We start from the raw sequence: 103,082 nt of genomic DNA, 5'->3' as shown, positions 1-103,082 counted from the left end.
AGGAGAGAACACTGTGCTTCCTAACACATGCTAATATTTAGTTGCTAATGATACCTGAGGGCTTATTATGTGCCAGGTACCTGAGATTGGCTTGCTTTATTTCACTTAACATTCAGAATAGCTTAATGAGATAAGCACTGTTCTGTACTCCAGTTTACTGAAGTGGCCACACGGAAAGTGCAAGCTTTTGGGCCATGTGATTTTATTTTGATACTCCGTATAAACAGATGTCAGCATAAAAAATTTTTAAGAGGAAAACCAGTCCCTTCATTGTTAAAAGTTTATCCTAAAATAAACTAAGTGATGGCAGTTTCTCAGGCAGCACCCAACATTAGTGAAGCTCTAACTTTGTGCCATATTAAAGATGTGTAAGCTTGACCGGGGTTATGAATTTGATTATTTTTTAAATGGTCGGCAGTTTAGCAGGTGTCTTTGCCAGACCCCTCAAAGCTTTTCTCAATTATAGAAAAAAAATGCCTTGCACTTTGGCAAGTGAATATTTTTCATTTGTATGCTCATCCAAAACAGGGGATACAGCATTTCTATTTCTGTATATGAGAGTCAGGCTTCCCAGGTGGCACTACTGGTAAAGAACCCACCTGCCAATGCAGAAGACATAACAAAGCTGGGTTTGATCCCTGGGTTGGGAAGATCCCCTGGAGGAGGGCATGGCAATCCACTCCAGTATTCTTGCCTAGAGAATCCCATGGACAGAGGAGCCTGGTGGGCTATAGACCATGGGGTCATAAAGAGTCAGACACAAATGACTTAGCATGCATGCAGGCAGAGTCAGCAAGGATAGTCATTATTCTGAGCATGCATGGTAAAATTTTTAATTATAAGTTTATAACCAAGTTAATGAATTTATGATATTTTTGTAATTTATATATTATAACAAACAAAATGTGTAGTTAATGTAATTAATTATTAGTTGCAAATTTAATGATAACAAGGATAGTTAATATTTTGTAGAACTATGAATTTTCATATCACATGTATTTTTTTTTCCTTTGGGCATTTTTTTGTCTCCTAACTTGTATTCTGATTATTTGAATATCTCCCCCTCTATATTTTAGGCACAACTAGCCAGGGACTATATTATAATCTCAGCATTTTCTCCAGTTATATCAAGAATTAGGATTCTTTAACTTTTGTACCGCAAGCACACCACTTTTACAGTAGTTTGGGGAGAATTATTTTCCATGTCTGAGTTTCCTTATCATGGCAATACCTTCCATTGCTTATTTCTATTCCAGGACCTATAAATTGCTTCAGAGTAAGGTTTTCGAAACTAGACACTGTATACCACCTCCACAGTTTTTGCCAAATATATCATCTGTGTTATTACTTAATATTTTCTTTAAATAAATTCAAGACTTTTATGTAGAATTTACTTGTGAAGGAACTATCTAGCTATTGCAAATGGGAAAACAGAATAAGGCAAGTGATTTGCAATAGTTGTATAGATCCTTTATAAATATACTTTATTTATATAATTTATGGGTTTCCCAATGACTCAGTGGTAAAGAATCTGCCTACAGTGCAGGAGATGCAGGTTCCATCTCTGGTTCAGGAAGACCCCCCGGAGGAGGAAATGATAACCCTCTCCAATATTCTTGCCTGGGAAATCCCATGGACTAAGGAGCCTAGCGGGCTACAGTCCATGGGCTCACAAAAGAATCAGGTACGACTGAGCGACTAAGCATGCACAAGCATATAATTTATAGGTATAATCACCTATATAATAATTATATACATTAAAATAATACACTGGAAACAAAGCTTTGGCTTTATTTTCTTACCGGTTCTCAACTGGAAGAGGGAGAGAGAGAGTAGCAGTTACTAGAGAAGCATTAAATACACACTGGCTCTAATCTCAGTCTTTACCGTTGATGCAATCAAGTTAACCAAAGGAAGTTTATAAAGGAGTGGGTTTCTTACGATCTAATGCTATATTACTTCATGCCACTTTTAAAATTTTTTATTTCTGTTTCATTGGAGGATAGTTGCTTTACAATATTGTGTTGCTTTCTGCCACATATCAACATGAATCAGCCATAGGTATACATATGTCTCCTCCCTCTTGAACTTCCTTCCCATCTCCCATCCCAGCCCACCCTTCAGGTTGTCACAGAACACTGGATTTGAGCTCCCTGCATCATGCAGTAAATTTCCACTGGCTATCTAATTTTACATATGGTAATGTATATGTTTCGATGCTACTCTCTCAATTCACCCTCACCCACCACCATGTCCAAAAATGCCCATGAACATCTTATTTCCAGCTATGGTTTTATTTTGGGAAACATGCCTTATGACATGGGCCACAAACAATGTGCATCATACCTTAGCTCAAATCCCTTCTCCTTAATTGCCTGATTTTTAACAAGTTACTTAATTCCTTTAAACCTTGATTTCTTACTGAGGAGAGGAATGATAGTATTTGCATTTCAAGATGACTTTGAGAGTATATGATGTAATATTCACGATGTGTCTAGTCTTGTGCCTAGAGTTTATTGAAAAAAGTGACCTCCTACTATGTGTCAACTATGGTCTTCTGGTGCTTCAGCATCTGGAAGACATGACAGAGAAGAACTCTGCTTTCAGGGAACTTGATTCTAGTAAGGGCAGATCAACCACAAACAACTCAGGTCATTTCAGGCAGTAAGTAAAGCTCTGAGGTAAATAAAACAAGGCAACATGAAAGAAACTGACTGGTATTCAGTGAATACTAATTTCCTTCTGGACTGTCACCTCTATATCAGTTCAATTCAGTCGCTCAGTCGTGTCCGACTCTTTGCGACCCTGTGAATCGCAGCATGCCAGGCCTCCCTGTCCATCACCAACTCCCAGAGTTTACTCAAATTCATATCCATTGAGTCAGTGATGCCATCCAACCATGTCATCCTCTGTCATCCCCTTCTCCTCTTGCCTTCAATCTTTCCCAGTGTCACGGTCTTTTCAAATGAGTCAGCTCTTCGCATCAGGTGGCCAAAGTATTGGAGTTTCAGCTTCATCACCTCTATATGGTTAGTATTTAATATATGTGAAAAGGATGAACTATTGAGAATATGCTTGTCAACTGACGTAAATAAAGGGCAAACACCAGAATAAATAATATATTAATTTCAGTTTACAACATAATTAATTAAATGTGAAAAGTGAAAGTGTTAGTCAGTCATGTCCGACTCTTTGTGACCCTATAGACTGTGGAAATACATGGGCCACATCTTAGGTTTCTGTACTGCTCTAAGATCTGCTCTAAGTCTTTGTAAAGCACATGCTCTTGTTTTTGAAACAGAGGACATTTAAATGATCATGTTTTGCAAATTAAATGCGGTTGAGGCTTTATCACCTACTTTTGTCATGAAAAAAAAGTGAAAGTGTTAGTTACTTCTCTTCAGACTCATCGTTTGCAGTTTTTATAAACTACAGTGTGTCGCTCAGTCACATCCAACTCTTTGTGACCCTGTGGACTGTAGCCCTCAAGGCTCTTCTGTCCATGAAATTCTCCAGGCAAGAATACTGGAGTGGGTAGCCTTTTCCTTCTTCAGAAGTCTTCCTGACCAAGGAATCGAATCTGGGTTCCTGGATTGCAGACAGAATCTTAAGCATCTGAGCTACTTTTGTCACAGTTGCGTTTAAAAAAAAAAAAAATCTCCGGAACTCCTTTTTTATGCTTAATGGGTTTGGTTTCAAAAAAGTTAACATTTTCCCACATAATTCAAACCCACTAATATACTTTGGGGAAAATTTTAGGAATTTTTGTTCAAATATATGTATTATATTTCTACATAGACAAATTTCACTGGGTAATTTCTCAAGATAAATTTTTTTTAAAAAACTTTCTCACTTTTTTCTTTTTTTGCAAAACGTGTAAATCTATGGCTGATTCATATCACTGTATGACAAAACCCACTGAAAAAATAAATAAATAAATAAAGGAAAAAAAAAATACTGAACCACGATTTTAAACTGAACTAAACGAACCTTTTGCAGACTCTCTATAAATGGGAACTTACTGTTGAATTCAGTCATCAGCAGAGTCCCTGAGTGGGACAGTACTCCAGGTCAGGGTGCTAATGGCAATGGAATGGGAAACCAAGTTGAAACAATTAAATTTTGTGTGAAAAACACAGGATGGATTTACACAGACAAATAAATTTCAAAGACCTATTATTTGTCCTGTGAAAGATAAATTTGAGGCATTGCAGATTAACTTTGGATTGCTAGGAAAAAAGGTTTCTTTTCCAATTCTTTTATCCCTTTTTCAGTTTTGTCATTTTTAATGGCTTTGAGTTCTATTTCTCTTACTGGACTCTGTTAACCAATCTTTCCAGTGTCTAACTGGTTTAATTATTGGACTATAATATTTTGAAGGATCAATTAAAAGAGTATCAAGTTAGAGACGGGATGCCCAATTAGAAAATACTGAAAAGGCAGCAAATCTGCTCCCTGTGTCTTTCATCTCAGGCATTGTTGAATCTTGCTTTTCCTTCTCAAGTTACAATAACCTTTTTGATTTCTGTGATGGAAGGAAAGATCAGGCTGATTCTCAGAACCCACAAATGAGTCTCTTACCCTGCTCTACTTCTTCAAAGATTCAGCTAAATTTGACTTGCAGTTATGTTTTCAATGTAATTACCAGGCACAAAAGAAAATTGCTTCCTTTATTATCATAACTGAAAAGCACCATTTCTTTATTCTTCCATTTTTTAATGTTACATTTTATATCAGTGGGATTCATGTAAATTTTATTTTTTCAGTGGCAATTCACAATAAGAGATTTTCAAAGTAATGCCACAGTTTGTTTTTGTTTGTTTTCTGTCTGAATCCCTACCTCTAAAACAAGTAAGTTCAGTGCTGCTCATCCATAATTTACTTTAGAAGCCTAATGATTCTATTTCCTAGAATAGTAATTATGAATGTTTAACAGACTAGATGACATAGTGGAAAAAGCTGTGATCTAGTTCTGACCGCAGTGTTTACTGTTTGTCCTTTAGCAAGTGAAATCTGAATTCTGAATCACCAGTTACCTATCGGTAGAACATCAAATGTAGAAATGCATATATCTGCTTTTTACACAGACTAAAGCAGCATACAAGAGCTCATGAAGCATGGCTACAGTTAACCTCATTTTTTAGTGCTCATTTTATGCAGCCACTTGTGTTCATTTGGACAGTTGTCATTTTGGGAGCTTGAATTATGGTGTTGAATGCCTCAGTTCTTCTCTAAACAAATCCATGGAGATTACCACTGAGATTCCAAACATATGAAAGATATTTGGAGGATGAAAAAGCAGTTCAGAGCCACCCTTAGCCACAATGTTGAAGTCTGTACCTCGTAGGTGGACTGCCCCAGACTTCTTGAAAATTTACTTTTAGAAATAACGATACAAATGATATACTGTCTGTAATAGTACTGATTCGCTGATAAGTCTGTATTGAAATTTTGGGGTCAGCCTACCTCACATAATCCATTTCTCTCTCCGTCCTCTCTCCTACCAAACCTGCCAGCCAGGAATGCCTCTGACACGCAAGGCTGCCTGGGGATTTGGTCTGTGTGGCTGCGTCATCCAGAAGCCCTCTGAAATCCAGACTAGTGCAGGGATTTCCGGTCTGTAGCAAATGGAAGACCCTTAAAAGACTAAAATTAAGTTTTATTTTACTTTGTGAAGTGAGGTGGAACTGAGTCGAGCTGACTGAGGAAAAGATTTCAGAAAACAGGCTGACCAGTAACAAGACACTGTGATGGTCGATTTCATATGTCAACTTGACGAGTCTGTGGCATGCAGTAGTTTGGGCAGCACCAGTCTAGATTCGATCAAAGAAGGAATTCAGCCTCAAGACTCCAGTGTAGAAACCCTGCCTGAGTTTCTCACTTGCCTGACCAGCCTTGAGAATTTCGACTCAAGACTGTGACATTAAATCTTACATGAATTTCTAGCCTGTCAGCTTGCCCTCCAGATTTCGAGCTTGTCAGCCCTCATGAACATGTAAGCTAGTTTCTTACGATTAAATGCTTGTGCATTCTCTCTCTCTGCCTGAAACAACAAAACAAACACATTTCAGTACAACAGAGTAAATAGGGGGAAGAAGACAACAGTTTAAGACGTACATTCACTCACTACTTAGTCTTATCAAATGTAATCTACTTCTTGTTTTCCAACCTTTACTTCTTGCATCCCAACCAAATGTCTACCTTGAAATTCTGCTGCAGTAAGCTTCTATGTTCAAGTTGCCAAGTTTCTAAATAAAAGTTGTGGTTTTTTTTTCCCCTGCCAAATTCTAATCTTATCTCAAGGATAATACCCTCTGATCTTAAATTATAACTATTTACAGATCTCCTTAAAATCCATTTGTGTGCTTTGGAAAGAAAGCTGAAACTTGCTATCTATAAAGACATAATGGGGCTATAATTCATGTTCATTCTGGGAGGCCCAAGACACCATTTTTTAAGAAAATGAGAGAACACAGAAAGGAACTAGCATTTAGGAGACTGGAATAGAGTTGTTTGAAAAGATTAAGAGACATGATCACTGTGGTTGTCATCTGTACATGTGCAGAGGAACCAGTCAGGAACAAGCTGACCCAGTTATCTAGCAATTACTGTGCCAGGCCCCTGGGGTGTAGAAGCCTGGGATCTAATGAGAGAGGCAAAGTTAAAACATGCTAAGCATTTACATAAATATTTTCAGGTTCACAAAACCTTTTGTTCATATGCATGAATAAAATAATAAAGCAAAAATTATTACCAAAAAAAAAGAATAAGTTAAGCTGCTTGTTCAAGTTATAGGAGTGACCAGGGCAGGGCTTCACTGGTGTGTCTTGGCTTCTCACTGCTCAGCCCTGTTCCTTGTGGCTCCTGGAGGTGCTGTGGAACACCACCTGAGAGCCATTGAGAGGTCAAGATTTCCCATTTTCTCAGTTTCTAGAACCCATGGATTATATGTGTACACATTCACTTGAACACATTTGGTTGGGGGCAGAGAATCATTGGGGGAAAGAAAACAACTCATGTATACATAAAGAAATACTTCATTTTCAGAAATTAAAAAAAAATTTAAAAAAAGCACATGCCTTAAGACTACATTTCACACAAATTATGTGAAAATGATTACAGGGCTGTAGAAATTCAGAAGAGGAAATGCCAGTCTGACTGAACAAATGAAGACAGACTTCACTGGGAAGCTGACTCTCGATACGCTGAGTCTGGACAAGAGAAGAGGACAAGAAGGGGACCCTACAGGAGTGGTGGCAGTGAGAACACAAGGCTGGGGCAGGAGCGACTGAACGTGATGCTGGGAGACTGACTGCGCGGAGCAAAGAGCCTGCACAGTGAGTCCTAGTGCAAACACATCTGGGGAGATTGAGACGCGTTACCAAGGGCAGGCCCTGAGGTTCCGGGTCGCCTCTAAGCATCCAGCATTTATGACTTTCCCCAATACATATTGGATGTTTAAAATTGCATGTAAAATGAGGAAATTTTATTTGATTCAGGAGGTAATGGGAGAGCAACATCTTTCTAAATTAGACAAGTACATTGTGCTCTTTCCTTCTACAGGTCTTATAGTAAAACTATGTGTTATTAATGTTCTTCTGTGTATTCTTGCCACCTCTTCTTAATATCTTCTGCTTCTTTTAGGTCCATACCATTTCTGTCCTTTATTGTGCCCATCTTTGCAGGAAATGTTCCCTTGGTATCTCTAACTTTCTTGACGAGAACGCTAGTCTTTCCCATTCTATGGTTTTCCTCTATTTCTTTGCATTGATACACAAAATACACAGAAGAATGATAGAAAAAGACCTTTATGACCCAGATAAACACGATGGTGTGATTACCCACATAGAGCCAGACATCCTGGTATGCAAAGTCAAGTGGGCCCTAGGAAGCATCACTTTGAACAAAGTTTCTGGAGGTGATGAAATCCCAGTTGAGCTATTTCAAATCCTAAACGATGATGCTGTGAAAGTGCTGCACTCAATATGCCAGCAAATTTGGAAAACTCAGCAGTGGCCACAGGACTGGAAAAGGTCAGTTTTCATTCCAATCCCAAAGAAAGGCAACACCAAAGAATGTTCAAAGTACTGCACAATTGTACTCATGTCACATGCCAGTAAAGTAATGCTCAAAATTCTCCAAGCCAAGTTTCAACAATACGTGAACCATAAATTTCCGGACGTTCAAGCTGGATTTCGAAAAGGCAGAAGAACCAGAGATCAAATTGCCAACATCCACTGGATCATCAAAAAAAAAAAAAAGAGAGTTACAGAAAAACATCTACTTCTGTTTTATTGACTACACCAAAGCCTTTGACTGTGTGGATCACAAAAAACTGTGGAAAATCCTGAAAGAGATGGGAATACCAGACCACCTGACTTGCCTCTTGAGAAATCTATACACAGGTCAAGAATCAGGAGTTAGAACTGGACATGGAACAACAGACTGGTTCCAAATCGAAAAAGGAGTATGTCAAGGCTGTATATTGTCACCCTGCTTATTTAACTTATATGCAGAATACATCATGAGAAATGCTGGGCTGGATGAACCACAAGCTGGAATCAAGATTGCAGGGAAAAACATCAATAACCTCAGATATGCTGATGACACCACCCTTATGGCAGAAAGTGAAGAAGAACTAAAGAGCCTCTTGATGAAAGTGAAAGAGGAGAGTGAAAAAGCTGGCTTAAAACTCAATATTCAGAAAACTAAGATCTTGGCATCTGGTCCCATCACTTCATGGCAAATGGATGGGGAAACAATGGAAACAGTGACAGACTTAAATTTTTGGGCTCCAGAATCACTGCAGGTGGTGACTGCAGTCATGAAATTAAAAGACACTTGCTCCTTGGAAGAAAATCTATGACCAACCTGGATGGCATATTAAAAATCAGAGATGTTACTTTGCCAACAAAATCCGTCTAGTCAAAGGTATGGTTTTTCTAATAGTCATGTATGGATGTGAGAGTTGGACTATAAAGAAAGCTAAGTGCTGAAGAAGTGATGCTTTTGAACTGTGGTGTTAGAGAAGACTCTTGAGAGTCCCTTGGACTGCCAGGAGATCCAACAAGTCCATCCTAAAGGAAATCAGTCCTGAATAGTCACTGGAAGGACCGATGTTGAAGCTGAAACTGCAATACTTTGGTCACCTGATGTGAAGAGCTGACTCCTTGGGAAAGATACTGATGCTGGGAAAGTTTGATGGCAGAGGAGAAGGGGACGAAGAGGATGAGATGGTTGGACATGGACCGATTCAGTGGACATGAGTTTGGGTGAACTCCAGGAGTTGGTGATGGACAGGGAGGCCTGGCGTGCTGTGTTTCATAGGGTCCCAAAGAGTTGGACATGACTGAGCGACTGAACTGACTGACTGATTTTTAATGTGTTATTAATGTAGAACTTCCCTAGTGGCTTGATGGTAAAGAATTCGCCTATAATGAGAGAGACCTGTTTTCCATCCCTGGCTTGGGAAGATCCCCTTGAGGAGAGGATGGCAACCCACTTCAGTATTCTTGCCTAGAGAATCCTAATGGACAGAAGAGCCTGGCAGGCTGCAGTCCATGGTTCGCAGAGTTGGACACTACTCACCAACTAAGCAACTATTACCACAATTATATTTCAATGTAATAACCCAATATTGATTTGAACTCTTGATAATATTCAAAATATGATAAAAGCAACACATTGCCAATTCCCCAAAACTTTACAATTGTTTTGTTAAATGTACTAAAGTTAACCAAGTTCTGAGATGCATGTTTTCTACTACCACAAGTTACTTTTTCTGTCTTTTAAGTAGTACATCATCATTTTGATAGTCGGTTTCCCTGGTGGCTCACATGTAAAGACTCTGTAATGCAGGAGACTGGGGTGGGGAAGATCCCCTGGAGAAGGGAACGGCAACCCACTCCAGTGTTCTTGCCTGGAGAATTCCATGGACCACGGAGCCTGGTGGGTTATAGTCCATGAGGTCGCAAAGAGTTGGACACAACTGAGTGACTAAGCCTTGCACTTTCATAGTTTTGACAGTACTTGGAATTTATTTGAATCATGTACCGTAAGACTCACAGACTTGGAAATGAGTGTTTATGAGGATCCTTAGAAACAGGAGGCATAGCACACCCTGCAGGGTTGGGCGGGGGCCCATGGAGAAGCTCCAAAGCTGGTCAGGAGGTAGAAGGTATGGGAGAAATTGTGGGCAGGAGCCTTCACTGTGGTTTCCATGGACAGGTGCAACTGAGGCAGTGTAAGCAGGCTTAGGATTGGCTAGTGTGAGTAATTTCAGCAGTCTCTGGGGGCATAGGCCTTTATTGTCTGGTACTTAGCCTCTGGAGTGATTGAGACAAGAGGATATTGCCCTGGAGTGTAAGAGCCCAAGAAAGGAGGTGGTTGGGGATATGGACTCTGGATTGTTTGGTTTACATTTGAAAAGCACATGCAAGGGATAGTTGTTTATTGTCCCTAAAAAACTGGCTGACATTGGGAGGGGCAGTTCTTTCAGGCTAGCAAGTATGTAATCCAGGAACTACCTAGTATCTAGCTCTGATCTACTAACGAGATACCAGAAAATCCTAAACAGTTAAAAATAAACTAGGCCCATAAAAACCGAAAAACTGCCTAGGGAACCGTGTATAAGGCAGGAACTGAATTAGCCTTAAAGTACTGGGGCTGACTCTGACATTCCCAATATCCATGCTGATGAAGCTCTGTACTACTGATATAAAAATCTTTCTTTAGTAGCTTCAGGGAGTTAGATCGGGGCAGCTGAAGAAGATTAAATGAGAATGGCAAGGGTGGAGGAGGAGCTTTAAAAATTTGTATTCGAGGTGAGCCATCAAACTGAAATAAAATATGAGATATGAAGACAGTAAAAAAAAATAACCAGTCAGGAGATGAATTCATTCCAGATAAAAATGAAAAATGTTGAGCACTCTTAAAATGACTTTTAAGTCTGTTTAAAATCCTATCTTAGTCTACTTAGGTTGCCATAATGTAATGCCATAGACTGGATGATTTAAAAAACAAATTTATTTTCCTACAGTTTTGGAGGCTGTTAAGTCTAAGATAAAGGTGCTGGCCGGGTCTGCTAATGGCAAGCGCTCTCTTCCTGGCTTGTGGGGGGCTGCCTTCTCACTCTGTTGTCACAGGTCAGAGAGAGCTGATGACTCTTCCACTTTTATAGGGACATCAGTTCCAATATATCAGATTAGTACCCTTTTGACTTCTTTTAACCCTAATATCTTGGAAACCCTATCTCCAATACAGTCACACGGGCGATGAGGGTTTCAGTATACGAATTTGGGGAGGTGACACAGTTCGGTTCAAAGCAGTGTGCCTCTAGCTGCCCAAAATTCATGTCTTTATCATGTGCAAAATACATCGTTCTGTCCACACAGCCCCCAAAGCCTCAGTTCATTCTAGCATCAACGCTGAAGTCCAGAGTCTGATCTACAGACCATATAAACCAGATATGGATGAGATTCAAGGTACATTTCATTCTGAGACAAAAACTCTTCTCTGGCTGTGAACCTGCGACATCAGACAATGATGTGCTTCTGAGATGCAGTGGTGGTTCAGGCACAGACAGTCCCACTCCAGAAGGAACAGGAAAGAAGGCCAGGGTGACGGGTCCCAGGCAAACCCAAACCTAGCGAGGCAGCTTCCTTCAGTGTAGCTGCTGAAGAGTGTTGCGTTAGTTTCTGCCGTACAGCAAAGTGAATCAGTTATATGTGTACATGTACCCACTCTCTGATTTCCCTCCCAGTTAGGTGACCGCAGAGCACTGAGCAGAGTTCCCTAGCTATGCAGTAGGTTCTCATCAGTCTTCTGTTTTACACATAGTAATGTATTTCAGTCCCAATCTCCCAATTCACCCAGCCCTCCTCTTCACCCCTTCACATTCATATGTATGTTCTGTATACTTGTGTTTGTTTCTTTCTTCGCAAATAGGTGAAAGTGAAAGTCACTCAGTCATGTCTGAATCTTTGTGACCCCATGGACTATACAGTCCGTGGAATTCTCCAGGTCAGAATACTGGAGTGGGTAGCCGTTCCCTTTTCCAGGGGATCTTCCCAACCCAGGGATTGACCCCAGGTCTCGCATTGCAGGAGGATTCTTTACCAGCTCAGCCACCAGAGAAACCCTGGTGCAAATAGGTTAAGCTGTACCATTTTTTCTAGATTCCACATAGGTGTGTTAATATACAGTATTTGTTTTTCTGACTCACTTCACTCTGTATGACAGTCTCTAGATTTATCCACATCTCTACAGATGACTTGATTTTGTTCCTTGTTATGTTTCATATTCCTTTGTCTATATATATATATATATATATATATAGATAGATAGATAGATAGATAGATACACACATACACACACACACATACACACACTTATATACATTATACATTATACAGTGGAAGTGAGAAATAGATGAAAGGGATTAGATCTCATAGACAGAGTGCTTGAAAAACTATAGATGGAGGTTCATGACATTGTCCAGGAGGCAGGGATCAAAACCAACCCCAAGAAAAAGAAATGCAAAAAGGCAAAATGGTTGTCTGAGAAGGCCTAACAAATAGCTGTGAAAAGAAGAGAAGCGAAAGGCAAAGGAGAGAAGGAAAGATATACTCATGTGAATACAGAGTTCCAAAGAATGGCAAGGAGAGATAAGAAAGCCTTCCTCAGAGATCAGTGCAAAGAAATAGAGGAAAACAATAGAATGGGAAAGACTAGAGATCTCTTCAAGAAAATTAGAGGTACCAAAGAAACATTTCATGCAAAGATGGGCTCAATAAAGGACAGAAACAGTATGGACCTAACAGAAGCAGAAGATATTAAGAAGAGGTGGCAAGAATACACAGAAGAACTGTACTAAAAAGATCTTCATCCCCCAGATAATCCTGATGATGTGATCACTCACCTAGAGCCAGACATCTGGAATGCAAAGTCAGGTGGGCCTTAGGAAGCATCACTACGAACAAAGCTAGTGGAGGTGATGGAATTCCAGTTGAGCTATTTCAAATCCTAGAAGATGATGCTATGAAAGTGCTGCACTCATTATGCCAGCAAATTTGGAAAACTCAGCGGTGGCCACAGGACTGGAAAAGGTCACTTTTCATTCCAATCCCAAAGAAAGGCAATGCCAAAGACTGCTCAAACTACCACACAATTGCACTCATCTCACACGCTAGCAAAGTAATGCTCAAAATTCTCCAAGCCAGGCTTCAACAGTATGTAAACTGAACTTCCTGATGTTCAAACTGCCCTTAGAAAAGGCAGAGGAACCAGAGATCAAATTGCCCACATTTGTTGGATCATCAAAAAAGCAAGAGAGTTCCAGAAAAACATCTACTTCTGCTTTATTGACTATGCCAAAGCCTTTGACTGTGTGGACCACAACAAACTGTGGAATATTCTTAAAGAGATGGGAATACCAGACCACCTGACCTGCCTCTTGAGAAATCTGTATGCAAGTCAGGAAGCAACAGTCAGAACTGGACATGGAACAACAGACTGGTTCCAAATAGGAAAAGGAGTACGTCAAGGCTGTATATTGTCACCCTGCTTATTTAACTTATATGCAGAGAACATCATGTGAAATACCAGGCTGGATGAAGCACAAGCTAGAATCAAGATTACCAGGAGAAATATCAACAACCTCAGATACACAGATGACATCACCCTTATGGCAGAAAGTTTAGTTCTTCTGAACTAAAGAGCCTCTTGATGAAAGTGAAAGAGGAGCATGAAAAAGCTGGCTTAAAACTCACTATTCAGCAAACTAAGATCATGGCATCTGGTCCCATCACCTCATGGGAAATAGATGGGGAGACAGTGGAAACAGTGTCAGACTTTATTTTTTGGGGCTCCAAAATCACTGCGGATGGTGACTAAAGCCATGAAATTAAAAGATGCTTGCTCCTTGGAAGAAAAGTTATGACAGCATATTAAAAAGCAGAGACATTAGTTTGCCAGCAAAGGTCTGTTTGGTCAAAGCTATTGTTTTTCCAGTAGTCATGTATGGATGTGAAAGTTGGACTATAAAGAAAGCTGAGTGCCGAAGAATTGATACTTTTGAACTGTGGTGTTGGAGAATACTCTTGAAAGTCCCTTGGACTGCAAGGAGATCTGACAAATCAATCCTAAAGGAAATCAGTCCTGAATATTCTTTGGAAGGACTGATGTTGAAGCTAAAACTCCAATACTCTGGCCACCTGATGCGAAGAAGTGACTTACTTGAAAAGACCCCGATGCTGGGAAAGATTGAGGGCAGGAGGAGAAGGGGACGACAGAGGATGAGATGGTTGAATGGCATCACCGACTTGATGGACATGAGTTTGAGCAAGGTCTGGGAATTGGTGATGGACAGGGAAGCCTGCTGTGCTGCAGTCCCTGGGGTCGCAAAGAGTTGGACACGACTGAGCAACTCTACTGAACTGAACTGATACACACACACACACACACACACACAATTAGGTTTCCCAGGTGGCACTAGTGGTGAGGAACCTGCCTGCCAGGAGGTGTTAGAAATGTGGGTTCATCCCTGGGTCTGGAAGTGACACTGGAGGACGGCATGGCAACCCCCTCCAGTATTCTTGCCTGGAGAATTGCATGGACGGAGGAGCCTGGTGGGCTACAGTCCATAGGGTTGCAGAGAGTCAAAGACAACTAAGGCAGCCTAACGCGCATGCTTGCATACATACATACATACATACACGTCCATGCTTTGTCCATTGCTCTGCTGGTGCATGTTTAGGTTGCTTCCGTGGCCTGGCTACTGTAAAGAGTGCTGCCTTGAGCATTGAGGGCCATGTGTTTTTGCAGTTATGGTTTTCTCCAGGTGTATGCCCAGGAGTGGGATTGCTGGGTCATGATAGTTCTATTTTTACTTTTTTAAGGAACCTCTCTACTGTTCTCCATAGTGGCTGTATCAATTACATTCCCCCCAGCAATGTAAGAGTTCCCTTTTCTGCATACCCTTTCCAGCATTTATTGTTTATAAATTTTCTTGGGAATAATCCTCTTTGGCTCCATTCTCCACCTTCTGGACCCACTGGGGTGGCAGTCCTGTGGCTTTGCCAGATGGAGGTCTCATCCCCAAGGCTTCAGTTGGAGGCCATATGGCCTGTTGAAACAAAGGTGATGGCCCATGCTTCGAAGCTTAAGAAGCAATCTGATGATCTGTGAATGGCCTTTGGAGTCTTTCTGTTTCTTAAAGAATAGTGTACATTTGCAGCCAAATAGCTCTATGTGTCCCTCTTATAAAATCTAAGCAGTTTAACAGCCTTCTTTCATTTCATCCTGTCTCAGTACCCCTGATTGGCAATGTTTCTGCTAATAAAATCCTATATCTATTCCTGGTTTTTGCTGAGGTGGTGGATAATTTTTTGATTCCAACCCCTATTAGTCTTATTTTCAATGGTTGAAATACCCTGTGTTTTCTTTAGAAAAAGCTTACTCTTTTTTTTTTTTTTTTTTGTAAAATGTGTAGACTGAAAAATTTCTAAGTATTCAAGTGCTGCTTCCTTTTTGCTCAACAACTCCTTCTTCAGTTCAGCTCCCTCTTCTTGCATTTTATTATAAGCAGTCAGGAGGAACCACACTGCTCCTTTAAAACTTTAATGAGCAACCTCTACAGCTAAAAACCCATTTTTTATATTCCATTTTATTTTATTATAAAAACCAATTTTTAAAATATAGTTGCTATATGTTGTGTCTGATATAGTAATCCACAATTTGTAAAGGTTATATTCCATTTATAGTTATTATAAAATATCTACTGTTATTTCCATGTGGTACAATATATCCTTGTAGCTTATTTTACACTTAAAGCTTGTACCTCTTAATCCCCTATTCTATCATGCCCTTCCCCTTTCCCAGTTTGTAACCACTGGCTTGTTCTCTATATCTCTAAGTCTGCTTCTTTTGTCTTTTATTCACTAGATTCCTCATATAAGTGATATCACAGTGTTTTTGTCTTACTTATTTCACTTAGCATAGAGCTCTGCCCAGGTCCATCCATACTGCTGGAAATGGCAACAATTTATTCTTTTTTATGGCTGAGTGGTATTCCATTGTATATATGTGCATTCCATTCATCTGTCAATGGACCCTTAGGTGGCTTCTGTGTCTTCAAAGTTGAATAATACTGCCATGAACATTGGGGTGCATGTATATTTTCGAGTAGAATTTTGTATTTTCCAGATATGTACCCAGGAGTGAGATTGCTGAGTCATATGGTAATTCTATTTTTAGTTTTTTTTTTTAGAAACCTCCATACTGTTTTCCACAGTATGAATGGATGCACTAAGTGAGAAGTTAAAAGTTTTTAACAAAGAGCCAAACAACCAAATAGAGGTGAAGAGCACAATAACTGAAATAAAAAATACATTCAAAGGAATCAACAGTAGATTGAATGATACAGGGCAACAGATAAGTGAGCCAGAAGACAAGAGTAGTGCAAATCCCTGCTGCTGAACTAAATACTCATTTCTATTGCTTGCAAGTTCTGTTTTTCACAGAACTAGAACACCGGTTCAACCAAGTTCTTTGCCCTTTATCACGTGGTTATCTTTTCTTAGTTTCCAGCAAAATGTTCTTCATTTCCATCTGAGACTTCACCAGAATGACCTTGAATGTCCATATTTCTACCAACATTCTGTTCATAATTATTTGTTTGTTCTCTAAGAAGATAGACTGCCTCTCAAGCTCTCCTCTTTTCTTTCTGAATCCGTATTAGAATCACCTCTAACATCTATAGTTCCACCAATATTGTCCTCACAGTAACTCAGGCTTTTATTAGCATGTCTCTCAAAAGCTCCTAAAGCCTCTACTCACTACCCAGTTTGCAAAGCCCCTTCCACATTTTTAGGTATTGTTACAGCAGCAGCCTACTTCTTGGTACCAGAATCAAAAAGGAAAAGGAATGATCTCTATTAAAATATATATATAAAATCAGGAAGGCAAGAAGGAAGTGCTTGGGCGTCGCAGAGCTGGAGAAGCGGAGGAAGAGGGAGGAGTATGTCTGCAGAAGTCCCCGAGGCAACCTCCGCGGAGGAGCAGAAGGAAATGGAAGATAAAGTGACTAGCCCAGAGAAAGCTGAAGAAGCAAAATTAAAAGCAAGGTATCCTCATCTGGGACAAAAGCCTGGAGGTTCCGATTTTTTAAGGAAACGATTGCAGAAAGGGCAAAAATATTTTGATTCTGGGGATTACAACATGGCTAAAGCAAAAATGAAGAACAAGCAACTTCCTACTGCAACCCCGGATAAGACAGAGGTCACTGGTGACCACATTCCCACTCCACAGGACCTTCCTCAACGGAAACCATCTCTTGTTGCTAGCAAACTGGCTGGCTGATTAAAAAGAGCTGAACTGCATGGATCTTCTAATTCCCATGATTTCTCCTTAATATGTTACTCCTCTGCTTTTTATTTCCTTTTACTCCCTATGTCATTTGAGAGTGATGGCTTTGCAGATAGCGGTAGTGTGTGCTGCTATTGTAAGGGAATATACATGTGTAGAGTTTTGATTAGTTTAACAGTGCACTGATGAAAAGAACACGTTAGAGCAACATAAAGTAATCTACTTGAAAATAATTGTATATATTACCTAACTCCTAGTGTAGGGCTGGATCCAACAAGTAACAAACAAGTTTTGCAGTTTTAATGTTGGCTTTCTTTAATTCATCTTAATTATAGCTTTGTATGTTACTCTTATTTAATATAACCTCTACTGTTGATTTCTTCTGGATTTTCCTTTTGGGTTTTGTAAAACAGAAGTTTAAGACCACAAGTTAGAAGAAAGGTCACATATTTCAAACACAAATAAATGGGGCTCCAAAAGATTTGTATCCTGTGCTTGAACTTGAATGGCCTTAAATCTGTTTCAGCTTTAACAATAGAATTTTACTCGGGCAATATTTGCCCATTCCGGTGTAACTTACGTGACTCTATTGCTTAACAGCTGCTGTTGAAGCTAGTATTCTTATTCAGTTCTATAGTGTTCAGAATACCTTCTGTCATTGAAGATGTGAATGAAGTGTGCATGTGCATCGACTGTTGAATTCACTTTTGTGCCATTTTTGTAAATACAATAGTTTTGCACAACCTCTCACAACTGTCTGTATTACTTTCACATATTGAAGAGTAGATAATGTGCCAACCAGAAGCACAAGAGTTCCTACAAAAAACTCTGTATGTCATTAGAGCTTTTGTATAGTAAGAATAGTTTATAGTCTTGGGGTTATAGAATACCAAACTGAAATCTTTGCTCAGACTGCCATAGACTTAAGCTTTTTCATTTGTTAGTAGTACCCATGACATTCAGTGGCCTTGTGCAAATATGATATGTTGCTTAGGCATATCTTTTGTCCTATGCAGAACGTTTCATTTTGACTTTTATGAAAATTACTATTCATATAATTTATATAAACTTTTTTAATGTAGAAACTTTTTACTTCCACAGTCAATTTGGGGGACACTAGAATAAAATACTTTGCCTCTTGTGGCCAAAAAAAAAAATATATATATATATATATAAAATCATAAGGATAGGAAAAAGATCCAGTTAGTAACCCTAGAAAATATATCAGCACTTAAAAACTCATAAAATTTAAAACATGAACTCTGGAATGGGACAAAGTTAAAGACATAACAAACTGGAAGAGAGAACTAAGAATTGTACCCAGGATGCAGCATAAACAAAAAAATAGAAAAATAGTTGAGACATGATGTTCAAGAATCCTTGTTTAATAGAATTTTAATGGGATGCTAGCAAAAGATAACAAATGATAATAGAATATTACAGCAGCATATTCAGAGAGATAATGTCTGAGAAGTTTTAATATGCATAAATAAAAATCAATAGGAAAAACACTCATCTACAGTGTACCAATCCAAGAAAAGTTAGGAGGAGGAGGACGAATGAAGCCATTGGAAACTGCTGATGAAACTAAACTATGGAATAAAATGATGTAACTCAAAACACATTGTAGTGACAACAAATGTAAATAGATTACATGACTCTGGTTAAATGAAAAATAAAATTACTAGCTTAGATATAAAAGAAGTCAGTTATATGCTGTTTATAGGAGACACTGACACAAACACACACACACCAAATCCATGCACACCCACCCTAAAACAGAAAATTTAAAAAGAGAAAAAACAAAAGAGATATTCCAGGCATATATGGACCGAAAGAAGAGCTGGAATAAAAATATTATTCAAAATAGAATATAAAGCAGATGCATTAATATTAATAAAGAATATTTATGGAAAGAGTATAAAAATTATAACTTACTATGCTTAATATGGACGTAGACTGTAATCCTCCTCCAAAAAAAAACAGCTATAAAAACTCAGAATTACAAAATAAAATTGACAAACTTACTATCATAATGGGAGAATTTAACACCTCTCTTAGAAACTAATTTAGAGAATATACAGAGAGGATTTGAGTAACACATACAGCATGATTTTAAATATATGTATATCTTTGTACCCAAAAGAGAACCCAACAGAGAATACACACACTTCTAAAGCATGCATGCAACATTTGAAAATTTAAAATTTACTATATACTTGCAGTCATAAAGAATCACAATCATTCACGTATTATCTAGTCACTACTCTATTAAAATTAGAAATTAACTATTACAAATGGTAATGAAAATCCTTCAGGGTTGGGAACCTGAAAAAATAAAAAGCCTAAACAATGTATGGATTAAAGAGTAATTCACAAAGAAAATTATAACATGTATTAACTGAATAATTAAAAAACTAAAATATTAAAAAATAAAAATAATTTATGAGATATAGCTAATGCAGTGAAATAAAAAATTGAACATACTAGTCAATATATTGTAATTATTAATCACCGTAAAGATAATTCATTTCCTCTTAAAGCCTTTGAATAGCTTTCTTTCTGGAATAAATCAAGATTTTCATCCTTAGTATCTTTGCTTTCCTTTGAAAATATTTAACCTTAATTACATCACTAAGTGAAGGTTGTCTGATGATTACACAGATCTTACTAACTATGGTAAAAACTAATATCAGAAAATCTAATTGCCTTTTATTCATTCTAAATTAGACAAATGGGTCCTTTTATAGTTTTGTCAGTTCCTAGGATCTTTTCTAAAATTAATAACTTGACTTTCTCAGTGAGTATCCTAGGGGAAAGCTAACATTTATTGGCCATTTCCACATGGCAAGAATCTCCTCTGTGAGTTACAGTTGACAGACTATTTTCAGCTTTTCTTTACCTCCTATTATTTCTCTTTTTCAGATTTGAGGGACTTTTGTATATCTTTCTTGGCTCAAAAACTCACAGATAAACTGCCCAGCCATGTTTTTACCCCTTTTTGCTATGGAATTGTTTCTATTTAAAAGAAAATTTACACAAGCATGCAATTATTCCCAAATGTATCACACCAATATCCCATTTTTGCAAGATGAGTAAAAACAGTGACTACCAGAACTTGTGAACAGTAAAGACTGTAAAGTCATATCTAAAACTTATGTCTTATTGCTACTCACTGAAATTCCACTTGTGCTGTTTTCTGCCTCTTCAGTTTTAAAATTTGCAGTCATTACCAATTAATGTAAAATTTCTGTACTCTTAAGAAAACTTCACAGATTCATTTATACCTTTTTTAGTAGATTTTCACTCAGGCATTAAAAGTAATATAAACTTAACACAAGGAATAATCATTTACCTCAGGAATTTGGATTGTTGAGCTATGTATAAAAATACCAGTGTAATTCCTGATGGTGCAAAGCAACATATGAGCCAATATCTCATGGGGTCAAATGTTCATGCATTATAAAAGAGCAATCAATTTGAGCTGTAATGGTCACAGATGTCTTTTGTGAAATTTCTGAGAGTAGAACCCAAGTAGCTATCTAGTTTGTGTATATTTAGAGACAAACAGGAGTTGATAATTATACTTAGAGACATGTGTGTATCTTGTTCAGGAAATAGTGAAGTGTCTGACCTAGCTAAAGAAAAGGATCTACACTGAGAAATAGTGAAGAAAAAATGGATTACTGGAGCAGGTTGCATTGTAGAGGATCTTCTGTGACCTAAGGAGATAAGTTAAGAGCAGTGTTTATTTATGTATGTTTCTAGGATCATTCATTAATAAGTTTCCTCTAAAAGGATCTCTCAGGTCAGATGTGGAAAATACTGAGTTTCTTTACTGTGAGTCTTCTCTAAGACATTAATATGTTAATGGGCATTTTGATTTCCAGTAGGAAAATACAGCATTTCCCAAACCTATTTGACCATGGAACCCTTGCTAGGGAAACAGTGCATGGATCAAGTATTCTATATATATTGGTATCAATCTCAGTCTGCAAACTGTAATATATTAAGATATGTACTGTTCTATAGTTTTAAATAGTACGTTTTATTTCTAGTTTAATCCTTTGTTCCCAGATTGGCAGAAATTCAAGATCTTTCCATTTTCTCCATGAATGTATCCATGTTATGGAGTTTACTAATGCTAAGGAGCTAGGTCATTGTGGAATGAGGTGTGACATGTATCCACTGTATCATCTGTGTATGCTGGATGTCTGCTGAAATGTCCTACTTGCTTTCTGGTCCCAGGTGATGGGCCTGAGACATGTGTTACTCAGATCCACTGGTTCTCTTTGTTCCTTCCATACTGTAATTCTCATGTTGATGGGAATAACTTCACTGATCTGCTCCTTGTTGAGGTATGAGAAATTCTGTATGAATGAACAGTGCACCGTCTTTCTTAGACCTGTTATGTAACTGCTCTGTGGGGGCCCCCTAATCCCTCTTGGTCTCCACTTATGGAATGTGGCGTGTATCCCATGCCCCTAGTGAATCCAGGCTTTTCCCATGTGGTCTCTATTGAGATCTTCACCCTCTGCCAGGCATGGTTTTTGTTTCCTAGGAAACTAAGTTCTCAAAACTTGTAAGCAATGAAATGCTCTCTTTTTCTCTTATACTTCTGTAATTTCTTCTCTTCTGAGGAAATGATCTAGCTATCCCTTAAGACAGCTTAAGACAAGGAGAAAGGAAGAGCTAAGGAATATCTGAGGGAAAAAAATCAATTATTATTTCAAAGATATTCCCTGCCATGCTTCCTAATACCCTTTGGGAAATGCTAGTCTAAAGAATGGAGGGTTAAAAGCTGATGAATAAAAGGATGTTTGTGACTGTTGTGCTGTCTTGAGTTTCGTTTTCATGTGTGGTAAGTTACAGTATTATTGTTGTTCACTCATTGTGTCCAACTCTTTGAAACCCCATGGATTACAGCACCCAGGTTCCTCTGTCCTCCACTATCTCACTACTGAGAATTGGTGATGCTGTCTAACTATTTCATCCTCTGCCATCCTTTGTTGCCTTCAGTCTTTCCCAGCATCAGAGTCTTTTCCAGTGAATTGGCTCTTTGTGTATTGAGCTTCAGCAACCAAGGAGTTTCAGTCCTTCCAATGAATATTTAGGGTTGATTTCCTTTAGGATTGATTGGCTTGATCTCCTTGCAGTCCAAGAGACTCTTAAGAGTCTTCTCCAGCACCACAATTTAAAACATCAATTCTTCAGCACTCAGCCTTCTTTATGATCCAACTTTCACATCCATACATGAGTACTGGAAAAAGCAGGGCTTTGAATATATGGACCTTTGTCGGTAAAGTGATGTCTCTGCTTTTAAATATGCTATCTAGATTTGTCATTGCTTTCCTTCCAAGGAGCAAGCATCTTTTAATTTCATGGCTGCAGTCACCATCTGCAGTGATTTTGGAGCCCAAGAAAATAAAATCTGTCACTGTTTTCACTTTTTCCCCTCTGCTTGCCATGAAGTGATGAGACTGGATGTCATGATCTTAGTTTTTCTAATGGTTAGTTTCAAACCAGCTTTTTCACTCTCCTCTTTCACCCTTTTCAAAAGCCTCTTTAGTTCGTCTTCACTTGCTGCCATTAGAGTGGTATCATCTGCATATCTGTGGTTGTTGATAATTCTCCCAGAAATCTTGATTCCAACTTGTGATTTGTCCGGCACAGCACTTCACATGATATACTCTGCGTGTCAATTAATTGAGCAGGGTGATGATATACAGCCTTTCTAAATTATGAACCAGTCTTTTGTTCCACGTCCAATTCTAACTGTTGCTTCTTGACTGGCATACAGATTTCTCAGGAGGCAAGTAAGGTGGTCTGGTACTCACATCTCTTTAAGCATTTTTCATAGTTTGTTGTGATCCACATGGTCAAAGGGCTTCCGATAGCTCAGCAGGTAAAGATACCACCTCCAACACAGGAGTCTCAGGAGACATGGATTTGATCCCTGGATCAGGAAGATTCCCCTGGAGGAGGAAATGGCAACCCACTCCAGTATTCTTGCCTGGAAAATCCCATGAACAGAGGAGCCTGGTGAGCTACCGTCCATAGGGTTGCAAAAAGTTGGACACAACTGAAACAGCTGAGCACCATGGATAGATACAGTCAAAGGCTTTAGCATAGTCAGTGAAGCAGACACAGACGTTTTTCTGGAACTCCCTTACGTTCCTCAGTAAATAGTGAATAACTCATTGTCTTTGTAGTCTTCTGTGGAGCACTCTTCTACATTGACTCTTGAAAATCCCCTGTTGCTGTTGGCAACTCTTCTTCTACCATATGAAGTAGGCCGGTTTGCTTGTTGAAGACGTGGGGATCAGCCCAGAGCCAGCTTCAAACAGCAGACACGTAGATTACTCTAGCTGAGCTGCCAACTGATTACAGGTTCGTAAGTGATCTTAGTTGAGACCCAAACTGCCAGTTGAGCATCTCCCGAAGTGTTAAAATGAATCATAAGCAAATGAAATGGTGGTTTAACCTATTTTTATTGCATCGATATAAAAATGTACAGTACAGTACAAAAATGCAATATAATATGGTAGGAATGAAAGAAGAGATATTTTGGAGGGAATATTTTCTCAAATATGGATATATGGGATCAAGAAAAACTGAAATGGTATAAGCTGGGACCTTGAAAGGTCTTATTTTTCACTGAATGATCCAAAGTGGTTCTCTTGGTTTAAGTGCCTCATGTTCATTCTTGTGCCAGGAAATTCATTTATTTCTGGATGAGATGTGATTGTTTAATTCAATCTCAACAAAATCATGCAAATGTTTTGTAAAAAAGTGTTCTCAAGTAAGATATTATAAGATAAAGAAAAAGGAAGGGTAAACTGTGCTTATGGGCACTGTAATCTTCAGGAACTTAGAAAACTGTAGACAGGTCAGTGGATGGACCCATCCTTGATGAGGTCATGGCATTATACTGCAGTTGTGCCTTTCTGTAAATCACTGTCACTCTCACTGGCTTGGATTCAAGAGGTTGTTCTGTTGTCACTGATGAAATGAAAGCAAACAGTTGTCTTAGTTTGAACGTATTCTTAGGTAATCAGTTCAGTTCAGTCCTAGTTTCTCAGGTATTCAGTTGCTCAGTCATGTCTGACTCTTTGCAACCCCCTGAATCGGAGCATGCCAGGCCTCCCTGTCCATCACCAACTCCCAGAGTTTACTCAAACTCATGTCCATCTAGTCGGTGATGCCATCCAGCCATTTCATCCTCTGTCATCCCCTTTTCCTCCTGCCCCCAATCCCTCCCAGCATCAGGGTCTTTTCCAATGAGTCAACTCTTCGCATGAGGTGGCCAAAGTATTGGAGTTTCAGCTTCAGATCAGTCCTTTCAGTGAACACCCAGGACTGATCTTCTTTAGGATGGACCGGTTGGATCTCCTTGCAGTCCAAGGGACTCTCAAGAGTCTTCTCCAACACCATAGTTCAAAAGCATCAATTTTTCGGTGCTCAGCTTTCCTCACAGTCCGACTCTCACATCCATACATGACCACTGGAAAAACCATGGCCTTGACTAGATGGACCTTTGTTGGCAAAGTAATGTCTCTGCTTTTTAATATGCTATCTAGGTTGGTTATAACTTTCCTTCCAAGGAGTAAGCATCTTTTAATTTCATGGCTGCAATCACCATCTGCAGTGATTTTGGAGCCCCCCAAAATAAAAGTCTGACACTGTTTCCACTGTCTCCCCATCTATTTCCCATGAAGTGATGGGACCAGATGCCATGATCTCAGTTTTCTGAATGTTGAGCATAGACTCATCTAAATGGATTGTCGTAAAGATTTCCTCAAAGCAATGAGATAAGTGTCATAAAACCAAGAGGTATTAAAAATATAAAGGGACTCATGATTCATGCCCTCAGGTTCTGAAGCTAAATGCTGCCTTATAAGAATGAACTGCTACCAGGAAGCTGCGATTATCTAGGCTCAAGTAGTACTAACTCTAATCTCATGAGAACTTCTGCTAGACCTATTAATTGCTTCTTTACAGATTTATTTTACATCAATTATCTTAATCTTTAGAGAAATCCTAAGATTTAGGTATTTTTCATTAACAACTTAGAGATGAAGGAACTGAAACTGATCTAGAATAATTGGCCAAAGTTAATGCAACTGGTAAATACTGGTACGAGAGTTTCTACTCTGGAAAATATTTTTGACATTAGTCCTTTTTTTGTCAGTGATGCTGGTTTTTTTCAACCTATTGCAAAGGCACTAGAAACTTGCAGTGCCTCAGGGACCACTGACCAGAAAAAGAAAGGAGAGGGGAATAAACCAGGCAGTGCCCTGGGCCGCTCACTCCAGGTTCAGCCAGAGCACGTCTTTTATATATGAGTTTTATTTAAAGTTTTATTTTAAAAATTTCAAAATGTGATATATTACTGGGATGTCCATTTTGAACTGTGGTGTTGGAGAAGACTCTTGAGAGTCCCTTGGACTGCAAGGAGATTCAACCAGTTCATCCTAAAGGAAATCAGTTCTTTCTAATCAGTCCATCAGTCCATCCTAAAGAAATCAGTCCATCCTAAAGGAATCAGCCCATTCTAAAGAAATCAGTACATCCTAAAGGAATCAATCCATTCTAAAGAAATCAGTACATCCTAAAGAACTCAGTCCATCCTAAAGGAATCAGTCCATTCTAAAGAAATCAGTCCATCTTAAAGGAGATCAGTCCTGGGTGTTCATTGGAAGGACTGATGCTGAAGCCAAAACTCCAATACTTTGGCCACCTGATGCAAAGAACTAACTCATTGGAAAAATCCCTGATGCTGGGAAAGATTGAAGGCAGGAGGAGAAGGGGACCAGATAGGGTGAGATGGTTGGATGGCATCACTGATTCGATGGACATGAGTTTAAGTAAGCTCCGGGAGTTGGTGATGGACAGGGAGGCCTGGCACGCTGCAGCCCTTGACCCCAACGAGCTGGGGTCACTGCAGTCCTTGGGATCATAAAGAGTCGGACCCGACTGAGCAACTGAACTGAACTGAACCATGATGTCTTCTAAAGCTGTATTAGTAGCTTCTTGAAATCAGAACAGTCTTATCCTTCCTTTGATCTCACAAGTGGGAAACTTCCCATGTCTTGGAGCGGATGGAAATTACTGCCCTTAGAATGTGCTTTGGACTCCAAGATCTCCCATTGACCCTGGCAGCCTTGCTGTCTTTTGCATCAAAGCCAGTTACATTATTCACGTACCTGCAACCTTCTCACTGTTATCAGTGACGTCAGTGATATGACTGTTATCACAACTCACTGACTTCGGTCCAAAGAGAGACGTGATATCTTCTCCAAATATCTTGAGACAGTTTTCAATGAGAAATTGTATGAAAGAAATCTGTAACAAAGAGGGGCAAAGAATGGGGTATTACTGTACATATGGCCTAATAGTAAATCACATTTCATACATGAATCTTGGCTCTCACAAAAAATGCAAAAGAAGTCAGAAAAATTCACTTGATTTAAACAATAGGTATATATTATATATGCATCAGCTTTTTCTAAGAAATAACTAATCTTTTCAAGAATACTTTCGGCACAAATTTTAAAATTCTTTTCGTCGGTGGACTAAAGTTATAATATGTGGCCTAGTCTGATAGCTAAAATTTTGTAATGATTGCTACATGCTTAACACTAGGATGATTTTTAAGTAGCCTACATAGGATGTTTGGGACAAAAATGTATATTTTCTTATTAAGTTTTATTTATTTTTATTGAACTTTTTTCTAGTTTTCTTGAGATAGAATTTATATATAGCATCTCATTAAACTTGATAAAGCATCAAATGCAACACAAATTTTGAAATTCACTTCAGTGAAGAACTATCTGAAACGTGGGTAGCAGAGGTTTCTGTGTGGGGTGGCGGGGTTTGTGACGGAAGAAAGCATCTGGAGAGAAAACATGTCTGTCTGTCTAACTGCATTGCCTTGCCTCACACTTGCTGTCCAGGGGAGCTTGGAAAAGAGCTGTGATCTTCTTAGGCATGTTGTGGCTCTGTCAGGATGTTCTGAAATATTTTACTAGCCTCCTCATCCTCTAGCAGAGACACAATAGAAGCCAAGTATTTTCCTGAATGAGCCAGAACTGGCAGAGTGAGGCCGGTATGTGTGGAACCTTGGGTGCTCATATTGCCCAGGCCGCCTAAGATGTGCCGAGACTGACCAGATGTATTGGGTGTTGTCATCATTGTGTAATGGTGAAATCATAGTTTGGAGGTTTGTACACCCCTCAGTGATTAGGCTGAGAGTTGAATCTTGGTTCTCAGACTCCAAAGCCACGTTCTTCTCTATCACACCATCCTACTCTTATCTCTCTATTGTTTAATCTCTTGGATGGCAAAGGAGAAGTGACTCGACTGTTCTCAGTTGCAACACACCTTCCCATGCCCAACCAGAGCAGGCCTCTGCCAGTCCAAGGCAGTGTAATTAAAATGTGCACTTTAAATGGCTGGTTCACCAGAGTTAATACCACAGACTTCAGGTTCAAAATGGGGACTCTGCCCTGCAAGGCATAAAAATGAGAGCTCTCATTACCTTCTTGGTGAAGTTTTCGAATGCTGTGCTGCCAGAATTAAGCAGACCAAGAATGCTTGGGGTGATACACACTGATAAATTATAAGCTGTCATCTGATTGGATGAGGAATGTTGCTCAATGTTGTGTAACACTCCAAAAAGGTATCGCAGAAAAACTACATTGGCTCTTGGCAGCTGGTCTAGCAGCCTAATGACAGAAAAAGGCACTTATCAATAAAGCGAGTCATTTTGCTCAGTAAGTGGAAATACAGAGAACAAAGTACTTCTTTTTATACCATGTCCACAGTCCATTCTCACAGTTCCAGGCATGAATGCACACAAAAAGGTTTCACCGAGTTGAATTCCTGAGCCAGTAAGAACTGCTCTGGTTAGTTATGTGTTTGTATTTAAGATCATACCACTGGCAGATTGGTTCTTTATCATCTCTTTTTAGACCAATGGATTTCATCTCCAACGATTTCGTGTATTCAGGAGGTGTAAAATGGTCAAGCATTCCATATTAATAAGATTAGCAGAAAAACACCAATTACAATGTCACCAATAAGGCGTGCATCTCCTTTCAAACTGGCTTCCATGGGTATGATCAAGTGAAACCTTTTGATACTGGTCATTATTTTAGTGGACACAGCTGTAAACCATAAGCTGATATTTTCCTAAGAGTATGTTGGTTGTATTTTCTCAGAGTTGAGAAAATTTCATCATTACCTCTGGGTCGCAGTTATTTTCTCCTCCTCATTCCCTTGATCAATAACATCAAGCCATTTATCATAGAGAGTGGCTGAAAATATGCCTCCTGGAATATTTCGAAGAAAATCCTTATATAGATCAAAAAATATATATTAGTCTTATGATAAATTCAATGGAGAAGTTGAAAAGAAAATATTTAGTTGACAAATTCAGTTCAGTCCGTGGTTCCTTCATAGCCACGCAGACTGATTCACACAGAGCTTGGCTGTGATTCTCCACAGCCTTGCACATCCAGAAGTACTGGTTGGATTTTCCCCAACTAAAATTAGACGCATAAAAGTAGAGTTTGGGCTGTAGTGAGAATGAAGCTAAAGCTCCTTCTATCACCTGGAACTTACTCTTTGTGTTCATGTTAGCACATTCGTACAAACTGGCAAGGTCTGGTGATAACTCATCCTAAATCCTGTTAGTTTCTTGAAAAGAAATGCACATACCCATTTTGTTTGTTTACTTAAGACACAGTGCTTGCTCTGAATTCAAGAAAGAGAAGTTCTGAAATAAAACAAACAAAAGTACACCCCTACATGCTCTTATACACATATTAAGAGAAGACTTGAGGTATATGTGCTCTTTGGGAAAAAGCTAGTCTCATAATAGCTTCAGTCTTTTTCCTTCTTTTTTTTTTTTTTTTTTAAACCATATAAAAGTTCAGTCCTACAGACTTTTAAGCAGCAGGTGTTAGAAATAAATCAAAAGCCCCAAAGGGTAAACAACATGTTACCCTTACAACTCTTTGAATGGAATATATCCTCCCCAAAGAGGAAACTGAGAATTTAGATACATTGCAACTTCACACCTGTGGGATAGAAAATGCAAATGTAAGCTTCCTAAGTGGAGGCCTAGAAAGTTCATCACTGATGAACAAGTCTTAGTATCATAGAATGGGGCCTATTAAAGTAGATGAAGTTGTAAACTGTTGTGCAAGACTGAGGGGAAATGATTGTATTGCCTTGCCAGTTTCAAAGGCACAACTTGCTTCCACTGGTCTTAATATAGAGCCTGACTTCTCTTAATAGTATCTTGTTCAGGCAATGTTTCTGGGCAACTGTCGTGATTATAATGCAGTCAGTGTTCACTTGTTTCAGTACTTATTGAGCTGCTGTTTGTGCCAGGCACTCTTTTGAGTACTGAGGACAGAGTACAAAGATAATGTACAAAGTCGCAGTCCTCTCATACTTTTTCTTGTAATTGGTATACAGTACCCAATCATGGTCATTAGGTTTTCACTATGCTTTTTATGGAGTGCCCACAGTACATTTGGAAGGAGGAAGCACTCCATTTCCGTTCAGTCGTTCAGTCGTGTCCTACTCTTTGGGACCCCATGGACTGCAGCACGCCAGGCTTTCCTGTCCATCACCAACACCTGGGTCTTGCTCAAATTCATGTCCGTCGAGTTGGTGATGCCATTCGACCACCTCAGCTGGCTTTGGCTTCTGGGTGTCTGGGAGTGTGCAGCAGGCCTTTGCCTTGTGTACCAAACTACATGCACTTGGAGAGTGTGTCTCTTCTCTCTCCTGAACCCTGTGCTGTAGAATCGATTGGTGAGACTGAGTATGGTTAAGCCAGGACATGACTCATGCAGAATATGCTGTGGGTATTTGCTATTGGATCTCTGTTTATAGACAGTTTAGTGGAAAACTCAATGTGGTTCTGTCTATATATTCATTTGTGATTTAGACCAACTTTATGGTGGCTTTACATATGGTATTATCAAGGCTGAGGTTGCAAAGTCTGATTCCCCACCAAGATCAATCAACTTTAGGAAAAGAACACTTTGGGATTGTGTCAGACCTGTACCCATAAGTAGCCACCCTCTTACTAGTCTGTGCCTAGAGCATGGAAATAGGCAAGAGCCTAGTAAATCTTGCTCAGAACTCAAATCAGTCCCCAGGGTGCACCTTACAGAGGGTAGCACTCTACTTGCTGTTTGCACACCTAGTGTGTGTTATTATGGTGCACGTGCAGTAGGGGTCAGCTCTAAGTAGTATCTGCAGTGTTGCTGTTATCATACAATCGAACATTAATAGGGGACAAGGAAAGACCATATGTTTAGTTTCTAAGGTAATTTTAATAACCTGTCTGTAGTTATTACTACATCAATATATCTTTGTTCATAGCTGCTAACAAGTATCAAGATGAATTGATTAAATTTTTTTCCTGTTCTATTATTGCCCTGGTAGAAATTTAACTATACACTTGTGATTTAGCTGTATCATTTCAAACTCAGTCTATTTTTTGTATGAATCTATTGAATTTTCAAAATTCCAAACTGATTTTGACTGTTGCACTCACTTTAAAAATAAGATTTATAAGATGAGGCATGTACTAAAAACTGGTTACCATGTAACTGTAACCTTGGGTGGTGGGTTAAACATACAAATATTAACAAAGGGTGTTGAAGATGGTAAGAGAGATCAAAGGAGGAACAAATGGTGGAGTCATCCCTACACTAATTTTAAAGTAAAAGGCATTGAGAGACAGGGGAAGGAAGGATGGTGAAATGATCAGAGAATTTGGTGGCCTCACTAAGCGTTTTTCGATTCCCTGTAAGACAAATGGGTTTCCCAGGTGGTGCTGGTGATAAAGAACCTGCCTGCCAATGCAGGAGATGCAAGGGATGCAGGTTTGATCCCTGAATCAGGAAGATCTCCTGGAGAAGGGCATGGCAGCCCACTCTAGTATTCTTGCCTGGAGAATCCCATGGACCAAGGGGCCTGGTGGGCTACAGTCCATGGGATCACAGAGAGTCGGAAGCAACTAGGTGACTAACACACACACACACACACACACACACACACACACACACACACACACACACACACACACGAGTTTACCACAGTAAGTAACCATCAGTCTTGCATCCATGCTGAGTTGCTTCAGCCGTGTCTGACTCTGTGCCACCCCATGGACTATATAGCCTGCCGGACTCCTCTGTCCATGGGATTCTCCAGGCAAGAATACTGGAGTCGGTATGCCAGTCCCTTTTCCAGGGATCCTTCCAACCCAGGAATGGAACCCAGGTCTCCCACATTGCAGGCGGATTCTTTACTGTCTGAGCCCCTTGGGAAGTTACTTCTGTTAACTATTTCCAAAAGCTTAATGTAAATTTTATTTTGGAAATGCTGCCTTCATTAAAAGATGATGAGGAAGTCATGAAAAGCAGGAAGCTTGTTTTGGTAAACACTCTATGTGTAAGTGTGTATTTTGAAATTTATTATTATTCTTTTGCATGGAGTGTTCAGGAGTCAAGATGTGCAATGAAAAAGGAAAATATCTAATATGTGGGGCTTATCATCTTTGGGGTACCTTCCTTCACTTTTGGCTTTGTGAAGTGTTTTTCACTTTTTCAAATCCTTCCTCTCTTATGCCTCTTATGTTTCTTGGGCAGTCGTAATGAAGGACCAGTCATACAGCTTCAGATTTCCTCTGTGTGTGGATAAGGCTCAAATGTTCCTTACCTTTAAGGTGGATGCTACCACAAGAATGGACTCATCATCCAAGTTCACTTTGTCCCCAGAGTTTAGTTTCTTCTTTAGGGCTCGGCATGATTGTATTTTGCCTGATTTTCCGAAGATGCCTTCTGTAAACGGCCCGTTTTGGTTGATAAAGGAAAGCATATCCTATAGGGAAGGAAAGAAAAGAAAAGTATGGGACATTTCATATCTACAAGCCCAGAGCACAAGCTTGCTCCTCTTTTGACAGAGCTGTGGTGTATGAGGGTACAGTGCTAGAACTGGACCGAAGTCAATTTGAAATTTTTTCTTCAGTGTCTCTAAATATATTTTCTACCCAACAATCGATTTGGCATTCATACCCTGAGACATTTTAAACACTTGTGTAATCAGATTTTCCGTTTAATGAATTTACCGTGTTAAACGTCTCTGCTTTGAGGCCTTTGTAGATTCACCCTCTCCTCCTTCACCGCTCCTTTCTCATTATTCCCTGTTATAGATGCTCTTCCCTAAGTGTGGAAATCTTTTTGCCATATTCATGCTCCATTTGTGTATTCCCCTTTCAGGGACTGTCCACCCCATTCATTCCTATTTCCTGTATTCCCTCCCCTCAAAATCAGGCTCAATATGCCTCTCCTCCTTCTCCGACGACATTTCTTTCTCATCAGCCTTTCTAGTTCCTTTTTCTGTATTTTAATATCCTCTGCTGTCTGCAGAGTAGAGAGATAACAGATATTGGAGCCAGGTTTTTCAAGGAATGTGGAAATCTGTTCTGCTACTTATCCACTGTGTGACTTTAAGCATAGCACATACTTGGGTGTGGCTCTTTTGTTTTTCATTTATGAAGTGGGGGTGATGATAATCATAGCTGCCCCCTAAATTTTCTGTGAAAGACACAGGTCTGGGGTAGTGCTAGCACATAACTTGGATGACAAATTTCTTCATATCTACCATAAAATTCCCTGCATCTAGTGTAGTGCGTGGAGAGATAGTGGACAGTGAACAAGTGTTAATGCTTACAGTTCAATGTACTAATTTGATAAAGCACAGTCCAAACTCTGTGACTTTCTTTTGACACATTCTGTCAGGCTCAAATGATTCATTTTTTGCCAGAGGATGAGTACTTTATGCTTAAACACTTGAGTTACAAATCAAATCCGTGTGAGACATTTTGAGTCATAAGGCGGAGTAGACTCAGCTGAAGGAGACTTGAGACGAGTGTCGACTTCAAGGGAGGAGACCAGGAGACCATATGAGGATGAAGTGGACCCTCAGACATTCTTACACACAGAGTCTGAAGGAAAGTTACACAGCTCAAAATACCCTGGAGTTAAAATTCCCCTCCAGGTCCTCCCCACCGTTCTATGCAATATAAAGAACTCTGTCACCCGAAGAAAAACATGGACATTAGGTTGATTACGCCCAGCTCCCAGCTGGTCCCAGCCTCTGGCCAGTCTCTGAAATTCCTTGCCCCAGCTGTGTGAGAGAGAACTGCTCTGAACAACCTTGGCGAACAGGCCCCGTTAGGACAGTAGCTTTCCACATACAGGCCTGTACATGCTCACTCTTTTCTTGGGGTGGTGCAGCAGCTCACTCCTCTGACTGCTGCCCCTTCTCGCCTCGTTAAAGGTGATCTGTTCCTGTCAAGTGCTGGTCTCATGCTTTCTCCCAACCTCGCCTTCTCTGACTCCCTTACCTTACAGAGTCCATTTTAACTGGCCTGAGCCAGTATAGGTGGGTCTTTGTTGAAATCAGTGGAATGGATGAGAGTACCTTTTCATCTGGTATTTGCCTTGTAACTCTGCAGTACCTAAATCAGACCTTATTCTTTGAAGTAATATTATGAAACTTATCAGACAAAGCCAGACTTCTTCATTTGGGGGTAGATTTGGAAGAGAACACTTGATCTCTCAGAACTCCCCTCCTCAGGAGGGTTACAGAAAACCAAAATAAGACCTACCAGAATTGGGGTGGGCAGGCTGTCATTATCACATACATCCTCAAGAGGAGCTCCAAAGAGCTGTTTTGGCTTTGTGGGTGGTAGAGGTGGGTGTTGGTTGTCCTCGCGAGTCCTGGAGCTACACCAAAAGGCCCAGGTTTTGACAGAACTCTTGCTAACTGTCTTCTTGTCTGAATCGAATATAGGAGAGAGATTTTCACTAGTAGTAGTTTAGCTTATTTAGCCTGATTTCCACCCCTTAGAGTCAGCAGCATGTTCATTGCAGTGGCTCAAAGAGAGAAACGGAACCATTTGTTATATAGAATTCCCCACATTCTGAAACAGACTAATTGCCTCCTTGTAGTGTTAACATGTTCTTCTTCCCCATATTCTGCAAACCAGTAGTTAAACCTAGAGGCGGGATCAGACTCAGGGTTGATTCTCCCTGTGACAGTGTTCCCCAGACAGTGCTGTCTATTCCCTTTGCCCTGTGTCATGAGGCACTTAACCTGTAGCTATACAGGTTTCCTAAAGTTAAGTATTATCAGTGGATTCTGGTATCAGATCTCATTTTAAAAGCCAAACATATTTAACATTCAAATCAAGCAGCATTTGGTTATCATTTACTTTTGTAGTAAGTTTCCTCCCTCTGTTCAATTTCCTGTTTGGCTTTCTGAGTACCCAGTCATGCCCAATTTTCTCTCATCAAGAGAATCGCCTTTCATGAGACATCCTGCCTGACCCCGGGGTTTCAGTCAGCCTCTGGACCTCTTCTCTGGGAGGCCACACCCCTCAGTCAGCTCCAAGGATGACTTCCTGCCCTCACGGTCCTTGGGAAGTAGTCATTAAACGCAGACTATGTGGTAAGATTACAGGTGGCCATTTTTCTGTAACACCTTCCTCAGCTAACCCAAAGATGAATTTTAACTACCAACAGCCCCTGTCAAAGGAATGCAATGAAGGGCTTTTCCAAGAAAGAGTGATCAGCAATGAAAAATTGAGTTCAAAGTTTCTCGTGCCCAGCTATAAATGTTTTCCTGATATTTGCTCAATAAACCTGCTTAATATTTCCTTAAATAACCTGTTTAAATAGCCAGCTACAGAAGTCAATAGAGGAGCCAAGTTGTAGAAAAATAAACAGAAGAATGTAACCACATGTTTTAAAATGCCCATCCACTTGGCTTTTCTGAGACATAGTGAGTGCATCACCATGTCCATTCAAGTGGGTGAGCCACTTGTGGTGCCGGGTGAGAGAACCAGAAGGCTCCCATTCTGCCTCCTAATGGGATAAGTTACCTGAAGCTCTTTGAGCTTCAGTTTGCTCCAACTTAACATAAATGATGCTACTTACACCTCGCTGGACTACATAACATAATGTACTACTCCGTGCAAGACATGTCACATAGCAGCCTTAATAAAGGTAATTTCCCTCCTTCAAAGGGCCTAAGGCAGCCTAGACATCAGTCAGCTCCCCCACAAGCAGACCCCACCTCCATTCTCCATTTGATTTTGCAGCCTCCAGAAGGTGTGCATTCCTGAAGGAATGTCATCACTTTGCCTTAGGCTCTTCCTGCCTTGACATCATACCGCCATCATTTTAAAAGGAGATGATGAAGAAAGCAAATGCATTCCTAAATTCAGGAAGAGATTCTCCTAATTAATATGTACAAATGTTAAAAGGATACATGTTTATATGGGTTGAGTTGCTTTATGCACCCTGGTGTCCCTGCTCTTAACCTGATTATTTTATTTCTAAAACTACCCAAAGGTATTCATGGATTCCAAATGTATTCATTCATTGTTCAGCTTTAATAAGAATGCTCAGGAAGAACACTCCATCAGTTGCTACAAAGCTATACGTCCAGGTACTCTATGAGCATAGATGGAAAGCAAAATAGACATTAAGCCCTATACTTTTATTTTCAGGCCTAGATGGCCCTTTCGTAATCCTCATTGGTTGGTGTTAGAGTTCTTGTTGGCTCTGTGACCAATAAACGTACATACTGTAGCCACGAAAAGTATGGGGCTCAGTTGTTCAGTCGTGTCCAACTCTTGCAACGCTGTGGACTGTAGTCTATCCTGGAGTGGGTTGCCAGGGACTGTTAAACAGGTTAACTTTATAACCTCATCTTTCTTAAACAATCCTGACAAGATTTAGGTTAGTGTTTCCTCATGTTCAAATTAGGGTTTGAATGTTAAAAAGTGAAATGTTGAAACTTTGTGGGTATAGAATAACAATTATGAGAATAAAAATACTTTAAGTAGAAATTCTCTTCTGGCCCCAATACTTCTTAAGTTAGTGAGACATTCTATTCAGAGAAAGAAATATCAATGGGACAATATTGGAATGGTAGCAGGGTAGCAGGGATAATAAGAGGAAAGATTTAAACAAAAAAAACAAACACATAAATATTTAGTCCAGTTCCATTCGCAGCCTGGCTCTGAAGCAGAATGGAAAGTGAGCTTGCTGTGGAGATAGACTCGAGAGTTCAAGTCTCAGGGGTGGTCCTACGATTGCAGAGGAATAGGACGGGGAGACCACTTTGTCCCTCACAAATTCATCCGAAGAACATTTGAACGCTGAGCAAATTCCACGAAACAACTTCTGAATGCTGGCAGAGGACATCAGGCACCCAGAAAGGCAGCCCATTGTTTTTGAGAGGAGGTAGGACAAAATATAAAAGATAAAAAGGGAGACAAAAGAGGCAGGGACAGAGATCCGTCCTGGGAAGGGAGTCTTAAAAGAGCAGAAGTTTCCAAACACCAGGAAACACTCTCATAGCGGGTCTGTGGGGAGTTTTGGAATCTCAGAGGACAACGTAACCGGGAGGAAAAATAAATATATAAATAAATAAAACCCACAGATTATGTGCCCAATGGCAGCTTCCAGCAGAAAAGTTGCCCAGACGCTGGCATCCACCACCAGCAAGTGGGGGCTGAACCGGGAGGCATGGGCTGCATTGCTTAGAGTAAGGACCGGGCCTGAATGCCCCGAGGGCAATCTGAGGGAGCTAATGTGAGATAGCAACCCGGACTGTGGGATAGCCAGAGAGAGAGAAAGAGAACTGTCCCGAGAAAAGCCCTAACCAAAGACTTTGCCAGACATCACCACATACACATGGACATCACCAGATGGTCAACACTGAAATCAGATTGATTATATTCTTTGCAGGCAAAGATGGAGAAGCTCTATACAGTCAGCAAAAACAAGACCAGGAGCTGACTGTGGCTCAGATCATGAACTCCTTATTGCCAAATGCAGACTTAAACTGAAGAAAGCAGGGAAGACCACTAGACCATTCAGGTATGACCTAAATCAAATCCCTGATGACTATAGAGTGGAAGTGAGAAATAGATTTAAGGGACTAAATCTGATAGACAGAGAGCCTGATGAACTATGAACGGAGGTTCGTGACATTGTACAGGAGACAGGGATCAAGAGCATCCCCATGGAAAAGAAATGCAAAAAGGCAAAATGGTTGTCTGAGGAGGCCTGACAAATAGCTGTGAAAAGAAGAGAAGCGAAAAGCAAAGGAGAAAAGGAAAGATATTCCCATTTGAATGCAGAGTTCCAAAGAATAGCCAGGAGAGAGAAGAAAGCCTTCCTCAGCGATCACTGCAAAGAAATAGAGGAAAACCACAGAATGGGAAAGACTAGACATCTCTTCAAGAAAATTAGAGAGACCAGGGGAACATTACATGCAAAGATGGGTTCAAGAAAGGACAGAAATTGTATGGACCTAACAGAAGCAGAAGATATCAAGAAGACGTGGCAAGAATACACAGAAGAACTGCACAAAGAAGACCTTCATGACCCAGATAATCACAATGGTGTGATCACTCACGTAGAGCCAGACATCCTGGAATGTGAAGTCAAGTGGGCCTTAGAAAGCATCACTTCGAACCGAGCTAGTGGATGTGATGGAATTCCAGTTGAGCTATTTCAAATCCTGAAAGATGATGCTGTGAAAGTGCTGCACTCAATATGTCAACAAATTTGGAAAACTCAGCAGGGGCCACAGGACTGGAAAAGGTCAGTTTTCATTCCAATCCCTAAGAAAGGCAATCCCAAAGAAGGCTCAAACTACCGCACAATTGCACTCATCTCACATGCTAGTAAAGTAATGCTCAAAATTCTCCAAGCCAGGCTTCAGCAATATGTGAGCTGAGAACTTCCAGATATCCAAGCTGGTTTTGAAAAGGCAGAGGAACCAGAGATCAAATTGCCAGTATCCACTGGATCATCGAAAAAGCAAGAGAGTTCCAGAAAAACATCTACTTCTGCTTTATGGACTACGCCAAAGCCTTCGAGTGTGTGGATCACAACAAACTGTGGAAAATTCTGAAGGAGATGGGAATACCAGACCACCTGACCTGCCTCTTGAGAAACCTGTATGCAGGTCAGGAAGCAACAGTTAGAACTAGACACGGAACAACAGACTGGTTCCAAATAGGAAAAGGAGTACGTCAAGGCTGTACATTGTCACCCTGCTTATTTAACTTATATGCAGAGTACATCATGAGAAACGCTGGGCTGGAAGAAGCACAAGCTGGAATCAAGATTGCCAGGAGAAATATCAATAACCTCAGATATGCAGATGACACCACCCTTATGGCAGAGGGTGAGGAGGAACTAAAAAGCCTCTTGATGAAAGTGAAAGAGGAGAGTGAAAAAGTTGGCTTAAAGCTCAATATTCAGAAAACTAAGATCATGGCATCTGGTCCCATCACCTCATGGGAAATAGGTGGGGAGACAGTGGAAACAGTGTCAGACTTTATTTTTTGGGGCTCCAAAATCACTGCGGATGGTGATTGCAGCCATGAAATTAAAAGACGCTTACTCCTTGGAAGGAAAGTTATGACCAACCTAGATAGCACATTAAAAAGCAGAGACATTACCTTGCCAACAAAGGTCCGTCTGGTCAAGGCTATGGTTTTCCAGTGGTCATGTATGGATGTGAGAGTTGTACTGTGAAGAAAGCTGAGTGCTGAAAAATTGATGCTTTTCGACTGTGGTGTTGGAGAAGACTCTTGAGAGTCCCTTGGACTGCAAGGAGATCCAACCAGTCCATACTAAAGGAGATCAGTCCTGGGTGTTCATTGGAAGGACTGATGCTGAAGCCGAAACTCCAATACTTTGGCCACCTGATGCAAAGAACTAGCTCATTGGAAAAATCCCTGATGCTGGGAAAGATTGAAGGCAGGAGCAGAAGGGGACCAGACAGGGTGAGATGGTTGGATGGCATCACTGATTCGATGGACATGAGTTTAAGTAAGCTCCGGGAGTTGGTGATGGACAGGGAGGCCTGGCACGCTGCAGCCCTTGACCCCAAGGAGTTGGGGTCACTACAGTCCTTGGGATCATCAAGAGTCAGACACGACTGAGCAACTGAACTGAACCGAACCATGATGTCTTCTAAAGCTGTATTAGCAGCTTCTTGAAATCAGAACAGTCTTATCCTTCCTTTGATCTCACAAGCGGGAAACTTCCCATGTCTTGGAGCGGATGGAAATTACTGCCCTTAGAATGTGCTTTGGACTCCAAGATCTCCCATTGACCCTGGCAGCCTTGCTGTCTTTTGCATCAAAGCCAGTTACATTATTCACGTACCTGCAACCTTCTCACTGTTATCAGTGACGTCAGTGATATGACTGTTATCACAACTCACTGACTTCGGTCCAAAGAGAGACGTGATATCTTCTCCAAATATCTTGAGACAGTTTTCAATGAGAAATTGTATGAAAGAAATCTGTAACACAGAGGGGCAAAAAATGGGGTATTACTGTACATATGGCCTAATAGTAAATCACATTTCAGACATGAATCTTGGCTCTCACAAAAAATGCAAAAGAAGTCAGAAAAATTCACTTGATTTAAAAAAAATATATATATATTATATATGCATCAGCTTTTTCTAAGAAATAACTAATCCTTTCAAGAGTACTTTGGGCACAAATTTTAAAATTCTTTTCGTCGGTGGACTAAAGTTATAATATGTGGCCTAGTCTGATAGCTAAAATTTTGTAATGATTGCTACATGCTTAACACTAGGATGATTTTTAAGTAGCCTACATAGGATGTTTGGGACAAAAATGTATATTTTCTTATTAAGTTTTGTTTATTTTTATTGAACTTTTTTCTAGTTTTCTTGAGATAGAATTTATATATACCATCTCATTAAACTTGATAAAGCATCAAATGCAACACAAATTTTGAAATTCACTTCAGTGAAGAACTATCTGAAACGTGGGTAGCAGAGGTTTCTGTGTGGGGTGGCAGGGTTTGTGACGGAAGAAAGCATCTGGAGAGAAAACATGTCTGTCTGTCTAACTGCATTGCCTTGCCTCACACTTGCTGTCCAGGGGAGCTTGGAAAAGAGCTGTGATCTTCTTAGGCATGTTGTGGCTCTGTCAGGATGTTCTGAAATATTTTACTAGCCTCCTCATCCTCTAGCAGAGACACAATAGAAGCCAAGTATTTTCCTGAATGAGCCAGAACTGGCAGAGTGAGGCCGGTATGTGTGGAACCTTGGGTGCTCATATTGCCCAGGCCGCCTAAGATGTGCCGAGACTGACCAGATGTATTGGGTGTTGTCATCATTGTGTAATGGTGAAATCATAGTTTGGAGGTTTGTACACCCCTCAGTGATTAGGCTGAGAGTTGAATCTTGGTTCTCAGACTCCAAAGCCATGTTCTTCTCTATCACACCATCCTACTCTTATCTCTCTATTGTTTAATCTCTTGGATGGCAAAGGAGAAGTGACTCGACTGTTCTCAGTTGCAACACACCTTCCCATGCCCAACCAGAGCAGGCCTCTGCCAGTCCAAGGCAGTGTAATTAAAATGTGCACTTTAAACTGGTTCACCAGAGTTAATACCACAGACTTCAGGTTCAAAATGGGGACTCTGCCCTGCAAGGCATAAAAATGAGAGCTCTCATTACCTTCTTGGTGAAGTTTTCGAATGCTGTGCTGCCAGAATTAAGCAGACCAAGAATGCTTGGGGTGATACACACTGATAAATTATAAGCTGTCATCTGATTGGATGAGGAATGTTGCTCAATGTTGTGTAACACTCCAAAAAGGTATCGCAGAAAAACTACATTGGCTCTTGGCAGCTGGTCTAGCAGCCTAATGACAGAAAAAGGCACTTATCAATAAAGCGAGTCATTTTGCTCAGTAAGTGGAAATACAGAGAACAAAGTACTTCTTTTTATACCATGTCCACAGTCCATTCTCACAGTTCCAGGCATGAATGCACACAAAAAGGTTTCACCGAGTTGAATTCCTGAGCCAGTAAGAACTGCTCTGGTTAGTTATGTGTTTGTATTTAAGATCATACCGCTGGCAGATTGGTTCTTTATCATCTCTTTTTAGACCAATGGATTTCATCTCCAACGATTTCGTGTATTCAGGAGGTGTAAAATGGTCAAGCATTCCATATTAATAAGATTAGCAGAAAAACACCAATTACAATGTCACCAATAAGGCGTGCATCTCCTTTCAAACTGGCTTCCATGGGTATGATCAAGTGAAACCTTTTGATACTGGTCATTATTTTAGTGGACACAGCTGTAAACCATAAGCTGATATTTTCCTAAGAGTATGTTGGTTGTATTTTCTCAGAGTTGAGAAAATTTCATCATTACCTCTGGGTCGCAGTTATTTTCTCCTCCTCATTCCCTTGATCAATAACATCAAGCCATTTATCATAGAGAGTGGCTGAAAATATGCCTCCTGGAATATTTCGAAGAAAATCCTTATATAGATCAAAAAATATATATTAGTCTTATGATAAATTCAATGGAGAAGTTGAAAAGAAAATATTTAGTTGACAAATTCAGTTCAGTCCGTGGTTCCTTCATAGCCACGCAGACTGATTCACACAGAGCTTGGCTGTGATTCTCCACAGCCTTGCACATCCAGAAGTACTGGTTGGATTTTCCCCAACTAAAATTAGACGCATAAAAGTAGAGTTTGGGCTGTAGTGAGAATGAAGCTAAAGCTCCTTCTATCACCTGGAACTTACTCTTTGTGTTCATGTTAGCACATTCGTACAAACTGGCAAGGTCTGGTGATAACTCATCCTAAATCCTGTTAGTTTCTTGAAAAGAAATGCACATACCCATTTTGTTTGTTTACTTAAGACACAGTGCTTGCTCTGAATTCAAGAAAGAGAAGTTCTGAAATAAAACAAACAAAAGTACACCCCTACATGCTCTTATACACATATTAAGAGAAGACTTGAGGTATATGTGCTCTTTGGGAAAAAGCTAGTCTCATAATAGCTTCAGTCTTTTTCCTTCTTTTTTTTTTTTTTTTTTAAACCATATAAAAGTTCAGTCCTACAGACTTTTAAGCAGCAGGTGTTAGAAATAAATCAAAAGCCCCAAAGGGTAAACAACATGTTACCCTTACAACTCTTTGAATGGAATATATCCTCCCCAAAGAGGAAACTGAGAATTTAGATACATTGCAACTTCACACCTGTGGGATAGAAAATGCAAATGTAAGCTTCCTAAGTGGAGGCCTAGAAAGTTCATCACTGATGAACAAGTCTTAGTATCATAGAATGGGGCCTATTAAAGTAGATGAAGTTGTAAACTGTTGTGCAAGACTGAGGGGAAATGATTGTATTGCCTTGCCAGTTTCAAAGGCACAACTTGCTTCCACTGGTCTTAATATAGAGCCTGACTTCTCTTAATAGTATCTTGTTCAGGCAATGTTTCTGGGCAACTGTCGTGATTATAATGCAGTCAGTGTTCACTTGTTTCAGTACTTATTGAGCTGCTGTTTGTGCCAGGCACTCTTTTGAGTACTGAGGACAGAGTACAAAGATAATGTACAAAGTCGCAGTCCTCTCATACTTTTTCTTGTAATTGGTATACAGTACCCAATCATGGTCATTAGGTTTTCACTATGCTTTTTATGGAGTGCCCACAGTACATTTGGAAGGAGGAAGCACTCCATTTCCGTTCAGTCGTTCAGTCGTGTCCTACTCTTTGGGACCCCATGGACTGCAGCACGCCAGGCTTTCCTGTCCATCACCAACACCTGGGTCTTGCTCAAATTCATGTCCGTCGAGTTGGTGATGCCATTCGACCACCTCAGCTGGCTTTGGCTTCTGGGTGTCTGGGAGTGTGCAGCAGGCCTTTGCCTTGTGTACCAAACTACATGCACTTGGAGAGTGTGTCTCTTCTCTCTCCTGAACCCTGTGCTGTAGAATCGATTGGTGAGACTGAGTATGGTTAAGCCAGGACATGACTCATGCAGAATATGCTGTGGGTATTTGCTATTGGATCTCTGTTTATAGACAGTTTAGTGGAAAACTCAATGTGGTTCTGTCTATATATTCATTTGTGATTTAGACCAACTTTATGGTGGCTTTACATATGGTATTATCAAGGGTGAGGTTGCAAAGTCTGATTCCCCACCAAGATCAATCAACTTTAGGAAAAGAACACTTTGGGATTGTGTCAGACCTGTACCTATAAGTAGCCACCCTCTTACTAGTCTGTGCTTAGAGCATGGAAATAGGCAAGAGCCTAGTAAATCTTGCTCAGAACTCAAATCAGTCCCCAGGGTGCACCTTACAGAGGGTAGCACTCTACTTGCTGTTTGCACACCTAGTGTGTGTTATTATGGTGCACGTGCAGTAGGGGTCAGCTCTAAGTAGTATCTGCAGTGTTGCTGTTATCATACAATCGAACATTAATAGGGGACAAGGAAAGACCATATGTTTAGTTTCTAAGGTAATTTTAATAACCTGTCTGTAGTTATTACTACATCAATATATCTTTGTTCATAGCTGCTAACAAGTATCAAGATGAATTGATTAAATTTTTTTCCTGTTCTATTATTGCCCTGGTAGAAATTTAACTATACACTTGTGATTTGGCTGTATCATTTCAAACTCAGTCTATTTTTTGTATGAATCTATTGAATTTTCAAAATTCCAAACTGATTTTGACTGTTGCACTCACTTTAAAAATAAGATTTATAAGATGAGGCATGTACTAAAAACTGGTTACCATGTAACTGTAACCTTGGGTGGTGGGTTAAACATACAAATATTAACAAAGGGTGTTGAAGATGGTAAGAGAGATCAAAGGAGGAACAAATGGTGGAGTCATCCCTATACTAATTTTAAAGTAAAAGGCATTGAGAGACAGGGGAAGGAAGGATGGTGAAATGATCAGAGAATTTGGTGGCCTCACTAAGCGTTTTTCGATTCCCTGTAAGACAAATGGGTTTCCCAGGTGGTGCTGGTGATAAAGAACCTGCCTGCCAATGCAGGAGATGCAAGGGATGCAGGTTTGATCCCTGAATCAGGAAGATCTCCTGGAGAAGGGCATGGCAGCCCACTCTAGTATTCTTGCCTGGAGAATCCCATGGACCAAGGGGCCTGGTGGGCTACAGTCCATGGGATCACAGAGAGTCGGAAGCAACTAGGTGACTAACACACACACACACACACACACACACACACACACACACACACACACACACGAGTTTACCACAGTAAGTAACCATCAGTCTTGCATCCATGCTGAGTTGCTTCAGCCGTGTCTGACTCTGTGCCACCCCATGGACTATATAGCCTGCCGGACTCCTCTGTCCATGGGATTCTCCAGGCAAGAATACTGGAGTCGGTATGCCAGTCCCTTTTCCAGGGATCCTTCCAACCCAGGAATGGAACCCAGGTCTCCCACATTGCAGGCGGATTCTTTACTGTCTGAGCCCCTTGGGAAGTTACTTCTGTTAACTATTTCCAAAAGCTTAATGTAAATTTTATTTTGGAAATGCTGCCTTCGTTAAAAGATGATGAGGAAGTCATGAAAAGCAGGAAGCTTGTTTTGGTAAACACTCTATGTGTAAGTGTGTATTTTGAAATTTATTATTATTCTTTTGCATGGAGTGTTCAGGAGTCAAGATGTGCAATGAAAAAGGAAAATATCTAATATGTGGGGCTTATCATCTTTGGGGTACCTTCCTTCACTTTTGGCTTTGTGAAGTGTTTTTCACTTTTTCAAATCCTTCCTCTCTTATGCCTCTTATGTTTCTTGGGCAGTCGTAATGAAGGACCAGTCATACAGCTTCAGATTTCCTCTGTGTGTGGATAATGCTCAAATGTTCCTTACCTTTAAGGTGGATGCTACCACAAGAATGGACTCATCATCCAAGTTCACTTTGTCCCCAGAGTTTAGTTTCTTCTTTAGGGCTCGGCATGATTGTATTTTGCCTGATTTTCCGAAGATGCCTTCTGTAAACGGCCCGTTTTGGTTGATAAAGGAAAGCATATCCTATAGGGAAGGAAAGAAAAGAAAAGTATGGGACATTTCATATCTACAAGCCCAGAGCACAAGCTTGCTCCTCTTTTGACAGAGCTGTGGTGTATGAGGGTACAGTGCTAGAACTGGACCGAAGTCAATTTGAAATTTTTTCTTCAGTGTCTCTAAATATATTTTCTACCCAACAATCGATTTGGCATTCATACCCTGAGACATTTTAAACACTTGTGTAATCAGATTTTCCGTTTAATGAATTTACCGTGTTAAACGTCTCTGCTTTGAGGCCTTTGTAGATTCACCCTCTCCTCCTTCACCGCTCCTTTCTCATTATTCCCTGTTATAGATGCTCTTCCCTAAGTGTGGAAATCTTTTTGCCATATTCATGCTCCATTTGTGTATTCCCCTTTCAGGGACTGTCCACCCCATTCATTCCTATTTCCTGTATTCCCTCCCCTCAAAATCAGGCTCAATATGCCTCTCCTCCTTCTCCGACGACATTTCTTTCTCATCAGCCTTTCTAGTTCCTTTTTCTGTATTTTAATATCCTCTGCTGTCTGCAGAGTAGAGAGATAACAGATATTGGAGCCAGGTTTTTCAAGGAATGTGGAAATCTGTTCTGCTACTTATCCACTGTGTGACTTTAAGCATAGCACATACTTGGGTGTGGCTCTTTTGTTTTTCATTTATGAAGTGGGGGTGATGATAATCATAGCTGCCCCCTAAATTTTCTGTGAAAGACACAGGTCTGGGGTAGTGCTAGCACATAACTTGGATGACAAATTTCTTCATATCTACCATAAAATTCCCTGCATCTAGTGTAGTGCGTGGAGAGATAGTGGACAGTGAACAAGTGTTAATGCTTACAGTTCAATGTACTAATTTGATAAAGCACAGTCCAAACTCTGTGACTTTCTTTTGACACATTCTGTCAGGCTCAAATGATTCATTTTTTGCCAGAGGATGAGTACTTTATGCTTAAACACTTGAGTTACAAATCAAATCCGTGTGAGACATTTTGAGTCATAAGGCGGAGTAGACTCAGCTGAAGGAGACTTGAGACGAGTGTCGACTTCAAGGGAGGAGACCAGGAGACCATATGAGGATGAAGTGGACCCTCAGACATTCTTACACACAGAGTCTGAAGGAAAGTTACACAGCTCAAAATACCCTGGAGTTAAAATTCCCCTCCAGGTCCTCCCCACCGTTCTATGCAATATAAAGAACTCTGTCACCCGAAGAAAAACATGGACATTAGGTTGATTACGCCCAGCTCCCAGCTGGTCCCAGCCTCTGGCCAGTCTCTGAAATTCCTTGCCCCAGCTGTGTGAGAGAGAACTGCTCTGAACAACCTTGGCGAACAGGCCCCGTTAGGACAGTAGCTTTCCACATACAGGCCTGTACATGCTCACTCTTTTCTTGGGGTGGTGCAGCAGCTCACTCCTCTGACTGCTGCCCCTTCTCGCCTCGTTAAAGGTGATCTGTTCCTGTCAAGTGCTGGTCTCATGCTTTCTCCCAACCTCGCCTTCTCTGACTCCCTTACCTTACAGAGTCCATTTTAACTGGCCTGAGCCAGTATAGGTGGGTCTTTGTTGAAATCAGTGGAATGGATGAGAGTACCTTTTCATCTGGTATTTGCCTTGTAACTCTGCAGTACCTAAATCAGACCTTATTCTTTGAAGTAATATTATGAAACTTATCAGACAAAGCCAGACTTCTTCATTTGGGGGTAGATTTGGAAGAGAACACTTGATCTCTCAGAACTCCCCTCCTCAGGAGGGTTACAGAAAACCAAAATAAGACCTACCAGAATTGGGGTGGGCAGGCTGTCATTATCACATACATCCTCAAGAGGAGCTCCAAAGAGCTGTTTTGGCTTTGTGGGTGGTAGAGGTGGGTGTTGGTTGTCCTCGCGAGTCCTGGAGCTACACCAAAAGGCCCAGGTTTTGACAGAACTCTTGCTAACTGTCTTCTTGTCTGAATCGAATATAGGAGAGAGATTTTCACTAGTAGTAGTTTAGCTTATTTAGCCTGATTTCCACCCCTTAGAGTCAGCAGCATGTTCATTGCAGTGGCTCAAAGAGAGAAACGGAACCATTTGTTATATAGAATTCCCCACATTCTGAAACAGACTAATTGCCTCCTTGTAGTGTTAACATGTTCTTCTTCCCCATATTCTGCAAACCAGTAGTTAAACCTAGAGGCGGGATCAGACTCAGGGTTGATTCTCCCTGTGACAGTGTTCCCCAGACAGTGCTGTCTATTCCCTTTGCCCTGTGTCATGAGGCACTTAACCTGTAGCTATACAGGTTTCCTAAAGTTAAGTATTATCAGTGGATTCTGGTATCAGATCTCATTTTAAAAGCCAAACATATTTAACATTCAAATCAAGCAGCATTTGGTTATCATTTACTTTTGTAGTAAGTTTCCTCCCTCTGTTCAATTTCCTGTTTGGCTTTCTGAGTACCCAGTCATGCCCAATTTTCTCTCATCAAGAGAATCGCCTTTCATGAGACATCCTGCCTGACCCCGGGGTTTCAGTCAGCCTCTGGACCTCTTCTCTGGGAGGCCACACCCCTCAGTCAGCTCCAAGGATGACTTCCTGCCCTCACGGTCCTTGGGAAGTAGTCATTAAACGCAGACTATGTGGTAAGATTACAGGTGGCCATTTTTCTGTAACACCTTCCTCAGCTAACCCAAAGATGAATTTTAACTACCAACAGCCCCTGTCAAAGGAATGCAATGAAGGGCTTTTCCAAGAAAGAGTGATCAGCAATGAAAAATTGAGTTCAAAGTTTCTCGTGCCCAGCTATAAATGTTTTCCTGATATTTGCTCAATAAACCTGCTTAATATTTCCTTAAATAACCTGTTTAAATAGCCAGCTACAGAAGTCAATAGAGGAGCCAAGTTGTAGAAAAATAAACAGAAGAATGTAACCACATGTTTTAAAATGCCCATCCACTTGGCTTTTCTGAGACATAGTGAGTGCATCACCATGTCCATTCAAGTGGGTGAGCCACTTGTGGTGCCGGGTGAGAGAACCAGAAGGCTCCCATTCTGCCTCCTAATGGGATAAGTTACCTGAAGCTCTTTGAGCTTCAGTTTGCTCCAACTTAACATAAATGATGCTACTTACACCTCGCTGGACTACATAACATAATGTACTACTCCGTGCAAGACATGTCACATAGCAGCCTTAATAAAGGTAATTTCCCTCCTTCAAAGGGCCTAAGGCAGCCTAGACATCAGTCAGCTCCCCCACAAGCAGACCCCACCTCCATTCTCCATTTGATTTTGCAGCCTCCAGAAGGTGTGCATTCCTGAAGGAATGTCATCACTTTGCCTTAGGCTCTTCCTGCCTTGACATCATACCGCCATCATTTTAAAAGGAGATGATGAAGAAAGCAAATGCATTCCTAAATTCAGGAAGAGATTCTCCTAATTAATATGTACAAATGTTAAAAGGATACATGTTTATATGGGTTGAGTTGCTTTATGCACCCTGGTGTCCCTGCTCTTAACCTGATTATTTTATTTCTAAAACTACCCAAAGGTATTCATGGATTCCAAATGTATTCATTCATTGTTCAGCTTTAATAAGAATGCTCAGGAAGAACACTCCATCAGTTGCTACAAAGCTATACGTCCAGGTACTCTATGAGCATAGATGGAAAGCAAAATAGACATTAAGCCCTATACTTTTATTTTCAGGCCTAGATGGCCCTTTCGTAATCCTCATTGGTTGGTGTTAGAGTTCTTGTTGGCTCTGTGACCAATAAACGTACATACTGTAGCCACGAAAAGTATGGGGCTCAGTTGTTCAGTCGTGTCCAACTCTTGCAACGCTGTGGACTGTAGTCTATCCTGGAGTGGGTTGCCAGGGACTGTTAAACAGGTTAACTTTATAACCTCATCTTTCTTAAACAATCCTGACAAGATTTAGGTTAGTGTTTCCTCATGTTCAAATTAGGGTTTGAATGTTAAAAAGTGAAATGTTGAAACTTTGTGGGTATAGAATAACAATTATGAGAATAAAAATACTTTAAGTAGAAATTCTCTTCTGGCCCCAATACTTCTTAAGTTAGTGAGACATTCTATTCAGAGAAAGAAATATCAATGGGACAATATTGGAATGGTAGCAGGGTAGCAGGGATAATAAGAGGAAAGATTTAAACAAAAAAAACAAACACATAAATATTTAGTCCAGTTCCATTCGCAGCCTGGCTCTGAAGCAGAATGGAAAGTGAGCTTGCTGTGGAGATAGACTCGAGAGTTCAAGTCTCAGGGGTGGTCCTACGATTGCAGAGGAATAGGACGGGGAGACCACTTTGTCCCTCACAAATTCATCCGAAGAACATTTGAACGCTGAGCAAATTCCACGAAACAACTTCTGAATGCTGGCAGAGGACATCAGGCACCCAGAAAGGCAGCCCATTGTTTTTGAGAGGAGGTAGGACAAAATATAAAAGATAAAAAGGGAGACAAAAGAGGCAGGGACAGAGATCCGTCCTGGGAAGGGAGTCTTAAAAGAGCAGAAGTTTCCAAACACCAGGAAACACTCTCATAGCGGGTCTGTGGGGAGTTTTGGAATCTCAGAGGACAACGTAACCGGGAGGAAAAATAAATATATAAGTAAATAAAACCCACAGATTATGTGCCCAATGGCAGCTTCCAGCAGAAAAGTTGCCCAGACGCTGGCATCCACCACCAGCAAGTGGGGGCTGAACCGGGAGGCATGGGCTGCATTGCTTAGAGTAAGGACCGGGCCTGAATGCCCCGAGGGCAATCTGAGGGAGCTAATGTGAGATAGCAACCCGGACTGTGGGATAGCCAGAGAGAGAGAAAGAGAACTGTCCCGAGAAAAGCCCTAACCAAAGACTTTGCCAGACATCACCACATACACATGGACATCACCAGATGGTCAACACTGAAATCAGATTGATTATATTCTTTGCAGGCAAAGATGGAGAAGCTCTATACAGTCAGCAAAAACAAGACCAGGAGCTGACTGTGGCTCAGATCATGAACTCCTTATTGCCAAATGCAGACTTAAACTGAAGAAAGCAGGGAAGACCACTAGACCATTCAGGTATGACCTAAATCAAATCCCTGATGACTATAGAGTGGAAGTGAGAAATAGATTTAAGGGACTAAATCTGATAGACAGAGAGCCTGATGAACTATGAACGGAGGTTCGTGACATTGTACAGGAGACAGGGATCAAGAGCATCCCCATGGAAAAGAAATGCAAAAAGGCAAAATGGTTGTCTGAGGAGGCCTGACAAATAGCTGTGAAAAGAAGAGAAGCGAAAAGCAAAGGAGAAAAGGAAAGATATTCCCATTTGAATGCAGAGTTCCAAAGAATAGCCAGGAGAGAGAAGAAAGCCTTCCTCAGCGATCACTGCAAAGAAATAGAGGAAAACCACAGAATGGGAAAGACTAGACATCTCTTCAAGAAAATTAGAGAGACCAGGGGAACATTACATGCAAAGATGGGTTCAAGAAAGGACAGAAATTGTATGGACCTAACAGAAGCAGAAGATATCAAGAAGACGTGGCAAGAATACACAGAAGAACTGCACAAAGAAGACCTTCATGACCCAGATAATCACAATGGTGTGATCACTCACGTAGAGCCAGACATCCTGGAATGTGAAGTCAAGTGGGCCTTAGAAAGCATCACTTCGAACCGAGCTAGTGGATGTGATGGAATTCCAGTTGAGCTATTTCAAATCCTGAAAGATGATGCTGTGAAAGTGCTGCACTCAATATGTCAACAAATTTGGAAAACTCAGCAGGGGCCACAGGACTGGAAAAGGTCAGTTTTCATTCCAATCCCTAAGAAAGGCAATCCCAAAGAAGGCTCAAACTACCGCACAATTGCAGTCATCTCACATGCTAGTAAAGTAATGCTCAAAATTCTCCAAGCCAGGCTTCAGCAATATGTGAGCTGAGAACTTCCAGATATCCAAGCTGGTTTTGAAAAGGCAGAGGAACCAGAGATCAAATTGCCAGTATCCACTGGATCATCGAAAAAGCAAGAGAGTTCCAGAAAAACATCTACTTCTGCTTTATGGACTACGCCAAAGCCTTCGAGCGTGTGGATCACAACAAACTGTGGAAAATTCTGAAGGAGATGGGAATACCAGACCACCTGACCTGCCTCTTGAGAAACCTGTATGCAGGTCAGGAAGCAACAGTTAGAACTAGACACGGAACAACAGACTGGTTCCAAATAGGAAAAGGAGTACGTCAAGGCTGTACATTGTCACCCTGCTTATTTAACTTATATGCAGAGTACATCATGAGAAACGCTGGGCTGGAAGAAGCACAAGCTGGAATCAAGATTGCCAGGAGAAATATCAATAACCTCAGATATGCAGATGACACCACCCTTATGGCAGAGGGTGAGGAGGAACTAAAAAGCCTCTTGATGAAAGTGAAAGAGGAGAGTGAAAAAGTTGGCTTAAAGCTCAATATTCAGAAAACTAAGATCATGGCATCTGGTCCCATCACCTCATGGGAAATAGGTGGGGAGACAGTGGAAACAGTGTCAGACTTTATTTTTTGGGGCTCCAAAATCACTGCGGATGGTGATTGCAGCCATGAAATTAAAAGACGCTTACTCCTTGGAAGGAAAGTTATGACCAACCTAGATAGCACATTAAAAAGCAGAGACATTACCTTGCCAACAAAGGTCCGTCTGGTCAAGGCTATGGTTTTCCAGTGGTCATGTATGGATGTGAGAGTTGTACTGTGAAGAAAGCTGAGTGCTGAAAAATTGATGCTTTTCGACTGTGGTGTTGGAGAAGACTCTTGAGAGTCCCTTGGACTGCGAGGAGATCCAACCAGTCCATACTAAAGGAGATCAGTCCTGGGTGTTCATTGGAAGGACTGATGCTGAAGCCAAAACTCCAATACTTTGGCCACCTGATGCAAAGAACTAGCTCATTGGAAAAATCCCTGATGCTGGGAAAGATTGAAGGCAGGAGCAGAAGGGGACCAGACAGGGTGAGATGGTTGGATGGCATCACTGATTCGATGGACATGAGTTTAAGTAAGCTCCGGGAGTTGGTGATGGACAGGGAGGCCTGGCACGCTGCAGCCCTTGACCCCAAGGAGTTGGGGTCACTACAGTCCTTGGGATCATCAAGAGTCAGACACGACTGAGCAACTGAACTGAACCGAACCATGATGTCTTCTAAAGCTGTATTAGCAGCTTCTTGAAATCAGAACAGTCTTATCCTTCCTTTGATCTCACAAGCGGGAAACTTCCCATGTCTTGGAGCGGATGGAAATTACTGCCCTTAGAATGTGCTTTGGACTCCAAGATCTCCCATTGACCCTGGCAGCCTTGCTGTCTTTTGCATCAAAGCCAGTTACATTATTCACGTACCTGCAACCTTCTCACTGTTATCAGTGACGTCAGTGATATGACTGTTATCACAACTCACTGACTTCGGTCCAAAGAGAGACGTGATATCTTCTCCAAATATCTTGAGACAGTTTTCAATGAGAAATTGTATGAAAGAAATCTGTAACACAGAGGGGCAAAAAATGGGGTATTACTGTACATATGGCCTAATAGTAAATCACATTTCAGACATGAATCTTGGCTCTCACAAAAAATGCAAAAGAAGTCAGAAAAATTCACTTGATTTAAAAATTATATATATATATTATATATGCATCAGCTTTTTCTAAGAAATAACTAATCCTTTCAAGAGTACTTTGGGCACAAATTTTAAAATTCTTTTCGTCGGTGGACTAAAGTTATAATATGTGGCCTAGTCTGATAGCTAAAATTTTGTAATGATTGCTACATGCTTAACACTAGGATGATTTTTAAGTAGCCTACATAGGATGTTTGGGACAAAAATGTATATTTTCTTATTAAGTTTTGTTTATTTTTATTGAACTTTTTTCTAGTTTTCTTGAGATAGAATTTATATATACCATCTCATTAAACTTGATAAAGCATCAAATGCAACACAAATTTTGAAATTCACTTCAGTGAAGAACTATCTGAAACGTGGGTAGCAGAGGTTTCTGTGTGGGGTGGCAGGGTTTGTGACGGAAGAAAGCATCTGGAGAGAAAACATGTCTGTCTGTCTAACTGCATTGCCTTGCCTCACACTTGCTGTCCAGGGGAGCTTGGAAAAGAGCTGTGATCTTCTTAGGCATGTTGTGGCTCTGTCAGGATGTTCTGAAATATTTTACTAGCCTCCTCATCCTCTAGCAGAGACACAATAGAAGCCAAGTATTTTCCTGAATGAGCCAGAACTGGCAGAGTGAGGCCGGTATGTGTGGAACCTTGGGTGCTCATATTGCCCAGGCCGCCTAAGATGTGCCGAGACTGACCAGATGTATTGAGTGTTGTCATCATTGTGTAATGGTGAAATCATAGTTTGGAGGTTTGTACACCCCTCAGTGATTAGGCTGAGAGTTGAATCTTGGTTCTCAGACTCCAAAGCCACGTTCTTCTCTATCACACCATCCTACTCTTATCTCTCTATTGTTTAATCTCTTGGATGGCAAAGGAGAAGTGACTCGACTGTTCTCAGTTGCAACACACCTTCCCATGCCCAACCAGAGCAGGCCTCTGCCAGTCCAAGGCAGTGTAATTAAAATGTGCACTTTAAACTGGTTCACCAGAGTTAATACCACAGACTTCAGGTTCAAAATGGGGACTCTGCCCTGCAAGGCATAAAAATGAGAGCTCTCATTACCTTCTTGGTGAAGTTTTCGAATGCTGTGCTGCCAGAATTAAGCAGACCAAGAATGCTTGGGGTTATACACACTGATAAATTATAAGCTGTCATCTGATTGGATGAGGAATGTTGCTCAATGTTGTGTAACACTCCAAAAAGGTATCGCAGAAAAACTACATTGGCTCTTGGCAGCTGGTCTAGAAGCCTAATGACAGAAAAAGGCACTTATCAATAAAGCGAGTCATTTTGCTCAGTAAGTGGAAATACAGAGAACACAGTACTTCTTTTTATACCATGTCCACAGTCCATTCTCACAGTTCCAGGCATGAATGCACACAAAAATGTTTCACCAAATTTAATTCCTGAGCCAGGTAAGAACTGCTCTGGTTAGTTATGTGTTTGTATTTAAGATCATACCGCTGGCAGATTGGTTCTTTATCATCTCTTTTTAGACCAATGGATTTCATCTCCAACGATTTCGTGTATTCAGAAGGTGTAAAATGGTCAAGCATTCCGTATTAATAAGATTAGCAGAAAAACACCAATTACAATGTCACCAATAAGGCGTGCATCTCCTTTCAAACTGGCTTCCAGGGGTATGATCAAGTGAAACCTTTTGATACTGGTCATTATTTTAGTGGACACAGGTGTAAACTATAAGCTGATATTTTCCTAAGAGTATGTTGGTTGTATTTTCTCAGAGTTGAGAAAATTGCATCATTACCTCTGGGTCGCAGTTATTTTCTCCTCCTCATTCCCTTGATCAATAACATCAAGCCATTTATCATAGAGAGTGGCTGAAAATATGCCTCCTGGAATATTTCGAAGAAAATCCTTATATAGATCAAAAAATATATATTAGTCTTATGATAAATTCAATGGAGAAGTTGCAAAGAAAATATTTAGTTGACAAATTCAGTTCAGTCCGTGGTTCCTTCATAGCCACGCAGACTGATTCACACAGAGCTTGGCTGTGATTCTCCACAGCCTTGCACATCCAGAAGTACTGGTTGGATTTTCCCCAACTAAAATTAGACGCATAAAAGTAGAGTTTGGGCTGTAGTGAGAATGAAGCTAAAGCTCCTTCTATCACCTGGAACTTACTCTTTGTGTTCATGTTAGCACATTCGTACAAACTGGCAAGGTCTGGTGATAACTCATCCTAAATCCTGTTAGTTTCTTGAAAAGAAATGCACATACCCATTTTGTTTGTTTACTTAAGACACAGTGCTTGCTCTGAATTCAAGAAAGAGAAGTTCTGAAATAAAACAAACAAAAGTACACCCCTACATGCTCTTATACACATATTAAGAGAAGACTTGAGGTATATGTGCTCTTTGGGAAAAAGCTAGTCTGATAATAGCTTCAGTCTTTTTCCTTTTTTTTTTTTAAACCATATAAAAGTTCAGTCCTACAGACTTTTAAGCAGCAGGTGTTAGAAATAAATCAAAAGCCCCAAAGGGTAAACAACATGTTACCCTTACAACTCTCTGAATGGAATATATCCTCCCCAAAGAGGAAACTGAGAATTTAGATACATTGCAACTTCACACCTGTGGGATAGAAAATGCAAATGTAAGCTTCCTAAGTGGAGGCCTGGAAAGTTCATCACTGATGAACAAGTCTTAGTATCATAGAATGGGGCCTATTAAAATAGATGAAGTTGTAAACTGTTGTGCAAGACTGAGGGGAAATGATTGTATTGCCTTGCCAGTTTCAAAGGCACAACTTGCTTCCACTGGTCTTAATATAGAGCCTGACTTCTCTTAATAGTATCTTGTTCAGGCAATGTTTCTGGGCAACTGTCGTGATTATAATGCAGTCAGTGTTCACTTGTTTCAGTACTTATTGAGCTGCTGTTTGTGCCAGGCACTCTTTTGAGTACTGAGGACAGAGTACAAAGATAATGTACAAAGTCGCAGTCCTCTCATACTTTTTCTTGTAATTGGTATACAGTACCCAATCATGGTCATTAGGTTTTCACTATGCTTTTTATGGAGTGCCCACAGTACATTTGGAAGGAGGAAGCACTCCACTTCCGTTCAGTCGTTCAGTCGTGTCCTACTCTTTGGGACCCCATGGACTGCAGCACACCAGGCTTTCCTGTCCATCACCAACACCTGGGTCTTGCTCAAATTCATGTCCGTCGAGTTGGTGACGCCATGCGACCACCTCAGCTGGCTTTGGCTTCTGGGAGTCTGGGAGTGTGCAGCAGGCCTTTGCCTTGTGTACCAAACTACATGCACTTGGAGAGTGTGTCTCTTCTCTCTCCTGGACCCTGTGCTGTAGAATCGATTGGTGAGACTGAGTATGGTTAAGCCAGGACATGACTCATGCAGAATATGCTGTGGGTATTTGCTATTGGATCTCTGTTTATAGACAGTTTAGTGGAAAACTCAATGTGGTTCTGTCTATATATTCATTTCTGATTTAGACCAACTCTGTGGTGGCTCTGACATATGGTATTATCAAGGCTGAGGTTGCAAAGTCTGATTCCCCACCAAGATCAATCAACTTTAGGAAAAGAACACTTTGGGATTGTGTAAGACCTGTACCCATAAGTAGCCACCCTCTTACTAGTCTGTGCTTAGAGCATGGAAATAGCAAGAGCCTAGTAAATCTTGCTCAGAACTCAAATCAGTCCCCAGGGTGCACCTTACAGAGGGTAGCGCTCTACTTGCTGTTTGCACACCTAGTGTGTGTTATTATGGTGCACGTGCAGTAGGGGTCAACTCTAAGTGGTATCTGCAGTGTTGCTGTTATCATAGAATCGAACATTAATAGGGGACAAGGAAAGACCATATGTTTAGTTTCTAAGGTAATTTTAATAACCTGTCTGTAGTTATTACTACATCAATATATCTTTGTTCATAGCTGCTAACAAGTATCAAGATGAATTGATTAAATTTTTTTCCTGTTCTATTATTACCCTGGTATAAATTTAACTATACACTTGTGATTTAGCTGTATCATTTCAAACTCAGTCTATTTTTTGTATGAATCTATTGAATTTTCAAAATTCCAAACTGATTTTGACTGTTGCACTCACTTTAAAAATAAGATTTATAAGATGAGGCATGTACTAAAAACTGGTTACCATGTAACTGTAACCTTGGGTGGTGGGTTAAACATACAAATATTAACAAAGGGTGTTGAAGATGGTAAGAGAGATCAAAGGAGGAACAAATGGTGGAGTCATCCCTACACTAATTTTAAAGTAAAAGGCATTGAGAGACAGGGGAAGGAAGGATGGTGAAATGATCAGAGGATTTGGTGGCCTCACTAAGCGTTTTTTGATTCCCTGTAAGACAAATGGGCTTCCCAGGTGTTGCTAGTGATAAAGGACCTGCCTGCCAATGCAGGAGATGCAAGGGATGCAGGTTCGATCCCTGAATCAGGAAGATCTCCTGGAGAAGGGCATGGCAGCCCACTCTAGTATTCTTACCTGGAGAATCCCATGGACCAAGGGGCCTGGTGGGCTACAGTCCATGGGATCACAGAGAGTCAGACGCGACTAGGCGACTAACACACACACACACACACACACAGACACACACACACAGGAATTTACCACAGTAAGTAACCATCTGTCTTGCATCCATGCTGAGTTGCTTCAGCCGTGTCTGACTCTGTGCCACCCCATGGACTATAGCCTGCCGGACTCCTCCGTCCATGGGATTCTCCAGGCAAGACTACTGGAGTCGGTATGCCAGTCCCTTTTCCAGGGATCCTTCCAACCCAGGAATGGAACCCAGGTCTCCCACATTGCAGGCGGATTCTTTACTGTCTGAGCCCCTTGGGAAGTTACTTCTGTTAAGTATTTCCAAAAGCTTAATGTAAATTTTATTTTGGAAATGCTGCCTTCGTTAAAAGATGATGAGGAAGTCATCAAAAGCAGGAAGCTTGTTTTGGTAAACACTCTATGTGTAAGTGTGTATTTCGAAATTTATTATTATTCTTTTGCATGGAGTGTTCAGGAGTCAAGATGTGCAATGAAAAAGGAAAATATCTAATATGTGGGGCTTATCATATTTGGGGTACCTTCCTTCAATTTTGGCTTTGTGAAGTGTTTTTCACTTTTTCAAATCCTTCCTCTCTTACGCCTCTTATGTTTCTTGGGCAGTCATAAAGAAGGACCAGTCATACAGCTTCAGATTTCCTCGGTGTGTGGATAAGGCTCAAACTTTCCTTACCTTTAAGGTGGATGCTACCACAAGAATGGATTCATCATCCAAGTTCACTTTGTCCCCGGAATTTAGTTTCTTCTTTAGGGCTCTGCATGATTGTATTTTGCCAGGTTTTCTGAAGATGCCTTCTGTAAACAGCCCTTTTTTATTGATAAAGGAAAGCATATCCTATAGGGAAGGAAAGAAAAGAAAAGTATGGGACGTTTCATATCTACAAGCCCAGAGCACAAGCTTGCTCCTCTTTCAACAGAGCTGTGGTGTATGAGGGTACAGTGCTAGAACTGGACCGAAGTCAATTTGAAATTTTTTCTTCAGTGTCTCTAAATATATTTTCTACCCAACAATCGATTTGGCATTCATACCCTGAAACATTTTAAACACTTGTGTAATCAGACTTTCCGTTTTAGTGAATTTACCGTGTTAAACGTCTCTGCTTTGAGGCCTTTGTAGATTCACCCTCTCCTCCTTCACCGCTCCTTTCTCATTATTCCCTGTTATAGATGCTCTTCCCTAAGTGTGGAAATCTTTTTGCCATATTCATGCTCCATTTGTGTATTCCCCTTTCAGGGACTGTCCACCCCATTCATTCCTATTTCCTGTATTCCCTCCCCTCAAAATCAGGCTCAATATGCCTCTCCTCCTTCTCCGACCACATTTCTTTCTCATCAGCCTTTCTAGTTCCTTTTTCTGTATTTTAATATCCTCTGCTGTCTGCAGAGTAGAGAGATAACAGATATTGGAGCCAGGTTTTTCAAGGAATGTGGAATCTGTTCTGCTACTTATCCACTGTGAGACTTTAGGCATAGCACATACTTGGGTGAGGCTCTTTTGTTTTTCATTTATGAAGTGGGGGTGATGATAATCATAGCTGCCCCCTAAATTTTCTGTGAAAGACACAGGTCTGGGGTAGTGCTAGCACATAACTTGGATGACAAATTTCTTCATATCTACCATAAAATTCCCTGCATCTAGTGTAGTGCTTGGAGAGATAGTGGACAGTGAACAAGTGTTAATGCTTACAGTTCAATACACTAATTTGATAAAGCACAGTCCAAACTCTGTGACTTTCTTTTGACACATTCTGTCAGGCTCAAATGATTCATTTTTTGCCAGAGGATGAGTACTTTATGCTTAAACACTTGAGTTACAAATCAAATCCGTGTGAGACATTTTGAGTCATAAGGCGGAGTAGACTCAGCTGAAGGAGACTTGAGACGAGTGTCGACTTCAAGGGAGGAGACCAGGAGACCATTTGAGGATGAAGTGGACCCTCAGAGATTCTTACACACAGAGTCTGAAGGAAAGTTACACAGCTCAAAATAGCCTGGAGTTAAAACTCCCCTCCAGGTCCTCCCCACCATTCTATGCAAAATAAAGAACACTGTCACCCGAAGAAAAACATGGACATTAGGTTGATTACGCCCAGCTCCCAGCTGGTCCCAGCCTCTGGCCGGTCTCCGAAATTCCTTGCCCCAGCTGTGTGAGAGAGAACTGCTCTGAACAACCTTGGCGAACAGGCCCCCTTAGGACAGTCGCTTTCCACATACAGGCCTGTAGATGCTCACTCTTTTCTTGGGGTGGTGCAGCAGCTCACTCCTCTGACTGCTGCCCCTTCTCGCCTCGTTAAAGGTGATCTGTTCCTGTCAAGTGCTGGTCTCATGCTTTCTCCCAACCTCGCCTTCTCTGACTCCCTTACCTTACAGAGTCCATTTTAACTGGCCTGAGCCAGTATAGGTGGGTCTTTGTTGAAATCAGTGGAATGGATGAGAGTACCTTTTCATCTGGTATTTGCCTTGTAACTCTGCAGTACCTAAATCAGACCTTATTCTTTGAAGTAATATTATGAAACTTATCAGACAAAGCCAGACTTCTTCATTTGGGGGTAGATTTGGAAGAGAACACTTGATCTCTCAGAACTCCCCTCCTCAGGAGGGTTACAGAAAACCAAAATAAGACCTACCAGAATTGGGGTGGGCAGGCTGTCGTTATCACATACATCCTCAAGAGGAGCTCCAAAGAGCTGTTTTGGCTTTGTGGGTGGTAGAGGTGGGTGTTGGTTGTCCTCGCGAGTCCTGGAGCTACACCAAAAGGCCCAGGTTTTGACAGAACTCTTGCTAACTGTCTTCTTGTCTGAATCGAATATAGGAGAGAGATTTTCACTAGTAGTAGTTTAGCTTATTTAGCCTGATTTCCACCCCTTAGAGTCAGCAGCATGTTCATTGCAGTGGCTCAAAGAGAGAAACTGAACCATTTGTTATATAGAATTCCCCACATTCTGAAACAGACTAATTGCCTCCTTGTAGTGTTAACATGTTCTTCTTCCCCATATTCTGCAAACCAGTAGTTAAACCTAGAGGCGGGATCAGACTCAGGGTTGATTCTCCCTGTGACAGTGTTCCCCAGACAGTGCTGTCTATTCCCTTTGCCCTGTGTCATGAGGCACTTAACCTGTAGCTATACAGGTTTCCTAATGTTCAGTATTATCAGTGGATTCTGGTATCAGATCTCATTTTAAAAGCCAAACATATTTAACGTTCAAATCAAGCAGCATTTGGTTATCATTTACTTTTGTAGTAAGTTTCCTCCCTCTGTTCAATTTCCTGTTTGGCTTTCTGAGTACCCAGTCATGCCCAATTTTCTATCATGAAAAGAATCGCCTTTCATGAGACATCCTGCCTGACCCCGGGGTTTCAGTCAGCCTCTGGACCTCTTCTCTGGGAGGCCACACCCCTCAGTCAGCTCCAAGGATGACTTCCTGCTCGCACGGTCCTTGGGAAGTAGTCATTAAATGCAGACTATGTGGTAAGATTACAGGTGGCCATTTTTCTGTAACACCTTCCTCAGCTAACCCAAAGATGAATTTTAACTACCAACAGCCCCTGTCAAAGGAATGCAATGAAGGGCTTTTCCAAGAAAGAGTGATCAGCAATGAAAAATTGAGTTCAAAGTTTCTCGTGCCCAGCTATAAATGTTTTCCTGATATTTGCTCAATAAACCTGCTTAATATTTCCTTAAATAACCTGTTTAAATAGCCAGCTACAGAAGTCAATAGAGGAGCCAAGTTGTAGAAAAATAAACAGAAGAATGTAACCACATGTTTTAAAATGCCCATCCACTTGGCTTTTCTGAGACATAGTGAGTGCATCACCATGTCCATTCAAGTGGGTGAGCCACTTGTGGTGCCGGGTGAGAGAACCAGAAGGCTCCCATTCTGCCTCCTAATGGGATAAGTTACCTGAAGCTCTTTGAGCTTCAGTTTGCTCCAACTTAACATAAATGATGCTACTTACACCTCGCTGGACTACATAACATAATGTACTACTCCGTGCAAGACATGTCACATAGCAGCCTTAATAAAGGTAATTTCCCTCCTTCAAAGGGCCTAAGGCAGCCTAGACATCAGTCAGCTCCCCCACAAGCAGACCCCACCTCCATTCTCCATTTGATTTTGCAGCCTCCAGAAGGTGTGCATTCCTGAAGGAATGTCATCACTTTGCCTTAGGCTCTTCCTGCCTTGACATCATACCGCCATCATTTTAAAAGGAGATGATGAAGAAAGCAAATGCATTCCTAAATTCAGGAAGAGATTCTCCTAATTAATATGTACAAATGTTAAAAGGATACATGTTTATATGGGTTGAGTTGCTTTATGCATCCTGGTTTCCCTGCTCTTAACCTGATTATATTATTTCTAAAACTACCCAAAGGTATTCATGGATTCCAAATGTATTCATTCATTGTTCAGCTTTAATAAGAATGCTCAGGAAGAACGCTCCATCAGTTGCTACAAAGCTATACGTCCAGCTACCCTATGAGCATAGACGGAAAGCAAAATAGACATTAAGCCCTATACTTTTATTTTCAGGCCTAGATGGCCCTTTCGTAATCCTCATTGGTTGGTGTTAGAGTTCTTGTTGGCTCTGTGACCAATAAACGTACATACTGTAGCCACGAAAAGTATGGGGCTCAGTTGTTCAGTCGTGTCCAACTCTTGCAACGCTGTGGACTGTAGTCTATCCTGGAGTGGGTTGCCAGGGACTGTTAAACAGTTTAACTTTATAACCTCATCTTTCTTAAACAATCCTGACAAGATTTAGGTTAGTGTTTCCTCATGTTCAAATTAGGGTTTGAATGTTAAAAAGTGAAATGTTGAAACTTTGTGGGTATAGAATAACAATTATGAGAATAAAAATACTTTAAGTAGAAATTCTCTTCTGGCCCCAATACTTCTTAAGTTAGTGAGACATTCTATTCAGAGAAAGAAATATCAATGGGACAATATTGGAATGGTAGCAGGGTAGCAGGGATAATAAGAGGAAAGATTTAAACAAAAAAAACAAACACATAAATATTTAGTCCAGTTCCATTCGCAGCCTGGCTCTGAAGCAGAATGGAAAGTGAGCTTGCTGTGGAGATAGACTCGAGAGTTCAAGTCTCAGGGGTGGTCCTACGATTGCAGAGGAATAGGACGGGGAGACCACTTTGTCCCTCACAAATTCATCCGAAGAACATTTGAACGCTGAGCAAATTCCACGAAACAACTTCTGAATGCTGGCAGAGGACATCAGGCACCCAGAAAGGCAGCCCATTGTTTTTGAGAGGAGGTAGGACAAAATATAAAAGATAAAAAGGGAGACAAAAGAGGCAGGGACAGAGATCTGTCCTGGGAAGGGAGTCTTAAAAGAGCAGAAGTTTCCAAACACCAGGAAACACTCTCATAGCGGGTCTGTGGGGAGTTTTGGAATCTCAGAGGACAACATAACCGGGAGGAAAAGTAAATATATAAATAAATAAAACCCACAGATTATGTGCCTAACGGCAACTCCCAGCAGAAAAGTAGCCCAGACGCTGGCATCCACCACCAGCAAGTGGGGGCTGAACCGGGAAGCATGGGCTGCATTGCTTAGAGTAAGGACCGGGCCTGAATGCCCCGAGGGCAATCTGAGGGAGCTAATGTGAGATAGCAACCCGGACTGTGGGATAGCCAGAGAGAGAGAAAGAGAACTGTCCCGAGAAAAGCCCTAACCTAAGACATTGCCAGACATCACCACATACACATGGACATCACCAGATGGTCAACACCGAAATCAGATTGATTATATTCTTTGCAGGCAAAGATGGAGAAGCTCTATACAGTCAGCAAAAACAAGACCAGGAGCTGACTGTGGCTCAGATCATGAACTCCTTATTGCCAAATGCAGACTTCAACAGAAGAAAGCGGGGAAGACCACTAGACCATTCAGGTATGACCTAAATCAAATCCATGATGACTATAGAGTGGAAGTGAGAAATAGATTTAAGGGACTAAATCTGATAGACAGAGAGCCTGATGAACTATGAACGGAAGTTCGTGACATTGTACAGGAGACAGGGATCAAGAGCATCCCCATGGAAAAGAAATGCAAAAAGGCAAAATGGTTGTCTGAGGAGGCCTGACAAATAGCTGTGAAAAGAAGAGAAGAGAAAAGGAAAGATATTCCCATTTGAATGCAGAGTTCCAAAGAATAGCCAGGAGAGAGAAGAAAGCCTTCCTCAGCGATCAATGCAAAGAAATAGAGGAAAACAACAGAATGGGAAAGACTAGAGATCTCTTCAAGAAAATTAGAGAGACCAGGGGAACATTACATGCAAAGATGGGTTCAAGAAAGGACAGAAATGGTATGGACCTAACAGAAGCAGAAGATATTAAGAAGAGGTGGCAAGAATACACAGAAGAACTGTACAAAGAAGGTCTTCATGACCCAGATAATCACAATGGTGTGATCACTCACGTAGAGCCAGACATTCTGGAATGTGAAGTCAAGTGGGCCTTAGAAAGCATCACTTCGAACCGAGCTAGTGGATGTGATGGAATTCCAGTTGAGCTATTTCAAATCCTGAAAGATGATGCTGTGAAAGTGCTGCACTCAATATGTCAACAAATTTGGAAAACTCAGCAGGGGCCACAGGACTGGAAAAGGTCAGTTTTCACTCCAATCCCTAAGAAAGGCAATCCCAAAGAAGGCTCAAACTACCGCACAATTGCACTCATCTCACATGCTAGTAAAGTAATGCTCAAAATTCTCCAAGCCAGGCTTCAGCAATATGTGAGCTGAGAACTTCCAGATATCCAAGCTGGTTTTGAAAAGGCAGAGGAACCAGAGATCAAATTGCCAGTATCCACTGGATCATCGAAAAAGCAAGAGAGTTCCAGAAAAACATCTATTTCTGCTTTATTGACTATGCCAAAGCCTTCGAGCGTGTGGATCACGCTCCAATAAACTGTGGAAAATTCTGAAGGAGATGGGAATACCAGACCACCTGACCTGCCCCTTGAGAAACCTGTATGCAGGTCAGGAAGCAACAGTTAGAACTAGACACGGAACAACTGACTGGTTCCAAATAGGAAAAGGAGTACGTCAAGGCTGTACATTGTCACCCTGCTTATTTAACTTATATGCAGAGTACATCAAGAGAAACGCTGGGCTGGAAGAAGCACAAGCTGGAATCAAGATTGCCAGGAGAAATATCAATAACCTCAGATATGCAGATGACACCACCCTTATGGCAGAGGGTGAAGAGGAACTAAAAAGCCGCTTGATGAAAGTGAAAGAGGAGAGTGAAAAAGTTGGCTTAAAGCTCAACATTCAGAAAACTAAGATCATGGCATCTGGTCCCATCACCTCATGGGAAATAGATGCGGAGACAGTGGAAACAGTGTCATACTTTATTTTTGGGGGCTCCAAAATCACTTCGGGTGGTGACTGCAGCCATGAAATTAAAAGACGCTTACTCCTTGGAAGGAAAGTTATGACCAACCTAGATAGCACATTAAAAAGCAGAGACATTACCTTGCCAACAAAGGTCCGTCTGGTCAAGGCTATGGTTTTCCAGTGGTCATGTATGGATGTGAGAGTTGTACTGTGAAGAAAGCTGAGTGCTGAAAAATTGATGCTTTTCGACTGTGGTGTTGGAGAAGACTCTTGAGAGTCCCTTGGACTGCAAGGAGATCCAACCGGTCCATCCTAAAGGAGATCAGTCCTGGGTGTTCATTGGAAGGACTGATGCTGAAGCCAAAACTCCAATACTTTGGCCACCTGATGCAAAGAACTAACTCATTGGAAAAATCCCTGATGCTGGGAAAGATTGAAGGCAGGAGCAGAAGGGGACCAGACAGGGTGAGATGGTTGGATGGCATCACTGATTCGATGGACATGAGTTTAAGTAAGCTCCGGGAGTTGGTGATGGACAGGGAGGCCTGGCACGCTGCAGCCCTTGACCCCAAGGAGTTGGGGTCAGTGCAGTCCTTGGGATCATAAAGAGTCAGACTCGACTGAGCAACTGAACTGAACTGAACCATGATGTCTTCTAAAGCTGTATTAGTAGCTTCTTGAAATCAGAACAGTCTTATCCTTTCTTTGATCTCACAAGTGGGAAACTTCCCATGTCTTGGAGCGGATGGAAATTACTGCCCTTAGAATGTGCTTTGGACTCCAAGATCTCCCATTGACCCTGGCAGCCTTGCTGTCTTTTGCATCAAAGCCAGTTACATTATTCACGTACCTGCAACCTTCTCACTGTTATCAGTGATGTCAGTGCTATCACTGTTATCACAACACACTGACTTCGGTCCAAAGAGAGACGTGATACTTTCTCCAAATATCTTGAGACAGTTTTCAATGAGAAATTGTATGAAAGAAATCTGTAACACAGAGGGGCAAAAAATGGGGTATTACTGTACATATGGCCTAATAGTAAATCACATTTCATACATGAATCTTGGCTCTCACAAAAAATGCAAAAGAAGTCAGAAAAATTCACTTGATTTAAAAAATATATATATATTATATATGCATCAGCTTTTTCTAAGAAATAACTAATCCTTTCAAGAGTACTTTGGGCACAAATTTTAAAATTCTTTTCGTCGGTGGACTAAAGTTATAATATGTGGCCTAGTCTGATAGCTAAAATTTTGTAATGATTGCTACATGCTTAACACTAGGATGATTTTTAAGTAGCCTACATAGGATGTTTGGGACAAAAATGTATATTTTCTTATTAAGTTTTGTTTATTTTTATTGAACTTTTTTCTAGTTTTCTTGAGATAGAATTTATATATACCATCTCATTAAACTTGATAAAGCATCAAATGCAACACAAATTTTGAAATTCACTTCAGTGAAGAACTATCTGAAACGTGGGTAGCAGAGGTTTCTGTGTGGGGTGGCAGGGTTTGTGACGGAAGAAAGCATCTGGAGAGAAAACATGTCTCTCTGTCTAACTGCATTGCCTTGCCTCACACTTGCTGTCCAGGGGAGCTTGGAAAAGAGCTGTGATCTTCTTAGGCATGTTGTGGCTCTGTCAGGATGTTCTGAAATATTTTACTAGCCTCCTCATCCTCTAGCAGAGACACAATAGAAGCCAAGTATTTTCCTGAATGAGCCAGAACTGGCAGAGTGAGGCCGGTATGTGTGGAACCTTGGGTGCTCATATTGCCCAGGCCGCCTAAGATGTGCCGAGACTGACCAGATGTATTGAGTGTTGTCATCATTGTGTAATGGTGAAATCATAGTTTGGAGGTTTGTACACCCCTCAGTGATTAGGCTGAGAGTTGAATCTTGGTTCTCAGACTCCAAAGCCAGGTTCTTCTCTATCACACCATCCTACTCTTATCTCTCTATTGTTTAATCTCTTGGATGGCAAAGGAGAAGTGACTCGACTGTTCTCAGTTGCAACACACCTTCCCATGCCCAACCAGAGCAGGCCTCTGCCAGTCCAAGGCAGTGTAATTAAAAAGTGCACTTTAAACATCTGGTTCACCAGAGTTAATACCACAGACTTCAGGTTCAAAATGGGGACTCTGCCCTGCAAGGCATAAAAATGAGAGCTCTCATTACCTTCTTGGTGAAGTTTTCGAATGCTGTGCTGCCAGAATTAAGCAGACCAAGAATGCTTGTGGTCATACACACTGATAAAGTATAAGCTGTCATCTGATTGGATGAGGAATGTTGCTCAATGTTGTGTAACACTCCAAAAAGGTATCGCAGAAAAACTACATTGGCTCTTGGCAGCTGGTCTAGAAGCCTAAAGACAGAAAAAGGCACTTATCAATAAAGCGAGTCATTTTGCTCAGTAAGTGGAAATACAGAGAACAAAGTACTTCTTTTTATACCATGTCCACAGTCCATTCTCACAGTTCCAGGCATGAATGCACACAAAAATGTTTCACCGAGTTTAATTCCTGAGCCAGGTAAGAACTGCTCTGGTTAGTTAAGTGTTTGTATTTAAGATCATACCGCTGGCAGATTGGTTCTTTATCATCTCTTTTTAGACCAATGGATTTCATCTCCAACGATTTCGTGTATTCAGAAGGTGTAAAATGTTCAAGCATTCCATATTAATAAGATTAGCAGAAAAACACCAATTACAATGTCACCAATAAGGCGTGCATCTCTTTTCAAACTGGCTTCCATGGGTATGATCAAGTGAAACCTTTTGATACTGGTCATTATTTTAGTGGACACAGCTGTAACCATAAGCTGATATTTTCCTAAGAGTATGTTGGTTGTATTTTCTCAGAGTTGAGAAAATTGCATCATTACCTCTGGGTCGCAGTTATTTTCTCCTCCTCATTCCCTTGATCAATAACATCAAGCCATTTATCATAGAGAGTGGCTGAAAATATGCTTCCTGGAATATTTTGAAGAAAATCCTTAGATAGATCAAAAAATATATATTAGTCTTATGATAAATTCAATGGAGAAGTTGCAAAGAAAATATTTAGTTGACAAATTCAGTTCAGTCCGTGGTTCCTTCATAGCCACGCAGACTGATTCACACAGAGCTTGGCTGTGATTCTCCACAGGCTTGCACATCCATAAATGCTGGTTGGATTTTCCCCAACTAAAATTAGACGCATAAAAGTAGAGTTTGGGCTGTAGTGAGAATGAAGCTAAAGCTCCTTCTATCACCTGGAACTTACTCTTTGTGTTCATGTTAGCACATTCGTACAAACTGGCAAGGTCTGGTGATAACTCATCCTAAATCCTATTAGTTTCTTGAAAAGAAATGCATATACCCATTTTGTTTGTTTACTTAAGACACAGTGCTTGCTCTTAATTCAAGAAAGAGAAGTTCTGAAATAAAACAAACAAAAGTACAGCCCTACGTGCTCTTATACACATATTAAGAGAAGACTTGAGGTATATGTGCTCTTTGGGGAAAAGCTAGTCTCATAATAGCTTCAGTCTTTTTTTTTTTTTTTTTAAACCATATAAAAGTTCAGTCCTACAGACTTTTAAGCAGCAGGTGTTAGAAATAAATCAAAAGCCCCAAAGGGTAAACAACATGTTACCCTAACAACTCTTTGAATGGAATATATCCTCCCCAAAGAGGAAACTGAGAATTTAGATACATTGCAACTTCACACCTGTGGGATAGAAAATGCAAATGTAAGCTTCCTAAGTGGAGGCCTAGAAAGTTCATCACTGATGAACAAGTCTTAGTATCATAGAATGGGGCCTATTAAAATAGTTGAAGTTGTAAACTGTTGTGCAAGACTGAGGGGAAATGATTGTATTGCCTTGCCAGTTTCAAAGGCACAACTTGCTTCCACTGGTCTTAATATAGAGCCTGACTTCTCTTAATAGTATCTTGTTCAGGCAATGTTTCTGGGCAACTGTCGTGATTATAATGCAGTCAGTGTTCACTTGTTTCAGTACTTATTGAGCTGCTGTTTGTGCCAGGCACTCTTTTGAGTACTGAGGACAGAGTACAAAGATAATGTACAAAGTCGCAGTCCTCTCATACTTTTTCTTGTAATTGGTATACAGTACCCAATCATGGTCATTAGGTTTTCACTATGCTTTTTATGGAGTGCCCACAGTACATTTGGAAGGAGGAAGCACTCCACTTCCGTTCAGTCGTTCAGTCGTGTCCTACTCTTTGGGACCCCATGGACTGCAGCACACCAGGCTTTCCTGTCCATCACCAACACCTGGGTCTTGCTCAAATTCATGTCCGTCGAGTTGGTGACGCCATTCGACCACCTCAGCTGGCTTTGGCTTCTGGGAGTCTGGGAGTGTGCAGCAGGCCTTTGCCTTGTGTACCAAACTACATGCACTTGGAGAGTGTGTCTCTTCTCTCTCCTGGACCCTGTGCTGTAGAATCGATTGGTGAGACTGAGTATGGTTAAGCCAGGACATGACTCATGCAGAATATGCTGTGGGTATTTGCTATTGGATCTCTGTTTATAGACAGTTTAATGGAAAACTCAATGTGGTTCTGTCTATGTATTCATTTCTGATTTAGACCAACTCTGTGGTGGCTTTGACATATGGTATTATCAAGGCTGAGGTTGCAAAGTCTGATTCCCCACCAAGATCAATCAACTTTAGGAAAAGAACACTTTGGGATTGTGTAAGACCTGTACCCATAAGTAGCCACCCTCTTACTAGTCTGTGCTTAGAGCATGGAAATAGGCAAGAGCCTAGTAAATCTTGCTCAGAACTCAAATCAGTCCCCAGGGTGCACCTTATAGAGGGTCGCACTCTACTTGCTGTTTGCACACCTAGTGTGTGTTATTATGGTGCACGTGCAGTAGGGGTCAACTCTAAGTGGTATCTGCAGTGTTGCTGTTATCATAGAATCGAACATTAATAGGGGACAAGGAAAGACCATATGTTTAGTTTCTATGATAATTTTAATAACCTGTCTGTAGTTATTACTACATCAATATAATTTTGTTCATAGCTGCTAACAAGTATCAAGATGAATTGATTAAATTTTTTTCCTGTTCTATTATTGCCCTGGTAGAAATTTAACTATACACTTGTGATTTAGCTGTATCATTTCAAACTCAGTCTATTTTTTGTATGAATCTGTTGAATTTTCAAAATTCCAAACTGATTTTGACTGTTGCACTCACTTTAAAAATAAGATTTATAAGATGAGGCATGTAATAAAAACTGGTTACCATGTAACTGTAACCTTGGGTGGTGGGTTAAACATACAAATATTAACAAAGGGTGTTGAAGATGGTAAGAGAGATCAAAGGAGGAACAAATGGTGGAGTCATCCCTACTCTAATTTTAAAGTAAAAGGCGTTGAGAGACAGGGGAAGGAAGGATGATGAATGATCAGAGAATCTGGTGGCCTCACTAAGCATTTTTCGATTCCCTGTAAGACAAATGGGCTTCCCAGGTGGTGCTAGTGATAAAGAACCTGCCTGCCAATGCAGGAGATGCAAGGGATGCAGGTTCGATCCCTGAATCAGGAAGATCTCCTGGAGAAGGGCATGGCAGCCCACTCTAGTATTCTTGCCTGGAGAATCCCATGGACCAAGGGGCCTGGTGGGCTACAGTCCATGGGATCACAGAGAGTCGGACACGACTAGGCGACTAACACACACACACACACACACACACACGAGTTTACCACAGTAAGTAACCATCAGTCTTGCATCCATGCTGAGTTGCTTCAGCCGTGTCTGACTCTGTGCCACCCCATGGACTATATAGCCTGCCAGACTCCTTTGTCCATGGGATTCTCCAGGCAAGACTACTGGAGTCGGTATGCCAGTCCCTTTTCCAGGGATCCTTCCAACCCAGGAATCGAACCCAGGTCTCCCGCATTGCAGGCGGATTCTTTACTGTCTGAGCCCCTTGGGAAGTTACTTCTGTTAACTATTTCCAAAAGCTTAATGTAAATTTTATTTTGGAAATGCTGCCTTCGTTAAAAGATGATGAGGAAGTCATCAAAAGCAGGAAGCTTGTTTTGGTAAACACTCTATGTGTAAGTGTGTATTCTGAAATTTATTATTATTCTTTTGCATGGAGTGTTCAGGAGTCAAGATGTGCAATGAAAAAGGAAAATATCTAATATGTGGAGCTTATCATATTTGGGGTACCTTCCTTCAATTTTGGCTTTGTGAAGTGTTTTTCACTTTTTCAAATCCTTCCTCTCTTACACCTCTTATGTTTCTTGGGCAGTCATAATGAAGGACCAGTCATACAGCTTCAGATTTCCTCTGTGTGTGGATAAGGCTCAAACGTTCCTTACCTTTAAGGTGGATGCTACCACAAGAATGGACTCATCATCCAAGTTCACTTTGTCCCCTGAGTTTAGTTTCTCCTTTAGGGCCCTGCGTGACTGTATATTGCCTGATGTTCTAAAGATGCCTTCTGTGAACGGCCCGTTTTTGTTGATAAAGGAAAGCATATCCTATAGGGAAGGAAAGAAAAGAAAAGTATGGGACGTTTCATATCTACAAGCCCAGAGCACAAGCTTGCTCCTCTTTCGACAGAGCTGTGGTGTATGAGGGTACAGTGCTAGAACTGGACCGAAGTCAATTTGAAATTTTTTCTTCAGTGTCTCTAAATATATTTTCTACCCAACAATCGATTTGGCATTCATACCGTGAAACATTTTAAACACTTGTGTAATCAGACTTCCGTTTTAGTGAATTTACCGTGTTAAAGGTCTCTGCTTTGAGGCCTTTGTAGATTCACCCTCTCCTCCTTCACCGCTCCTTTCTCATTATTCCCTGTTATAGATGCTCTTCCCTAAGTGTGGAAATCTTTTTGCCATATTCATGCTCCATTTGTGTATTCCCCTTTCAGGGACTGTCCACCCCATTCATTCCTATTTCCTGTATTCCCTCCCCTCAAAATCAGGCTCAATATGCCTCTCCTCCTTCTCCGATCACATTTCTTTCTCATCAGCCTTTCTAGTTCCTTTTTCTGTATTTTAATATCCTCTGCTGTCTGCAGAGTAGAGAGATAACAGATATTGGAGCCAGGTTTTTCAAGGAATGTGGAATCTGTTCTGCTACTTATCCACTGTGAGACTTTAGGCATAGCACATACTTGGGTGAGGCTCTTTTGTTTTTCATTTATGAAGTGGGGGTGATGATAATCATAGCTGCCCCCTAAATTTTCTGTGAAGGACACAGGTCTGGGGTAGTGCTAGCACATAACTTGGATGACAAATTTCTTCATATCTACCATAAAATTCCCTGCATCTAGTGTAGTGCTTGGAGAGATAGTGGACAGTGAACAAGTGTTAATGCTTACAGTTCAATACACTAATTTGATAAAGCACAGTCCAAACTCTGTGACTTTCTTTTGACACATTCTGTCAGGTTCAAATGATTCATTTTTTGCCAGAGGATGAGTACTTTATGCTTAAACACTTGAGTTACAAATCAAATCCGTGTGAGACATTTTGAGTCATAAGGCGGAGTAGACTCAGCTGAAGGAGACTTGAGACGAGTGTCGACTTCAAGGGAGGAGACCAGGAGACCATTTGAGGATGAAGTGGACCCTCAGAGATTCTTACACACAGAGTCTGAAGGAAAGTTACACAGCTCAAAATAGCCTGGAGTTAAAACTCCCCTCCAGGTCCTCCCCACCATTCTATGCAAAATAAAGAACTCTGTCACCCGAAGAAAAACATGGACATTAGGTTGATTACGCCCAGCTCCCAGCTGGTCCCAGCCTCTGGCCGGTCTCCGAAATTCCTTGCCCCAGCTGTGTGAGAGAGAACTGCTCTGAACAACCTTGGCGAACAGGCCCCCTTAGGACAGTCGCTTTCCACATACAGGCCTGTAGATGCTCACTCTTTTCTTGGGGTGGTGCAGCAGCTCACTCCTCTGACTGCTGCCCCTTCTAGCCTCGTTAAAGGTGATCTGTTCCTGTCAAGTGCTGGTCTCATGCTTTCTCCCAACCTCGCCTTCTCTGACTCCCTTACCTTACAGAGTCCATTTTAACTGGCCTGAGCCAGTATAGGTGGGTCTTTGTTGAAATCAGTGGAATGGATGAGAGTACCTTTTCATCTGGTATTTGCCTTGTAACTCTGCAGTACCTAAATCAGACCTTATTCTTTGAAGTAATATTATGAAACTTATCAGACAAAGCCAGACTTCTTCATTTGGGGGTAGATTTGGAAGAGAACACTTGATCTCTCAGAACTCCCCTCCTCAGGAGGGTTACAGAAAACCAAAATAAGACCTACCAGAATTGGGGTGGGCAGGCTGTCGTTATCACATACATCCTCAAGAGGAGCTCCAAAGAGCTGTTTTGGCTTTGTGGGTGGTAGAGGTGGGTGTTGGTTGTCCTCGCGAGTCCTGGAGCTACACCAAAAGGCCCAGGTTTTGACAGAACTCTTGCTAACTGTCTTCTTGTCTGAATCGAATATAGGAGAGAGATTTTCACTAGTAGTAGTTTAGCTTATTTAGCCTGATTTCCACCCCTTAGAGTCAGCAGCATGTTCATTGCAGTGGCTCAAAGAGAGAAACTGAACCATTTGTTATATAGAATTCCCCACATTCTGAAACAGACTAATTGCCTCCTTGTAGTGTTAACATGTTCTTCTTCCCCATATTCTGCAAACCAGTAGTTAAACCTAGAGGCGGGATCAGACTCAGGGTTGATTCTCCCTGTGACAGTGTTCCCCAGACAGTGCTGTCTATTCCCTTTGCCCTGTGTCATGAGGCACTTAACCTGTAGCTATACAGGTTTCCTAATGTTCAGTATTATCAGTGGATTCTGGTATCAGATCTCATTTTAAAAGCCAAACATATTTAACGTTCAAATCAAGCAGCATTTGGTTATCATTTACTTTTGTAGTAAGTTTCCTCCCTCTGTTCAATTTCCTGTTTGGCTTTCTGAGTACCCAGTCATGCCCAATTTTCTATCATGAAAAGAATCGCCTTTCATGAGACATCCTGCCTGACCCTGTGTTTCAGTCAGCCTCTGGACCTCTTCTCTGGGAGGCCACACCCCTCAGTCAGCTCCAAGGATGACTTCCTGCCCACGGTCCTTGGGAAGTAGTCATTAAATGCAGACTATGTGGTAAGATTACAGGTGGCCATTTTTCTGTAACACCTTCCTCAGCTAACCCAAAGATGAATTTTAACTACCAACAGCCCCTGTCAAAGGAATGCAATGAAGGGCTTTTCCAAGAAAGAGTGATCAGCAATGAAAAATTGAGTTCAAAGTTTCTCGTGCCCAGCTATAAATGTTTTCCTGATATTTGCTCAATAAACCTGCTTAATATTTCCTTAAATAACCTGCCTAAATAGCCAGCTACAGAAGTCAATAGAGGAGCCAAGTTGTAGAAAAATAAACAGAAGAATGTAACCACATGTTTTAAAATGCCCATCCACTTGGCTTTTCTGAGACATAGTGAGTGCATCACCATGTCCATTCAAGTGGGTGAGCCACTTGTGGTGCCGGGTGAGAGAACCAGAAGGCTCCCATTCTGCCTCCTAATGGGATAAGTTACCTGAAGCTCTTTGAGCTTCAGTTTGCTCCAACTTAACATAAATGATGCTACTTACACCTCGCTGGACTACATAACATAATGTACTACTCCGTGCAAGACATGTCACATAGCAGCCTTAATAAAGGTAATTTCCCTCCTTCAAAGGGCCTAAGGCAGCCTAGACATCAGTCAGCTCCCCCACAAGCAGACCCCACCTCCATTCTCCATTTGATTTTGCAGCCTCCAGAAGGTGTGCATTCCTGAAGGAATGTCATCACTTTGCCTTAGGCTCTTCCTGCCTTGACATCATACCGCCATCATTTTAAAAGGAGATGATGAAGAAAGCAAATGCATTCCTAAATTCAGGAAGAGATTCTCCTAATTAATATGTACAAATGTTAAAAGGATACATGTTTATATGGGTTGAGTTGCTTTATGCATCCTGGTTTCCCTGCTCTTAACCTGATTATATTATTTCTAAAACCACCCAAAGGTATTCATGGATTCCAAATGTATTCATTCATTGTTCAGCTTTAATAAGAATGCTCAGGAAGAACGCTCCATCAGTTGCTACAAAGCTATACGTCCAGCTACCCTATGAGCATAGACGGAAAGCAAAATAGACATTAAGCCCTATACTTTTATTTTCAGGCCTAGATGGCCCTTTCGTAATCCTCATTGGTTGGTGTTAGAGTTCTTGTTGGCTCTGTGACCAATAAACGTACATACTGTAGCCACGAAAAGTATGGTGCTCAGTTGTTCAGTCGTGTCCAACTCTTGCAACGCTGTGGACTGTCGCCTATCAGGCTCCTGTCTACGGGATTTCCCGGATAATAATACTGGAGTGGGTTGCCAGGGACTGGTAAACAGTTTAACTTTATAACCTCATCTTTTTTAAACAATCCTAACAAGATTTAGGTTAGTGTTTCCTCATGGTCAAATTAGGGTTTGAATGTTAAAAAGTGAAATGTTGAAACTTTGTGGGTATAGAATAACAATTATGAGAATAAAAATACTTTAAGTAGAAATTCTCTTCTGGCCCCAATACTTCTTAAGTTAGGGAGACATTTTATTCAGAGGAAGAAATATAAATGGGACAATATTGGAATGGTAGCAGGGTAGCAGGGATAATGAGAGGAAAGATTTAAACAAAAAAAACAAACACATAAATATTTAGTCCAGTTCCATTCGCAGCCTGGCTCTGAAGCAGAATGGAAAGTGAGCTTGCTGTGGAGATAGACTCGAGAGTTCAAGTCTCAGGGGTGGTCCTACGATTGCAGAGGAATAGGACGGGGAGACCACTTTGTCCCTCACAAATTCATCCGAAGAACATTTGAACGCTGAGCAAATTCCACGAAACAACTTCTGAATGCTGGCAGAGGACATCAGGCACCCAGAAAGGCAGCCCATTGTTTTTGAGAGGAGGTAGGACAAAATATAAAAGATAAAAAGGGAGACAAAAGAGGCAGGGACAGAGATCCGTCCTGGGAAGGGAGTCTTAAAAGAGCAGAAGTTTCCAAACACCAGGAAACACTCTCATAGCGGGTCTGTGGGGAGTTTTGGAATCTCAGAGGACAACATAACCGGGAGGAAAAGTAAATATATAAATAAATAAAACCCACAGATTATGTGCCTAACGGCAACTCCCAGCAGAAAAGTAGCCCAGACGCTGGCATCCACCACCAGCAAGTGGGGGCTGAACCGGGAAGCATGGGCTGCATTGCTTAGAGTAAGGACCGGGCCTGAATGCCCCGAGGGCAATCTGAGGGAGCTAATGTGAGATAGCAACCCGGACTGTGGGATAGCCAGAGAGAGAGAAAGAGAACTGTCCCGAGAAAAGCCCTAACCTAAGACATTGCCAGACATCACCACATACACATGGACATCACCAGATGGTCAACACCGAAATCAGATTGATTATATTCTTTGCAGGCAAAGATGGAGAAGCTCTATACAGTCAGCAAAAACAAGACCAGGAGCTGACTGTGGCTCAGATCATGAACTCCTTATTGCCAAATGCAGACTTCAACAGAAGAAAGCGGGGAAGACCACTAGACCATTCAGGTATGACCTAAATCAAATCCATGATGACTATAGAGTGGAAGTGAGAAATAGATTTAAGGGACTAAATCTGATAGACAGAGAGCCTGATGAACTATGAACGGAAGTTCGTGACATTGTACAGGAGACAGGGATCAAGAGCATCCCCATGGAAAAGAAATGCAAAAAGGCAAAATGGTTGTCTGAGGAGGCCTGACAAATAGCTGTGAAAAGAAGAGAAGAGAAAAGGAAAGATATTCCCATTTGAATGCAGAGTTCCAAAGAATAGCCAGGAGAGAGAAGAAAGCCTTCCTCAGCGATCAATGCAAAGAAATAGAGGAAAACAACAGAATGGGAAAGACTAGAGATCTCTTCAAGAAAATTAGAGAGACCAGGGGAACATTACATGCAAAGATGGGTTCAAGAAAGGACAGAAATGGTATGGACCTAACAGAAGCAGAAGATATTAAGAAGAGGTGGCAAGAATACACAGAAGAACTGTACAAAGAAGGTCTTCATGACCCAGATAATCACAATGGTGTGATCACTCACGTAGAGCCAGACATTCTGGAATGTGAAGTCAAGTGGGCCTTAGAAAGCATCACTTCGAACCGAGCTAGTGGATGTGATGGAATTCCAGTTGAGCTATTTCAAATCCTGAAAGATGATGCTGTGAAAGTGCTGCACTCAATATGTCAACAAATTTGGAAAACTCAGCAGGGGCCACAGGACTGGAAAAGGTCAGTTTTCACTCCAATCCCTAAGAAAGGCAATCCCAAAGAAGGCTCAAACTACCGCACAATTGCACTCATCTCACATGCTAGTAAAGTAATGCTCAAAATTCTCCAAGCCAGGCTTCAGCAATATGTGAGCTGAGAACTTCCAGATATCCAAGCTGGTTTTGAAAAGGCAGAGGAACCAGAGATCAAATTGCCAGTATCCACTGGATCATCGAAAAAGCAAGAGAGTTCCAGAAAAACATCTATTTCTGCTTTATTGACTATGCCAAAGCCTTCGAGCGTGTGGATCACGCTCGAATAAACTGTGGAAAATTCTGAAGGAGATGGGAATACCAGACCACCTGACCTGCCCCTTGAGAAACCTGTATGCAGGTCAGGAAGCAACAGTTAGAACTAGACACGGAACAACTGACTGGTTCCAAATAGGAAAAGGAGTACGTCAAGGCTGTACATTGTCACCCTGCTTATTTAACTTATATGCAGAGTACATCAAGAGAAACGCTGGGCTGGAAGAAGCACAAGCTGGAATCAAGATTGCCAGGAGAAATATCAATAACCTCAGATATGCAGATGACACCACCCTTATGGCAGAGGGTGAAGAGGAACTAAAAAGCCGCTTGATGAAAGTGAAAGAGGAGAGTGAAAAAGTTGGCTTAAAGCTCAACATTCAGAAAACTAAGATCATGGCATCTGGTCCCATCACCTCATGGGAAATAGATGCGGAGACAGTGGAAACAGTGTCATACTTTATTTTTTGGGGCTCCAAAATCACTGCGGGTGGTGATTGCAGCCATGAAATTAAAAGACGCTTACTCCTTGGAAGGAAAGTTATGACCAACCTAGATAGCACATTAAAAAGCAGAGACATTACCTTGCCAACAAAGGTCCGTCTGGTCAAGGCTATGGTTTTTCCAGTGGTCATGTATGGATGTGAGAGTTGTACTGTGAAGAAAGCTGAGTGCTGAAAAATTGATGCTTTTCGACTGTGGTGTTGGAGAAGACTCTTGAGAGTCCCTTGGACTGCAAGGAGATCCAACCGGTCCATCCTAAAGGAGATCGGTCCTGGGTGTTCATTGGAAGGACTGATGCTGAAGCCAAAACTCCAATACTTTGGCCACCTGATGCAAAGAACTAACTCATTGGAAAAATCCCTGATGCTGGGAAAGATTGAAGGCAGGAGCAGAAGGGGACCAGACAGGGTGAGATGGTTGGATGGCATCACTGATTCGATGGACATGAGTTTAAGTAAGCTCCGGGAGTTGGTGATGGACAGGGAGGCCTGGCACGCTGCAGCCCTTGACCCCAAGGAGTTGGGGTCAGTGCAGTCCTTGGGATCATAAAGAGTCAGACTCGACTGAGCAACTGAACTGAACTGAACCATGATGTCTTCTAAAGCTGTATTAGTAGCTTCTTGAAATCAGAACAGTCTTATCCTTTCTTTGATCTCACAAGTGGGAAACTTCCCATGTCTTGGAGCGGATGGAAATTACTGCCCTTAGAATGTGCTTTGGACTCCAAGATCTCCCATTGACCCTGGCAGCCTTGCTGTCTTTTGCATCAAAGCCAGTTACATTATTCACGTACCTGCAACCTTCTCACTGTTATCAGTGATGTCAGTGCTATCACTGTTATCACAACTCACTGATTTCGGTCCAAAGAGAGACGTGATACTTTCTCCAAATATCTTGAGACAGTTTTCAATGAGAAATTGTATGAAAGAAATCTGTAACACAGAGGGGCAAAAAATGGGGTATTACTGTACATATGGCCTAATAGTAAATCACATTTCATACATGAATCTTGGCTCTCACAAAAAATGCAAAAGAAGTCAGAAAAATTCACTTGATTTAAAAAATATATATATATTATATATGCATCAGCTTTTTCTAAGAAATAACTAATCCTTTCAAGAGTACTTTGGACACAAATTTTTTTTTTTTTTTTTCAATTTTTTTATTAGTTGGAGGCTAATTGCTTCACAACATTTCAGTGGGTTTTGTCATACATTGATATGAATCAGCCATAGATTTACACTTATTCCCCATCCCGATCCCCCTTCCCATCTCCCTCTCCACCTGATTCCTCTGGGTCTTCCCAGTGCACCAGGCTGGAGCACTTGTCTCATGCATCCCACCTGGGCTGGTGATCTGTTTCACCATAGATAGTATACATGCTGTTCTTTTGAAACATCCCACCCTCACCTTCTCCCACAGAGTTCAAAAGTCTGTTCTGTATTTCTGGGACACAAATTTTAAAATTCTTTTCGTCGGTGGACTAAAGTTATAATATGTGGCCTAGTCTGATAGCTAAAATTTTGTAATGATTGCTACATGCTTAACACTAGGATGATTTTTAAGTAGCCTACATAGGATGTTTGGGACAAAAATGTATATTTTCTTATTAAGTTTTGTTTATTTTTATTGAACTTTTTTCTAGTTTTCTTGAGATAGAATTTATATATACCATCTCATTAAACTTGATAAAGCATCAAATGCAACACAAATTTTGAAATTCAGTTCAGTGAAGAACTATCTGAAACGTGGGTAGCAGAGGTTTCTGTGTGGGGTGGCGGGGTTTGTGACGGAAGAAAGCATCTGGAGAGAAAACATGTCTGTCTGTCTAACTGCATTGCCTTGCCTCACACTTGCTGTCCAGGGGAGCTTGGAAAAGAGCTGTGATCTTCTTAGGCATGTTGTGGCTCTGTCAGGATGTTCTGAAATATTTTACTAGCCTCCTCATCCTCTAGCAGAGACACAATAGAAGCCAAGTATTTTCCTGAATGAGCCAGAACTGGCAGAGTGAGGCCGGTATGTGTGGAACCTTGGGTGCTCATATTGCCCAGGCCGCCTAAGATGTGCCGAGACTGACCAGATGTATTGGGTGTTGTCATCATTGTGTAATGATGAAATCATAGTTTGGAGGTTTGTACACCCCTCAGTGATTAGGCTGAGAGTTGAATCTTGGTTCTCAGACTCCAAAGCCAGGGTCTTCTCTATCATACCATCCTACTCTTATCTCTCTATTGTTTAATCTCTTGGATGGCAAAGGAGAAGTGACTCGACTGTTCTCAGTTGCAACACACCTTCCCATGCCCAACCAGAGCAGGCCTCTGCCAGTCCAAGGCAGTGTAATTAAAAAGTGCACTTTAAACATCTGGTTCACCAGAGTTAATACCACAGACTTCAGGTTCAAAATGGGGACTCTGCCCTGCAAGGCATAAAAATGAGAGCTCTCATTACCTTCTTGGTGAAGTTTTCGAATGCTGTGCTGCCCGAATTAAGCAGACCAAGAATGCTTGTGGTCATACACACTGATAAAATATAAGCTGTCATCTGATTGGATGAGGAATGTTGCTCAATGTTGTGTAACACTCCAAAAAGGTATCGCAGAAAAACTACATTGGCTCTTGGCAGCTGGTCTAGAAGCCTAATGACAGAAAAAGGCACTTATCAATAAAGCGAGTCATTTTGCTCAGTAAGTGGAAATACAGAGAACAAAATACTTCTTTTTATACCATGTCCACAGTCCATTCTCACAGTTCCAGGCATGAATGCACACAAAAATGTTTCACCGAGTTTAATTCCTGAGCCAGGTAAGAACTGCTCTGGTTAGTTATGTGTTTGTATTTAAGATCATACCGCTGGCAGATTGGTTCTTTATCATCTCTTTTTAGACCAATGGATTTCATCTCCAACGATTTCGTGTATTCAGAAGGTGTAAAATGGTCAAGCATTCCATATTAATAAGATTAGCAGAAAAACACCAATTACAATGTCACCAATAAGGCGTGCATCTCTTTTCAAACTGGCTTCCATGGGTATGATCAAGTGAAACCTTTTGATACTGGTCATTATTTTAGTGGACACAGCTGTAACCATAAGCTGATATTTTCCTAAGAGTATGTTGGTTGTATTTTCTCAGAGTTGAGAAAATTTCATCATTACCTCTGGGTCGCAGTTATTTTCTCCTCCTCATTCCCTTGATCAATAACATCAAGCCATTTATCATAGAGAGTGGCTGAAAATATGCTTCCTGGAATATTTTGAAGAAAATCCTTAGATAGATCAAAAAATATATATTAGTCTTATGATAAATTCAATGGAGAAGTTGCAAAGAAAATAGTTAGTTGACAAATTCAGTTCAGTCCGTGGTTCCTTCATAGCCACGCAGACTGATTCACACAGAGCTTGGCTGTGATTCTCCACAGGCTTGCACATCCATAAATGCTGGTTGGATTTTCCCCAACTAAAATTAGATGCATAAAAGGAGAGTTTGGGCTGTAGTGAGAATGAAGCTAAAGCTCCTTCTATCACCTGGAACTTACTCTTTGTGTTCATGTTAGCACATTCGTACAAACTGGCAAGGTCTGGTGATAACTCATCCTAAATCCTATTAGTTTCTTGAAAAGAAAGGCACATACCCATTTTGTTTGTTTACTTAAGACACAGTGCTTGCTCTTAATTCAAGAAAGAGAAGTTCTGAAATAAAACAAACAAAAGTACAGCCCTACATGCTCTTATACACATATTAAGAGAAAACTTGAGGTATATGTGCTCTTTGGGGAAAAGCTAGTCTCATAATAGCTTCAATCTTTTTTTTTTTTTAAACCATATAAAAGTTCAGTCCTACAGACTTTTAAGTAGCAGGTGTTAGAAATAAATCAAAAGCCCCAAAGGGTAAACAACATGTTACCCTTACAACTCTTTGAATGGAATATATCCTCCCCAAAGAGGAAAGTGAGAATTTAGATACATTGCAACTTCACACCTGTGGGATAGAAAATGCAAATGTAAGCTTCCTAAGTGGAGGCCTAGAAAGTTCATCACTGATGAACAAGTCTTAGTATCATAGAATGGGGCCTATTAAAATAGTTGAAGTTGTAAACTGTTGTGCAAGACTGAGGGGAAATGATTGTATTGCCTTGCCAGTTTCAAAGGCACAACTTGCTTCCACTGGTCTTAATATAGAGCCTGACTTCTCTTAATAGTATCTTTTTCAGGCAGTGTTTCTGGGCAACTGTCGTGATTATAATCCAGTCAGTGTTCACTTGTTTCAGTACTTATTGAGCTGCTGTTTGTGCCAGGCACTCTTTTGAGTACTGAGGACAGAGTACAAAGATAATGTACAAAGTCGCAGTCCTCTCATACTTTTTCTTGTAATTGGTATACAGTACCCAATCATGGTCATTAGGTTTTCACTATGCTTTTTATGGAGTGCCCACAGTACATTTGGAAGGAGGAAGCACTCCATTTCCATTCAGTCGTTCAGTCGTGTCCTACTCTTTGGGACCCCATGGACTGCAGCACACCAGGCTTTCCTGTCCATCACCAACACCTGGGTCTTGCTCAAATTCATGTCCATTGAGTTGGTGATGCCATTCAACCACCTCAGCTGGCTTTGGCTTCTGGGAGTCTGGGAGTATGCAGCAGGCCTTTGCCTTGTGTACCAAACTACATGCACTTGGAGAGTGTGTCTCTTCTCTCTCCTGGACCCTGTGCTGTAGAATCGATTGGTGAGACTGAGTATGGTTAAGCCAGGACATGACTCATGCAGAATATGCTGTGGGTATTTGCTATTGGATCTCTGTTTATAGACAGTTTAGTGGAAAACTCAATGTGGTTCTGTCTATGTATTCATTTCTGATTTAGACCAACTCTGTGGTGGCTTTGACATATGGTATTATCAAGGCTGAGGTTGCAATGTCTGATTCCCCACCAAGATCAATCAACTTTAGGAAAAGAACACTTTGGGATTGTGTAAGACCTGTACCCATAAGTAGCCACCCTCTTACTAGTCTGTGCTTAGAGCATGGAAATAGGCAAGAGCCTAGTAAATCTTGCTCAGAACTCAAATCAGTCCCCAGGGTGCACCTTACAGAGGGTAGCACTCTACTTGCTGTTTGCACACCTAGTGTGTGTTATTATGGTGCATGTGCAGTAGGGGTCAGCTCTAAGTGGTATCTGCACTGTTGCTGTTATCATACAATCGAACATTAATAGGGCACAAGGAAAGACCATATATTTAGTTTCTAATGTAATTTTAATAACCTGTCTGTAGTTATTACTACATCAATATATCTTTGTTCATAGCTGCTAACAGGTATCAAGATGAATTGATTAAATTTTTTTCCTGTTCTATTATTGCCCTGGTAGAAATTTAACTATACACTTGTGATTTAGCTGCCCTGGTAGAAATTTAACTATACACTTGTGATTTAGCTGTATCATTTCAAACTCAGTCTATTTTTTGTATGAATCTATTGAATTTTCAAAATTCCAAACTGATTTTGACTGTTGCACTCACTTTAAAAATAAGATTTATAAGATGAGGCATGTAATAAAAACTGGTTACCATGTAACTGTAACCTTGGGTGGTGGGTTAAACATACAAATATTAACAAAGGGTGTTGAAGATGGTAAGAGAGATCAAAGGAGGAACAAATGGTGGAGTCATCCCTACTCTAATTTTAAAGTAAAAGGCATTGAGAGACAGGGGAAGGAAGGATGGTGAAATGATCAGAGAATTTGGTGGCCTCACTAAGTGTTTTTTGATTCCCTGTAAGACAAATGGGCTTCCCAGGTGGTGCTGGTGATAAAGAACCTGCCTTCCAATGCAGGAGATGCAAGGGGTGCAGGTTCGATCCCTGAATCAGGAAGATCTCCTGGAGAAGGGCATGGCAGCCCACTCTAGTATTCTTGCCTGGAGAATCCCATGGACCAAGGGGCCTGGTGGGCTACAGTCCATGGGATCACAGAGAGTCGGACACGACTAGGCGACTAACACACACACACACACACACACACACACACACACACACGAGTTTACCACAGTAAGTAACCATCTGTCTTGCATCCATGCTGAGTTGCTTCAGCCGTGTCTGACTCTGTGCCACCCCATGGACTATATAGCCTGCCGGACTCCTCCGTCCATGGGATTCTCCAGACAAAAATACTGGAGTCGGTATGCCAGTCCCTTTTCCAGGGATTCTTCCAACCCAGGAATCGAACCCAGGTTTCCCAAATTGCAGGCGGATTCTTTACTGTCTGAGCCCCTTGGGAAGTTACTTCTGTTAACTATTTCCAAAAGCTTAATGTAAATTTTATTTTGGAAATGCTGCCTTCATTAAAAGATGATGAGGAAGTCATCAAAAGCAGGAAGCTTGTTTTGGTAAACACTCTATGTGTAAGTGTGTATTTTGAAATTTATTATTATTCTTTTGCATGGAGTGTTCAGGAGTCAAGATGTGCAATGAAAAAGGAAAATATCTAATATGTGGGGCTTATCATCTTTGGGGTACCTTCCTTCAATTTTGGCTTTGTGAAGTGTTTTTCACTTTTTCAAATCCTTCCTCTCTTACGCCTCTTATGTTTCTTGGGCGGTCATAATGAAGGACCAGTCATACAGCTTCAGATTTCCTCTGTATGTGGATAAGGCTCAAACTTTCCTTACCTTTAAGGTGGATGCTACCACAAGAATGGATTCATCATCCAAGTTCACTTTGTCCCCAGAGTTTAGTTTCTCCTTTAGGGCCCTGCGTGATTGTATATTGCCTGATTTTCTGAAGATGCCTTCTGTAAACGGCCCGTTTTGATTGATGTAGGAAAGCATATCCTATAGGGAAGGAAAGAAAAGAAAAGTATGGGACGTTTCATATCTACAAGCCCAGAGCACAAGCTTGCTCCTCTTTTGACAGAGCTGTGGTGTATGAGGGTACAGTGCTAGAACTGGACCGAAGTCAATTTGAAATTTTTTCTTCAGTGTCTCTAAATATATTTTCTACCCAACAATCGATTTGGCATTCATACCCTGAAACATTTTAAACACTTGTGTAATCAGACTTTCCGTTTTAGTGAATTTACCGTGTTAAAGGTCTCTGCTTTGAGGCCTTTGTAGATTCACCCTCTCCTCCTTCACCGCTCCTTTCTCATTATTCCCTGTTATAGATGCTCTTCCCTAAGTGTGGAAATCTTTTTGCCATATTCATGCTCCATTTGTGTATTCCCCTTTCAGGGACTGTCCACCCCATTCATTCCTATTTCCTGTATTCCCTCCCCTCAAAATCAGGCTCAATATGCCTCTCCTCCTTCTCCGACCACATTTCTTTCTCATCAGCCTTTCTAGTTCCTTTTTCTGTATTTTAATATCCTCTGCTGTCTGCAGAGTAGAGAGATAACAGATATTGGAGCCAGGTTTTTCAAGGAATGTGGAATCTGTTCTGCTACTTATCCACTGTGAGACTTTAGGCATAGCACATACTTGGGTGAGGCTCTTTTGTTTTTCATTTATGAAGTGGGGGTGATGATAATCATAGCTGCCCCCTAAATTTTCTGTGAAAGACACAGGTCTGGGGTAGTGCTAGCACATAACTTGGATGACAAATTTCTTCATATCTACCATAAAATTCCCTGCATCTAGTATAGTGCTTGGAGAGATAGTGGACAGTGAACAAGTGTTAATGCTTACAGTTCAATGTACTAATTTGATAAAGCACAGTCCAAACTCTGTGGTTTTCTTTTGACACATTCTGTCAGGCTCAAATGATTCATTTTTTGCCAGAGGATGAGTACTTTATGCTTAAACACTAGAGTTACAAATCAAATCCGTGTGAGACATTTTGAGTCATAAGGCGGAGTAGACTCAGCTGAAGGAGACTTGAGACGAGTGTCGACTTCAAGGGAGGAGACCAGGAGACCATATGAGGATGAAGTGGACCCTCAGAGATTCTTACACACAGAGTCTGAAGGAAAGTTACACAGCTCAAAATAGCCTGGAGTTAAAACTCCCCTCCAGGTCCTCCCCACCGTTCTATGCAAAATAAAGAACTCTGTCACCCGAAGAAAAACATGGACATTAGGTTGATTACGCCCAGATCCCAGCTGGTCCCAGCCTCTGGCCGGTCTCCGAAATTCCTTGCCCCAGCTGTGTGAGAGAGAACTGCTCTGAACAACCTTGGCGAACAGGCCCCCTTAGGACAGAGGCTTTCCACATACAGGCCTGTAGATGCTCACTCTTTTCTTGGGGTGGTGCAGCAGCTCACTCCTCTGACTGCTGCCCCTTCTCGCCTCGTTAAAGGTGATCTGTTCCTGTCAAGTGCTGGTCTCATGCTTTCTCCCAACCTCGCCTTCTCTGACTCCCTTACCTTACAGAGTCCATTTTAACTGGCCTGAGCCAGTATAGGTGGGTCTTTGTTGAAATCAGTGGAATGGATGAGAGTACCTTTTCATCTGGTATTTGCCTTGTAACTCTGCAGTACCTAAATCAGACCTTATTCTTTGAAGTAATATTATGAAACTTATCAGACAAAGCCAGACTTCTTCATTTGGGGGTAGATTTGGAAGAGAACACTTGATCTCTCAGAACTCCCCTCCTCAGGAGGGTTACAGAAAACCAAAATAAGACCTACCAGAATTGGGGTGGGCAGGCTGTCGTTATCACATACATCCTCAAGAGGAGCTCCAAAGAGCTGTTTTGGCTTTGTGGGTGGTAGAGGTGGGTGTTGGTTGTCCTCGCGAGTCCTGGAGCTACACCAAAAGGCCCAGGTTTTGACAGAACTCTTGCTAACTGTCTTCTTGTCTGAATCGAATATAGGAGAGAGATTTTCACTAGTAGTAGTTTAGCTTATTTAGCCTGATTTCCACCCCTTAGAGTCAGCAGCATGTTCATTGCAGTGGCTCAAAGAGAGAAACTGAACCATTTGTTATATAGAATTCCCCACATTCTGAAACAGACTAATTGCCTCCTTGTAGTGTTAACATGTTCTTCTTCCCCATATTCTGCAAACCAGTAGTTAAACCTAGAGGCGGGATCAGACTCAGGGTTGATTCTCCCTGTGACAGTGTTCCCCAGACAGTGCTGTCTATTCCCTTTGCCCTGTGTCATGAGGCACTTAACCTGTAGCTATACAGGTTTCCTAATGTTCAGTATTATCAGTGGATTCTGGTATCAGATCTCATTTTAAAAGCCAAACATATTTAACGTTCAAATCAAGCAGCATTTGGTTATCATTTACTTTTGTAGTAAGTTTCCTCCCTCTGTTCAATTTCCTGTTTGGCTTTCTGAGTACCCAGTCATGCCCAATTTTCTATCATGAAAAGAATCGCCTTTCATGAGACATCCTGCCTGACCCTGCGTTTCAGTCAGCCTCTGGACCTCTTCTCTGGGAGGCCACACCCCTCAGTCAGCTCCAAGGATGACTTCCTGCCCACGGTCCTTGGGAAGTAGTCATTAAATGCAGACTATGTGGTAAGATTACAGGTGGCCATTTTTCTGTAACACCTTCCTCAGCTAACCCAAAGATGAATTTTAACTACCAACAGCCCCTGTCAAAGGAATGCAATGAAGGGCTTTTCCAAGAAAGAGTGATCAGCAATGAAAAATTGAGTTCAAAGTTTCTCGTGCCCAGCTATAAATGTTTTCCTGATATTTGCTCAATAAACCTGCTTAATATTTCCTTAAATAACCTGCCTAAATAGCCAGCTACAGAAGTCAATAGAGGAGCCAAGTTGTAGAAAAATAAACAGAAGAATGTAACCACATGTTTTAAAATGCCCATCCACTTGGCTTTTCTGAGACATAGTGAGTGCATCACCATGTCCATTCAAGTGGGTGAGCCACTTGTGGTGCCGGGTGAGAGAACCAGAAGGCTCCCATTCTGCCTCCTAATGGGATAAGTTACCTGAAGCTCTTTGAGCTTCAGTTTGCTCCAACTTAACATAAATGATGCTACTTACACCTCGCTGGACTACATAACATAATGTACTACTCCGTGCAAGACATGTCACATAGCAGCCTTAATAAAGGTAATTTCCCTCCTTCAAAGGGCCTAAGGCAGCCTAGACATCAGTCAGCTCCCCCACAAGCAGACCCCACCCCCATTCTCCATTTGATTTTGCAGCCTCCAGAAGGTGTGCATTCCTGAAGGAATGTCATCACTTTGCCTTAGGCTCTTCCTGCCTTGACATCATACCGCCATCATTTTAAAAGGAGATGATGAAGAAAGCAAATGCATTCCTAAATTCAGGAAGAGATTCTCCTAATTTATATGTACAAATGTTAAAAGGATACATGTTTATATGGGTTGAGTTGCTTTATGCATCCTGGTTTCCCTGCTCTTAACCTGATTATATTATTTCTAAAACCACCCAAAGGTATTCATGGATTCCAAATGTATTCATTCATTGTTCAGCTTTAATAAGAATGCTCAGGAAGAACGCTCCATCAGTTGCTACAAAGCTATACGTCCAGCTACCCTATGAGCATAGACGGAAAGCAAAATAGACATTAAGCCCTATACTTTTATTTTCAGGCCTAGATGGCCCTTTCGTAATCCTCATTGGTTGGTGTTAGAGTTCTTGTTGGCTCTGTGACCAATAAACGTACATACTGTAGCCACGAAAAGTATGGTGCTCAGTTGTTCAGTCGTGTCCAACTCTTGCAACGCTGTGGACTGTCGCCTATCAGGCTCCTGTCTACGGGATTTCCCGGATAATAATACTGGAGTGGGTTGCCAGGGACTGTTAAACAGGTTAGCTTTATAACTTCATCTTTCTTAAACAATCCTGACAAGATTTAGGTTAGTGTTTCCTCATGGTCAAATTAGGGTTTGAATGTTAAAAAGTGAAATGTTGAAACTTTGTGGGTATAGAATAACAATTATGAGAATAAAAATACTTTAAGTAGAAATTCTCTTCTGGCCCCAATACTTCTTAAGTTAGTGAGACATTTCATTCAGAGGAAGAAATATCAATGGGACAATATTGGAATGGTAGCAGGGTAGCAGGGATAATGAGAGGAAAGATTTAAACAAAAAAAACAAACACATAAATATTTAGTCCAGTTCCATTCACAGCCTGGCTCTGAAGCAGAATGGAAAGTGAGCTTGCTGTGGAGATAGACTCGAGAGTTCAAGTCTCAGGGGTGGTCCTACGATTGCAGAGGAATAGGACGGGGAGACCACTTTGTCCCTCACAAATTCATCCAAAGAACATTTGAACGCTGAGCAAATTCCACGAAACAACTTCTGAATGCTGGCAGAGGACATCAGGCACCCAGAAAGGCAGCCCATTGTTTTTGAGAGGAGGTAGGACAAAATATAAAAGATAAAAAGGGAGACAAAAAAGGCAGGGACAGAGATCCGTCCTGGGAAGGGAGTCTTAAAAGAGCAGAAGTTTCCAAACACCAGGAAACACTCTCATAGCGGGTCTGTGGGGAGTTTTGGAATCTCAGAGGACAACATAACCGGGAGGAAAAGTAAATATATAAATAAATAAAACCCACAGATTATGTGCCCAACGGCAACTCCCAGCAGAAAAGTAGCCCAGACGCTGGCATCCACCACCAGCAAGTGGGGGCTGAACCTGGAGGCAAGGGCTGCATTGCTTAGAGTAAGGACCGGGCCTGAATGCCCCGAGGGCAATCTGAGGGAGCTAATGTGAGATAGCAACCCGGACTGTGGGATAGCCAGAGAGAGAGAAAGAGAACTGTCCGAGAAAAGCCCTAACCTAAGACATTGCCAGACATCACCACATACACATGGACATCACCAGATGGTCAACACCGAAATCAGATTGATTATATTCTTTGCAGGCAAAGATGGAGAAGCTCTATACAGTCAGCAAAAACAAGACCAGGAGCTGACTGTGGCTCCTATCATGAACTCCTTATTGCCAAATGCAGACTTCAACTGCAGAAAGCGGGGAAGACCACTAGACCATTCAGGTATGACCTAAATCAAATCCCTGATGACTATAGAGTGGAAGTGAGAAATAGATTTAAGGGACTAAATCTGATAGACAGAGAGCCTGATGAACTATGAACGGAGGTTCGTGACATTGTACAGGAGACAGGGATCAAGAGCATTCCCATGGAAAAGAAATGCAAAAAGGCAGAATGGTTGCCTGAGGAGGCCTGACAAATAGCTGTGAAAAGAAGAGAAGCGAAAAGCAAAGGAGAAAAGGAAAGATATTCCCATTTGAATGCAGAGTTCCAAAGAATAGCCAGGAGAGAGAAGAAAGCCTTCCTCAGCAATCAATGCAAAGAAATAGAGGAAAACAACAGAATGGGAAAGACTAGAGATCTCTTCAAGAAAATTAGAGAGACCAGGGGAACATTACATGCAAAGATGGGTTCAAGAAAGGACAGAAATTTTATGGACCTAACAGAAGCAGAAGATATCAAGAAGACGTGGCAAGAATACACAGAAGAACTGTACAAAGAAGACCTTCATGACCCAGATAATCACAATGGTGTGATCACTCACGTAGAGCCAGACATCCTGGAATGTGAAGTCAAGTGGGCCTTAGAAAGCATCACTTCGAACCGAGCTAGTGGATGTGATGGAATTCCAGTTGAGCTATTTCAAATCCTGAAAGATGATGCTGTGAAAGTGCTGCACTCAATATGTCAACAAATTTGGAAAACTCAGCAGGGGCCACAGGACTGGAAAAGGTCAGTTTTCATTCCAATCCCTAAGAAAGGCAATCCCAAAGAAGGCTCAAACTACCGCACAATTGCACTCATCTCACATGCTAGTAAAGTAATGCTCAAAATTCTCCAAGCCAGGCTTCAGCAATATGTGAGCTGAGAACTTCCAGATATCCAAGCTGGTTTTGAAAAGGCACAGGAACCAGAGATCAAATTGCCAGTATCCAGTGGATCATCGAAAAAGCAAGAGAGTTCCAGAAAAACATCTATTTCTGCTTTATTGACTATGCCAAAGCCTTCGAGCGTGTGGATGACGCTCGAATAAACTGTGGAAAATTCTGAAGTAGTTGGGAATACCAGACCACCTGACCTGCCTCTTGAGAAACCTGTATGCAGGTCAGGAAGCAACAGTTAGAACTAGACACGGAACAACAGACTGGTTCCAAATAGGAAAAGGAGTACGTCAAGGCTGTACATTGTCACCCTGCTTATTTAACTTATATGCAGAGTACATCATGAGAAACGCTGGGCTGGAAGAAGCACAAGCTGGAATCAAGATTGCCAGGAGAAATATCAATAACCTCAGATATGCAGATGACACCACCCTTATGGCAGAGGGTGAAGAGGAACTAAAAAGCCGCTTGATGAAAGTGAAAGAGGAGAGTGAAAAAGTTGGCTTAAAGCTCAACATTCAGAAAACTAAGATCATGGCATCTGGTCCCATCACCTCATGGGAAATAGGTGGGGAGACAGTGGAAACAGTGTCAGACTTTATTTTTTGGGGCTCCAAAATCACTGCGGATGGTGACTGCAGTCATGAAATTAAAAGACGCTTACTCCTTGGAAGGAAAGTTATGACCAACCTAGATAGCACATTAAAAAGCAGAGACATTACCTTGCCAACAAAGGTCCGTCTGGTCAAGGCTATGGTTTTTCCAGTGGTCATGTATGGATGTGAGAGTTGTACTGTGAAGAAAGCTGAGTGCTGAAAAATTGATGCTTTTCGACTGTGGTGTTGGAGAAGACACTTGAGAGTCCCTTGGACTGCAAGGAGATCCAACCAGTCCATCCTAAAGGAGATCAGTCCTGGGTGTTCATTGGAAGGACTGATGCTGAAGCTGAAACTCCAGTACTTTGGCCACCTCATGTAAAGAGTCGACTCACTGGAAAAGACTGTGATGCCGGAGGGATTGGGGGCAGGAGGAGAAGGGAACGACAAAGGATGAGATGGCCAATGGCATCACCGACTCCCTGGGCATGAGTTTGAGTAAACTGTGGAAGTTGGTGATGCACAGGGAATTTTGGCGTACTGCGATTCATGGGCTTGCAAAGGGTCGGACACGACTGAGTTCCTGAACTGCACTGAAGACATTTCTGCCATGCTCACAGAACAAAGGACTGAGCAAGTACCAGAGGAGAGCTAGCTGGCTGTGGTCTGGCCCATCCCCTGCCGGAGACAGGGGGCAAGTGGGGGGCAGCAGAGCCTGAAAGGGCAATCTCGGCCCCAGAGAGGCATCCTCTACCAAACTGCAAGCAGACTCCCAGTTGCTAACAAAGTCTTCCTGGGATACTCGACGGTTGACATCCGTCAGGAGGGTCACAGCCAGAGATCAGCTCCCCAGAGGAGACACAGGACACACCTGAGATGGGCGCGCCCGATGCCACCGAGGAAACCGAGCGGCTGAGACCGGGGAGGTGATAAGATGAGCCCGCACCTGGGGTGACTGCACTCGTCAAGCACCTGTTCGCCTGAGCTGCTCGGACCTGGGATGGGCACAAAACGCAGGCCCAACCGAGTCTGTGCCTTTGTGGAGTACCCGAGAACCTGAACCTGAGCGACTTAGACCTGCGAAGTGCATGTAACCCAGGGCCTGCTCCCTGCAGAGCAACCTGGAGCCTGAGCAGTGTAGACAGGGAAAGCACACACGCTGTGAGCGGGGGCAAACCCAGTGTGGCCGAGACGCTGCGAGCACTCCCCACACACACCAGTGACATTTGTTTGCAGTGCCCCTCCCTCCCCACAGCACGACTGAATAAGTGAGCCTAAATAAGTGACCGCCTCCGTCCCCCTGTGTCAGGGTGGAAATCAGACACTGAAGAGACCTGCAAACAGAAGAAACTAAAATAAACAGAGGGAACTGCTTTGGAAGTGACAGGTGCAACAGTTTAAAACCCTGTAGTTAACACCAACTACTTTGGAAGAGGCCTATAGATCTTGAGAAGTATAAGCTGGATCAAGGAACTATCTGAAACTGAACTAACCCCACGCTGCCCACAGCAGCTCCAGAGAAATTCCTAGATATAGTTTTACTATTATCATTTAAAAATTTTTTTAAGTTTTTTTTCAATTTTTAAGTCCTCTATTACTCCTTTAGTTTTCATTTTTATAACCTACTATTACCTTGAAAGAAAAGACCCTATTTTTAAAACAAACTTCATATATACTTATTATAATTTTTGTGACTTTGTTTTTTTTAGTATTGTATTTTTAAGAATCTAACCTCTACTCTAGATTTTTTTTTTACTCTAGATTTTTAATCTTTGCTTTTTGATATTTGTTATCAATTTTGTACTTTTAAGAACCCAGTCTTCAGTACCCATTTTTTTTGGGAGTGAGATGACTGGCTTGATTGCTCTCTCCCCATTTTGACTCTGCTTTTTCTCCACCAGGTCGCCTCTATCTCCTCCCTCCCCCTTCTCTTCCCTACCCAACTCTGTGAATCTCTGTGTGTTCAGGGCTGTGGAGAACACTTAGGGAACTGATTCCTGGCTGGATCTGTCTCTCTCCTTTTGATTCCCCCTTTTATCCTCCTGGCCACCTCTGTCTCCTTCCTCCCTCTTCTCTTCTCTGTGTAAGTCCGTGAACACCTCTGAGGCATCCAGACTGTGGAGAGCACATAGGAAAGTGATTACTGGCTAGCTTGCTTTCTCCCCTTTGGATTCCCTCTCTTCTCCTCCTGGTCACCTCTATCTCCTTCCTCCCTCTTCTCTCCTCCATGTAACTCTGTGAACCTCTCTGGGTGTCCCTCACTATGGTGAACCTTTTCATCATTAACTTAGATGTTTTATCACCAGTGCTGTATAGATAGAGAAGTCTTGAGGCTACTGTAAGAATAAGACTGGAAACCAGAGGCAGGAGGCTTAAGTCCAAAAACTGAGAACACCAGAGAACTCCTGACTCCAGGGAACATTAATCGATAAGAGCTCATCCAAAAGCCTCCCTACCTACACTGAAACCAAGCACCACCCAAGGGCCAACAAGTTCTAGAGAAAGACATACCATGCAAATTCTCCAGCAACACAGGAATATAGCCCTGAGCTTCAATATACAGGCTCCCCAAAGTCACACCAAACCCATAGACATCTCAAAACTCATGACTGGACACTTCATTGCACTCCAGAGAGAAGAAATCCAGCTCCACCCACCAGAACACTGACTCAAGCTTCCCTAACAAGGAAACCTTGACAAGCCACCCGTCCAACCCCACCCACAGAGAGGAAAGGCCACCCCAAACACAGCAATCTAAACAAGATGAAGAGGCAGAGAAATACTCAGCAGGTAAAGGAACATGATAAATGCCCACCAAACCAAACAAAAGAGGAGGAGATAGGGAGTCTACCTCAAAAAGAATTCAGAATAATGGTAGTAAAAAAAATCCAAAATCTTGAAAATAAAACAGAGTTACAGATAAATAGCCTGGAGACAAGGATTGATAAGGTGCAAGAAATGTTTAACAAGGACCTAGAAGAAATAAAAAAGTCAATCAATAATGAATAATGGAATAAATGAGATCAAAAACACTCTGGAGGGAACCAACAGTAGAATAACAAAGACAGAAGATAGGATAAGTGATGTAGAAGGTAGAATGGTAGAAATAAATGAAGCAGAGAGGAAAAAAGGAAAAAGAATTAAAAGAAATGAGGACAACCTCAGAGACCTCTGGGACAATGTGAAACACCCCAACATTCGAATCATAGGAGTCCTAGAAGAAGAAGACAAAAAGAAAGGCCATGAGAAAATATTTCAGGAGATAATAGTTGAAAACTGCCCTAAAATGGTGAAGGAAACAGTCACACAAGTCCAAGAAACCCAGAGAGTCCCAAACAGGATAAACCCAAGGTGAAATACCCTAAGACACATATTAATCAGCTTAACAAAGATCAAACACAAAGAACAAATATTAAAAGCAGCAAGGGAGAAACAACATATAACACACAAGGGGATTCCCGTAAGGATAACAGCTGATCTTTCAATAGAAACTCTTCGGGCCAGTAGGGAATGGCAGGACATACTTAAAGTGATGAAAGAAAAAAACCTACAACCCAGATTACTGTACCCAGCAAGGATCTCACTCAAATATGAAGAAGCAATCAAAAGCTTTACAGACAAGCAAAAGCTGAGAGAATTTTACACCACCAAACCAGCTCTTCAACAAATGCTAAAGGATCTTCTCTAGACAGGAAACACAGAAAGGGTGTATAAACTCGGACTCAAAACAATAAAGTAAATGGCAATGGGCTCATACTTATCAATAATTACCTTAAATGTAAATGGGTTGAATGCCCCAACCAAAGGACAAAGACTGGCTGAATGGATACAAAAACAAGACCACTATATATGTTGTCTACAAGAGACCCACCTCAAGACAAGGGACACATACAGACTGAAAGTGAAGGGCTGGATAAAGATATTCCATGCAAATGGAGACCAAAAGAAAGCAGGAGTAGCAATACTCATCTCAGATAAAATAGACTTTAAAATAAAGTCTGTGAAAAGAGACAAAGGACACTACATAATGATCAAGGGATCAATCTAAGAAGATATAACAATTATAAATATATATGTACCCAAGATAGGAGCACAACAATATGTAAAAAATGTTAACAAGTGTGAAAGGAGAAATTAACAGTAACACAATAATAGTGGGAGACTTTAATACCCCAATCACACCTATGGATAGATGAACTGAACAGAAAATTAACAAGGAAACACAAACTTTAAATGATAAAATGGACCACTTAGACCTAATTGATACGTATAGGACATTTCACCCCAAAACAATGAATTTCACCTTTTTCTCCAGTGCACACGGAACCTTCTCCAGGATAGATCACATCCTGGGCCATAAATCTAGCCTTGGTAAATTCAAAAAAACTGAAATCATTCCAAGCATCTTTTCTGACCACAGTACAGTAAGATTAGATGTCAATTACAGGAGAAAAGCTATTAAAAATGCCAACATAGGGAGGCTGAACAACATGCTTCTGAATAACCAACAAATCATAGAAGAAATTAAAAAAGAAATCAAAATATGCATAGAAATGAATGAAAATGAAAACACAACCACCCAAACCCTATAGGACACTATAAAAGCAGTGCTAATGGGAAGGTTCATAACAATACGGGGTTACCCCAAGAAACAAGAAAAAGGTCAAATAAATAACCTAACTCTACACCTAAAGCAAGTAGAAAAGGAAGAAATGAAGAACCCCAGGGTTAGTAGAAGGAAATAAATCTTAAAATTAGGGCAGAAATAAATGCAAAAGAAACAAAAGAGACCATGGCAAAAATCAACAAAGCTAAAAGCTGGTTCTTGGAGAAGATAAATAAAATTAACAAACCATTAGCCAGATTCATCAAGAAAAAAAGGGAGAAGAATCAAATCAACAAAATTAGAAATGAAAATGGAGAGATCACAACAGACAACACAGAAATACACAGGATCATAAGAGACTACTATCAGCAACTATATGCCAATAAAATGGACAACGTGGAAGAAATGGAAAAATTCTTAGAAAAGCATAATTTTCCAAAACTGAACCAGGAAGAAACAGAAGATCTTAACAGACCCATCACAAGCACAGAAATCGAAACCATAACCAGAAATCTTCCAACAAACAAAAGCCCAGGACCAGATGGCTTCACAGCTGAATTCTACCAAAAATTTAGAGAAGAGCTAACACCTATTTTACTCAAACTCTTCCAGAAAATTGCAGAGGAAGGTAAACTTCCAAACTCATTCTATGAGGCCACCAGAACCCTAGTACCAAAACCTGACAAAGATGCCACAAAAAAAGAAAACTACAGGCCAATATCACTGATGAACATAGATGCAAAAATCCTTAACAAAATTCTAGCAGACAGAATCCAACAACATAGTAAAAAGATCATACTTCATGACCAAGTAGGCTTTATCCCAGGGATGCAAGGATTCTTCAATATCCACAAATCAATCAATGTAATACAGCACATTAACACATTGAAAGTTAAAAACCATATGGTTATCTCAATAGATGCAGAGAAATCCTTTGACAAAATTCAATATTCATTTATGATAAAAAAAAAAAAAAACAACAAACTCTCCAGAAGTCAGGAATAGAAGGAACATACCTCAACATAATAAAAGCTATATATGACAAACCCACAGCAAACATTACCCTCAATGGCGAAAAATTCAAAGCATTTCCCCTAAAGTCAGGAACAAGACAAGGGTGCCCACTCTCACCACTACTATTCAACATAGTTTTGGAAGTTTTGGCCACAGCAATCAGAGCAGAAAAAGAAAAGGAATCCAGATTGGAAAAGAAAAAGTAAAACTCTCACTGTTTGCAGATGACATCATCCTCTATATAGAAAACCCTAAAGACTCCACCGGAAAATTACTAGAACTAATCCATGAATACAGTAAAGTTGCAGGATATAAAATTAACACACAGAAATCCCTTGCATTCCTATACACTAACAATGAGAAAACAGAGAAATTAAGGAAACAATTCTATTCACCATTGTAACGAAAAGAATAAAATACTTAGGAATATATCTACCTAAAGAAACAAAAAACCTATATATAGAAAACTGTAAAGCACTGATGAAAGAAATCAAAGATGACACAAAAAGATAGAGAAATATACCATGTTTGTGAATTGGGAGAATCAATATAGTGAAAATGAGTATACTACCCAAAGCAATCTGTAGATTCAATGCAATCCCTATCAAGCGAACAATGGTATTTTTCAAAGAACTAGAACAAATAATTTCACAATTTGTATGGAAATACAAAAAACCTCAAATAGCCAAAGCAATCTTGAGAAAGAAGAATGGAACTGGGGGAATCAACCTTCCTGACTTAAGGCTGTACTACAAAGCCACAGTCATCAAGACAGTATGGTATTGGCACAAAGACAGAAATACAGATCAATGGAACAGAATAGAAATCCCAGAGATAAATCCACGCACCTATGGACACCTTATGTTTGACAAAGTAGGCAAGAATATACAAGGGAGAAAAGACAATCTCTTTAACAAGTGGTGCTGGGAAAACTGGTCAACCACTTGTAAAAGAATGAAACTAGAACACTTTCTAACACCATACAGAAAAATAAACTCAAAATGGATCAAAGATCTAAATGTAAGACCAGAAACTATAAAACTCCTAGAGGAAAACATAGGCAAAACACTCTCTGACATGAATCACAGCAGGATCCTCTATGACCCACCTCCCAGAATATTGGAAATAAAAGCAAAACTAAACAAATGGGACCTAATGAAACTTAAAAGCTTTTGCACTACAAAGGAAACTATAAGTAAGGTGAAAAGACAGCCCTCAGAATGGGAGAAAATAATAGCAAATGAAGCAACTGACAAAAGCTTAATCTCAAAAATATAGAAGCAACTCCTGCAGCTCAATTCCAGAAAAATAAATGACCCAATCAAAAAATGGGCCAAAGAACTAAACAGACATTTCTCCAAAGAAGACATACAGATGGCTAACAAACACATGAAAAGATGCTCAACATCACTCATTATCAGAGAAATGCAAATCAAAACCACAATGAGGTACCATTTCACGCCAGTCAGGATGGCTGCTATCCAAAAGTCTACAAGCAATAAATGCTGGAAAGGGTATGGAGAGAAAGGAACCCTCTTACACTGTTGGTGGGAATGCAAACTAGTACAGCCACTATGGAGAATAGTGTGGAGATTTCTTAAAAAAACTGGAAATAGAACTGCCATATGACCCAGCAATCCCACTCCTGGGCAATACACACTGAGGAAACCGGAATAGAAAGAGACACGTGTACCCCAACGTTCATTGCAGCACTGTTTATAATAGCCAGGACATGGACGCAACCTAGATGTCCATCAGCAGACAAATGGATAAGAAAGCTGTGGTACATATACACAATGAATATTACTCAGCCATTAAAAAGAGTACATTTGAGTCAGTTCTAATGAGGTGGATGAAACTGGAGCCTATTATACAAAGTGAAGTAAACCAGAAAGAAAAACACCAATACAGTATACTAACGCATATGTATCGAATTTAGAAGGATGGTAATGATAACCTTATATGTGAGACAGCAAGAGAGACACAGATGTATAGAACAGTCTTTGGACTCTGTGGGAGATGGAGAGGGTGGGATGATTTGAGAGAAGAGCATTGAATCATGTAAATTATCATATGTGAAACAGATCACCAGCCCAGGTTCGATGCATGAGACTGGGTGCTCAGGGCTGGTGCACTGGGAAGACCCAGAGGGATGGGATGGGGAGGGAGCTGGGAGGGGGGTTCAAGATGGGGAACACATGTACACCCATGGCTGATTCATTTCAATGTATGGCAAAACCACTGCAATATTGTAAAGTAATTAGCCTCCAAATAAATAAATTTAAAAAAAAGAAAAAAGATTGCCAGGAGAAATGTCAATAACCTCAGACATGCAGATGACACCACCCTTATGGCAGAAAGTGAAGAACTAAAGAACTTCTTGATGAAAGTGAAAGAGGAGAGTGAAAAAGTTGGCTTAAAACTCAACATTCCGAAAGCTAAGATCATGGCATCTAGGCCCATTACTTCACAGCAAATAGACAGGTAAACAGTGGAAACATTGACAGACTTTATGATTTTGCATGCCAAAATCATAGTAGATGGTGACTGCAGCCATGAAATTAAAAGATGCTTGCTCCTTGGAAGAAAAGTTATGACCAACCAAACAGCATATTAAAAAACAGAGACATTACTCTGCCAACAAAGGTCCGTCTAGTCAAAGCTATGGTTTTTCAAGTAGTCATGAATGTATGTGAGAGTTGGACTATAAAGAAAGCTGAGCACTGAAGAATTGATGCTTTTGCACTGTGCTTTTGGAGAAGACTCCTCAGAGTCCCTTGGACAGCAAGGAGAACCAACCCATCCATCCTAAAGGAAATCAGTCCTAAATGTTCATTGGAAGGACTGTTGCTGAAGATGCAATGTCAATACTTTGGCCATGTGATGCAAAGAACCGTCTCATTTGAAAAGACCCTGATCCTGGCAAAGATTGAAGGCAGATGAGAAGGGGCAACAGAGGATGAAATGGTTGGATGGCATCACTGGCTTGATGGACATAGGTTTGAGTAAACTCTGGGTGTTCATCATGGACAGGGAGGCCTGGTGTGTTGCAGTCCATGGGGTCACAAAGAGCCGGACATGACTGAGCGACTGAGCTGAACTGAACTGAACTGAAGAATGTTGTTTAGGTTTTTTTTTTTTTTTAACAATGTTGTTTAGTTTTTATTGCTATTTTTGTCTTCTGTGAAAGTTTCGTTTCTTTTCTTAATGCTTTATTTTATATTGGAGTATAACTGGTTAGTAATGTTGTGTCAGCTTCTATTGTACAGCAAAGTGATTCAATTATACATATATCTATTCTTTTTCAAATTCTTTCCCCATTTAGGTTCTTACAGAGTATTCAGCAGAGTTCCCTGTAGTGTAGAGTAGGTACGTGTTGGTTATCCATTTTAAATAGAGCAGTGTGTATATGTCAATCCCAAACATACCTAACTTATATATGTCTTTTATTATAAGTCACTTTAAATCAGTGTGGAAAGTAATCAGAATGAACATTTTACTAATGATAACATTAATTAGTGAAATATTCATTAGGCACAATACCAGACATTTGAACACAAGTGTCTTAAGATTTCTCTCCCCTTGAAAATCAAAAGGATAGGAAAATATTAAGTAAAATAGTCTTCCCCCAAACAGAACTAGCACATTCAGTTTACTGACCGGAAAAACAAGGATGTTAATAACTATATTGCAGGACTCTAAGTTAAACTAGTTAAAACTGAATATTAGATTTTCTATAAATAGATGTTAGACCAAGGTGCTTGCTAACTTATCTTCTCTGCTTGTAGACTATATGCAAGAGCATTTGGACTTTAATAATTACAAAATACACTAAGAGAAAATTAATTTTGCTAGCAAATAGCAAATGTTTTAGTTACTGTTCTTTTTGAAATATATTTTCTTCAATAAATATACCAATGTAAAAACAAAAGAGTTCAAGTCTAACCAGAATGCCCAAGGCCACTTCAGCCTAAGCCCAGAATAGATTCTAGGTCTTCTCTAAGCCACACAGTCATCTAAACACCTCCTGTGAGGTGCCCGAGATGCTGGACAAAATCTTGGGATGGGGAACGTGTGTTCCCAGGCCATAAGAAGCTCATGTTCTAATAAGATACATAGATGTGTGTGTGTGTGTGTGTGTGTGTGTGTGTGTGTGTGTGTGTGTGTGTGTGTGTTTAAGTTGTTCAGTCTTGCCCAACTCTTTGTGATCCCATGGACTGTAGGCTGCCAGGCTCCTCTGTCAGTGGGATTCTCCAGGCAAGAATATTGGTGTGACTGATAGCCATTCCCTTTGCCAAGGGATCTTCCTGACCCAGGGGTCAAACTCAGGTCTCCTGTGTTGTAGGCAGATGCTTTACCATTTAAGCCACCAGCAAAGTCCACACAGATGTGTACCTACAGAATTATATGTAGGAAGTGCTATGCTGTCTACCTAGAGGAATTTAAAAAAAAAAAAAAAAAAAAACCTTCCTAGAAGTGAATTGGGTCTTGATTTCAGACCTTTGGGGTTTCTCTGGGCTTGATTCTGGGTGGAATTGGTGCCTGCCTATACTGCCCTCCAGCCCCCCATGGAGAACTGGCTGTACGTTGTTTGTTTTCAGGAGTAGAGACGAGAGCCAGGAGAAGCCACTTGTAGGAAAGGAAGGGGCTCACCTTTCCCATGCTCATCCCTGGCTTGGTTCTTGGCTGAGCGCCTGGGTTTCAGGATAAACTGGTCTTGAATCTCTTGGGACCCCTCCAGGAAGTCCTCCTGGAGGGCAGAAGCAGAAGTGGAGTCCTCCAGTCCCTGCTGCAGCAGCCCAGTAGCTGGAACACTGCTCATTTTAATTCCATAGGGATGTTCATGACCTATATGGAGAAAAATGTAAATATAGATTCAGACCGATAGTGATGTGTGTGATCAAACCTACCTTACTGTGAGCTAGTGTGCCACACTGGTGTGACTGCTGACCTTAAGGTGCTTCTGGGTAGAGAAGGCTGTGACTCCCAAGTAAGCATAATATGCACTCTCACGGGGACATGCTGCAAAAAGCAGGTGCCCAAGCCGAAAAGTTTAAACCATAACAAGAAAAATGTTTTTAGACACCTTTTTTGGCCTGGAAGGTATATATTCATCAGTGAATTGCACACTATTGACTTTCATTGCGTTTCCATCTGAGAATATTTATGTCCTTCTAGTTTCTGTCTTGGAGAAGGCAATGGCACCCCACTCCAGTACTCTTGCCTGGAAAATCCCATGGACAGAGGGGTCTGGTAGGCTGCAGTCCATGGGTTGCTAAGAGTCGGACACAACTGAGCGACTTCACTTTCACTTTTCACTTTCATGCATTGGAGAAGGAAGTGGCAACTCACTCCAGTGCTCTTGCCTGGAGAATCCCAGGGATGGCAGAGCCTGGTGGGCTGCCGTCTATGGGGTCGCACAGAGTCGGACACGACTGATGCGACTTAGCAGCAGCAGCAGCAGTTTCTGCCTTGACACTTACTATACCTGTACATCTTAGGCAAAGTGCTAACTTTAACATTCCTCCTTTGAAACACTGACCCTCACACATAGACTCATAAGGATCAAAGTAAATATATTAATAAGCATTGGTGCTTAATATTTTTAAAACAATCGGACTCTGTATGTTAAGAATTGCTCTGATCAGTGTTCTGCCACACATGTCAGTTTAACCGATTTTCCATTTCCTTTTGTCAGTTCAGTAGGCAGAGTGCAGTGAGGTGGTTTGGTGAATGTTTCCCTCCCACTACTGCTTCCCTCTAAGGGGTTTCCTATGAGGCAGTGATCAGAGACAAGCCTGCATGGCCGAGAAAACCCAGACGTAAAGTGCAAAACAGTGTTTACAGAGTGGAAAACCACACCAGAAATCATTGGGAGTTGCCTGCCTGCCAAGTGATTTGTTTTGCTCTTTCATGCTGTAAATTGCTTCCTCTCCATAGACTTCTCTAAGGCCCTGTGCTGTCCGGTGGATTCCATCTTTAAAGAATTGCATGAAGGCTCCTTTTCTTTTGTTTCTGAT

General features: G+C 41.1%; 3 protein-coding genes across 3 annotated transcripts; 1 reads left to right on the top strand and 2 right to left on the bottom strand.

Annotated features, from left to right (window-relative positions):
• The first annotated feature begins 16,980 nt into the window (after positions 1–16,980).
• LOC122673612 (cAMP-regulated phosphoprotein 19-like) lies at positions 16,981–18,507 on the top strand. Its single transcript, XM_043871540.1, has one exon. The coding sequence runs from the start codon at positions 17,020–17,022 to the stop codon at positions 17,356–17,358; it is 339 nt and encodes a 112-aa protein (XP_043727475.1). The 5' UTR covers positions 16,981–17,019; the 3' UTR covers positions 17,359–18,507.
• Positions 18,508–24,208: 5,701 nt separating this feature from the next.
• LOC122673229 lies at positions 24,209–67,171 on the bottom strand. Its single transcript, XM_043870759.1, has 18 exons — positions 67,106–67,171; positions 65,772–65,910; positions 60,190–60,359; positions 58,236–58,397; positions 54,767–54,876; positions 54,061–54,247; positions 52,728–52,866; positions 47,138–47,307; positions 45,184–45,345; positions 41,692–41,801; positions 40,987–41,173; positions 39,654–39,792; positions 34,064–34,233; positions 32,110–32,271; positions 28,610–28,719; positions 27,905–28,091; positions 26,571–26,709; positions 24,209–24,366 (listed from the first exon to the last, which is right to left on the bottom strand). Exons 1-18 carry the CDS (start codon positions 67,169–67,171, stop codon positions 24,236–24,238), a joined length of 2,640 nt encoding a protein of 879 aa, XP_043726694.1. The 3' UTR covers positions 24,209–24,235.
• A 4,063-nt stretch (positions 67,172–71,234) lies between these two features.
• LOC122673597 (rho GTPase-activating protein 20-like) lies at positions 71,235–85,083 on the bottom strand. Its single transcript, XM_043871517.1, has 6 exons — positions 84,701–85,083; positions 81,196–81,305; positions 80,491–80,677; positions 78,836–78,974; positions 73,221–73,390; positions 71,235–71,429 (listed from the first exon to the last, which is right to left on the bottom strand). Exons 1-6 carry the CDS (start codon positions 84,857–84,859, stop codon positions 71,253–71,255), a joined length of 942 nt encoding a protein of 313 aa, XP_043727452.1. The 5' UTR covers positions 84,860–85,083; the 3' UTR covers positions 71,235–71,252.
• Positions 85,084–103,082: the final 17,999 nt, after the last annotated feature.

Source organism: Cervus elaphus, chromosome 17 (assembly GCF_910594005.1).
Source record: "Cervus elaphus chromosome 17, mCerEla1.1, whole genome shotgun sequence".
In the NCBI taxonomy this organism is placed as follows: Eukaryota; Metazoa; Chordata; class Mammalia; order Artiodactyla; family Cervidae; genus Cervus; species Cervus elaphus.
The sequence above is the reverse complement of the archived record's forward strand: the minus strand, read 5'-3'. Positions and strand labels throughout refer to the sequence as shown.

Excerpts from the sequence above, each read along its gene's own strand:
- LOC122673612 (XM_043871540.1), top strand. The coding sequence starts at position 17,020 with ATGTCTGCAGAAGTCCCCGAGGCAACCTCCGCGGAGGAGCAGAAGGAA.
- LOC122673229 (XM_043870759.1), bottom strand. The coding sequence starts at position 67,171 with ATGACCACAAGCATTCTTGGTCTGCTTAATTCTGGCAGCACAGCATTC. Across the intron at positions 41,802-45,183 it reads TGGTAGCATCCACCTTAAAG|GATTTTCTTCGAAATATTCC; the intron begins GTAAGGAACATT and ends GATCTATATAAG. Across the intron at positions 28,720-32,109 it reads TGGTAGCATCCACCTTAAAG|GATTTTCTTCGAAATATTCC; the intron begins GTAAGGAACATT and ends GATCTATATAAG.
- LOC122673597 (XM_043871517.1), bottom strand. The coding sequence starts at position 84,859 with ATGCTTTCCTACATCAATCAAAACGGGCCGTTTACAGAAGGCATCTTC. Across the intron at positions 78,975-80,490 it reads TCGAAAACTTCACCAAGAAG|ATTTCTTTCATACAATTTCT; the intron begins GTAATGAGAGCT and ends TCTGTGTTACAG. Across the intron at positions 73,391-78,835 it reads TAACAGTGAGAAGGTTGCAG|ACAAGAAGACAGTTAGCAAG; the intron begins GTACGTGAATAA and ends TATTCGATTCAG.